Genomic DNA, 128,069 nt, shown 5'->3' on the forward strand with positions numbered 1-128,069 from the left:
AGGACCCGACCATTGGGATCAGTGTTAGTCCAGATGGAATTCAAGGGTTTAAGGGGAATTTTTCTGCCTGATGTTAAGAATGCAGTGAGAAGCAGAGGAGCTCTGAGAGCAGCTATTTATTTCTGCTCTTGGAGTTGGCTTCTGTTCCCCTGCTGTCAACTGTCCCCGGGGTGCAGGGGAGCAGCAGGACGGTGCCCAGGACCACGATGTGCAGCGAGGTCTGTGTGCATCCCTCTTCCTCTGCTCACATTTGGGTCTCGTAGACAAAAAGGACAGGTGCCTCAGCTTGCACTGCTCAGAGTGCAATGCAAACACCTGGGAGCAGAGGAGCTGGAGGCTCGCAGCCCTGGGAAACGTGCAAGGCAGTGTCATATCTGAATCCTCCCTGTTGTGCCGGGTGCATCCTCCTGCTGGTGGGGTCGGAGGAGCAGCATTTCTGTGCCGTCCCCGTTGTGCTGCAGCCGGGAAGCAGCGGTCCTGCAGAGGTCACTGCAGGGAGCAGCTGCTCTGCTGTTGTGTCAGCTCAGTCGCGGCGCTGGGGAAGCGTCTGTGCAGCTGTCTGGGGATGTCCAGCCTGAGCCAAACAGGGCGAGAATCCACAGGGAATCCTAGGGTTTAACACAGGGGAAAGCACTCGCGGGTTTGTGTGTGCAGAGCTGTCAGTGGCGTGCCTCAGCACGGCGTGAGCAAAACAAAGCCTGGGCAGTAAGCAGAGAGCGATGCGGTGCTCCAGAGCCCATCCAGCCTGCAGCAGGGCTGTGTGCTGCTTCCCTCGCTCCAAGCGGGGCTGTTGAGCTGGAGGATTGTTCTCCCAGCTCTCTGCTTTGTGACTCACCCTTGGCAGCGTCTCCTGCCCTGCTCTCAGGTCTGGGCTGTGCCGAAGGCGCGGTGTGAGGCAGCGGCTTTGCTTGTTACTGGTGTCAGACTCGGGCCTCTGTGCTGGCTGCTGGCTGAGCTGTGGGGCGCAGAGAAGACCCACGGCCCTTGGGGACGGTGTGAGGGAAGGGTGTGAGCTCAGCACCATGTGCCCTGCAGCTCCCATCAGCATCCCCACGCACCAGGCATCCCTCCATCCATCGGTGCTTCCTCCCCGCCCTGCAGAGCCCTCTGCTCCCTTGTGCTCTCCTGATCCCTGTTGTTGATATCGCCGACAGAAAACAAATTGGCTTCCTTTCATTACCAAGCTGAGTTGAGTTTTCTGGCAAACCTTAAAGCAGACGATACCCTGGCAGGCCGGCCCCGTGCCCCCTGCCTGGGGGGCTCGCAGTAGCGCTTCTCCTTGTGCCTGCGGCTGCTCCCTGCCCGATGTCAGGGATCAGCAATGAACTCCACCAGCAGAGTTTTCAAAAAGACCCTTTCATTCGCATCCAGCGAACACGAGTTTTTTTTTGGGGCCAGGGATGGCAGCGCGCCAAGCATGTGAAAGTTGAAGGTTTGAAGCAGCCTGGAGAGTGAAAGGTTTAATCGCTCACAGAAAGAGGATCACATCTTTAGGCAGAGGCTGTGCGCTCTGGCAGCCGGCCCAGTAGGGGAAGGGTAAAGCCCCACTCTCCCCGTGGCGCCGGGACTCCAAAATAATGGGGTTGGGGCTGGCGGGGGGCAGGAGATGCAGACAGCTGGGGGGGGCAGGGGGGGCACGCCCTGCCTGCAGACAGCTCTGTGTTTATCCCGGGTTGGTGACCTCTGTGTGCCTGGAGATCTGCTGGGTGAACAGGGTGCCGTGCCTGGGGCTGCTCCAGCAAGCTGTGCTGGTTAGGAGTCTTGTTTGGCTGAATAAAGAGGGAGGGAAAGGAAAACATGCTGAGCAGCCAGGAGGTCTTCTTGTTTTGCCAGTGCCATACGGGTGTGCAACGCAAACTGGAGCGAATGAGTTTGTTCCTCAAACAAAGATTGAGCTGAGGCTGTTCAAGCAGCTGCATTTCATTCAGCTGCTCAAAAAAGTCCCCGTTGCACTGGGAGAACAGAAGAGAGAAAGAGCGCAATGTGTTTGGCCAGAAATCAGCGGGGAGGAGGGGGGAGAAGAGAACAACCAGGGGGCAGGGCTGGCTAATGCACAGGGAATCGTACCTGAGCGCTCGCTGGGCTCCATCATTGCTGGGAGGAGGTGAGGAATTGCTGCATCTGCATGAGCCACTCTGGCTGGGCATCACCTAAGGGGCTCCTTCCCCTCAGCCCCCTCTGGCTTCTCTGGCTGCTTTTATTACTTAGAAAGTGAGCAGAGTGATGCTGGGTGCTTTGTGTGCTGTGATGCACAATGCTTGCCGTGGCCTTGGTGGCACCCAGCGCTCTGTTGGTGTCTGTGGGGGGGGGTCACAAAGGATGCTGCAGGCAGTGCTGGAGCCCATCGGTGGGCCTGCAGGAATGTGGGGGTCCTCACACAGCAGTGCTGGGGGCTGCGAGATGCTTCCCAGGGCCAGGCTGCAGTGGTGGGCATGGAGGGGGGGGACATCTGAGGAGAGAAAAGGTCACAGCGGGGGGCTGATGGGGGAGGGGGGAAGTGGGTGAGAGGTGGCAGCGGGTGTCACATTGCCACCCCTCCCTCCCCCCACTGCTGACCTTTTCTCCACGGCTGACTCCAGCCTCCCAAAGAGCAGGGGGCCGGGGTGATGCCCTGCAGGCAATGTCCTCCCCCCAAAGGCCCCATTCCCCTCTCTGGCTCTGGATGCAGCCCTGTGGCCACGCAGAGAAGCCTCCCTCCCTTCCCAGACTCTGTGGGCTGCTATTGCGGGCGAGGGACCCCGGTGCCGTGGGGGCACACGGTGAGGGCTGGCCCGGTGTTGGGGTCCCATCACCTCCCAGTGGCAGCTGTGAGCCTCACGCAGTCACCCCACACCCAGAGCTGCCCGGGGAACAGAGCAGCTTTGTGTGGGGTGATGGGGCTGGGGGCACCTGTCCCTGCACACAAAGAGCCCCTTGACGTGCCGGCACCCCACAGCCCAGAGGCTGAAGTCCCCTCACATCCTCCTTCGGCCTTTTGACTCTGGGTTTTGTAACAGGGCTGCTTTTTTTTTTCTTCCTTTTTCCTTTTTTTCCCCACCCCGTGCATTGCGGGCGCTGGTTCCCGGATGGACTTTTATCAGTGCTGTTGTAACGGTGCTTTGCTGGCAGCTGGGGACAAAGTCCCCGACAGGCAGAAGGGGAGAAGTGGAAGCTCAGAGCCGTGAGGGGGGGGGCGGGGGGAGGTGAAGCTTTCCTCTTGCAGGTGGTTGTTTGTGGGCCATCCCTGCAGGGCGCTGTGGGTGTCTGCCCCGCTGGGGAGCGTTCTGTCCAGCCCTGGGTCACTGCAGCCTGGCCCCGTGCCCGGCTTCTCTCTTGGACGGGAGCCCGAGGAGCTGCCTTTGGAGCAGTGGGAAGATATTGGGTCACTGGCGTTCAAAGCTCTGCAGAGCCAGGGATTCATCTCAGCACGCATCCGATGCTGATGTGTGCGGCTCCTGTTGAGCTGCGCGTGCGGGGCTGTGGCAGAAGCAGCAGCCGGGCTGCGGGTGTGGGGCCGACCTCTCAGACTCTTTTCCCTTCTTCCAGCAGAGCTCCCAGAGGACTGCCAGCAGCTCTTCCTGGCTGGGCAGCAAAGCAGCGGGGTCTTCCAGGTGCAGCCCTCGGGGTCCCAGCCCTTCAAAGTCTACTGTGACATGACTGCAGGTACAGCGGAGGAGATGCCGTGCATCTCGCAGTGCTTTGCACGGTGCTCTTGCCAACAGCAGCCCTGAAATGTGTCTTTTCCCCCCTGCAGAAGGTGGCTGGACGGTGATCCAGAGGCGTACAGATGGCTCTGTGGACTTTGACCAGCTTTGGGATGCCTACAAGAATGGCTTTGGAGACCTTCATGGTAGGTGGATGGTGGCATCTGTCTTAGCACAGGACATGTGATAACTTAATTAGGACAATTAATTCCCCCTCACCTCCTCCTGTAGACCTCCATGTGCAGGAGCAGTGTTGGGATGAGGAGGGGGGGGACACTGCTGGCACCCCCAGAGCATTTGTCTCTCTGACTGGTCCTGCACATGCAGACAGCGACTCAAAAGCTGCAGGGTCTGGGTTTGGGGTCTTTCTTGCCCTTGAGTCCTGTTTGTATGCCTGTTCTGCACCACATCTTTGTATCCCTGGGACCACAGAAGACCATCTGTGTTTCAGGTGACTTCTGGCTGGGCTTGGAGAAGATCCATCACCTGGTCCAGGAGGGAAGGTACAACCTCCTGATTGAGCTGGAAGACTGGGAGGGAAACTCCCAGGAGATTCAGTTTGAGTTCAGCCTCGGTGGGGAGAGCACAGCCTACACACTCAACCTGCTGGGACCTCTGTCTGGAGAACTGGAAAATGCCATTGGGGACTTTAGGCAGCTGCCCTTCTCCACTCGGGATCGTGACCACGATCTCAAAGCGGACACAAACTGTGCCAAGCACCTCTCAGGTCAGTGTGGGCTCTTCCTCTTCCAAGGGATCATAGAATCCTAGAATGGCCTGGGTTGAAAAGACCGCAATGATCATCCAGTTCCAACCCTCCCGCTATGTGCAGGGTCACCAATCACCAGACCAGGCTGCCCAGAGCCACATCCAGCCTGGTGTGTGATGTGCCATTTCCCTCCTGCCCTGGGAGGTAGCTGTGGTTGGGCTGCCGTGGATCAATTCAGCCCTTTGATGCTGAGCCTGTGTTGCTCCCAGCATCCTGGGATTGCTGCAGGAGGGGTCCTTGGGAGGAGCCATGCAGATACAGGGAGGGATGCTGAAGCCATGTAGGGATCATGGCTCAGGTCTTGGCCAAGCATCTGTCTTTGTGACAGCTTTGCTGGCTGCCAGCTTGTCTGGATCCATACGGAGATCACCAGTACATGGGATTCCTCAAGGGTTCACGAGGCCCTGTGAGCTCCCAAAGCCCTGAAGCGTGGGGGAAATGGGGACAGCAGCTGCCTTGAGGGTGGGTTTGATTCTGGAGAAGTGCTGTGTGTTAAACCCTGCTCTGCATTGCAGGCGGGTGGTGGTTCAGCACCTGCGGCCACGCCAACCTCAATGGGAAGTACTTCCGCTCCATCCCTCGCCAGAGGCACGAACGCAAGCAGGGCATCTTTTGGAAGACTTGGAAGGGCAGATACTACCCTCTGAAATCAACCACCATGAAAATCCAACCCACAGTGCTGGAAGCAGAGCCCTAAAGCTGCCGTTTCAGACTTGACCTTCCCCGCGGAGCGCGGTCGCGAGCTCCATCAGTTGGTGTTTACAGGAAACAAACCCACCCTCCCCATGGAGACCCCCGAGGTGTGTTTCTCTTTGCTGGCGCAGTGCAGCTCTTCATTCAAGTAAAGCAGCTCCATGTCACTGAAGCCCCCGGATGGGGGTTTCCAAAGCAGGAGGTTGACCTCCAGAGCATGCCGGGGGTCGGTCCGCCCGCACGCCTCGAGCCCTGCAGTGGTCGCTGCAGCCTTCTGGTGCTTTCTGCCCTGTCTGAACACTTCCGTGCTGGTTTTGCTGGGCTGGGATGAAAGAAAGCACAGGAGGTTCTCTCACTGCCCTGCACCCAGTTGGGTGCTGAGCCTCGCCGTGTCCCACCTCTCACTGTTGACCCCACGTATGACCGTATGCATCCCCTATGAGTGTCCCCAGCCCTCTTCCCCCACTCCTCAGCCACATGGGGTGGGAGCCATGGCAGCTCCATCTCATTTCTGCCTCACAGCCCTGCTCTGGTGACTCCAACCCAATGGGAATACAGAATCCTTAGAGGTGGAAGGGACCTCAGAATGCCACGTAGTCCAACTCCCCTGCAATAAACAGGGACATGTGGGTGTCACTGGGAGGATGCGGGACTCCTATGGGAGAAGGGCACCTCGAGCTCCCTCAGTTTCCCTGCCCCCAAAGCTTGAAAGCTGGCTGGAATTTGTTCAGAGCTGGGAAAAATGCTCACAGCTCCGGGAAGCGATGAGCAAGATGATGCAGGCAGCTGTGGGGGGGTGCTGGGGGCTGAGTCATGGCTCAGCCTGGAGCTCAGCAGTGGGACGTGTGCTGGGACAACACGCGCATGGAGCAGCGCCCATCCATGGGAAACCAGCGTCCTGCTGCCAGCTGTGCGCTCTCACAGCCCGGAGCTCTCACAGCGTGGAGCAATGCCTTCTCCAAAAAGAGTCCCCATCCTTTGCACAGCCCCTCCTGCGCACCCTAAAGGCCAGGGGACATCGGGGCTGCCCTGCAAGAGCTGCACTGCCTGGCTGGGTGCAGCTCTGCCCTGGGATGGGTGAAACAGATCCCCAAAAACTGTTACGGGCCAAGCTGCCGTCTTGGGGCTTCCCAAGCATCCTGCCCTATTGAAGTCATATTGACTGCCGTGCTAGAGCTCCTAGCTGCTAAATATTGTAAATAGCCTTTGTAGGATGTTGGATCTTTTTGATGAACTTCTCGTTCTAATTTGTTTCCGTATTTAAATGCAGTGTTAATGTGGTGTAATTTATAAGCGTCGGCGCTGGAAAACAACAGCTGTAGTTTGTGTATTTTAAACATTTTTTTGTTGGTGGTTTTTTGGTTGTTTTTTTTTTTTTGTACTAAAATATCTTTTCTGAAAATGTCTTTTAATAAAAAGAAGCCTGTAAGTGTCCTGCCTGCATTTTTTGCGTGACAGTTCACCGTTGGTTCTGTGGGAGAAGTGCAAGGATGTGCATTCAGATGCTTTGCTCAGTGGGTGCTTGGATTCTTCTTGTCCTGACCACGTCCTGTGTGGAGCTACCAGCCCCACTGGGTTCCACTCTGCTTGGAGCTTACAGGCTCCATGTTTTTCTGCTGGAAATGAGGCCCTGGAGCAGCAGCCCTTATTCTCTGATGGCAAAACTTTGCACCAAAGCTACTGCCTGCAGCTGGCTGGATGCAAACACAATTTGAATTGCATGGACAGATAAAGGCGGACCTGACCAGGAGCTGCCCCAGCCAACAACAGCCTTGTAGCTGTTTGTACCATATATGCCAAGCAATATCCATCAGCTTGTAGGCAGCTATCACATGTGAAGGAATCTGGGGGTCCTTCATTCTTCCCAGGGACAGATCCAGGCTGGTACTGAGGGCAGACAGAACAGCAACGTCTCCATTTGAATACAGATACCCTACTACAAAGCAGAAAGCAGCACCAAAACCCATCAAACCCACAGAACGGCTCATTCCAGGAGCGAGAGACAAGAGCCAGCACGGCTCGGGAAGTCCCTGGGAGCAGCTGTACAAACACCTGCACACCTGGCCTGCCTGCTCCTGCTCCATCCATCCCCGGAGAAAACCGCAGGGTTAATGGCAGCCCCGAGCACAATTGCACAAGGAGCCCACTAGGCTGCCCTGTGCGATCCATCCGCTCCCCCTTGTGTTCGGAAATGCATTTTTAATGCTCCGTTCGCTTAAGGCAGCAGCACAGCGTGCCGTGTTGTGCTCGGGATGCTGAAGTGGTCAGATTAAGGAGGGGTGTCCATAGAATCACAGAACAGCCTGGGTTGAAAAGGAGCACGATGCTCATCCAGCTCCAACCCCCTGCTGTGTGCAGGTCACCAACCAGCAGCCCAGGCTGCCCAGAGCCACATCCAGCCTGGCCTTGAATGCCTGCAGGGATGGGGCATCCACAGCCTCCTTGGGCAGCCTGTGCCAGGTTTGGCAGGATGCAGTACTGTTTCTCCCTATGAGGAGCTGTAGCTGCCATTGGGGTCCCTCTGCTCCAGGCCCCACAAACCCAGGGCCCTCAGATTCTCCCCTACCTTTGCAGCCCTTCTGGGGTTGCTCTTGGATGGTTCAATGCCTTTCTGACTTTGTGGAGCCCAAATCTGCACCCGGGGCTTGAGGTGCTTCTCTGTGAAGACAGGCTGAGGGAGCTGGGCTTGTTCAGCATGGAGAAAAGAAGGCTGGGGGTGACCTCAGTGCAGCCTGCAGTGCCTAAAGGGAGCCTGCAAACAGGAGGGGAATCAACTCTGTGCAAGGGGAGATGACAGCAGGACAAGGGGAAATGGTTTGAATGGAGGGAGGACAGATGGAGGTTGGATGTCAGGGGAAGTTCTGTGCTGTGAGAGTGGTGAGGTGCTGAACAGCTGCCCAGAGAGGCTGTGATGCCCCGTCCATCCCTGGAGGTGTTCAAGGCCGGGTTGGATGGGGCCCTGGGCAGCCTGGGCTGCTGTGAAATGGGGAGGTTGGTGGCCCTGCATGTGGTGGATTCACGACCCTTGGGGTCCCTTCCAACCCCAGCCATTCTGTGATTCTGTGAAAATATTGAAGTCCAATTTGGAAGGAGGGTTAAAGGAGCCCCCCAAGCCCCCTCAGCCCCCGGCCCGACAAACCCGGGCCCTCAGCCCCCTCCTCATGCACCCTCAGCTCATCCCCTCGTGCACGCTGTGCATCCATCACCGCTCACACTGCTGCTCTCCGCAGCTCCGGATGGAGGACAGGCAGCTCCCTCCAGTGACAGCGGGAGAAACGGCGGCGGAGGACAGGCTGGAGCCGTGCTGGGAGCTGGGGAGCTCCGGGGGTTCGGGTGGTGGTGGTGATGCAGTCAGCATTAGCGATGCACACACAGGGTGCTCCCGTCACTCTTCCAAACTTACAGTGACCCTTCTTGGGTGGTGGGTGAAGAAAAGAAAGTGATTTTGATCCCAATTGAGAAGAACTTGCTTGCTTTATTATTTTTTCCTGCTAAAATCCATGCATGCCTCAGATTCAGCTCAGAACCCATTAAGCTGCTGCAGAGGACAAAACTAAGATGTTTTCCTTCTGCTGCTCCGATAAGACTGACAGCGAAGCGATGGAATTGAAGGGTCTTATTCAGCAGAGCAATGAGGAGCTGCTCTCTTCTCCCACCTTTCACCTTCCCAGGGTGGGAGATACTTTGCCATAGGGAACTCAGCGTGGGACCATTCCCCTCCCTGAGAGGTTCTGCACCATCCACCCCAGGGCAGCCCTGCTGCTGCCGTTCTCTGCTCAGCGTTGTTTGCCCCATGGCCTGGCAGTGCTGTGGGCATCACCCAGTGGGGCCAAACTCACTGCAGTCCTGTGGGGATATGTGAATATCAATGGGAGAAAGCAACAACACATCCCAGCAGATCCTGGTTGTTAAAGATCCCTTCTGTGCGGGTTAAAAGGCCAATGCCTCGTGGCTGTTTGTGAGCGCTGAGGCCGCAAAGGAAGGGTGAGAAGAAAGATTTACTCTCTGTTTCAACAGAAACCTCCATCTGTCTGAGAGGAATTTCTTGTGTGACCCTTGGTGAGGTTGGGAGACAGTGTCTTTCCTAGAGCCTGCATCTGTGAATCCATTTCTTTCTTCCCCAGCTGCTTCCATTGCTTCTTATGCAATAGAGATGCCTACACACAGCACTGGGGCTGCAGTGTGTGTTTGCATCTATATCTCACCTCATTTTCAGATCAGTTTTCATACAGAGAATAATTTTCAGCCAGCAGGAGCCGGGTCCCACCTCTGATGGGAGCTGTTAGCCTGATGCTGCCTGTTCCCATGTCCCCATACATTTATTAGCGTTTACACCAGGGAAGAGCAGCCCGTGAGAAGCCTCCCCCTGCCTGCCTGTGGTGTTCATGATTTGGGTGGGTCAGGAGCTGCACAGCCTGGGTTGTGCTGATGCCTTCAGCATCTCCGCAGGGGGATGGCAATGAGCACAAAGCTTTTTCCCTCCCTGCTTTCCTTATCCTCGCTGCCACGCGGTGCCAGAGAGCCACTAATCCTTCATCCAACTGAAGGCTCCTCCAGGGAAAGTAGGGCAGAACGTTTAATGAGCAGAGCGAATGTTCTGGCACATCACAGAGCGAGGAAGGGACGGAGCCGTCACCTTCCCTGGGTGAATTTGTCTCAGGCACAGATCAGAAGCGTGGCAGCAGCGGGCGCAGTGCTGGTGCATGGATGGGTGCTGGGGGCACACACTGCGCGCCTGCACTCCTGCAGTGAGGCGGTGGGGGTTCTCCAAGCAGCAGTTTGAGCCTGGCTGTGCTCACAGCATTGGTGGCTGCTGCTCTGTCATTGGGAAACCCCCAGAGCAGCACAGCTGCAGCGTTCCCTGAGAGTGGAACGTCCATCAGGACATGGGCTGGAGCCAAGAGAAAAGGGGAAATGCCTTCCTAGAATGCTCTGTGTTCCAGGCGGGGCTTTGCTTTTGGCATAGGAAGGTGACAGAGCAGGAGGGCACACTGCACGGTGCTGTGAGTGTAGGATGAGCCTGGAAGGGAGAGCAAAGGGGAGTGCAGCAGTAGGTGGCTCTGAGCAGCCATGGGGCGGCCGTAGGAGAATGGAAGGTCTGAGAACGGTCAGGTGCTGGAACGGGCTGCCCGGGGAGTGTGGGGTCACCGTCCCTGGAGGTGTTCGAGGAACGTGTAGATGTACTGAGGGACGTGGTGCAGCGGGAAATGCCGGTAGTAAGTGGATGATTGGATGACCGTGGAGATCTTTTCCAACCTCGGTGATTCTGTGATTGTAAAGTGAGGCGGGAGGGCTGCCCGAGCAGCGGGACGGCGGGGGGCAGCACGACACGGCGGCGGGCCAGGCTGCGGCTGCGGCTGAGCGCCCACAGAGCCGCCGCACCGGGCTGAACACGCCGCGCCCGCAGCTCGGAGCGCGGGGCTCAACGGGGCTCAGCACTGCCCCGCCCACCAGGGCCCGCCCACACGATAAACCCCGCCCACAGAATAAGCACCGCCCATACTATAAGCCCCGCCTCCGCCCCCCGCCCCGCCCCGCCTCTCCCCTCAGAGTCCCGGCACCCGCACCCCTGCGCCCCAGCCGCCCTCTCTCCATTGGACAGCGTCACCCGCCACTCAGAAGCGAACCCGCCACCTATTGGGTAGCGCTGACGGGGCCGGTTCGACGCCCGCCTCCTGCGGGCTCTGGCGCACGCCGATTGGCTGTGACGGGAGCGGACCTTCCCCTTCCCCCCCGGTTGGGCCGCGCTCGGTGCTTGGCAGCCAGAGGGTCGGCGCCGCCATCGCCATGGGCACCCGCGACGACGAGTACGATTACCTCTTCAAAGGTACCGCCCGGCCGGGCCGCCCCGCGCCTCTCAGCGGCTCCGCGGCTCCCGTGGGCCCGGTTCGGTTCGGTCCGGCCCTTCCCGTGCGCAGCCCCGCGGCCCGGGCCCTCCGCTGTGAGGGGGCGGCACTCCCAGCCCGGCCGCGCCCTGCGGGGTTCCGTGGGCCCTGATGGGGTGGGACGGGGCTGCCGGACACGGGGCTGCCGGGGGGGTGGAGGGCTGCTGTGGCTGCTGTGGCTGCTATGGCTTCTATGGCTGCTGTGGCTGTTCTGGCTTTGCTCTTGTGGCTGTCGTTGCTGTCGTTGCTGTCGTTGCTGTGTGCTTTATGGATGTGCTCGCCTGCTGGTCGCTGAGCTTGGAGGCAGAAGCGGAGCACCGCCCTGCTTTCTGTGTCTGCGCCTTCCAGCAGGGCTGTAAGCTCGGAAATATCAGCTGTGTGGAGCCGGGCTGGCTTCGTGCTGAGGCCGTCGCACCGCCTGGTCCCAGGGTTGGGCTCTTTGAAAGCCTCCCCGCTGCGTTTCTCCCTGTTGATTAGGTAGGCAAAGTGCTGCTCTGCTTTAAAAACACTCACCTTGCTTTGAAGGCAGGATTTTAATTTCATCTGGAGTGAAACAACCCGGAGCTGTTGGGGCTGAGCGGTGGCACGCACGCACATACACACACACACACACACACACACACTGCTTTGTGGCACTTCATGTCATGCAGAAATGGGGGACGGGTTTGTCCTCATCTGCTTTGTGGGCAGCTCTGTTAGCATTTATTGGTTTGGTTTTGTTTTTCATTAAAAAAACAAAAACCAACAACACAAAGGAGCAAAATCAGCCCCACTCCAGAAGGAAAAACACACAGCCGAACAGGCAAAGCCCTTCTTCCCTATCTGTTGGCTTTCCGTCCTTCCTTCCTTCTGGGCTGTTTGGGATTGGATAAGAAAGGATGGGTATAAACAAGATTGAGTGGGATGAAATCTCCACTCTCATAAGAAAACAAAGAGGATCAGCTCCCCGTTCTCCCCCTCCTTGCCTTTCCAGTGATGGAATTAAATATCAAGTGGAAATTGATGTAATGAAAACATCAGCGCACTCGGCGCGTTCTGGCTGAGCCTCTGCTCTGCTGCTGGGATTTGATGCTCAGGTTTGAACTCTTCTCAGTTGAGCGCAGAGGTGGGAACGGCCATGGATGACAGCAGGAAGGATTGATTTCATTTTCTTATGCCCGAGGTTACCCAGAAATGAAAGTCATTTCTCCAGCCCCCCATTTCCAAAGGAAACCTATTTCCACACGCAGCTGGCTCCGGCTTTTTTAATGTTTCCTCATGCAAGAGAACACCACTGAACACCAATCCGTGTTGGCAGTCGTGCTCCAGGAGCGGCTGTTCCAGCAGGGCTGTGGGAAGGCTGTGTGTTATTGGCTTGATGGCTCGAGCATGCAGAAGGTCCCAGCTAATTCCAGCTTTGGGGATGTGAGCGTGGCTGCCGTCAGAGCTGCTGTGCTGAGCCGGTCCCTCTCTGTGTGCTGTTTCCCTTTTTCCTGCACTGATCCCTGCGGTCTGAGCTGCTCGTTTTATTGATCAGAACAAAATGTTGTTTGTTAACGCTGCCCTGGGAGAACAAGCTGGGTGCTGTGTGTGGCTGTGAGGGTCTCATTGTGGAGGCACTGCAGTGATGTAACCCAGCAGAAGCGGGGGTTCACAGCTCTGCTCCCAGCCAGCTCTGCAGCTGGGACCTCTTGTGATGGGTTTTGGGTGGTTTGGATGGGATTGAACGTGTTTGGTGGGATTGAATTGGTGGAATTGGATGTACGGCCTTTTAATATTGGTTGAAGTATCAGAAGCTGTGCGCCTGCTGAGGTGTGATCTCCGTGTTGGTTTTCCTCCTGAGAAGATCAGCTGTGATCGGTGTTTGTTTTACAAATGACATCTGAGATTGTGCAGATGTACTCCTGCCTTGTGGGGGTGAAAAGGAAGGGAAGAAGCGTCCATAGGGGGCAAAAATGAAAGCTTTCTTTTATGTTTGTGGAAAAGTAGAGCGCGCCGATCAGAGCTGAAGCCCAACGGGGCCTTTGGTTATTGGAAACAAATGTTGGTCATGTTATTCATCAATATCTGGCAACCTTATGTGCTGAATATTTATGATGAGCTGCGCTGGGAAGAGGCTTAATCCTCCTCATTGTGTGAAGGAATAGACTCCTTTTGACAGATAATTAACTGCTCTGTTTAAAATTCCGCCATAAACCTGATTGTGTGCTACCAGACCTGCAGTGCTTTGCAGTTGGTGATGCTGAGTGCTGAGCACCCAGGGGCCCGGGGCAGAGCTGGGAGGAGGGCAGGCAGAAGGAGCAGCCCTGCAGCTGTGCTGGAAGCTGGGCTGAGGGCTGGGTGCCTCGTTCTGCACTGCTCCACCTGATGCTGACCTGTTGGTTCGGATCATTTCCAAGCCCAAAGCAGCATTTCTTGCTCTTGTCAGTGGGGCCAAAGGTTGGTAAAGGGGGGTGATCTCATGTGTTCTGATGGATGTAGTAAGGATTTGGGCTCTTGCATTTGGTTTAGGGCTTTCTTTTTAACTCTTTGAACAGGCAGTGTTGTTTAGTAACCCGTTCCCAAGCTGAGGAGATTCCACGAGATCTGATTGCTTTGGTCCAGAAGCTTTAAGGCTCCTTCTTGCTCTGTTCCCATAGAAAATAGGGGTATGTGGGTCTCCAGTCTTTGGGTCTCTCTGCTAAAAGAGGAAATCTTTGGTTGATGGTTGACTGAGAGCAGCAGGTTGTAAGGCAGCGCGAGCACGAACTTGGTGCTGAGTTTGGGTCGGGTTGCCTGCCTTCATTACTCCTGCATTCAGTAACATGTCAGAAATGCTCTCCCCAGCCCTGCCAGAGCGTGGAGCAGCCGCTGAAGGCATCTGAAGGTACCCAGACTGCAGTGAGTCATTAGCAAAGTGGGGCAGGGCCGCCTGAATTTTCTTCCTGCGGCCGATGGAGTTAATGACCCAAGGTCTTTTTGCAGAGTTCATGCATGAAACTGGTCATCTTCACGTGGCAGAGGACAGAAATGAGTCCAACCTGGAGAGGCAGCCGTGCTTTCTTGAGCTGTGTGTTCCTTGGAAGGTTTGGGCCGAGTGCTTACAGGCAGAGCGCTGCGTGGAGCTGGCTTCAGCTGTCCCTGCTGGGGAGAAGTGGGGTGGGAGCTGCCAAAGCTGGAGCCTGAAACAATGGCCTGAACACGAAATAAAGCAAAGCTGAAATAACAGAGGGACCGGCCCAGTTCGTGGCCATGGGAGAATGCTGGTGAGCTAATCCAGAAAGCGTGCAGGGAGGGGTGTTCTCTAATCTGCTGTGGACAGATCGGGAGGGTCTAGAAATCTCTCAGCACTGATGTTTTCCTGTTAGCATGGCAACACCTTGTGCGGAGGCAGAGAGTTTCAGTCTCTTACTTCTCATCTAATCCGCTGGAACTCGCTCTGTTGGGTGAAGTCCTGCTCTGTTTGTAGTATCAGCTGTCTTCCCGTGGGGAGCGTGTTGGTGGATGAAATAGCTGAAATAAATGGCACAAAAGTTGGGCATCTCATCTCCCTCCTTGCTGCGGGTCCTGCCTGAAGCAGCCAGGGAGCACAGTGCTGGTGTGGAGTTAATTTGGAAAATGATGTCCTGTCTTTCAGTTGTGTTGATTGGAGACTCCGGGGTCGGGAAGAGTAACCTGCTGTCACGCTTCACACGCAATGAGTTCAACCTGGAGAGCAAGAGCACCATTGGGGTGGAGTTTGCTACCAGGAGCATCCAGGTGGATGGGAAGACGATAAAAGCACAGATCTGGGATACTGCAGGACAGGAGAGATACCGTGCCATTACTTCAGCGTGAGTACCTGCCTTTCTTTGGGACAACAGCAGCTGCATTTACAGGTAGAGACCGAATGAAGTGTTTGGGTGGGACAGAATCCTCACAGCATGTCCTGCTGTGGAGCCAAGTAAGCAGTAACAAATATCGTGTTGCTTGATCAGTACAATGAAAATAACGTTTAGATTCAGTGGGTGTGAATGTCACAGCTGTCAAAATGAGGTCCAAGAATGCATGCTGAACATCCAGTAAATAGGAAGGCAGTGCTGACTGCAGGCTGTATTGTGAACAGTGGTGTTGAAAAGCTTTTAGATCACCTTTGTAGTGCAGGCAGCATCTGAAGATGTAACATCTTGGTGTAAGCAGCAGACCAAAGCCTCTTTTAGAGGGGAGAAATCCAAACAGCCAGTGGCAGGCCTGATTATTGCGGGGTTGAAATTTCAGTGTTAGGAATATGTTGCTTTCTGAAGTCCAAGCTTGTTGCTGAATAAAGCACAGATGAAGCCGTGTATATGAGCCTTACAGTGAGGGGAACTGTAGAGGTTAGGTCAAAATGGGAGAGAAACAGAAAAGCACAGCCCAAAGGAAGCAAGAGAATGGAGAGCAGAGTAATGCAGAAGCAGCTGCCAGTAGTTTGGTGGCACAGCAAACAGGTGCTGGGGGAGCAGAGGGGCCCAGTTGTGTTGTGTGGGATGGTGGGTGTCACAGGGTGATGAGTGGTGTTTGCTGTGTTGTGCTGAGCCCTCGGCTTGTGCTGAAATGTGCTGAAGGGCAGATTGTGTGAGCAGAGCCCAGGGTCTCCAGTTCTGTTTGGAGAGACAGGAAGCTCAGCAACAAATGCTGCCGTTTCACCAAGGGTTACTTTTCCTCGTTGGAAGGCGAGTCAAAACGTCGCAAAAACCCAACGAAACGTTTGGAACTCGTTTTGAGGGGATGGTTATTAAAAGAGAAAGGGAAAAAAAGCAGCATACAGAACTGCAGCACTTGCATCAGCACAGCTTTCTGAACGGGAGAAGCAGGCGTGGGTCTGTTGGAGCTCTCTGAAGGTGTCTGTGCTCCCAGGTATTACCGCGGCGCCGTCGGGGCCCTCCTGGTCTATGACATTGCCAAGCACCTCACCTATGAGAACGTGGAGCGCTGGCTGAAGGAGCTGAGGGACCACGCAGACAACAACATTGTCATCATGCTGGTGGGCAACAAAAGCGACCTCCGCCACCTCAGGGCTGTGCCCACCGACGAGGCCCGCGCTTTCGCAGGTTGGTGTGCAGCATCTCCAGGTGCTTGCTCAAGTTCAGTGTGCTGGTGCAGGCTGGAATCGCTGTGTTGTCCAGTGTTTGACTTTTGCCTTATGCTGATTTTGGCGAAAGAAAAGGGTGTTGAAGATTCTGCAGCTGGCTTGTTAAATGGTGGATGTGGTTTCTTGTTAAATCTCGTGTTTGTAAAACACCGTCCTTGAGCTGCCTGATATCCAAAGCATAAACACTTCCTCTAGGAAGGCTAAAAAACAGCAGGCAAGTAGAGGAGAAAATACCATGTATAGATCATAGAATCATAGCACGGCCTGGGTTGGAAAGGAGCACGATGATCAGCCAGTTTCAACCCCCTGCTGTGTGCAGGGTCACCAACCAGCAGACCAAGTATCTGTCAATAGACATCAAATATCACAACACAAAATCCAAGTCTCTCCTTCATTCCTAGAGGCCTGGCTCTATGGAGAGCTGCAAATGAATCCTGAACCTTCTCTTAGATGGTGCAGTTTCTGCTCCAGAGCACTAACGTGGATAGTAGTGTCATCTAGTGCCATTTAAATGCAGTGATCATCAGACTTGGAGGTTATCAGTTGTTCTGGGAGCAGCCTAGCTGGTTATGTGAGCTGCTGCCACTGTGTTACCTCTCTCTCTTCCTTATCTTGCAGAAGACTGATCAAATATTCTTGTGCCTGAATAGGCCAACAGATGTTCAATCTGTGCATGTCAAGCTTGGGGCTGGAATTTAAGTATATAGCCTTTAGAATCCTTCTAGGAATATTACTAGGCTTGCTTAAATGCATTTCTTGCTATTAAGCAAGTTCCCTGTGGACAGTGAAGCTGCTTTTACATTTTTCAATTGAATGAGAGGCAAAATCTGCATAAGAGAATCAAAGAAATCAGTGGGTGCCCTGGTTACAGGATTACTTCGATCCTTTGGCTCAACACTTGTTGCCTTAAACACCTGGGGGTGGTGCAGGTGTCACAGGTCAAGCTCTGTGACTGCGGTGTGTCTGTATGGCAGCTGTACTGTACACCTCCACCTTGGATGTCTGGTTGTTAATTACTACTATTAACAGTATGTAGAAGCATCTTTTGTGCTCTCAGAGTCAAGAAAAATTACTCTGCTGCCAAAAGGTTTATTGTAATTTGGAGGTGAGGCCTTTTAGGGAATCGTTAGATCTGTTCACGTGTTATGAAATGCAGAGGAGCATTTAAGTCCTCTTGCAGTCAACACATGTTATCCTCTGCTCTGGCTGAAGTTGCTTCTAGGAGCAATCTGTGGCCAGGTGAGGGTAACACTGTGCCAGGCTGGGGGAATGTATGGCTTGAGTAAATAAGAACTGCAGAGGGGTAAATATCCTAAAGCTACAGAGCAGCAGTGGTCAGAGGTGCTGCTGCTGTGGCTGTGTCAGTGGTGCACCAAGTTGTTCCAGTAAATGGGGGGGAAAAATAGCCAACAGCCTGGACTGATTGCCCTTAAAAACCAAAAAGTGCTGTTAAAGTTCCTAACTGAACCACTTGTTATTTATTGCAGAAAAAAATAACCTGTCTTTTATTGAAACTTCTGCTCTGGATTCAACAAATGTAGAAGAAGCCTTCAAGAACATCCTTACAGGTGAGGTCTGTTATGGGTTCTGCAGACCCACCACGGCAGTGGAACTTCTACATGGGCACAGTCTGCAGTTATTGAAGCTGTTTTGGGAGTGATGTTGGGAATGATTACTTGTTTGCAGCCTGCCTCACCTTACCTCTGTGTTTTACCCCAACCCCACGTGCCTTTCTCCCCAGTTTGGATTTGTTCTAGGCTCCTAATATTCCAAAAAGCGAAGCCATTGCAGTTGAGCTGTTGTAAGAACACAAGTAGTTCTTTGGCAGCACAAAACCTGGTGCTAAAGCCACAGCCTTGGTAGGAAGAGAAATGTTGCAGCGTGCTCTTAACTCTGAAGCTGGCAGGTAGGGAACACTGTCCAGAATACTGAACTCTTACACTCAGCTGATGGCACAGGTTGAATGCAACTGTGCACCAATGGTGTATCTGCTTTTTTTGCCTTCTGGGAATGTCTCTTAAGATCCCCAGGAACTGTGTGGCAATGTGATAGTGGGCAGACACCAAAATGAAGCTGCTGAGCTCGTGGTGTCTCATTGCAGCTTGAGGACTTGCTGTGTGTGTGTGGGAATGCTGTGTGGCTTTATGCAGTAGCTTCACTGCACGTCGTATCAGAAGGGCTCCAGATTGTTGTATTCTTCTTGGGTTTGGTCTCTTTCAGTCTGGGGCTGGGATTTCCCATGTGAAGGCATGGAGCCCTTGCTCCTGGAATAAAGGAGTGCGTGAGGGTCAGGAGTCACCAGTAAAGCTGTTATTATTTCAGGATACAGCAGCAAGTCCTCCTTATTGTGCTGAGCCAAAAATGAAGAGCATGGTGAAAAAATGTGGTGAAAGCAGCTCTGCTGATTGGCTCACAGTGGTTTGCAGCTGGTATTTGGCAAACTTGAGGCAAGTGCTTGTTGGACCTCTGGGAGTGTGCAGTTCAGCTCTGTGTAAATACAGCACATGGGAGCTTTCTCTTTCCTTGAGAGTGATGTGGGCTCATAAGCCTGAGTTTTATGGTTAAAGGTTAAGAAAAAGAGGAAGGGTTGAGGATGCATATTGAGAGATATATAGGCTGCAGGTGGTGAAAGTGGGAAGCCCACAAAGCAGGAGATGCTTCAGATAAACATTGCTTATCTCTATTTACATCTGTTGAGGTGTGTAGCTTCTGCAGGGTTTGGCCTAATGTTGCTGTAACTTTAGTAGGTGTTAGTATGAGGCATAGCTACATGCTTGAGCACTCTGTGTTCCATAGGATGTATTATTCTGGCCCCAGTCTGAGGTGACTCTCTGCGTTTGGGCAGCTCTGTGTCTGAGCTAATTGTTGGAAGCAGAGTGCTGGGAGGCACAGTGTTGGCACACCCACATGCTCACAAGGGAGCCAGCAAGGGTCTGCGAGACCTAACTGGAGCTAAACCCTGATAGACCTGGGCATCTCTGCCTTCAGAGGCTCTGCTCTAAATTCTGTCCATCATAATGAGGCTTTCTGAGCTGATAGATATCACACCACCCTTCTGTAACAGAGAAGGAGTTGCCATGTAGCCACACGTTCTGTTGGTCCTGTCTCAAAATGCTGCTTGACACGATGAGGTTACCTGTGATGTTTCATGGTCTTCCACTTCCACTACAAGCAGAAATGGAAGTAATTGATAATTAGCAAAGAACCCTTAAATTTCAGTGTGACATAAGTGGGAAGAGATCTGTTGAACACATCCTGAGTTACTGTTCTGCCTCTGGCTGCCCACTGCAGTCTGAATCTTATCCTGCAGAGTGCAAAACTTGCTGCAGTTTGTGTCCCTTCAGCAGCTCTTGGGACCACGATGTGGGTGCTGGGCAGGATCCAGATCCTGACTTCTGCTTACCGTAGCTGAATTCTGGGAGGACAGACTATTTCTGTGTTCTCACCCTTATGCACTGTTTGGTGGAGTTGTGCCTGACGTGCACATCCCACCGTGTCTAAGAAGAGCATTTCCTGAGCATTTTTTGGCTTTTTCTTTTGGTGACAAGATGCTGATTTCGCTTAAATGAGAATGAGCCTTTGTTCTGGTACTGCTTAGTTGTCAGGAAGTGTCTGATGTGTGCTGCTTGTTGGATGCTGACCAGAGAATTGGCTTTGTGTTGCTGTTCCTTGGTTGTACGTGGATGAGAGCCTATTACCAGGGAAGTGGCTGAGCTTTAACCTGGTGAATTCTTGGAGGCTCTTTCAGGTTTGTTTTGCAGAGGTGTGGAAGCAAGCAGGCAGAAGCTGTGATGTTGGGTCTGGCCAGCTCTGGTCCCAGGAATGTGCTGCAGTTACAGATGACCGAGAAGAGGTGGGCAGGAGGAAAAAAAGGGAAGTCAAGCTGCTTCTATGAGCACAGAAACCTGATGGATGAAGAGTGGGTTACGCTCTGCTCCCCGGCAAGACTTGGGTTGAGCTGCTGGTGAAGTAACTGGAGAATGCTGCTGCTGAGACAAGGCTATAGAGAAGAGCAGCTGTGGCCTGAGCTCTTGTGCAGGGTGGCCTTGAGAGCAGGTGCTGCTTATCTGTGACACCTGGCTGGATCTGAGGTGACTCGTGTGGTGCTCTGAGATGGAATCCATGATTCGGTGCCCTGAGCACGGCTCTGCCATCCCCAGCCATCCTGTCTTCCCCTGTAGTGCTGTCCTGAGCCTGACTGTGTGTAGAGAAAACGGCCAGGGGTTTTTGTAGGAGAGTTCAGTACTGCCTGGTGTGACACATGGAGCCAGAACTTCAGCTGAGGTCAGGCCTGGGCAAACTGAACTCAATCACTGCTTAGGACAGCATCCTGGGCTCCCAGGAGGGCTGAGATTGGCCAGTGCAGGAATGGCAGGGATGTGGCCAGTGAGAATAAGCAGTGCTGAAAGGGCTCTTCCCAGCCTTTTAGGAGAGTGAAATAAACCTGTGCAGAGCAGTGGGCTGGGAGAAACCATGGGGAAACTGGAAGAGGGAAAGGAGCTTCCTTGCTGGCCATCAGTTTGAGAGATCATTAAAGACTGGGAGAAAACCCAGGTGGATGCTGCCTTGAAAAAAAGAGGGTTTGAGGATAACTCTGAACAGCTCGTGTTAAAATACACTGCTGAGAGCAGGGAGGGGGGATGTCAGTGTCTGCACTGCCTCTCTTTTTCCCTGTGAGCAAAAAAGGACTGAAGACAGGCAGTGGCAGGGAGCTCAGCCTTGGGTTCAAGCTTCTATTTTAAATGGGGTGAATAGGTGCAGCTTCCTTTGGAAGAAATCAACCTCAACAGAACACAAAACAACAAAAAAAAAACAAAACAAAGAGCCCAAATCCTAAAATTCTCCTTCGTTTTAAATCCTTGTTAAAGGCTTTGGCTGTTTGTCCTGAGGCTGTGACTGTTTGAATGTGACCATAATATTTACTGCAGGCTTCCAGGGAGGTGCTTGCCCTTTTCCTGTCTCACAATGGAGGGAAGTTGGAATGAGGTCTGACAGTCAGTGAAATAGAAATATTTCCACTTATTTCTACTGATGCTGCAGGTGAAATGGTTTCCTTCTGAAAGCTTTTAACCTGGAAGTCTGTCTTCAACAGTTGGGGTTCTGTGAATCTGTGTGCTTTCAGGCATGAATTCCCTCAAGAATAGCATTTGCAGATCAATGTGGGGCTGCGTGGAAGCTCTTCTCCACTGTAACGGAGAGGAGCAAGTGTTTCTGTAATCTGTGGGGACAGCTTGTCAGAAGCTGAAGGGTGAAATGGATGCTGCCATTGCTGCAGTGTGATGGTGATTTGCAAGCATCCTTTTTCAGTAATGTTTTAGATAATGTTGCCCCTCTGTTTTAGAAATGACCATTCCTGCTCCTTTCACACAATGGCCAGGGTTGGAAGGGACCCCAAGGGCCGTGAATCTCCAACCCCCTGCAGGGCCACCAACCTCCCCATTTCACAGCAGCCCAGGCTGCCCAGGGCCCCATCCAACCCGGCCTTGAACACCTCCAGGGATGGACGGGGCATCACAGCCTCTCTGGGCAGCTGTTCAGCACCTCACCACTCTCACAGCACAGAACTTCCCCTGACATCCAACCTCCATCTGCCCTCCCTCCATTCAAACCATTTCCCCTTGTCCTGCTGTCATCTCCCCTTGCACAGAGTTGATTCCCCTCCTGTTTGCAGGCTCCCTTCAGGCACTGCAGGCTGCACTGAGGTCACCCCCAGCCTTCTTTTCTCCATGCTGAACAAGCCCAGCTCCCTCAGCCTGCCTTCATTCTTTCTTTCTCGTTTGAAAAAGATTTTAATGCCACCTTTGTTCATGGAGTCGCTGAAAAGAATGTGACAGGAAGCAGGGAGACAGTAAGGAATCTCATCTTTAGGCCTTCCAGACAGAGCTGAGTGTCTGCACAGAGCTGGAGAGCCAACCAGGTGTGACACTGCACCTGGGCTCCCTTTCTCAGCTACAACCTTCCCACTCGTGGTGCAGCCATCGTGTGGCAGCTGGCTGTGAGACGAGGGCATGCCCTGCTGCAGGGAATGCCTTCCAGAGTTGTAACAGGGCTGTTCTCCTTTCAGAAATCTACCGCATTGTTTCTCAGAAGCAGATTGCAGACCGGTCTGCACACGATGAGTCTCCTGGCAACAACGTCGTCGACATCAGCGTCCCACCAACCACCGACGGACAGAAATCCAACAAACTGCAGTGCTGTCAGAACCTGTGACCTCCTGCAGACGACTCTGATGCCCCTCACTTCGTCTGTGCTTCATTTAGAAACTTGTGTGCACTTCTTTATCTCCTGTGATTCAGTGACTCCCCTCCCCTCCTTCCTTCACCCCATCCCAGTCTTCTCCTTTCATCTTAGAGCTTAAATTGTAGGGCTAACATTCCCCTGCCTCTAAGATCCCCTTGAATGTGATGAGTTTTGGGCTTGAAATGTTGGCACTGATCTGATAGACGTGTTTGTGTTGGAACATCTGCTGCTGGATATCATCCCATGAAACGCTCTCCTCAGATGGTTTTGAGTTTTGTTCTGGGAGAGAAACCATGGGGGCTCGACTGTAATAGCTGAGGAAATGACTGCATTTAGGTTACAAGGCTTCTTCCTGCCATAGTCAGATTTTCTCTCCTGTTTCTGTAAATGCAGGGGAGAAATGGAAAGGAAAAGCTGTCCTACCCAACGCTCTGTTTTCTGTCCCAATGAAGTTTCACAGTGAGGTTTTTAGTGGTTGCACACACCTAAGAAAGCTGTTGAAAATAACCTGACTTCTGATGTAATTACCACTAGTACAGTTAGTCTGGCTGTGTAGTTTACTGTTTCCTGCCTGGGAAATCTTTCTCTCTTCTTGTTTTATTTGGGAACAATGAAGTATGTCTGCATCGCTTCTTCTGCCACCACCGATGCCTGTGCTGCTGCTGCAGGCTTGGTGGAGTGGCTTAATATTTATTCATGGCTTATGTTAATCAGTTAACATTATTGTACAGTAAGTGCCAGCATCTTCCTTTCAAACAACCACCAACTTTTGCGACCTGTAGGCTGATTTTGTACTGTAGATCAGTGTCTGAAAGCAGGACCTCCCCTAGATCCAGGATTTATTTTGCATGCTGCTTTTTCTCTAGAATTCCCCTCCCCTGTTTTGAGTGAGTGAAGCAATATTTTCATGTCATGTATATACCTGCACTTGTAAGGGTTTTGGTTGTTGTTAGAGAAACACACTTTATACATTTTGTAAAACTCCTGCAGAACCATTGCATCTCAAACTTTTCTTTCACTGCTGACCTTGTGCACAACCCTGACCTTTGCTAAAAGGCGTAACACCGAGTTTCACACAACTGCTAACCTGCTGCTTCCCTCTTCTTCTGTTTGACCCAACGGCAGACCGTAATTCTCAAATGATTGTACTTCACTGGGTGGAACAGATCTGCCATCAGCAGGGCTAACTACCATCAGATTTGGTTCTTGCTGAGTGGGAGGAATGTTACCACAGCTCCATGTATCGCTCTTTCGCTAGCTTGTGAAAACCCTGATGATGGCTGTCCATCACTCACTGGCTCTCTTGCTCTTGCATCCTCCAGTAAGCACTGAATGTTACGGTGAGGCAGCTCCAGGTGAAGCTGTGTGAAGGAGGAGGTGCTGATCTGCTGCTCTCTGAAGACGAGTGAAGCAATTTGCAGTGAATTTTTGCTCTGTATACTTCCGAATTCCGAGACTGTGCCTCACTTAATGAACCTACCTGCATGTTAGTGAGTTGAAATATTCCCTGATACAAAGCAAATATGAAACTGTAAATTGTACTTGAAGGGGAAATCTGACATTCCAGTCTCAACTGTTCTGTCTGGTTATGTAATAAAATCAAGGGCGGTTAACTGGTGGCTTTCACTTTGTTCAGACTTCCAGAGGGAGGCCTTTAATCCTGGAATGTGTGCAAAACCTGGGGAGCTGTAGTTTCAACTGAAGGCAGCACCTGGCAATTCTCAGCTTTGTTTGGGGACGTGTTGGAGGTGAAGGGGTGCTTGCTTGCAGCCCAGTGCCATCGAATGCTGATAGGAAGGAGTCCCTCTTTGGGCACTGCAGAAAGCTGCAGTGTTCCCAGGTGTGCAGCGGGCCGGCTCTGCAGCCAGGCTTCAAACAGCTTTGTGTGGGCAGACAGGGAGGAACGGCTCCAGCTCTGTTCTGCTGGATGAGAGCAGAACTCAGCTGATCTGAACTGCTGATGGACGGCAGCCTGAGAAAGGGAAACGTGTTCCATAGGTGAGGATGGCAGCAGCACAGCAGAGCTCAGCCATGGGCACCGGTGCTGAGTTGTGCGCTGAAGGATCTCCTCCCCTTTCCTTCCCCACATTTCACAGAATGGCCAGAATTGGAAGGGACCCCAAGGGTCGTGAATCTCCAACCCCCGCCACAGGCAGGGCCACCAACCCCTGCATTTCACAGCAGCCCAGGCTGCCCAGGGCCCCATCCAACCCGGCCTTGAACACCTCCAGGGATGGACGAGGCATCACAGCCCCTCTGGGCAGCTGTTCAGCACCTCACCACTCTCACAGCACAGAACTTCCCCTGACATCCAACCTCCATCTGCCCTCCCTCCATTCAAACCATTTCCCCTTGTCCTGCTGTCATCTCCCCTTTCCAAGAGTTGAGTTTCCTTCCCTTTTTCCTGTCCCGCCCCTGTCGGCCCCCCTTCCCCTCTTTTTCACTCTTACCCTTTCTCCCCTCTTTTTCTCCTTTCCTTCCCCTTTCCCCTGTTTTTTTCCCTTCCCTTTTCCCCTCCCCGCAGTGTCGCTCCGCCCAGGGCTGATCCCCAGGAGCAGCGGCAGCTCCGCGTTGTGCCGCCCATCACCGCCCGGTTCCGCTCTCCCCCCCCGGCCCATTTTCCCACCCTGCCGGTTCCGCCCCGCGGCGTGGCCGGGCGTTGGGGGGGGCGGGGCTTCCGTGCCCTTGGCTCCAATGGGCGGGGCTCTGCCTCTCAGTCGAGCCGCTATTGGTCAGCGCCTGTTGCCAGCGTGGTCGCGTTCCGACGCTAACAGAGCTTCCGCGCAGCCGATTGGGTGAGAGGGGGTCTTGACGTCATCTAGACGCCGCTCGGGGATTGGCTGGCGGCCTGCGGTGCCCCCGGGTGGGCGGGCCGGCTGGGGGGGCGGGTGCCCGACGGGCGCAGGACCGGCGATGGGGCGGCGCGCCGCGCGCTGAGGGGCCGCGGGGCCGGGACTGCAGGTACGGGAGGTACGGGGGGGCACTGGGGGGCGTGGGGTTGCACGGGGAGGGGGGGAGGCGGCGTCTGCGGGGCCGGGAGGGCCGCTCTCCGGTGCAGGGAAGGTTTCCCCGTTGGCAGCCCCCGTTCCTCCCGGGGCTCCCGGCCCTGCAGCCGGCCATGAGCGGCGTCCCGGGGCCTTCGGACGCGTTTTATGGACGCTTCCCGTCCCACGTTGTTGCTGCAGGCCCGGCTGAAGCAAAGGCAGGACGCAGCGGTTGCTCCGGGAGGGAGCTGCAGAGATTCGTTGCGACGGCACGGCCAAAATCGAGCGCTGTGCTTCCAGCGGCTGCGAACTGGGCGGGCAGAGGCTGGGTGCGGGTCTGAGGTGCTGGTAGGAGCTGCTGCGTGCGCCTGCGAGAGCTCCTGGTGCTGAGACACAATGGGAGTAAATGGAGCGGCTGTTTTTCTCTCTATTGTTTAAACTAGCTTGGCTTCTGATCTAAAAAGCACGGAACTTTTTATTGGAAGACAAGGGGAGGAGCCAGGCGCCCTGGACTATAAACTCCAGCACGAGTTTATTTTCCCCCTCCTTCGCTTTGACTCAGTTTGGGATGCTTTTTAAGCTCGGAGCAGCGGTTCCATCGGCGGCGATGGACTGAAGGCAACGTTCTCCTCCTGCTGCCGAAGAGAGGGACCAGGAGCAGCAGTGCTGCGGTGAGAGCACGGGGCAGATGAGAGTGGTGTCTGCGAGGAGGGCGATGCAGGAAGCCCTTGGCTTTGGCACTTCTTGCTCTCGGAAGTTTTGATGGCTTCAGTTCTGGTGCAAGGAAAAGCTGCTTGGGTTTGTTGGCAGCTGTTTGCAAGGTAGGCCGCGTTCTGGATGGTTTTCCAATTTATTTCCTCGCCATTTTTTGTTGTGCATCCCTACAGACAGACCAGTAGAGGCCTGTGTCTCCAGACGTGCAAGCTAAGCAAAATAGTGCAGGCTTAAGTGGGAGAGAAGGATGCTGAGATCTTGGATCAGCTGTGCAGTTTAGGTTTTCTTCTTTTTCTTGCTTTCCCTTTTCTGATGGAGTGTCCAGAGCTGGAAAATCCATTTCTTTGGAGTTGCATTGAAGCTGCCTGGAAGGTGAAAGCACAGCAGCAGGGAGCTGCTGAGCATTGGTGTTAATTCAGATGCTGCCTCTCTTGAAAGGAGGGCTCTTGGGATAGGAGCAGTGCATTCCTGCATTGCTGCTGCTGTTGTTTGGTGGAGGCCCCAGAAGTGCAGGGAAATGGGAAGCCAAGGAGCTGCAGCACAGTTGGGTGCAGTGCTAGCTTCCTTTCCAAAAAGTGCAAGCATTGCTCTGGGCTGTGATAGCTGTGTATTCTTCATGGTGCTTCATGATTTAAATACTGCTTTCAAGCCTTGCTGAAGCTTCTTTCTTTCTCTGCAGAAGGAGAATAGCAATAGGATGCACGGGGTGTGTATGGTGGTGGTGTGGAGTGAATCACACTGCTGTGCACCTCTCAAAAACCAATGTCTGTGGAGCGCTCCGAGGAGGAGGAGGAGGAGTTTCTCATGTCCCAGCTGCTTGTCAGCTGTTTCCTTATGACATCTGTTATGAAAATGGCTGATGTGGGGCTGGGGAGACCCTCTGCAGCACCTCTGTTGTTGCCAGTGCTGACCACGCGCTGCAGGGAAGGTCCTGCAGGTTGACTCCTTGGAGCTGTGACAGGGTAACACGGAAGCATGTGCTTTCTCAAACAGCAAAACAGTGCTGCTGCCTTCAGCCCTCGGCAGAGAGTAGGTTTGGACAAACAGAACTGAAAAAAAAAACAGAGCCCTGCAGCAGCTTGGCTTGTTGTTGTTTGCTTTGAGTGCTGTCTGTTTGCTTCCATAGATCAAACCAGCTCTGCAGCCTTTGAAAAGCAGGAGTGCTTTGGGCCGCTCCTCTCATCCCATGCTTGGTGGCAGCTGGGAAAGCCTCTCACTTTGCTGGTGATCACGCGGTTAGAAAGCGTAGTGTCTGCAATCCAAGAGGGATGGAACTGGTTGGGGAAGGTGAGAGGTGGGAAGATTGTTTCTGGGGTTTGGTGTAAGCTTGCGTGAGCAAAGCAGTTGGGTGCAGCAGCCCCTCTGACCATGGTCCTCTTCCTGCTGCAGTCACTCCTGTGTTCTGATCTCCATGCTGGGTGTTTGCCTGGCCTCTGTGCTTCCCCCATCTGGGAGAAATAACTCTCTTACAGCCTGCAGAGTGCAAATATGCAGAACTCAGGTGGGGACCCTCCAGCTGCTCAGCATTTCCTTGTTCCTGCTGCACGCTTCTTTTGGATGGAGAGCAGAATGGCCTTGGTCTCTGTGCTCTCGAGCTGTGCAGTTGTTCCAGGGAGTTTGGAAACTCCTGCTGCCCTCTGGGTGACAGCAGTGGGGCTGGAAGGCTTCAGGGAGGACGTTATGCTGGAGCAGGGTGCTCGCTGTCTTACTGCACGTGTTGGAGCTGTGCAGCCCTGCTGTGTAGCTCGCTTTCCCAAGCCAATTTTCCACCACCGCCGTTTGTTTTCTCTTCAGTTTGAGCAATCTCTGCAAGCTCAGCTGTTTGCATCCTGGGTCAACTCGATGCGAGGAGGTGGATCCAGCCCTGACCTGCTCCCATGGTGAGGTGGGCTTTGGATCCACCAAGCTGCTGGTTGTGAGCCAGGAAGGGCCTGGCCTGGCTGCACGGCCCACTCGTGTCCGCTGGGTATGGAGCTGGAAGCAGAGCACTGCAGATGTTATCTTTGGATTTCGGTTCCTTCTCCATGAGCTGCATTGCTGCTTTGCCTTCGTGCTCCCCGAGTGATGTGAGTCAGTTACATATTAAAGTGGTGACTTCAGGCTCCACCCTGGGATGGACTCCGGTGTGGAAATGCCAAATAACTTGTAACTGAAAGCCGTGCATTTCCTGCTGGGCTGAGGGTGGCGGATCCCATCCAGCCCCACACGTGGCTGCTGGGATCCGATGGATGTGCAGCACCGTGATCCCACAGGGACAGGAGAGTGGCTTTATTCCAGAGCACAAAATGGACCTTTTTATCCTCTGGACTTAAAAATAAACAAGGTTTTGGCTGAACAAATGGATCCGACCTCTTTATTAAAAGCATACATCTCCCCATGTCTGCCTCAGAGAGAGGCCTTTAAAATTGAGAGAGCTCCTTGACGCACAGAGCAGCTGAGTGAAGTCATTCCGATGGCGTTTATCATCTTTCTTTTTGCTCTGTGGATCTGGACAGTTTGTAGCTTTGCTTTGTTCTCAGCAGAGAGCAGTGAGAGAAGCAGCAGAGCCCTGGGTGCTGTGCACAGATGGATGGAGCAGTTGGGTCGGGGCGGTGCTCGCTCATTTTGGAGTTGATGGGAAGATTCCTGTTGGTTTGGTTGGTTGATTCCTGAACCCACCGTGAGCTGAAGCCTATTCCAAACGCAGAGAAAGGTCTGCAGATTGATGGAGGAGGAACAGGGCTCTGCTTACCTGGATTGTGGTTTGCAGGGCTCCAGCAGCTGTTGGTTTTGGTTACCTTCTGTGTGACCCCATGGAGGAGCAACGCAGCCATTCCTGTGCATCATGAATCCCTCCTGGGTGTGTGGGGCTCTGCTCATTGGAACCAGCTCTGCTCCTGTCAGCTCTGCTCTGCCCCTGCACCTCCTGCCTGGTTCCTGTGCTCCCTGCCCTCTCTTTCAGTGTAAATCCCAGAGGTGCCAGCATTGTCTGCTCCTGGCTGTGTGTGCGGGCTGCTCGAAGGGCTGCTGCACAAACCACGCTGGGCTTGGAGTGCTGGAAGGGGAAGGAGTGCAGCCACCCTGCTGCCTCCTGGTGCTGTGAAGAAATACAGAATGAAAGTCAGAGATGGCAGAGGGGCAGCTTTTGGGGTCAGAAAGCACCTGGGCGCAGGTGGGGAGAGCCGGGTGGCGCAGCAGTCAGGGCTGTGTGCAGTGAAACGTTGCAGCTTGCACAGAGGCTTCGGATGCGTGCTTTTGGGTCAGCCCCTGCGCTCACACCATCCCCACGTAGGGTGCTTTGGTTTGGAAGCCTCCACTGAAGGCTGAGCGCTGGCAGTTCTCGACAAAGCAGGTGTGCGACACGAGGCTGGGGGGGGTGGAAGTCAACGGGGGGTGAAGGAGGAGCAAAGCGCGCTGCCGGCGCCCGGGGGTGAGGCGAGGGTTCGGGTTCTGTGCTGGGTGCTCACAGCCCTTCCCGTCCCGCAGGTCCCCGCGGCAGCGAGGTGCGGAGCTGCGATGACGACGGGCGACTGCTGCCACCTGCCTGGCTCCCTGTGCGACTGCCCAGGCGGCGCTGCGCTCTCCAAGTCGGTGGAGGATTCGGACATGGGGCGGCCGCAGTTCGTCACCCAGGTCACCGCCAAGGACGGCCGCCTGCTCTCCACCGTCATCAAGGCGCTGGGTGCACAGAGGTCAGGCTGGTGCTGCTCGTCTGCTTTATCCCTATTTTTGTGGCTCGAAAGGGGGGGTGGCAATAAAGTGTTGTTTGTGGCGGGGGTCGGCTGAGATGGTGTTGGGGTGAATTTTCAGCCCCTTCATGGGGTCCTGCATGGGCCAGGAGTGTCAGACAGGGCATCGCGTGCTGCCCCAAAGCCGTGTGTGCGCTCAGCTGTGCAGAAAAGCAGAGCTCCATGCTGCACACAGGTGCTTTGAGGGCTGTGTGTGGCAAAGCTCCTCTCGCAGGGTGGGCTCAGAGTGAAGCATTGGTTCTGCAGCCTGAGGACAGGAGCTGCGTGCTGCAGGACGCGCTGCCCAGCTGCTGCTGGAGGGGACGCGTGTTGCCTTGCTTGGACTCCTTTTGCAACACTTTTCATCAAGTATTTTGAGCAGCTTCTGCAACAGAGGGTGCTTTGCAGCATCACTCAGCCCAGGCAGTGCCAGCAGTCCCAGCTTGCATCCCACTCCTACCCCAACCACAGTGTGAGTGCACGAGCAGCCTGGGGTCACCGCACTGCTGAGACTGGGGTGAGCAACTCCTCCTCCAGATAGGAAGGAAGGAAAACAGAGGCTGATAAGAAGGAAGGCTGTTGTTCTTTTTTATTTCTCTCTCGCACTGTCAGCAAATTTTTTCCTTCTGGATTGTTTATGGGTAGCCAAGGTTATATTAACGCTCTGGAAATATGAAACTCCTCAAACAGGAAGAGAAGGGATGAAATGTCTTACAGATGCTTTTATTAGGAAATAACAGATGCGTGAGAGCACTTAGGGCCTGGGTTTTTTTTGGTCCGCACTGAGGCCCTGAGAATGGACTCCGGTTTTGTTGCTCTCACGCTGCACTGATGGTAAATGAGGTATTGCTGAGCTTCACAGCAGTGCCAGGGGGTCGTCAGGCAGATCTCATGAATCTGACCGTGATGAAACCTGCACACCTCCAGCAAAAATCTTCCTTCTGCTTTCCTGAGCCAAAGTGTGCTTTCTTGCTGGCTCTCCTCAGCCCTTCCTGTCCCACCTCTGCTTTTTTCCAGCCCTTTTTCTGTGCATTGTGAATTGCTGTGTCTGTTCCAGAGGGTCACGTTCTTGCTTTAGGTGGTGCAAACAAATGCAAGTAGTGCTGCTGCTTCTGAAGGCTGCAGATTGCTTGTCCTGCCTCTGCTCCATTGGAATCCCACACGGGTCAGAATGGGGGTCGTGTTTGAGCGATGAGACGAGGTGAGGTGGCTGCTGTCCTGTCGGCAGTGTGGGCACAAAGGCTGGTGGAGCTCATCCTGTTTTTCAGAGGGCACAGAATGGGGCCTTCCAACAAGAGGTGTTCTTTTCTCACCCTGCTTCCCACTCCCAAACCTGTGCAGCTACGAATCTGAGAGAAAGGTGTTGCATCACAGAGGTGGCTGCTTGGGAGCTAGGAGAGAGGAGGCACCAGTGAGTGACTTGCCTTTGTGGTTCAGGAGGGGAAGGGCTCTTATTTTTGTCCCTAGGTGGTCTTGATGAGGGTTGGGTGCAGAGGAGCAGCACAGAGCTGCTCAGACTGGCAGACTTCTGTGGCTGCAGCCCTTGGAGGTTTCTCAGGGAGCCATTATGGGGCTGGCAGATGTGTGGGGCTTCCAGTGCACCTGTGCTTTGCAGGCCAGCTGGGATGCCCTTGGACCTAGAATGGTACCAGGTGCCTGTTGTTAGGAGCTGAACCTTGCTGGAAAGGCCTGCAGTGATTGATTCAGTGTGGAATGGTGCGATGAAGAGCGCTCACCCTGGCTTGACATCGTAGTGGGTTCAGAGGAAGGAGATCATGGCTGTGTGGCAGCCATGTGTGAGCTCCAGCAGTCTCCAAAAAGTAAATGCAATGCTGGGATTTAGGAAGCAATGCAGGACAGAACAGAGCACAGGCACTGCAATGATCCTGGAAGCTGCACAGCTCCGATTGCTGCAGCTCTGACGGGGTGTGAGAAATGGAAAGGATGCGGGGAGGGGCAGTGAAGGTGACTGGAGAGGTGCTGTGCTTCTCTCTGAGGTGTGGCCGAATGGAGCAGAGCTCTGCTGCTCGTGGAGAGGTGGTGAGCAGGGTTTGGCAGGTCTGTAAGCATGTGGAAAGCATTGTGCTGTTCAGGGCAAGAGCTGGGGTGGCACAGCACTGGCCTCGTACAGCACCTGCGGTGCCCTGAGCTTCCAGGAGAGCAGATCTTGGGCTCTATTAAGAGATATGAGTCTATAATTGAACCTTGTAGCTGGGGGAGGGGTGGAGGGTGAGAAGTTCCCCAGCCTGCCTGTCTGACTGTGATTTCCTTCTGTTTGTCTGTCTGCCTCTGTAGTGATGGTCCCATCTGTCGAATCTGTCATGAAGGTGGAAATGGGGAGGGACTGCTTTCCCCGTGTGACTGCACAGGAACACTGGGCACCGTGCACAAGAGCTGCCTGGAAAAATGGTTGTCCTCCTCCAACACAAGTTACTGTGAGCTCTGCCACACAGAATTTGTTGTAGAGAGAAGACCGAGGCCTTTGACAGAGGTACCGCTTTCTTCCTGCTTTGCTTTTCTGACTGATGTGCCCCGTGTCCGTGTGCTCTGCGCTGTGTCCCCCTCCTCTTGGTACCCAGACACTCACACAGGGTGCTTTGTGTAGGAAACCAAAGCTCTCATTGGGCCCAGTGATGTTCTGATGGTGCAGGAGCAGCGTCTGGGGCAGCCCCTGTCTGCAAACCCCCCCACAACCTTGGGAACCATTGCACTTACAGACAAACCTCCGCCCTCAGCAACCAAACACAGAGGTCACCGCGTGACTGCCTGAGATACGAAGCCTTCAGAGACGCAATTACTGTTTTTTTTCCTGTTGGCTTTCATCTTTTCTCACAGCGTTACATCAGTTGTCTGTGATTTCCTTGTGTTCTGCTCTGAAAAGTGAGAGATGGTGGCTGCTGGTGCTGCTGGCAAAGGACCCGTCCTCCACTGAGGACCGATGCGTGCTTGGAGGCAGTGGTGTCAGGCTCCTTCCTGCTGACGTGGGGGCTCTGCATCCCATGGCTGCTCCACAGTGGGTGGGGATCCCCCTCTGGCCATTGCCATGGGGGTACTGGGCTCCTACGCTTCCCCTGCTCAGGTGCTCTGCTGTGCTCACCCTTCAGGCTTCCTCTTGCCCCAGGGTTTATAGCAGCTGCCTGCAGTGAAGCCCTCTGTGTGTGAGGGATGAGGGCAGCGTGGCCACGTCTTCTGTGGGTGCCCCATCCCTGGAGCTGCTCTTGGGCCACACATGGGCCCTGAGCAGCCTGAGCTGGGGGCACCAGCTGGGGCTGCAGAGGGGTTCTGTTTAGAAGAGAACTGGACTGACTGAACAGGCTGGAGCTGGGCAGGTGGCACTGATAGCAGTTGGCATTTCTGGCAGCACTGCAGGACTGTGTAGGAAGGTGGCACGGCACACCTGGGGTGCTACAATGGAAGCTCTGGTTTGTAACTGTGCTGCTCTGGGCCCACTCTGTGGTTCCCCCAGCTCCATCAGTTGGGTTTAAACTGAGGCACAGCTGCATGTTGCTTTGGCTGTCTGTATTCCCATTCCTATCAGTTCCCGGGGGGCAGTGCCAGTACCCTCCTCCCTGCAGCCCTGCTCTGCTTCTTTTATCTCCACTTCACCCAAGGAGGAGCCTGGGGGGAAGAGTCCCATGGCTGGAGCAGTGCTCAGTCTGTGTTTTGCCAAGCTGAGGTTCTATTTTAATGATGACTGCTTAATTTACAGCCCACTGTTGCTGCCTGGACAGCCGCAGCCAGAGGTGACTTCAGAGCACTGTCTTTAGAAAAGCAATTTGCCAGAGGGCATTACGTCAGCAGTTGGTGTTCTCTGAATCTTATCTCTTCTCTCCCAGCTGCTGAAATGTATGAAATCCTCTCTGACCAAAAAACTTTCAGCTGGCTGTTTCAGAGGTTGCAAACATTCCAGCCCAGACACAGCCATGCCCTCAGCACAGAACCCTTCGGAGAGAGCCGGCAGCACCCAGCAGCTCACCAGCACTTCCCACTCACACCCTCTGTCTGCCCTCTGCTGTAATCTCGTCCCCACACCAGATTGGGCTCTTCACCAGCTCTTCACCAGCTGCTTTTGGGACCTTTCAGTCCCAAGCTGTTGGTGCATTTCTCAGAATAGGGCTGGGGATGGGGCTGCTTTGTCACGGAGGGGTGACGCGGTTCCCCATCTCCTTATCTGAGACATTCTCTGCTCCTGTCCTTCCTTGGGGGTGGGGGTGTTTTGGAACTTGTGAGGAAGTGATGCTCACATGTGACTGTGCCAGGTCACAGCTGTGGTCAAAGTCCACTGTTTGCCCCATGAAACTGGAGACACGTTAGGGAGCAGCTCTGCCATCCCGTGAGAGCCACAACCCTGGCACTGTGTGAGTGATTTTGAACCCACAGCCACAGAGCAAACCTTCCCCACAGCCTGCTGCATCATCTCTGCGTGGAGCAAACCTTTCCCACAGCCTTCTGCATTCCTGCATGGAGCAAACCTTCCCCAGAGCCTGCTGCATCCCGGCCAGTTCCCAAATCCCTGCCATGACACGCGTTATTCTCCATTCTGGCTGATGCTTTGTCTGTGTGCTGGGGCAAGGAGCTGAAAATGCAGGGAAGGGGATGATCCCAGATTGCCAAGGAAGCGTAACCTCCTTCGCCTGCTAAAGAGCTGGGAAGTCAGAATAGAGGTCATGAGGAAGTGCATAAGTAATTGAGGTAGGAGCAGGGGGCTTTCTTATTTCAAACAATGTCAGACACAGAAAACCCGTGGTTACTGCTCAGGAGTCATCTCCAGAAGATGTCTGCATCTCTGCTGTCCTGAGCAGTGCAGGAGGAGGGCAGCCTCCCAGCTTTGCCCAGGCTGGGGCTGCTCACATGGCTCCCAAGCAGGGCTGGCTGGGTTTGCTTTGTCCTCCTTAAATCTGCCTCACCCACTCTTGTCGGTCGGAGTCCTCGTGTCCCTGTGCTTCTGCAGAAGGCTTCCTGCTGAGTGTGTGATGCAGCCCAGGACACGCTGTGGTTTTGCTCCCGCTGCTTTCTGTGTGTTTTATTACACAGCAATTGTTTGGCTATGGAAAAGGACTGCTTTGGGGCAGCTTGGCTGCACCCCGTCCAGTTCAGAGAAGTGAGCTGTGCTGTTTGCTCACCCCACCCTCCCTGGGGTCTTATCTCCCTGGCAGATGGGCTGTTTGCTTTGCTTTCCTCGAACTCTTCTCCCTGCACCATTCTCCATCCCCTGTGCTCCTCTCAGCCTTGCCCCAGCTCTGATCTCTCCTTTCTCAGTGTGAGCTCCTATCCGAGCCCTGCACCCAGCAAAACCAAATCCCTCCTGGCTCCCGCTGAGCCCAGTTCTGCTCTCGTGTTTCCCTTTAGCTCTGCATGGAGCCAAAGCTCAGCGTGTTCATAACCCCCAGTGCTGGGCGCTGCTGGGACAGCTGCTCATGGGGCAGAATCACAGAATTGTAGGGGTTGGAAGGGACCTCTAGAGATCATCGAGTCCAACCCCCTGCCAAAGCAGTTCCCTACACCAGGTCAGCATCCAGGCAGGTCTTGAACATCTCCAGAGAAGGAGACTCCACCACCTCCCTGGGCAGCCTGTTCCAGTGCTGGGATGTGATGTGCTGCTCCCTGTGCAGGGCTGGGCTGCCTGAGACACCTCTCCATGGCAGTGAGCTCTGTTCGTTGCTCCCAGAGCAGCTACTGGTATCCCAGAGCCTCCCTCTGCTCACTGCTCCTGCTGCTTCCATCCCCTGAGGCTCAAAAGCACCCCACAATCAGCCCTCTCATCCCACAGCCCTGCTGGTTCTGGGGGGGAGGAACATCTGGAAGGCCCCAGAGTTGTGCTGGAGGACAGAAATACATCTTGTCTCCTGCAGAGAGGTCGTCCCCAGTCTGGGAGCTGGGTTGCAGCTTCTCATCTCCTTTTAGGCACTCTTATTTGCAGCGTGGAAGCAATTGTTTTTGGACTCGGCCTGGAAGAAGAGCACGTTGCCCTTTTGTTGCTTTCCCATGTTTACTTGACGGTTCTCCCTACAAAAATTGTTTAATCTGACCACTTTTTGGATAGTTTACAAGGTTTGTTTTAAGTCCCATGTGCATTAGTCTGCTGCTGTGCCAGAAACCCCTCGCCCTCAGGGTGGCTCATTGTGTTCCCTTTTCACTGTGTCAGTGCATCTTGGCAATGGAAATCAACTACTTCAAAAGGAAATTAATTTGCTTCCTGCCTTTACATGTTTGGCTCCCATCTTGGGGAGGATGGGGGGACTTTCAAAGGTTACAAGGAGTATAAATAGAACAAGATGCAACAGAATACCAGTTTGCCTTCAGGTTCTTATTGTACTGGGGTCAAAAGTGACCCACGATGTCTTCATATCCAAAGACAGGATGCTGCAGGACTGCTGCTGGGCCAGGTCAGATAGAACAGCTGAGTGCTGCGTGCCCCAGGCTGTGCAGGGCTGAAGCTGGGAATGTCAAGTGGGTGGCTGGGGTTGGGATGGCTGGGGTTTGGGGTTAGGACAGCTTTGGTTTGCAGTTGGGATGGTTGGGATTTGGGGTTGGGATGGCTAGGGTTTGGATGGCTAGGGTTTAGGGTTGGGCCAGCTTTGGGTTGGGGTTGAGACTGCTAGGACTTGTGGTTGGAGTAGTTGGAGTTCAGGATGGCTGGGGTTTGGGATTGAGATGGGCGAGAGTTTGGGGTTAAGATGGCTGGGATTTGGGGTTCAGGTCTCTGGGTTTGGGAAGGTTAGGGTCTGGGGTTAGGATAGCTGGGGTTTGGGATGGCTAGGGTTTGGAGTTGGGATGGCTGGGATTTGGGGTTCAGATGTCTGGGGTTAGGATGGCTATGGGATGGGACGGCTATGATTTGGGTTGGGATGGCTGAGATTTTGTGTTCAGATGGGTAGAGTTGGAATGGCTGGGGTTTGGGGTTTGGGGTTCAGATGGCAGAGTTTAGGATGGCTGGGGTTTGGGGCTTTGGATGGCTGAGGTTGGGTTTTATGAGGGCTGGGGTTGGACTGGTTAGGATTGGGATGGCTGGGGTTGGGATGGCTGTGGAGTTGAGTTACTTGGCTTCAGACAGCAGGACTGCCAGCACAGTGATGTAGGAGCAGCTTTGCTGTGCAGCTGGGCTGCTGCCCGCCCTCGCTTCCTCCTACGGCTGCTCAGGGCTGTGTGTGGTCCTTATCTTCCCCACGCAGCTCATCACCACTCATCTCTGCAAGATGACATGCAGGTCTCCCTCCCTTCTCCTGGCCAAGCCACAGTTGTGGCCACTCTTAAACTTCCTGCTGGAAGTTTACTAGCTTACTAGTAAAGTTTACTAGTTTACTAAACCGTCAGGCCATCCAGCCGTGCTCAGAAGGGCTTTAAGAATGCCTTTAACTTGTTCTTTACATTGCAGCATTGCTTGGTCCCCAGCTGCGCTCCTCAGCTTGCAGCCTGCACAGCTCTGTTTGTTCCCATGTTGTTTCGACCAGTGCTGTCCTATTAACTCCTTGCATACCATCTACACCCCATCTGTGTCAGGGGAAGGGGCTTCGTGTGCACTGTCCCTTTAAATCTTCCCTTTTGGAAAATGAGTGCCCCAAAATTACCTGCCAGACCTGGAGCAGGGCAGTGAGATGAGAGAACTTCACAGCTGGTGTGGAGGTAACTTGGGAGCAGGAACTCCATGCAGCTTGGACTGAAATCAGAGCTGCAGCCCTCAGGTGACACCAGCTTTGGTTTTTGAGCAGAAAAAACCCGAACCTTAAATAAAGGCAGTGGTGCAGGAAATGGAGAAGGATCCAGCAGCCCCACAGCCAGCAGCTGTACAAAGCTCGTGGTAAAATGCACTGTGGCACTGCTGGGTGTTGGTAGGAGCCACAATAGCTTGCTGCTCTAAAAAAGGAAAGGAAAGGCTGAAAATAGCAGCATCCCAGGAAAACGGGAACAATTGCTGTTGTCAAAGTCTAGTGTCTGAAATGAACCCAAATTTGGAAGCAGGTCAAGGCTCTGGGAAGTTGTGCCTCTGGAGAGGTCTGCTGGGGGAAAGCTGCCTGCAGCAGAGCTGTGTGCTTTCTGCTGCCGGCTGATTTTTGGGCAGTGCAGAGCCTCTCGGTCACACCGAGCAGTGCAGTAACCCTCCCCCGGGAAGGGTTGCGGATCGTTGGATGCATGCGGAGCAGCAGAGCGAGCTGAGATGGGCAGCGCTCGGGTCTGTGTCCCTACGCACGGTGGCTGCGCTCTCTGTGCTCCCTGCTGATGGCGCTGGGCTCCTGCTGCTTGCTGAGCCCCAAGAACAGCACTGTGCCCTGAGAGCCCATGGAACGGCCAGGCTCAGCTGGACCTGAGGCTGCGGCTTCGCCTGAGTCAGGAGTGCAGCTCTGAAGTGCCGCTGCTGTCCAGGAGCGTCTCCCACAGCCCCGCACCAGCCGCAGAGCGCTGGCTGTGCCGCCCCTGGAGCTCAGCCTGGGTTTACTTCCATCTTCCCCCCCAGCTGCCTCTCCCCTTTCCCTCAGCGGTTGCTAGAAGCAGCCTTGACGTGCTCAGCCCTTTTGTTGTGCCGGTTGATGCGAGCTGAGTGCTGGCAGCAGATGCACACAGGCTGCAAGAGATGCACGGCAGCTCCCTGCTGCAGCAGCCCTGCTTTGCTGGCACCCTGCGTGCTGCTAACCCCCCTCCTCCTCTCCATCCCGCAGTGGCTGAAGGATCCCGGTCCCCGCAATGAGAAGAGGACGCTGTTCTGCGACATGGTGTGTTTCCTGTTCATCACTCCCCTGGCGGCGATCTCGGGCTGGCTGTGTCTGCGCGGAGCTCAGGACCATTTGCAGTTCAACAGCCGCCTGGAGGCCATCGGACTCATAGCACTGACTATTGCACTTTTTACAATCTACGTCCTTTGGACGCTGGTAAGTGCACAGGAGGGCTCTGCTCGCCGCTCCTGGGCTCGGTGGTGTTCAGAAGGGATGCTGCGTTGTGCCCCTCAGGAGGAAACCTCTTGAACATCCCTTTAATTATGTTCAGATGGGAGCTGCCAAAGCTGGGCAGGAAAGCAGGCAGCAGTTCAGCATGCAGCACGTCTGGCTGAGAGCCCCGGGCTGCAGCTGGCTGGCGAACACAGAGTTCCCCATTTCCCATTCTGTTCTTTCACATTCTGTCTGTCCCTGGGTTTGGATCTTCATTTCACCCTTCCCCCCTGAAGTGCTCCTGCCCTTGGTACCCTCCTCCAGCCGCTTGCTGGGAGGGATCCTCCAAGCTGTCAGATCTTTAGGCACTTCCCCACCACCCATTGCTCCCATCTCTCAGAATGGAGCTTCCCCTGGGGTTTGGGCATTCCTTGGAAGTCCCTGTGCAGATCCCAGTGCCGGGGCGATGTTACTGGTGCAGGGAACTGCTGCAGCTTCACTTCTATAGGAAGCCAAACTAACCTCGGGAAGCTGAAGAGGAACTGCTTCCCTCTCCTGGGGGGTCTGGGATGTGCAGAGGAAGCAGAGGAGTGCGTGTTGTGATGCAATGAGCCGTGGCTCCAGCTGCTGTGGTTCTGCTGTGCTTCCTTGCAGAGAGGGACACGAGGTGGAGCCCTTTGCTCAGTTTATTGTGAGAGGCTGTGAGTTGTGTTTGCTTCTTGCCTGTAAGCAAACAGCCTTATTCCCAGTCGGCCTTGCAGCAGGAGGTGGCACGCAGCCCATCACCTCAGCACTGCAGTCTCTCACAGCAGATGGCTCAACCCTACAAAAACCAGAGAGCTGGCTTTCTGTGTCAGAGCCACAGCGCAGGCAGCTGAAGGGAGGCGGGAAGCCTGAGTGATGGCAGGGTGCAGAGCGAGGGGGGATCCCAAAGGGCAGAGGGGATCTACGAGATGGTTCTGGCTGCACTCAGCCTCCTCTCGCCTGGCCCTGGTGGGAATTCCTCCCTTTGCAATGGGTCAGAAGAGGCCCCAAAGCTCTGCCACCCGACCCCACCATGGGCTGGGTGCCCCCCGAGCTCAGCCTGCCCCAAGAACCCATCCATGGGCTGCAGCACCCAAGGGACGGGGCGCCCACCCTCCTCAAAGGTTGGGGAGCTGCAGCGCCCCATCCCCACCGAGCCCGGTGCCGCGTCCATAGGCCGAGGGCCGTGGGATGAGCAGAGAGGAGGGCTGCCCGCCTCCCCCCACTGTGAGCCGTGCTGTGCCCTTGCCTGCAGGTCTCGTTCCGCTACCACTGCCAGCTGTACTCGGAGTGGCGCAGGACCAACCAGAAGGTGCGCCTCATGCTGCCGCCCACCCGCAGCCCCCACCCCGCGCCCCACTCCCTGCTGTCTGCCAAGCTGATGAAAAAGGCGGCGGATGAGACCAGCGTCTGAGCAGCTCCTCCTTCAGGGTGAGCAAACGGGGCCGGATCTGAGCCTGCGGGGCTGAGCCCAACTGGAGGGACTCCGTCCTTTGGCCAACACAGATCGGGAGCATCTGCCACGTGGAGGAGCCGGCTGGCAGAGCAGGGGACACCTATAGCACCATACGTGGGAAATCTCATATATATATATATATATCTATATATAATATTATTTTTTAATGGCCGTGCATATTGTGTTTCAGTCCTTTATGTGTCGATGTTCTAAGCTTCAGTATAGAAGCTGGCAGCCTGATCTCATTCAGAGGTTAAATCAATGCCTTTTCTCCAAACGAAGCACTGCTCATCGGCCGTCCTTGGGAGCCCCTTCTCCTTTGCACTAAATTGGTTTTGATAATATTGCAGCCACCTCTCCCGTTACTCTCTGGTCTTTTTTTGTGGAGTTTCTGTCCTTTCTAGAGAAAGTTGTGTGTTTTTAATAATTATTGTAACCCCAGAAGGAGTTGAAATGGCGTAAATGCTGAATGGAGACGTTTTGTATTGTAAAGTACTGTAATTTTGAGAATTTCAGAATGAGTTCCAAAACGAGCAAACCTTTTCCTGTGCAGACACGGCCTCACGGGATGCTTTCCTTGCAGGTCCTGGCTCATCCCCAGGACTCGGATGCTCTCAGCTCTCGGCACGTCCCACAGAGGTCCATGGAGGGGCTGAGGGTGTGTAGCAATGACTGAACCCCCCCTCATTTTTCTCTATCAGAAGCTCATAATGGGGCTTTTGGGAAAAAGGGGAGAGCTGGAGTCTTTTTGCTGGTGTCCCCACTCAGCCTTGAGGCCGGACCTCTTGCTGGCAGTCCCTCACAGGGACATCTCAGCACATTCCATACCAGCAGCCAGAGGAGCTGCTGCTGTTTGGTTCAGCCCTGAAATTGCTGCCTGCCTGCTGTGTGTCCTCCAGCAAAACGATCCCCACGTCCCATCTCCAGGGCTGGCATTCCTCCTCCTCCCCCATTCACCTGCATTTCCAGCACATCTGGCTACCAAACCCTCTGTCTCATTTCCACGCCACCAGTGGCATTCCCTGCCCATGCAGCCCCACACCGCTGTGCCATCGATGCCTGTGTGCAGTGCTGTGCTCACAGACTGTGCCCCTCCTTTGCTGAGCCCACGTGGGTCAGACAGAGCCCTCCAAGATGGAGCCCTGTCGTTTCTTGGACGCAAAGCTCCCTGTGCCATTCCTGCTGTTTTTCCTTTCATGTTCCTTGCCCTTTTTGTTCTTTCCCTCTGCTTGACTGTAGGCTTGAAGTCCCTGGTGGATACAAGGCAGCACCCTGCCTCTCCCAGCTCTGGGCTGTGTCTGTTTCATTTCTCTCCCATCCCAGGACGATCTGTGCAGCACCTTGCAGCACCTTGCAGCAGCCCCTGCCCGCAGTGTCCAGGTCCTGGAAGTCTGCTGGCAGCACGAGGCTCTCATTGCTGCTCTCCCCATTCCCTCCTGCTGCCTCCCCTTCCATGCAGGTTTGCAGTGGGGCCATACAGTGCTTGTGCTCCCTCTGGAAGGCTCAGCCCACCCCTGGGTGCCACAGATCCCCCCCCAGGTGTTGCCTCCCTCCCAGCCCCTTCCCTCGGCTGTGGGTGCTGCACCACCACGCTGTGCCTTGTCCTGGGTACCTCCATCCAGTCCCTCCTGACAAACCACAGCCTGGGCACTTGGTGCAGCCTGGCTGCTGCCTCCCAGGAGCTTGGTGTTCCAATGCGTCCTGGTGGTGCGTAGGGGTGAGCGCTCCCACCTGTGTAAGGACTCAAAGGAGGAAACCCACTGATGGTCCAAACACACAGCTGGGAAAGCCAGAAGTCCTCAGTTGGGGCGGATGGGGCCCTGTGCTGCTGCACAGCCACGGCCTCACCTCTTCTTTATTGTCTTTATCGTGGTTGCCAATCATTGGAGCTGTTGCATGTGCCCCTGCGAAACCCAACAGTGACTCTGAGCCTCCTCCTCCTTCCCAGAGGAGAAGCTCAGCTCATGGATGTGGGAAAGCAGTGTCTGACCCAGTGTCGTGGGGGAAATGGGCTGTGCAATTCTGTAAATAAAAGTGAGACAAACTTGGGGCTGTTGTGTTGTTACTGGTGGGGATGGAGGAGCGCGGGCTGGAGCTTCCATCACTGCTCCCCCAGGAAAAGCAAAGCAGAGTGGCTCACAGCAGGCAGTGGTTGCGGTTGGCACAGTGGGTGCAGGAAGAAAGAGGGTGAATGGGGAAAAGTGGAAAGAAGGAATGCAATTAAAGCTGGGAGAGGGCAGGAGATGATGTCCGTGTGGGAGAGGGTTGAGGTTCTGTGGTCAAGCTTCTGCTTCTCCGGCTGAGATTGAAGAGCAAAGAGAAGAGTGGGTGAAAGCAGAACTGATCAATTCTTACCGATATCTAGAGGATGGCAGTCAGGTGGATGGCTCTTCTGGTGGTGCCCAGTGACAGGACGAGGGGCAATGGGTGCAGACTGGAACACAGGAAGTTCCATCTGAACTTTAGAAGGAGTGAGTTTACTTTGAAGTTGACAGACATGGGCACCGGCTGCGCAGGGAGGTGGTGGAGTCTCCTCAAGAGCTATTCAGAAACCTGGATATTTTCCTGTGCAACCCATTGTAGGGAATCTTCCTTACAGAACCACAGAATGGCCGGGGTTGGAAGGGACCCCAAGGGTTGTGAATCCACCACACGCAGGGCCACCAACCTCCCCATCTCACAGCAGCCCAGGCTGCCCAGGGCCCCATCCAACCCGGCCTTGAACACCTCCAGGGATGGACGGGGCATCACAGCCTCTCTGGGCAGCTGTTCAGCACCTCACCACTCTCACAGCACAGAACTTCCCCTGACATCCAACCTCCATCTGCCCTCCCTCCATTCAAACCATTTCCCCTCGTCCTGCTGTCATCTCCCCTTGCACAGAGTTGATTCCCCTCCTGTTTGCAGGCTCCCTTCAGGCACTGCAGGCTGCACTGAGGTCACCCCCAGCCTTCTTTTCTCCATGCTGAACAAGCCCAGCTCCCTCAGCCTGTCTTTGTAGGGAGGTGCTGCAGCCCCTGCTCATCTCTGTGGCTCCTCCAGACCCTCTCCAACAGCTCCCCGTCTTTCTTGTGCTGGGGCTCCAGCCCTGGATGCAGTGCTGCAGATGGGGCCTCACAAGAGCAGAGCAGAGGGGGACGATCGCCTTCCTTAGCAGGGGTTTGGATGAGGTGGTCTCCAGAGGTTCCATCCGTACCCTGCAGTCATGTGATTCTGTGATCTTGGAAAGAAATACTGACTTAATGAAGCCAGTAGAAAATTCTTATTGTAGAAAGATCTAAATCGTTATGGCTGGCATGAAAATGTGCTTTTTCACAGGATCGCTCGTGGTTCTCGTGAGTTGGCTACTTCATTTGTCAGGATCCAAAGCTGTTGGGGGTCTCTGATACATCGGGGAGGCCCAGAAGCCGTCAGGGGGTCCTGGAGCAGTTGTGGGGGTGGGGAAGTTCAGAAGCTGTCAGGGTTTCAAAGCTGTCAGGGTCCAGAAACTCTCAGAGGGTCTCAGAGATGTCATGGGGGCATCCAGAAGCTGTCAGGGTTTCAGAGATGTTGGAGTCTTGGGTATGTCAGAGAGGTCCAGAATCTGTCGTGTGGTGGGGATGTGGTCCAGAAGCTGTTGGGGCTCTCAAAGCTGCTGGGGGGCTCCAGAAGCTGTCGGGGTTTCAGAGCTGTCAGAGTCCAAAAGCTGCCAGGGGGTGGGGGGCATCCAGAAGATGTCGGGGGGTTTCGGAGCTGTTAAGGTCTCAGAGCTGTAGGTGGGGCCAGAAGCATTTGGGTTCCCAGAGCTGTTGGGGTCCAGGAGTGTTGGGGTGCCCCACAGCCCCAATTCTCTCCCAGCCCCCACAGTCACTGTGGTACAAAAGGCCCCAGAGGTGCAGCCCCCACCCCTCCCGGCCCCACAGCCATGAGTTCAATCAAGAAACATGTCGAGATTTGGGGGAAGGCCTCTTTCAAACACTCAGTTTATTATTCTGTATTATTCTAAACAGCAGACATACACGAGAAACTTCCCCCCTCGTTTTATAGCGCCAAAATTGCTGGTGTGTGTGAGAGCTTTGCTGCCCAGGATCTCACAAAAACAGACTCCTGTTTATCTCCTCTCTGGGATGCTGGTGATGTTCTGGACAGATACGTGCTGCTTTTTCCCTTTTATCGTGATGTTGCTTTGGGATTGCAAAGATTTCTGCCCAGCAAAAAAGGCAGATTGCTCACATATCAGGGATGCACTGCTCACATCCTTTATTTCCTGACAGGCAAAGAAGGGAAAGAAACAAACCGGCTGCTGCGTGGTATGCGTGCATCTTCAGCAATCCTCTCCTGATATTAATTGGTTTTCTTGGATCCCAACAGTAAATTCCTGGCAAACCACGAAGGAAGTTCAACCTCCTGATGCATATCTGCCTTGACTGCTTCTGGTAAAGGAACTGTAACAGATCAGCTTCTAGGGGTAGAATTTCCCTGAGCAAATTGCTCCAGGTGTATTCCTGGGAGAGGCTGAACTGGGTTGTTTCAGTGTGTGTTTGAACAGCTGAAAGACTGAAGGAGGAAAAGGAAACCAAGCTGGAGGGAGGATGGAGATCCAAGCATGGCGAGTCCACAGGAGTGATCTGGCCTATGGACTTTGGACACCTCCGTTTCTGCCGCACTTTCCCTGCCCATCCCTACAGCTTTTCCCAGTGCCCTGCTGCAAGCAGTGTGGAGGAAGACAAGTGTGCCCAATGCACATCAGTGAGAGCTGGAAATAAGGCCGAGAGAGAGAGGGTTCAGATGCACGGAGAAGATAAGTGTTATCATGAGCTCCAGCACCCAGCTGTGTTCTTACATTTTTTACTTCACCATTGAGCTTATCTGAAAATAAACAGACATGGCGCTCAGCAGCTTTCAAGGCCTTTGGATCTGCTGTATTTCTCATGGCCACGCACAGAGCCGATGCGCAGTCCCACCTCTCAGTCCCAGGGTCCCCTTACAGTGATCTCCTCGGTGCCTCCCCTGCTGTGGGGCGGAGGGGGATGGAGAAGCTCCTGTGTGGCATCCATCCCCAAGACCTTCCAGTTCCCCATCCATCACTGACCTTCTGCTTGGTGGCCAGAGGGACCACGTGAGGAATCACCAACCAGCGAGGACGTGCAGCTCTCCCAGTGCCCCGCACTGAGAGCCAGGCTGATGGTTTCCTTCTTTCCAGTTTTGCTCCTGCCCTCCATTCTCCCTCCACATCAGGGGCACAGCTTCAGCCACGAGTCCTTTCCCACCCAAAGCCACGGGTATAGCATCTCCTCGGGACATGAGGCCAGGCAGAAGGCAAAGATCTGGTCTTTGCTTTCAGCATCAGCAAATACCACCTGCCCGCCCCCAAAGTCCAAGGAGACCCGGATGGCCCTGGGCAGCTGGGCAAGGCGCAGGGCTGTCCAGTCAGGGCAGGTGAAAGCGTAGTACTGCCCAAACCACTGCCCCACAGCCCAGATCCCCTCCTGGGGGGAAAAACTGAGGACCCCCTTCCTCCTGACGGAGTGCTGGGCCACCCCCACCGCCCACCAGTCACCACCGTCGGCCACCTCCACCTCCCAGCAGTGCTGCCCCGAGGAGAAGCCGCGGTCTCCCAGCACGCACGGCTCCGTGCCGAAGCGCTCGGGGCCATCGGGCAGTGATGCCCACACCTCCCCACGTCTCACATCTCGCCCATCGTCAGCCAGGAGCAGGAAGGGGTTGGCGGTGTTCGGGTCCAGGGTGAAATCAGCTGGGGACAGAGGAGAAGCCGCTCAGGACAGGCAACCCCGTGTTATGTCAGGGCTGAACCCACCCAGCAAGGGAAGGGATGGGCTGAATTCCTTCCCCCTGTCCAGAGATCTCCATCGTGGGGTGAGGATCTCTGTGTGCTGGGCTGCCCCAGGCTCTAGCTACTCTGGTCCTGCCTTCTCTGGGGCTTCCCGTGCAATCCCTGGCCAAGGGGATCCCCTTTCCTGGAGGATGTAGCTGCACCTGCTGTGCAGACACCTGGCCCTGAGTGTGGGTTTTCCTCGTGCTGAAAGAGAGCAGCAGGCACACCTGGGCACAGACCAGCACAGAACGTGACTCTGAGCCCAGGACTGATCGCCCATGGCCTCACATTCCTCTTCCTCTCTGTGTGCAGAGGTGGGAGCCGGGGTGGCAGCTCAGGTGCCTGGTGCTGCTGGTGGGTCTACAGATAAGCCAGAGGAATCCAGCTGGGAGTGGAGGGGTCACCAAGTCTCAACCCTATGACAATCCCCAGCAGCTTTGCCTCTTTCTATCTCTTCACAGCAGAAGCAGGACGCGCTTTTCTCCCAGACAGCATAATTGCCTCTAAAAACTCACCTCTTTCACTCCTCTCCTCCTCTTCATTGGCCAGGGTCTCCATCTCTTCTCCCTCCATCTTGGAAATGAGCATTTCTGCAGAACGTCAACAGGAGCAGAGACATGTCCCCTGCTGAAAGTGGAAACTGTGGGACACAGAGACCATGTGAAGATGATAAAGGGGACCCTCTTTTCCAGAAGCTTGGGGAATGCTGGAGAAGTCACAGCATCCCAGCACAGTCAGCACTCACTGCAGGCTGACAGTGGGAAAGAAGGGTTCAGATGGGTCCAGACACCTTCAGTTTGCTCTCTGCAAACTCATCAGATCGCGGCTAGAAAGGAGTGTCCCCACAGTGTCCCCATGCTGTTTGCAGAGAGGCATCGTGGGAATCCCTGCATCTCCCCTCCCCTTGGCCAGCTGCAGGCTGGTGATAAGAGCCCTCTGTGCCATACGGAGCTCTGAGCCCTGCTGGGTCCCCTGTGCTCGGGTGGGACGTCAGCTGGGGACACCAGCCTTATCGGGTGCCCGGGTTGTGCAGAGTCAGATGGAGGAGCTCTGGCTCCTTACAGACTTGCCCAGCTGTGCCGTGCTGCCGATGGGTTGCGGGGGGGGTGGGGAGATGTTGGCAGGGCTTCAGTTGCTCATCTGGTAATGGGGGATGGTGCACACTGGTCTTTGTGCCCTCCCCCTTTTTCCTCCCCCCTTTACAGCCACTACAGCTGCTGCCTCCACTGCCCTATGCTGGCTGCTGTCATTTACAGTGCCACTTTCCACGTTCATGAGCTGCAGTCAGGTATGAGCCCCCGTGGCTGTGTTTGCTCTGCCCATGGGACGGCACAGCACAGGCTTTCAGCACAGGCTTTCAGCCAACTCACAGTGATTTCTTGCTTTCTTCCAGCCTCGTTCAGTGTGCAGGGCCCCCCTGACCCCATGGCCGTGGCTGTGGGGCAGGACGTGGTGCTGCCATGCCGCCTGTCCCCGGAGCAGAGCACACAGGACATGGAGGTGACGTGGTTTAGGGACCAATTCACGCCCTCTGTGCATCGCTACAGGGATGGCCAGGACCAGTACAGGGACCAGGAGCTTCGATACCAAGGGCGCACGGAGATGCGCCTCGCCAATGGCAGCGTGAGCTTGAGAATTGTCTGCGTCCAGCTGTCTGACAGAGGGAGCTACACCTGCTGTGTTCGTACTGATCTGGGATACGACGAGGCTGCGGTGGAGCTGCAGATGACAGCTCTGTGGGCTGCGACGCGCCGAACCAAACTGCAACCCACGGAAGGTTCTGAAGCAGACGGGTTCACTCTGCTGGGTGCGAGGCGGATATCTGCTGCTGGCACACGCTGAGAAAAGCAGTGGTTGCATTTTTAAAGACATAACATAGAGATATTCATTATCTACAAGAAAATGGGGCGGAATTCTGAGGAATTACCGCTATGTTGTTCTGCCCTCTTGAGCATGCATCCTAAAATATGGCAGGGGTCTCTGGTGGTCATTGGATAAAGGCTAACAGTTTTTCTTGATGTGAACTTTCAATCCTTAAAGGGGTTGGGGGGTGTTGTGTTGAGCTGAGGCACCTGTTTCACTTCCCTGTCTTCGATAATGGGATGTCTACCCTTCTTTCTTATCGTTGTTTGGTGAGTTGTGAGTTTCCACAGCCTCTGCATTCTGTTCTTGAGCTCACTTGTATGCAAGCATCTTGTCCTTCAGCTTGTATCCACTCAAGTTATGTGAAAAGCTCTTCTCACAACATGGAAAAGCTGTTCTCATGATTCGTCTGCATCCCTGTCTTCACTGGGGGGCTCCTCCCAGTACCTCTGATTTGCTTGCTCACAGCCAGCACTCTTCTCTCCACCCCTTCTTCCCACTCTCCTTACACATTCATCATCCCATTCTTCTATCTCACACTTCATCCCATTCTTCTCCCCCAACCTCCATCCCACCCTTCATCCCATTCTTCTTCTTCTCACCCATCCTTCATCCCATTCCTCTCTCCCAACCTTCATCCTAATCTCACCCATCCTTCATCCGCCCTCCTTCCCCATCTTTCACCCCACCTTTCATCCCGCTCTTCTCTCCCACCTTTTACCCACGCAGTGACCCCAGGTGTTTTTTCAGGGAATCCTGGTGGTCCCTTCCAACACAAGCCGTTCTGTGACTCCATAACGCTGTGACTGTGCTCACCAAGTTGTCCCAGAGAGGTGGAGGTGTCCGCTGCACAGCCACACGTGGCCAATGAGACGTGCTGCCTACAAGACATGGTGTTGAAATTATTTTCTTAATATAAAAATGGGAATAGGAAAAAAAAAAAGGCAGTGGGCAATAAAGTAAAATATGCTTTTATATATTAATATCCAGACCTGGGGATTACTTTATAGCAGCCTCCAGGGCAGATGTTTATGGAGAAGACTGGATAAGAACTTGGGTGCTCTCTGTGTGCATAAACACAAAACATCATAGAACAGCTTGTGCTGGGAGGGCCTTAAAGCTCTCCAGAAGAGGAGGCTCAGGGGAGACTTCATTGCTCTCTATAACTACCTGAAGGGAGGTTGTGGTGAGCTGGGGGTCGGCCTCTTCTCTTGTGTAACTGGTGATAGGACTGGAGGGAATGGCTTCAAGCTGCACCAGGGGAGATTTAGGCTGGATGTGAGGAAATACTGCTTTTCTGAAAGAGTGGTCAGGCACTGCAATGGGCTGCTCAGGGGGTGGTGGAGTCACCAACCCTGGAGGTGTTCAAGGAACGTGTGGATTTTGTGTTGAGGGACACGGTTTGGTGAGAGCTATTGGGGACGGGTGGATGGTTGGACTGGGTGATCTTGAGGTCCTTACCAACCTTGGTGATTCTGTGATTCTGTGATTCGGTTCCACCCCCTGCCATGGGCTGATTGTCCCCCAGCCTCGTACCCAGCATCACCCCCACCCCATAATAACCCACAACCACCGTTTCCTGCAGCCAGTGGCTCAGCCCCGCTCATCGCACTGCAGCGCTACCAGGACGGCAGCATCCGCATGGCGTGCCGCTCTGCAGGCTGGTTCCCGCAGCCCCAGCTGCTGTGGCAGGACCCCCATGGGCAGTGGCTGCCCTCCCTCTCTGAAAACATCACCCAGAACGGCCTCTACACAGCAGAGTGTGTCCTCGTCCTCACCAGTGGTGACAGCCTGCGTGGTCAGGGCTGCGCTGCACAACCAGGAGAAGAGTCCGCGTTCTCCATCACAGGTAAGCGGAGCACGATGCTGCGGGCACAGGCTGTCTTTTCCCTGGAACAGACATAAATCTGCGTTCTGTTTCTGCTTGCAGGGTAACTGAAGCCCTATGGGGCTCTCTTATTTTTCAGATCCTTTTTTCCAAAACGCCAGACCGTGGAAGATCGCCCTGAGCCTGGTACTGGTTGCAGTGGTTGCTCTCTCCATCGTTGCTGTTTATCTGCTGAAAATGAAAGGTACAGTCCTGGGCTGGGGCAGGGGCCCCTCTCTGACTCACTGCTCGGGCTCTGGGGAGGTCTGGGGGGCAAGGACCCCTGTGGGGTCATTTGGACGCCACTGCCTTGTGTGGGTTTGGAGCTGCAGTTGTAGATAACCAGCATGGTTTTTTAAACCGCTGATGTTTCTTTCTTCTGTTTTTGTTCACAGGAAAGTATGAGAAAAAAATAGGTAAGATCCACTTTGCCACGAATTGGAAAACTGGAGAATTTCCACTGACTGATTAGACAAGCATAATGATTATCTGATTATCTTAAGGATGGGGTGGTGGAGGCAAAGGGGTACAGAGCAGCCACAGAAAATTAAGGAACTGATTTCTGAAATGACAGAAGGATGAAACTGTGAAATGATGCTGCAATTTTAAGTAAGCTCATGGCACAAGCAAAGAGAGAGCAAGGGCGCTGTATATTGGCAGAGCTTTGCTCTGCAAAAGCCCCTTCCTAATAGAGGTGGCAGGTTGGGGTCTCGCATTTTGTGTTGCTGCGATGGTAACGAGTTCCTCTGGTTCTCTTTGCAGCAGCACAAGCCGCAGAGCTGGGTAAGTCCCATCCTCCCTGGTAGAATCCCCCTGCACTGCTCCATGCAGCTGCCCCCAGTGCTGTGGATCCATCACTAACTGGGGGGTCTTTCTCTTTGCTGCTTAAGGGATCGTGACTCCAAAATTGGTAAGGCTCATTCTACGCAGGCGGCTGTGGGAGAGGTGATGTCTCAGCTGGTGCCCGCTCCCATCTGTGCTCGTTCCTTGTTTTGCAGAGAAACAAGCTGAGGAACTTGGTGAGTACGTTCCTCTTCCTATGTGGGAGATGTTTCAGTTGGTCCGTTTTCCCCTGAGTATTGCATTTACACCCTGGTTTGGGTCCGCTGCTGGGAAATGAAGCGGTGACAGATGCTGAACTCACTTCAGAAGCATTGCCACCCTTTATATTTTAAGTTACTTCCTGTACTTCTTCTATATTAAGAAAAAAAAATGCTTTCTGTTTGCAAAGAAGGCACACACAGACAGTAAGTACACATGTGAGTCAGGCCCAGCAACGGGGCTGCGTTTATCAGAACTGCATGGGGCACTTCTCATCACCAGACACCAAAGGCTGGAGGTCACACACCATGAAATGACTTTCACAAACGCACCAACAATCTGGGAAATGTGCAGCACGTGGCCTGTCATCATCCCAGCCAAACTGGTGCCATGGGCGCATTCGGGTTCTCTCTCATCCGTGTTTGTTTTCTAATGTTTTTTCAAGTGTGGAGAAGATATGCAGCGCCGATTGAAGATGGTAATTGAAGCTCTGCCTTCCGGGGGCTGAGCCCTCTTTGCTTTACCCTCATTTCCCGCTGCCCCCCCTGCAGTGATGCTGGGATGCTCACACTTTGCAGTGCTGTGCTCAGGGCCCTGCTTGATGCATGCCCCTCTCCAAGGCACACCTGAGAGTCCTGGGCCCCAGCGAGCAGCGCTGGTCTTGCTCTGGGGCTGTGGGGATTTGCTCAGCTGGGAGTTGTGCTGCTGTTCCTCCTCCTGCCTGTGGTTGAAACTAGATGATCTTTGAGGTCCTTTTCAGCCCAGGCCATTCTATGATTCTGTGATCCACGATTCTCCTCTCCGCTCTGGGCTCTCTGCAGTTCTTTCTGCTCCTCATGCCAATGCTCTGCACGTCTTCCCACTTCTTTGCGCCCTTCCCCTTCTTCCCCAGCAGCAGAGCTCTGCCCAACACGTGCCTCCCTCTGCCCACAGCGAAGGTGGTTCTGGATGTGGGCACTGCCCACTGCGACCTGATCCTGGCTGATGATGGCAGGAGTGTGAAGTGCACAGACCGACACCAGGATGTCCCCAGCCGCCCCGAGCACTTTGATCCCTGGCACTGCGTGCTGGGCTGCGAGGGCTTCACGAAGGGGAGCCACTGCTGGGAGGTGGAGGTGGTGCTGGATGGAGGGGGCTGGACCATGGGCGTCTGTCGAGAAGACGTGAGGAGGAAAGGGGAGATTGAGTTCGGCCCAGAGGAAGGCATCTGGGCCGTGGGGCAGTGGGCAGGGCAGTTCCAGGCGCTCACATCTCCGCAGCGCACGCTCCTTCCTGATGTTCACACTCCCACGTGGTTCTGGGTCGTTCTGGATTATGGATTGGGCCGGGTGGCGTTCTTCAATGTGGATGAGGAGATCCCCATCTTCACATTTCCACCAGCGTCATTCCATGGGATAAAAGTCCACCCCTGGCTCTGGCTGGGTCCTGGTACACAGCTCAAAATGTGGCCCTGATGAAGAAGAGGAGGAAAGTGAAGGCGCTGCTGGGATTGATCCCTGCTGGTAAACCACCAGCCTTTATCAGTTGGGATGAATTTGCCATCTCCACCTCCAAAGGTAAATGATGTTACCTCTCTGGACCTCTGCCCAAGGCTGGTTAGGGTTAGGTACATGCTTCATCTGAGGCCAGGTGTGCTGTCACACCAGCTCCTTCACTCATCTGATGTCCAGCAGGCATGGACCTTTCCAAACAAAGGCTTTACCGTTATTGCCAAGTGTGTTTTTAATTCCAGAAATGAATGAGGATACACTTGTATGCAACACAAATAAAGTCTGCTCAGCCCAGGAGCACTGAGCCTCACTGCAGAGAAGTCCAAAAGGAACAGCTCAGAGATGCAGCCTGAGCTTGCAGCAAGGTTCTCCAGGTGTTTGCTGGAATATACAAGAAGAAGCCTCCTCTATAGCAGGACCCCTCATGTGAGCACTGCAAGAGGAGCCAGAGCCAAAGTGGGGACACTGAAATCTTCCCCATTCTCCTCCTTTACCTGTGCAGCAGCTTGAGATCCTGCAGAACACAGACATGAGCTCCTGCTTCAGGTATGGCAGCGGAGCTGGCAACAACACTTCAGCAGATGGTCCTCAGTGTGTTTAGAGGAAAGTGGAGAAGCCACCTGAGGAGCACATCATGATTGCAAGTAAGACGTCCAGCTAAGAGTAACTTCAGACAGGAATAACACAGGGCAGGTATGGTGGTGGGAGGGCAAGCACTAATGAAGAACGCAGTACTGCAAAATAGCATGCAGGGGAATGCTTCACTGCTACTATCAGTCATTATTTCTTAATTAGTAAAAACTAATTCAAAGAGAGAGCAGTGACAGTGGTGCAACGCATTCCCTTTTATAAAATGTGGTCCGTTGCAATTAGGTAAACATGTTAGTAAGTAAGATCCGTTTTCAGACGGGTTTTCAGCAGTCTCACAGTGACAAAAGGCTGCACAAAACAAAAAGCAAACCCTGCCAGAGCTACTGGGTGCTACCGGGAAACACAGCGCCTCCCTGCTACAACTTGACTAACAGTGCATTCGTGTGTATGCACACACATCGCATACCCATGTGTATTGGTAAATGTCACCTTTAGATGCTTCAGGCAAATCAGGAGGGGAGAATGAGGCAGAGCTGAGGAGGGTGCGCAGACCACAGCAGCCAGCAGAGGGGAATCGTGGTACTGGAGCCGGCACCGAACTTCCCGTACTGAGGGAGCAGAACTGCAGTGCAGGAGAGGAAATCACGTGCAGTCTTAATCCTGGGGACTGTAAGAGACGGTAGGGGGAACATCTGATCTCTCCCTTCCTACCCCATGCATTCTGTTGGAAACCACTGCTGCAAAGGCAAAAAGCAGCCCCCAGGTCCTGCCTCTGCTGCTGCCTCCAACTCATTCACTGCAAGCTGAACAGTAACGCTGCAATTTGGCTCCTTGGATGATCAATATTGCTAAATCTGGAGCCAGGGGGACTCACAGGCGGGCAGCATCAGTCAGACAAAAATCAAGATTCATTTCAGATATATAAGAATATCTGGGGACAGTTCTGAGAATCAAAACACTTGGACTGTAAATTATAAATAGATTTGAGGAAGAAATCTTGCTTATAAACACTTTAGGTTGAAGATGTTTGCTTGTTTTCAGAGACAATAAATGTAGGACTACCTAAGCTGGGGGTGAGAATTTGAGAAAGGAATTGCAGTTAGCAAATTGAGGGAGGTCATCCCCCCCTCTGCTCCATTATTATGAGGTTCCACCTGTGCTCCGCTCAAAGGCCCCAGCATAGAAAAGATGTGGATCTGTTGGGGAGAGCCGAGAGGAGGTCATGAAGGTGCTCAGAGGGCTGGAACACCACTCCTATGGAGGACAGCTAAGCTTGTTCAGCCGGGAGGAGAGAAGCTCTGGGGAGAGCTCATGGCTGCAAACCATTTTGCAATTACATTCCATGATTCTGTGGCACAGAGGTCAGGGTCTGCCTGAGCACCGGTTTGCTGGCAGGAGGCGGTAAGACAAACAAAGTGCCTTTGTATCACTTGGGGGTTTTGCTGATGCTTTTTCTCATGGCCTTTATTAAACTCTCACTATCTCAATCCAGGAGTTCTATTCTTCCTGTTCTCTCCTCTCTCCTGCTCTGGGGGTCAGTAGGCAAGCAGTCGGTCCTCAGCTGCTGGCTGGGATTCACCGCTGAGTCCACAGAATGGAGAACCAATGCAAAAACCATCCTGGTCAACATCCGCACTTGGAGCTTCTGTGTGACCCCACGTCCTGAGCCCTGAAGTGCTCTGTGGTGACCTGGGAGGCAGAGACAGCTTGGCTGTAGGAACTGAGAGCAGGAAGATCTGCCAAGCCCAGCTCCTTCCTCTGCCTCTAATCTCCTTGCCCGCTCTGTGCTGTGGCTTCTCCTAGCAGTGCTAAAGCTGCCTTGCAGTCCAGCACATCCATCCCCTTCTTGCCTGGCAAGTCAGAAAGAAAGGAGCCCTTTTGGACACCACCAACCCTGAGGTCACGCGCAGAATCCAGCTCTCCCTAGTTCGCCACCAGGCTGCCGTCCCCAGGTGGGGGGCTGGAAGCCAGGGAGAGCTGCAGAGGAGCTGCTTTGAGGCAGGGGAAGGGGCAGCTCTCAGTGCAAGGGACACGTGTCCCAGGGTTGGAAGGGACCCAGCCTTTGGGGTGTGAAGCCCCTTTGGGGCTGCTCCTGTGCGCAATCCTCACCCCTTTATGGTGCAGAAGCAAGAAATGACGGAGCTGGGCTGCACTCGGGTGCAGACTTCTGCAAGGAGCCGTGATGTAGCAGCACAGGGAAAGCGGGAGGTGGTGTGGAAGCAGGGCAGATGAGCTCGGCTTCTCCACAAACCACAGCTTCCCTCCCAGCAGCTGCGGGTGCTGATACAGGGCCTGTCCAGCCTCTGCTGCCAGACGGGAGGCAACGCAGCAGGAGAGCAGACACTGAAGGGTCATGGTGAGCGCAGGGGAGCGGTGGCCCTTGGGTCTGGGTGGTCTGGGTGCTCGGGGCCCATATTCTCTGAGTCTGGGTGCTGGGGCTCTGGGTGCTCGGGCCATGAGCACCTGCGCAGAGGAAGCTCTGGTCCTGCACTTCATCTCCTGGCCCACGAACACAAGTGTGGCAGAGGGCTCTTCTGGGCAGAAGCGTGTTCAGGGAGCCCCTTCCAGCCCAGGTACAGCTTCCCAGGACCGGGAGCGTGAGGCTGCAGAGACGCCTCTGCGCCCCGGCTTCTGCAGCAGCGAGGCTGGAACGGCCGCCTGGGGGGCAGCAACACGCGGGGCACGTTCACGCTTTGGAGGAGGGCACGAGGGCAGAGCTGGCGCTTTCCGAGCCTGCTGTCCGCGGGGCTGGGCGGGGACGGAGGAGGTCGGGGCTGGGGACTCCAGAACGGCCGGCGCAGGAGCGCGGCGGGCCGGGGCCGCACCGCAGGCGCCCGCAGCTCGGCTCTCCCCGCAGGCCGCGCGCTTCCCCGCTCTGCTGCCGCTGATCCTCGCAGCGCTGCCGCCCGCCGCCGCCGCCCCGCCGCCGCCCTGCCCGTGGGAGATGAACAAGGTGAAGGACATCGTGGAGGTGAACTGCACCGGGCGGGATCTCGGCGCGGTGCCCGCCGGCCTGCCCGAGGACACGGGCATCCTGCTGCTCAACGCCAACCGCCTGGCGTCCGTCTCCACCGCCGACTTCCGGCCGCTGCCCGCCCTGCAGGACCTCGACCTGTCCGACAACGACCTGCGGGACGTGCACGCCGAGGACCCGCTGCCCAGCCTGAAGGAGCTGCTGCTGTCCCGCAACGCGCTGCAGGCTCTGCCCGCCCTGCACGTCCTGCCCGAGCTCACCCGCCTGGCCCTCGCTCACAACCAGCTGCGCGCTCTGGCCCCCGCCGCCTTCCGCGCCGTGCCGCGGCTGCGGGACCTGGACCTGCGGGGCAACGCGCTGCGGACGCTCCCCGAGGACGCCTTCGCGGGGCTGCGGGTGCTGGAGGACTTGGATCTGTCCGACAACGCCTTGGAGGAGCTCCCCGCCGGGCTGCTGCAGGACCTGGAGAAGCTGGAGACGCTGTGGCTGTCGGGGAACCGGCTCCGCGCGCTGCCCTCCGGCTTCTTCCCCGAGGGGCACCTCTTCGCCTACGTCTTCCTCACCGACAACCCCTGGCACTGCGACTGCAGCCTGCTCTACCTGCGCTCCTGGATCCTCGGCAACGAGGGGAGCGTCTACGAGCCCGAGCGCGGCCTGGGGAAGACGAAGGTGGAGCTGGCCCCGGAGAAGGTGCTGTGCCGCAGCCCCGACGAGCACCAGCACAAGCCCATCGTCCGCTTCAAGCCCAACTGCGGCCACGTGGGGGATGCAGAGGAGGATGAATACGATTACCCTGATGTGGAATGGACCCCCAAAATGCCTCACGTGACCTCCTTGACCCCCACGTATCCACCCAGCTCCAAAGAGCCCAGCACCGCCCCACGCGCTCTTACTCAGCCCGCTCTCACATCCGCCGTTCCCCCCCTCGGCATCCCTGCCGGCCCCGGTCTGACCCCGACTGCTTTCCTTACCGCCCCTGCACACACCACGGCTCCCAGCACCGCCCCTCCTGCATCCACCAGTCTCACCATCACCCCCCCCAGCACTGTGCATCCCTCGCAGCCCCCCAGCACTGCCCCTTTTTACACTGCTCCCCCCAGCACCTCGCACAGCCCCACCATCTCTCTGACGGCTGCTCCCAGCACTAGCAGCCATCCGCAGAGCACCCTCACCACCCGTGCTGCCAGCAGCCCTTTCACAACGTTCACCAGAGCATTTCCCACCAGTCCTTCAGCTCTGCCTTCCCCCACCGAGCCAGAGAGCACTTCAATCACCACATCTTCACCTTCTGCTCTGATGACGTCCCCCACACCGGTGGTCCCCAACGCCACGCTTTCTGCTCACACCCCTACGTTGTCTGCTCCCCTGGACACCACGCACTTCCCCCGCCCATCTCCTCCGCTCCCCCCTCCCCTGCTCTGCCCGTGCTCCACTCCAGCACAGACTCCATCCGTGCTGCACTCGCAGGCAGCTGTGAAGGGTCTGCACTGGGAGCACTGGGTGCTGAGCCATTGCTGTCTCCTGCGCTGGGTGCTCTACCTGGCCTGCTTGGCTCTGCTGCTCCTGTCTGTGCTGCTTTTAGCTTGCTGCCTGGTGTGGATGTGTCTGACAAAACACGACTCACTGCAGACCCAAGAGGTGCAGCATCCGCTGTTGAGGTTGGGGAATTCAACACAAAGTCATACCACACATCTCTGCATCTTCCGAAGCCCCCAACAACGCTCCACGTTCTGCACCACCAAGGAAGTAGAGCTGTGCCCTGAAGTTGCCACATCCCACACTTACTGCACGATTAAAGACCTGGGGGTGCAGCGCGGCCCTCCTGCAAAGTCCTTCTGCACCACGAAGGAGCTGTGGATCCACCACGGCCCCCTGAATGCTCCATCCAATCCTTTCCCCATGGAGCTGACAGCCACAACACTCGGCTCTCTGCAGAGCCCTTCTACTCGCAGCCTGGACAGGGGAGTCAGGGCCATGGGTGCTGTCAGGGTGAATCATGGTGCCAACACCTTGTAAATGCTCCTGTGCCTTCAGAGGGGGGACGGAGGGCACGGCTCTGGCTCACGTCTCCTGCTGCACGACAGGAAAATCTGCTCACTGCAGGAAGGGAAGGCATCCAGCTGCTTGCCCCAGCACTACTCACACTCATGGTGCTAGCTAGATCTGAAATGGTTTCTGGGCTGCTTGGCAGGGGTGGGAGTTGTCCTAAACCAGAGCTTGGGGCGGAAATGCCAGGTTTGGGGTCAGTGTGGGAAAACAGAGCTGGATTTATCTGCTACATGCTGACTGCTTCTGCTCAAATGTCACACACGCACATCATGCTTTCAACTCAGAGTTGGTTTATTAATCACAGAATAAATATTCTCTTTGCCTGAATTCCATATGGGAGCTAATTTCATTTCAATAGACCTCTGGTAGTGCTGTCAGAGTACAGCAAATGGCTGTCCTCAATACTTGGAACTACAGAGAACAGAGGAAACGTCCCTCATGTGCAGCTTCCTGACACAGAGGAGAAGAGCTGGAGGATTTTAGATAGGAAGCACAACATTGGCTTTGGCTTTTGCCACAAACATTTGATCCTTGGGGAGAGTGCATTGCAGCCACACAGAACCCAGTGAAGAGCTACACATTTTCTGCACATCTCTTGGGATGTTTTGGAACCATTGGGATTTGGAATGTGGAACCATTGGATTTTTTGGAACCATTTGGAACTTGGGATTTTCCTGGAACCAATTTGAGGTCTCCAAAAACGCAGCAGGGAGCGACTTCTTTGCAGGTCCCTCATCCTGCCTCAGCACCTCGGTGGCATTCCTTACTGTTTCCAGGCATTTCAGGCCCATTTCCAGACGCCAGGAGCTCTGCAATGGTTGTGATTTGATGGTGTTGGAGCCCAGCTGTAAAACGCTCTTCTTGGCTCCAGGAAAAGAGCCTGGCTGGGAGGGGAGGTCCTGCTGCTGCAGTGAAACTCAGGAGGAGCTGCACTTGTCTGGGGAGCAGGGAAACCCCAAGGGAATGATGAGAAGGGGCTGCTTTGGGGTTGTGGACTCGGCCATCGCTGCAGACCGCAGAAAGCCATGCCACACCAGCAGTGTCTCTGGCTCTGGTGGAAAAGCCCCATTCGTTTCCATCCACGCCACGCATCGCCAGGAGTGTTAGCTTTGTTCAGGAGATGCTCCAGTGTAATGCACTGCTTTTGATGTCCTCAAAGTAAGGGGCCAAGAACAACACCTGTACAACAAGAAGTCAAACAGATGCAGAGGAGATGCAGTGGGACCCCATGGCCGCCAGTCCTCATCCTCAGCATCACCACATGTGCTCCTAACGGCCCCGAGCTCCGCACTGGGGCAGCTCAGTCCCCTTTCTTTCCACGCACCTGGACACCATGTGCAAAACCCTAAATCCTCTCATGTGTGACTTGTGAGCACAGAGAGAGCCCCTGGGCACTGCAGTGCTGTGGTTTGAGCAGCGATGGGTGGCATGGCTCAGTGTGCAGCACTGCATGCTGCAGCCCCCCCAGCACAACCCCCAGGGCTGCTTTGGTGGGGACAGCTGGGCAGCTGCCCTCCTTCTGTCCTCACTGCCCACCACGAGCTCAGGGAAAGGTCAGAGAGGAGGGAACTGCTGCCATCCTCACGAGCGCCGTGGTCCCTCGTCAGCTGTTGAAAGCTGTGCTAATAGGCACCGAGGGATGGGGCCTCGTGATACAGACAGCTGCAGTGCCTATGTTTAGGGGAGAATTGCTGAGGAGGTCACTGAGAAAGGCAGGGGGGCAGTTATGGACCTGCGATGGGATGAGGGAGAGGAGGGGGCTGGGTGGGGAGTGGGGAGAGGGGGAAGAGATGTGCCTGCTTCTCCCTGTCCAACTCTATTTCATGGACAATGGGTGAAATCACTTCTCCCCAGCTTGAGTCTGTTTGCTCTGTGGCACTTTGTAGGTGAGATCCAGTGAGACAACAGGGAACGGCAACGCGGGCAGCGAACGAGGAAGAAGGTGAACATCTACAGACAGGTTAAGAGATCATCAGGGTTAAGAAGAGGCTAAATCCATCCTACTGGGAACCTTGTGGGTATTAAAAGAGATGTATCCGAATACTTTTCTTAGCCAGCAGCTGCACTGGAGGAATTGGAGACTTTTCTGGGGAGACAAAAGAGTGGGATATCATAGGCTGATGCTTGAGCAATGGCCACTTGGAACAGCCCAAAAACTATGTTAAGATTAAGGTTTAAAATCATTAAATCTAGTTCCAGGTACTGTGCAGTATATTTCAGCAGGTAAATGAAGAAATAGATCAGTCTACAAGATCACTATTATGTGCAGAACAGGTGAAAATACCCATGACAGTAATTGCTCTCTTGTCTTGGTTGCCACAAGTAACTTCTGGGCATTGTCTCCAGGATGCTCAGTTTTATGGCTGTGCTAAGAATAAGGACTAAGAATATCAGGATGTGCAACTGAAAAGATCCTTCAGGGCCATTTCAGACCTGATTGCAACAGGAGCTGGTGGATCTGGGTGGTGAACAAGGGCACAGGAGAACACAGAGCTGTGAGCTTCCCTTCGCTTCCCTTCGCTTCCCTTCGCTTCCCTTCGCTTCCCTTCGCTTCCCTTCCCTTCCCTTCCCTTCCCTTCCCTTCCCTTCCCTTCCCTTCCCTTCCCTTCCCTTCCCTTCCCTTCCCTTCCCTTCCCTTCCCTTCCCTTCCCTTCCCTTCCCTTCCCTTCCCTTCCCTTCCCTTCCCTTCCCTTCCCTTCCCTTCCCTTCCCTTCCCTTCCCTTCCCTTCCCTTCCCTTCCCTTCCCTTCCCCTTTTTCCTTTTCCTTTTCCTTTTCCTTTTTTTCCTTCCTTTTTCTTTCTCCCTGTCTCCCTTCCTTCTTCCCTTCCTTCCTTTTTTTTTGCTCCTGCTACAAATATCTTGTGATCATTGTTGATAAGGGTAGTAAATATGGGTGTTTTTCCCCCCACATCCTTCCATAACGTTTTGTCCCCCATTTCCCATGACCCACACTTAACCCACTGCTCTGCCTGCAAGGGCTGCACAGGACATGCAAGGATCCCTCTGTCAGCTGGAGGCCTGGAGACACATTTCTCACATTGCTTGCTATCCCCACCAGGCAGTGAGCCAGAGGGCAGCATGCAGCACAGGGCAGAGCGTTTCCTCCAGGCTTTGTTTCCAGCCTGCCATTCCCAGCCACGAATCGCATACACAGAAATGTCAGATTGCTGCTGCAGAGCTTTGTTCTTGGCACCGTAACTCAGACCTTGCAGTGCTCTGACGGGATGTTTTGGACCCGTGATGTTTCTCATTTCTCACCTTCTTTCACCTGCAAGTTTCAGCAAGGGGCTGCAGTTTTCCCTGGGTGTCATCTCCCATGTAAGCAGGTGATTTTGATCTCAGACGTAGCCCTGTAATACAGATGTACATCCCGATCACTGCGGCCAACGCAGCCACATTTCATCCCCTCTCCCACAAGCCTCCTCTATTCTCAAACAGCAGAACAGGTGGGCAGCTCTGCTGCTCAGAGAACTCTCTTCAATCTGCTTTTGGAGTTTCCCAGATTGCTCTGATGCCTGTGGGACCCCCCAGGCTCTTTCCACACTGCTGAGGGTGGTGACGTCCTTGCATGTTGCTCTCTGCCATCGTTGAGAGGTCCTACAGATAGAAGGAGGCTTTTGGTGACTTGACAAACACAAATGTGGTTTTAAAAAAGCCCAGCAGGTCAGCAAGGGAACAACGGCTTGGTCTTCAGCACCTGGAAAAATCCCAGAGCAAGACCTCCCAGAGCACATTTCTGGGTGTTAAGTGGACAAGTTGATTTGGAGCAGACCGTGGATTTGTCAAGCCTATGAAATACCTCATCAACTTGTTGGCTCTCTCCCAAAGCGCGATTGGATCTGTGGGGAAAGGAAAAACAGTGGATGCTGTTCACCCCAAAACCTCCAGCTGCTGTAAGAACGCCCAGCCCTCCCCTGCCTGTTCCAGAACCCTTTTCCCTCCCCCAGAATATCACTGATACCCCACAAGAATTCCCCAGGGTTCCCCCACATCTCCATGTACCCTTTGGGAAACTCCAGGAAGCCAAGACCTCTGAGGATCCTCCCCAGCCTGACCTCCCATCTACCCCAAAACCTTGGCCCTCCAGGACTCTCCTTTTCCCTCATGATCCCCCACGAACTCCATGATGGCTGTCGATCCCAGGCCCAATGAACATAGGCACCCAGAGCCCTTATGTCCCCCCCGTGGACTCCAGAATGCAGGCAGCCCTGGTCCCCACCATTCACCCACCCAGGACGCTCAGCTCTCCAGTCTTTGCTCTCCTGTCACTTGTGAGAGAACCATCCGAACGTCTGGGTTCCCCAGCAGAAGAAATGAGACCCAGACAGGCATTTCAGGAGCCTCTTTTATTCAGTACAAGGATGTGGGGGAACTGGGAGATCCTCAGCTCCCACTGAAGGGCTTGGGGTGGCGGGGCGACATCGTGAGCATTCCTGGAGGTACATGTGGTGGTGTGCAGTGTGGTCTTTGTGCCCCACAGCGCAGGGGACTCCCTGGGGAGGAACCTGGGGAAAATTTTGCCCCACAGAGGTGCCCACTGGATGCCCAGTATGGAGTACAGAGCTTTGAATGACCCCTAAGTGTTACAGAGGGCATCAGGTGATCTTGAGGAGTCCTCGAGGCAACTGGGGCCACGTAGTGCTGGGGGGACAGTGAGGACACACACCTGGAGGTCAGTATAGGCATGGGGCAAAGTGCCCCGGGTGATCCAGCGCCGGGCGCCTGGCTGGTAGGCATGGATCAGGTGGGTGTCCCGGTACGTTTCATGGCTGTACCCTCCAAGCACAAGCAGCTCCCCCCCCAGCACAGCTGCACCCCCCACTACATGGGCATGGGGCAAAGGGCTGAGGAGGACCCAGATATCTAGCTTGGGGCTGTAGACTTCAAAGGCCAGCTGGTCCCTGTAGCCAGTCTGCCCGTCCCGCTGGCACAGCCCCCCGGCCACATAGAGCTGCCCACCCGCCTCCTCCATGATGTGGCCAGCTCTCTGGCCATTCATAGGGGCCAGGAGTGTGGCTGGTGCACCTGGGATGTAGCGCAGAAGGGCTGTCTGGCATTGGTACGCCTCATCACACCCCCCTGACACATAGAGGGCACCATCCAGGGCACACGCTGCGTGTCCACACAGAGCCATTGGCAGGGACTGGCACCTCCTGGGGGAGAAAAGAGAGAGGGGTGAAGAGCAGGTAAAGCAGGGCTACCTCACAGCGACTGCCTGCCCAGCAGACCCCTGCTGACACTGCTAGCCATGGATCCACTGGGCACTCAGCAGGCTACATCCAGTGAGCTCCAGTAGAACCCCCCAGTGGGAGCACTGGCCAACACCCAATGGATCACCCAAGAAACAGCTGGAAGACATTTAAGTGATTCCTCTCATTAGCAGAGCCAACAGACCCTCACGAATACAACCAGCCAACTCATTCACTACCCAACAGGCATCACAGCCCAACTGTGACTCCTGTTCTGGAGCGTCAGCAGCACAAAGAGCACTCATGGGGACCATGACCAATGCCAGGGGCTGCTACAGCAGGGGAAAGCAGGTATCCAAGTGGAGAGGTCTCACCTCCAGGTGTCAGAGGCCACATTATAACACTCCACAGTGTCCGTGCAGTAGAGATCACCCGAGCTGCCCCCCAGGGCATAGATGGAGCCATCAAGCGCCACAGCAGCAAAGTAGCTTCGCCCGCAGGTCATGCTGGCCAGGCGCTCCCAGGAATTGTCCATGGGCTGATACCTGGGGTTGAGGGGGAAAGGGAGCAAGAGGCTAGCTGCTATCCACAGTGGCACGAGCTGATGTCAGCACTGCTGAGAGCAACAGCCCATCCACAGGCAGCCAATCGTTCAATGCCCTGGGACTCCACAGTCCCCTTGCACAGGAATATCTTTTTCTTGGCAACACCAATGCCATAATGGCAGCTCCAGGAGGGGCCCTCCCTGCCCAATCCCCTACAAACCCCACAGCATTCCAGGGCAGGAGGCTCCACAGGGGCACAGACACCCCAGGCCAGCAGACAACCGGAGCATCTCGAGCCACATGCAGAGCCCAGGGTCCTTGCAGCAGCTCTCCCTCCCCCAGTACTTTCTCCAGCCCCACACAGCCCTCACCTGTAGACACTGGCCAGGGTGTCACGGATCCCATAGTACCGCTTTCCACCCAGGACGTAGAGGGTGTTTCCTACCACAGCCACAGCATGGCGAAAGCGTGGCCCATCAGGAAAGTTCCCCAATGCCCTCCACTCCACGTGCTTCACCAGCCCCACAGCGTTGAGGTAGCGGTGGGCAAACCAGAGGTTCCTGCTGGGCTTCCGGGCAGCCATGTTCGGCGTCAGTTTGTCTCCTCCACAAACCACCAGCACCTCTTGCAAGGAGCGCACCCGGCACGGCAGCTGGACCATGGGGGACAAACTCTCAACCACCAGCTGGCGGAGGAGCCCTGGGTCCACCACCCCCGCCGTCACCGATGGGATCTTCTTCAGCTCCTGGCCGGACATGAGGGCAAAGCGAACGGACGACAGAACTTCCTTGGTTAGGTCCTCTTTGCCATCTCCATTGGCCTTCAGCCACCGGGATGCCGCTTCCAAAGCCTCCAGTTCGTGGAGGACGTTAAGACCGTCAGAGCGGAGGAGGCGGATCAGAAGGTGGGCAGGAAGATCCAGGAAGGTTGGAGTGGCCACTATGGTAGGGAAGGTGGCCAAGATGTAGTCCTCCGCTGTGCGGCTCACCTGGACCAGCCCGTAAGCCACCGCAAAGGCCAGCACGTCCAGGCCGATTTCTGGGGTCAGGCCGTGGGTGAAAACATCCAGGCAGAGGGTGAGGAGCCCCCAGGCCTGGTAGCGCAGGGAGGTCTCGGCTGCCTCCAGGACCGTGGACCACGGCCCAACCACAGCCCCCGTGTAGGCGAAGGAGAGGAGGAGGCGCAGCTCCGCGGGGGTCAGTCCTGTGCTCAGCGGGGCCGTGGGGTCGTGGGTCGACTCCCGCATGGGGCAAGTGAAGAGAGCCCGGAAGAAGTCACAGGAGCAGCTCAGGGCCAGCCGCTGAACTAGGAGAAAGGAGGAAAAAGGATGGGGGCTGCAGGAGGACCCGGTGCCTAAGTGACCTTCAGACACTCAGGCATCCCCCACTGATCCCCCCCTCCATCCCCACAGGACCAGCACATGACACCTCCTGCTCCATCCCTGCTTGGAAGCACTGCCCTTCTGTCCCCCCTTTTCCCCCCCAGCGGACCCAACATACGCCATTCCCACTCCCCCAAGGGACCCCCACCCAGCTCACCTGGGATGACCTCATCCCCTGCCTGCAGCTGGAGGTCACAGCCCAGGCCGCTGGCGTGCAGCTGCTCCATGGCTCTTAATGTCTCCCACTGCTCCTCCAGGGCCTCAGGACCCCCTTCCTGGTGGTCGCTCTCTGGCCGGGGTGCGCAGGCGGCCACCACCCGTGGAGCCCCCAGGACACGAGCGGTCTCTTCCACCTCCCTCTCCCTGCCGTGGGGCACAGTTCCCTCATAGGCAAAGGCCAGGAGGGCCCGCCAGCCCCACAGTGTGGCCCCTGGTGGCAGGGGGACATGAGATGGGGGTCCCCGGCGCATCTCTCGGGTCCTGTCCTCCAGGAAACACAGGAAGAAGGAGCTGACGGAGGCTAAGACCACAGCGTGAGCCACGTCACCCTCGGGGCCCACGGCCACATCCACCAGCTGTCCCGTGGTGCGGAGGTCATTGGCCGTGGTCAGGAAGTGTCTGGCGTGGGCCCCATCCCGCAGGTGCCACTGGGCTGGGGCCGGCCCCTCTGTGACCCACATCTTGCCTGTGGGAACACGTGGAGTGAGGTCAGGTTGCCATCCCCACAGCCAGGTTGTCCTGGGTGCTGCTGTTGGCACTGCCCGATGGCAAAAGACACTGGATCCATTGCCAAGGGCTCGAGACCACCACACTCTGCTGCTGCCCCACAGCTGAATTTGACGCCTCTTGCCAAGACAGATGAGACCTGCGGGCTTTTCCCGTTCCTTAGCTGAGCTGGATGCCCCCCACCTGCCTCAGCGCTCAACCCTCTGCTGCACAGCACGGGATGAAATCATAGGCACACAGCCAATCCGCCTGAAAGCCACAGCCCCACAGCCCAGCATCCCATATCATCCCTTCCCCCCATCTGCTGCCCCACGCTCACAACCACCTCTGCTCCACCACCACCACCGCCAGCCCAGCTCCCCACAGAGCCACCATTCCATCCCATTGGTGCCACGCACCACGCGTGGCGGTCGCTCTGCCCCGCGCTGACCCTGCCGTGCTCGCCCCGCTCCATGCCCCATCCCCGTCCCCATCAGCGCTTGCAGCCCCACACACTGTGCAGCGCTGTGTCCTCCGTGTGCCACGTCCTGCACTGCTGTGCTGCGCACTGCGCCGCGGCCGCGCGCTCATCCCACCTTATTGCCCGCTGCAGCTCTGGGACGCTCCTGTGACCCCCCAGGAATGTGTGTGGGTAATTATAGCCCAGCCTGGACACGTGGCTGCGGCACTGGAGCTGGGACAGGCCTGCAGGGAGGGCTGTGACCCCGGTGCCCCGGACGGGGCGGTCAGACAGCAGGGTTCCCTGAGGACGGCGGTGGGAGGACAGCACTGGGATTTTTCCCTTGGGCCGGAGGGTGCAGGCAGTGCCAGAACCCCACGCCGTCCCATCCCCGCTGCCTCCCGCCCCACAACCCTATTTCCCCATCTCCAAGAACTCATATCCCCATCCCAAACTTCCCTTTATCCTCGTATTCCCACATCTGGCTGAATTTTGTGTCCCCAAAAGCTACCGTTTCCTAGCTGCTCCGGCTCCATTTTCCAGTGATCAATCCCAACTACAAGATCTTCTTCTTTCTCTTTATACCTAGGCACAATTTCCTGTTCTGTGACCCATGCTTATCACCTTCCATGCTTTCACCCTGCACCTGAACAATTCTTCTTAACCACGAACTTGTGAAAACATCCCATCGCCTCTTCAGGATTCCCTTCTCCAGGATGAACCACAGCGCACTCAGCCTCTCCTCACACCTCCCGTCTGCATCCCAGCTCAATCCTATCAACACGGGGATGATGTGCACACTGCTGACAGCCCATTTGACAGTATTTTTTATTACACAGCGTTTCATTACACACAGCACTCAAGATCCAGCTTGCAGGGTGGAATGGCACATTTACAGCTTGGGAGGCCCCGTTAGCCTCCAGCCTTCCTTATTTCCTATCTTCATTAATGCAGCAGTAGCTCCAAAGCCCAAACAAGCGACGGTTCCGGTCATGTAACTGTGAGCTGGAAGAAAACAAGCAGTGAGAAGGATCTCTTAGAAACAGAGCAGATCAGGACGGACTCCACGTGTTCCCTGACCATAAGTACCGTTGGTTGTCTACAGAAATCAGAAGTGTATTTATTTCCAAGTCCTCTCTCATGCTTTCTGCCCACAGTTTGGGACATAACCATCCATAACCCATTGCCCTGATTCGTTATACAGGGAAACCCTAATTGCTTACCTCAGCAACCACAACAATCACCGCTTCAAACTCTCAGCTCAGCAACCAGGGAAAGAGAAACCTGATTTTACCACAATTGGAACTTAAAAATAAAATCTCATCCTTTACCACTGAGTCTGCAAATGCCTGCAGAAAGCAGAGCTGTATCAGTGTCTGCAAGACTTAATCTAGCCTGGAAACGTCATGGGAGCAACAGCTGAAAGACACAGCCTGGCCCTCAGATTGCAAGAGGAACTCACAGAATTGAATGTGACAGATCGCATTTTCCATGTATAATAAATCACATTTGTTGCCCAGATGACACAGATTGCCACAACAACATTTGTAATATCCCGCCATTTCAAATTATCAGCAGTTATAACGGGCAGTGCTGGCTCAGCTCTGTCCTCTGCTGTAAATCTCCCCCATGTCAGCCCCGGTCTCCCCCTGCAGCACTATTTATTGAGCACTATTTATCTACAACAGAGCGTCAGCAAAACGAAATGGAATTCACACACAGAGATGAAGAGATTAAGCCACCAGATCAGCCTGACACCGCGGTGCTTTTACTGCTTTCCCTAAGAAAGGTTCAGAACAGAGCAGGCTCGTTCTGTCGCCCACTCCAGGCACCACCCACATTTACCTCTGGCTCCTATGAGAGCTCCTGTGGTGCAGCCCCCAATGAAATAGTCCAAGGGGCTCTCGGGCTCCTCCCGCACCTGGGCACTGAGGCAGGTGGTCAGCCCGAACACGGCGCCCAGCGTGGCTGTGAACAGAAGGCAGAGAAACTCAGCAAAAGCTCTGGGCAGCCTGGGCTGTGGTTGGCCCTGCACAAACCCAGGCCATTCCACCATTCTGTGATTCTCTTCAGGCAAAGCGCGCTGCTGGGAGGCACGGAGCCACAAGCAGATCCTCTGGGAAGAAAGAAGAGAACGAAGCCGCTCTGGTTTACCACATGGATTTCTGATGAGAGATGTGACACAGGCGCCATCTCCAGAGCCCAATTCACCTTTCTTGGGAACAACACCAACCCAGAAATGTCCACAATGAAGTCTATACAATAACAGATAAACTACAAGCCCGTGTTACAAAGCTCTGCAGTTTTCCAGCACAAAATGTGATTATGCTGAGCTAAAAAGAGCACTCAGGAAACAGAGCCCTTGGACCACAGCCCCTCAGCTCCCTGCTTTCTCTGCTCTGGAGAAAGGAAAAACCCCACAGGGATTCAGCTGCTCGGGCTCTGCCTCCCCAGCATGCAGTTATCCTCAGATGTGACGCAGTAGGAGGACACAGTGTGCTGGTTTGGGATTACAAGGTTTATCCAAGCAATAATTGGTGATGTGATCTGGGCTGTTACAATGAGCTCAAATCACTACTGAAGAGCTGTGCAGGCACCTGCAGACCTGGGTCACGCGCAGATTGGCTTCTGGTTCAGTGCAGAGCTGCTGGGGGAGAGACAGAGGTGGCACAGGCGTTGAATGAGACTGAAAACTGAGGTGAGTTTGATGAAAACCGTGTGTGCCAAGGGCTGAGGGCTCCACCGTGCAGCTGAACAGCCCTTGGGTTGCTGCTTCATCCTCCAGCATCCTCACCCTTGCAGGCTACAATAACTACATTGCTTCTTCTTGGCAAGAAGCAGCCAATGAAAGATGAGGACAAACACTGATTTTCCTTTTGCTGTCACAAGCAGTCTTTGCTCTTCAAAACGTCATTTATGTGTGATGCCTAACTGACACGAAGTAGAGAAGCAAGGTACATTTGCTTCTATTACGCTTCTGTCCAGCAGCAGGACACATAGATGTGTATGTATGTACAGCAGTACATGGGAGCACTGAACACACGCACCTTCTCCTCCAGGCTGCACAAAAAGCATCCTTCAACACAGAACACAGCCCACGTCCTCATCCCCGTTCTGCAGCACTCAGCACAGGACGCTCCTTCCGCCGTGTTGGGGCCTCAGGCACTCAAAGCAGCAGCTTCGAACGCTGCCACGGCCGCTATGCAGCGCTCCGGAGGCGCTCGGAAAGGCGTCCAAAGGGGACGGGGCTGCGGCAGGGCCGGGAGGAGGGGAAGGGCTCTGAATTACGGGAAGGGACACCGGGGGAACGGAAACGGGACCGCGGAGGGCGGAGGGGCGCGGAGCCGCGCGGGGGCAGGCGGCCTCTGGGGCACGCGCTGGGGTCGCCGCAGCCGGCTTACCCATGGTCACGGTGTCCGACGCCGCCATCTGCAGCGCGGCGAGCGCGGAGCCGGGCCGGAGCAGGATGATGCGGTACGCCGAGCCGAGCAGGCCTGCAAGCAGAGCGGGGCCGTCAGCGGGAGCGGGGCCGTGCGGGACCGCCGCCCGCCGACCCCCGGCCCTGAGCGGCTCTCAGCGGCCCTCACCGGCGGCGGCGCCCACCCGCGCGGTCAGCCAGGTGCGCTGCGGGCACTGCTCGCCCTCGGGGCCGTCCCAGTACCCCGCCATGCCGCCGCAAGGGCACGGGCACGGCCGCGCTCTCGCGAGATGATCGCGGCGAGACTCTCGCGAGATCGAAACGCGTCTCACGCGAGATCGGCGCCCGCCGGGTCCGTGCTCCCCCACGTGCTGCCGTGCCGCTGCTGCGCGGGGCGGTTCCTCGTCGGCGCAACGAGCGCGGGGCGTGCGGGCAGCTGCAGGAAGTAATGAGGAGAGGCGCGGAGTGGTTGCGTGGTGTTGGTCCGGGCTGGTTTGTTTAGCGGCAGGGTCGGTGTGTTGGGACAAGGGCCGATGTGTTCGTTCAGCAAAAGGAATCAATGAGTGCCAGCTCTGAAACTTTCCATTTCCACTTCGGTGCACAAGCAGCCTTGTTTCGTCGTAATACTGCTTCACATGAAGCACTGAGCTCACATGAACTGTCCTTATCTCTGCGTCCACCAGCTGCTTCGTGCTCGGATTTCACATCTGTTGCTTTGGAAGTTGCTCAGTGTGGCCTCACAAGCAATGGAGGTTTGCCAAATGGGGGAGAAACAGCTCCAAGTCGGCCAGAAGTCACCGTGATGGAGCAAGTAATGGAAAAGTGGGGATAAAGTAAGTGGGCGTACGACCACCCTAAAATCAACCACACGTGCCCTGAGGAGCATCAGAATGTATTGAATTCTTGGAAAGGAATGAATGTGTATGCTGGTGTGGTGCACGCGTACGTCTTAAATGCAGAACCTGAACGCCGTGAGCGTGCACTTGATATCGCCTGTTGCATATTGTGAGGAATAAAGGAATGCCTCTTCCTCACACCAGGGCCGTTAGGAGCACATGTGGTGATGCTGAGGATGAGGACTGGCGGCCATGGGGTCCCACTGCATCTCCTCTGCATCTGTTTGACTTCTTGTTGTACAGGTGTTGTTCTTGGCCCCTTACTTTGAGGACATCAAAAGCAGTGCATTACACTGGAGCATCTCCTGAACAAAGCTAACACTCCTGGCGATGCGTGGCGTGGATGGAAACGAATGGGGCTTTTCCACCAGAGCCAGAGACACTGCTGGTGTGGCATGGCTTTCTGCGGTCTGCAGCGATGGCCGAGTCCACAACCCCAAAGCAGCCCCTTCTCATCATTCCCTTGGGGTTTCCCTGCTCCCCAGACAAGTGCAGCTCCTCCTGAGTTTCACTGCAGCAGCAGGACCTCCCCTCCCAGCCAGGCTCTTTTCCTGGAGCCAAGAAGAGCGTTTTACAGCTGGGCTCCAACACCATCAAATCACAACCATTGCAGAGCTCCTGGCGTCTGGAAATGGGCCTGAAATGCCTGGAAACAGTAAGGAATGCCACCGAGGTGCTGAGGCAGGATGAGGGACCTGCAAAGAAGTCGCTCCCTGCTGCGTTTTTGGAGACCTCAAATTGGTTCCAGGAAAATCCCAAGTTCCAAATGGTTCCAAAAAATCCAATGGTTCCACATTCCAAATCCCAATGGTTCCAAAACATCCCAAGAGATGTGCAGAAAATGTGTAGCTCTTCACTGGGTTCTGTGTGGCTGCAATGCGCTCTCCCCAAGGATCAAATGTTTGTGGCAAAAGCCAAAGCCAATGTTGTGCTTCCTATCTAAAATCCTCCAGCTCTTCTTCTCTGCAAAAGGAAGCTGGGTATGAGTGGCCATTTTCTCCATTCTGTGCAGTTCCAAGTACTGAAAATGAATTTGCCATTCACTGTACTCTTCCAGAACTACTGGAGGTTGAATGAAATGCATTAGCCCACGTATGGAATTTGTGCAAAGAGAATATTTATTCAGTGAAAGTGTGATGCATCTCTGTGTCATTTGAGCAGACAGCGGACAAAGCCAGTTCAGCTTTGCCACACTGCCCCAAACCTGGCATTTCAGCCCCCAACTCTGGTTTAGGACAATCCCACCCCTGCCAAGCAGCCCAGAAATCATTTCAGATCTAGCCAGCAAAATGAGTGTGAAAGTAGTGCTGGGGCAAGGAGGTGACGTGAGGCTTTTGGGGAGTCCATTCCACATCACTGTAATCGTATTCATCCTCCTCTGCATCCCCCACGTGGCCGTAGTTGGGCTTGAAGCGGATGATGGGCTTCGCTGGTGCCTGGTTCACCTCCACGATGTCCTTCACCTTGTTCATCTCCCACGGGCAGGGCGGCGGCGGGGCGGCGGCGGCGGGCGGCAGCGCTGCGAGGATCAGCGGCAGCAGAGCGGGGAAGCGCGCGGCCTGCGGGGAGAGCCGAGCTGCGGGCGCCTGCGGTGCGGCCCCGGCCCGCCGCGCTCCTGCGCCGGCCGTTCTGGAGTCCCCAGCCCCGACCTCCTCCGTCCCCGCCCAGCCCCGCGGACAGCAGGCTCGGAAAGCGCCAGCTCTGCCCTCGTGCCCTCCTCCAAAGCGTGAACGTGCCCCGCGTGTTGCTGCCCCCCAGGCAGCCGTTCCAGCCTCGCTGCTGCAGAAGCCGGGGCTCAGAGGCGTCTCTGCAGCCTCACGCTCCCGGTCCTGGGAAGCTGTACCTGGGCTGGAAGGGGCTCCCTGAACACGCTTCTGCCCAGAAGAGCCCTCTGCCACACTTGTGTTCGTGGGCCAGGAGATGAAGCGCAGGACCAGAGCTTCCTCTGCGCAGGTGCTCATGGCCCGAGCACCCAGAGCCCCAGCACCCAGACTCAGAGAATATGGGCCCCGAGCACCCAGACCACCCAGACCCAAGGGCCACCGCTCCCCTGCGCTCACCATGACCCCTCAGTGTCTGCTCTCCTGCTGCGTTGCCTCCCGTCTGGCAGCAGAGGCTGGACAGGCCCTGTATCAGCACCCGCAGCTGCTGGGAGGGAAGCTGTGGTTTGTGGAGAAGCCGAGCTCATCTGCCCTGCTTCCACACCACCTCCCGCTTTCCCTGTGCTGCCACATCACGGCTCCTTGCAGAAGTCTCCACCCGAGTGCAGCCCAGCTCCGTCATTTCTTGCTTCTGCACCATAAAGGGGTGAGGATTGCGCACAGGAGCAGCCCCAAAGGGGCTTCACACCCCAAAGGCTGCCTCACTTCCAACCCTGGGACACGTGTCCCTTGCACTGAGAGCTGCCCCTTCCCCTGCCTCAAAGCAGCTCCTCTGCAGCTCTCCCTGGCTTCCAGCCCCCCACCTGGGGACAGCAGCCTGGTGGCGAACTGGGGAGAGCTGGATTCTGCGTGTGACCTCAGGGTTGGTGGTGTCCAAAAGGGCTCCTTTCTTTCTGACTTGCCAGGCAAGAAGGGGATGGATGTGCTGGACTGCAAGGCAGCTTTAGCACTGCTGGGAGAAGCCACAGCACAGAGCGGGCAAGGAGATTAGAGGCAGCTGGGCTTTGCAGATCTTCCTGCTCTCAGTTCCTACAGCCAAGCTGTCTCTGCCTCCCAGGTCACCACAGAGCACTTCAGGGCTCAAGACGTGGGGTCACACAGAAGCTCCAAGGGCGGATGTTGACCAGGATGGTTCTCCATTCTGTGGACTCAGGGCTCTCCTCAACATCTTTTCTGTGCTGGGGCTTTGGAGCAGAGCACAGATGGAATCTCACAGAGTGGAGCAGAGGGGAAGAACCTCCCTCAATTTGCTAACTGTAATTTCTTTATCAAACCCTCACCCACCCCAGCGTAGGCAGTCCAACACGTATTTGGATGCTTTCTTTTGGTGGCACCTAGAAACGCCTTTTCCATCCTTGCATCTTCCCAGAGATCAAATGAGCATTCCCCTCCCCCCTCCCTCCCCCCGCCCCCAGGTCCTCTGTAGCTCCTCTGCAGCCCCCACAGCCCCTCTTGAAGCCCCTCAGACCCAGAGCCTCCCTAGCAGCTCATAGAGCTCCACAGCTCCAACAGCACTTTGTATGCACAGACCCCTCCTCCCCTCCCCCCTCCAGATTTGTTCCCTAGGATCCCCATCATCCCCTCTGGGACACCCCAGGAGCTCACAGACCCCCCCCTGCCCCCCCAGTCATTGACAGGACCCCCATAATCCTTCCAGAACCCTGGAGCCCCTCCTGATCCCCATCTCCCCATCATGTACAACTGCATGGTGCTGGAGAACAGCACATAACAGGAGATGAAGGGCAAGATGGGGGGCAAAGGGACACGGGGGTACTGGGGATGTGGGGGAATATTGGTAGGGATGTGGAGACAGCTTACAGGACTGGAACACTGCACACAAGGCAACGTGTGAGGTGATGGTGAGACTTGGGAGGCATGGGGCCCTGGACCTGGGGCCTGGATTGGGGTGAAAATAGGGGATGCGGAGCAGCACCCAAGTGCATTTACTGATTTCTTCCTGCAAGGGGATGGGGAGCTCTGTGGCCCAAAGGTGGGGCCCTAATGCATAACCATACACGACCATTACCCAAGATGACTCCATATAGACCTGAGTGACCCACACCCCCACCTGAGCCAGCAACTCTGCGACCCCTGCCCCCATGTCACCCTGGCCCTATAATGCCATGTGACCCAGAACCCCCTGCACTTGTATGACCAGGTAACCCCACAACTCTGACCCTGCTTGACCCACATCCCTATGCCCTGACCTCATGCAGCCACATAACCAGCTGCGTGTGGGGGTAAAGCTCTCTCTCCCAGGTGTGGGTCTTCCCCATAGCACCCCACAGAAGCCATGGGATGGGCACCGTGGGTCAGAGCTGTGGAGCAGGGTGAGCAGGGGCAGTTAGAGGGGAATTCTGGGGCAGCTATGGGGCATGCGTACCCAATAAAGGCAGCTGTTGCCTCACAAGCACTTGTGAATTGCTAACTCATGGGAAACCATAAGAGGTTATGGGGCAGTTAAAGGACACCAACAGGAGGATTACAGGGGCACCATGGGGCAGAGACGTGGCTGACCCACATCCACAACTGGTGGTGGAACCGCTGCTGCCCATGGCTGCTACAGGGGGTCCCTGGAGCTGCCAGAGGGCAGATGTACACAGAGGAGGAGCTGATGTACTCCCACCCAGAGCTGACAGTGAAACCAGGGAACACCAAAGTCCCCCTACCCCTATTGCCACCCCACATCCTGCACCACAGTGCAGCTTGGGATCTACACCTTCTTCCCCAAGTTCCACCCATACGCCACACTGTACCTTCTCCAGCTCAGCCCTGGACTGAAGCTGTGTTCTGCAGGCCCTGAGGGGTGCTGTGTGTTCTGCCCTGGGGCTGTGGGGCTCAGGAAGGTGGGCACAGGGCAGTGGAGGGCTATAGGGGCTCATTGTGGGGCTGGAAGGTACAAACCCCTAACTGCATCATGATGGGGCTGTACAAGATCCATGGGGTAAGTAGCCCTGAAGAGTATGAGGCATTCTATGAGCAGGAGCAGTTTAAGCACAAGCTCCGTGTCAGTGAACATCAGCCCAAACAAGTGCAGGTGTGCTGCCCAGCACCCTTATAACCCTTCCATCGGTGTCCTTTAACTGCTCCATAGCCCTTCATGAGAACAAGAACAAGGGGGAAAGCAGCACACAGTGAGAAGTCAGTTTAATGACATCTTGCATGACCAACACAGCTGAAGGCAATGAGCACTGCTGAGACAGGGACTGCAGAGACACAGGGCCCATCCCCAAATCTGGGATGTGTTTGGAGAGAGGAAAGCAACCATCTGCTATGCTCCAGGGAGAAGAACTGCCACCCAACTCTCACCCCGTGGTGGAGAAGCACCGTGAGCACAGCTGAGCTCCTCTACAGCAGAGCAGCTCGGAATTACACACAGGGAAACACGTTCTGGCTTTTATTGGGGTGGAACAGAACACAACATCCTTCAGCCCAAACTGCTCAAAGCCGGCAATGGCACCTTGTTCTTCATGCTGCAAGACTTCAGGAAACAGGAGAGGGGCAGGAAGGGTTAAAAGTTAATTTTCTATTAAGGCTGTTAATTCAGCAAGATCATTAAAAACGTACTCGGCTCAAAGCAGGAAGAGTTGCGTTGACCTCAGTCAGATGGTTCACACGTAGTTCAGTCAGGCAAGTGCTTACATGGCTTGTTGAATCAAGCCATTCCATGAGAGCTGCTTTGCAATGGGTTCATTTTAATGGCTGAGCAAGCTCATCACATGAGCCTTGCTGGTTCTCCAGAGGGCTAACAGCCGTTTGCTCATCCACCTTTCTGCAGGTGCCACCTGGATGCCTCCCTACACTTTGTTGCAGCCAAAGAAACAGAATTTGCTAAGAAAAACCTGTATGCAACACCTATGATATAGAGTGGCTTAGCTCTCCCTTAAATAGTAACAGAAAAGAACAGTACAAAACAATGGTTTCACGTTCTCAACACACAAGAGCATCTTATTGAAAAAACTAAAATAAAATATAAACGTTGTCACCACAATATAAACCCCCCAAATAATGATGAAATGGGAAGAAAGAAGAGTTAGCAAAACGTCCTGTGAACTTCAGAGTCTCTTATTAACAACGTTAAACAAAAAAAACAAAAGCTTCTCTGGTGAATCCCAGCGCGATGTCTGTGTTCACAGGGCGGGGGACGGCGCTGCCCACCACCTACCTCAGGATTCAGCATGACATCAGCTGCCCCAGAGGAGCACGAAGCCAGGAGGGCAGTTCATGGTGCAGGGATGTGGCCTCCCTGCGTGTGGCAGAGACTCTGACGGAAGAAATTGGAGTTAAAAAGCCAAATTCCTGTTGGAACCGTGTCAGAAAGTTCCATCTCGGAGGCCTGCAAAACATGAACTACTGAAGAAACAGTCACAAGGTCCCAATGGAAAGCCGTGACAAGCTGTAATGTGCCATCTCTATTACAAGGAAGAGGGGAAGTGTTTGGTTTTGTTTGTGTTTTTTTTTTTGGCTCATCAATATGATGAGCTTTCTCACGTCCCAAACCACATTCAGGTAGTTTCCAAGTCTGCTGTTTTGTGTGTGTGTGTGGAATCTACTGATCCAGACCAAGAAACCAAACCAACAGAGCGGGGATGCACAGTTCTTAAGTCCTGGAGCCTTCAACACTGCCTGAAACAAGAGCTGGCCTGGGGGGTCCAGAGAGATGCCTGCAAGATGGTGTTCGTAGCAGCCTTGCAAGCGGGGGGCTCACGTCTGCTATGTGCTGCTGGCGTTCTGCCCGTCACGCTCATCGCTGGGACCTGAAACAGACAGCAGCTCAGTCACACACTCTGCTCCTTGACTCAAAGACCCCCCTGGAGCCACCTGCGATGTCTCAGACTCCGCACTGCACTGACATGAAAACAGTTTTTCCCTCCCCTCGGTTTGCATTTCTTCTGCTGATTAAGTTCCACCCACTGCAGAACTTCATGCTCTTGACCGATCTGGCTTTGGAATCTCAGCAGCATCAGAGCCCACAAGCCTCATTTCCAGCCTCTCCAAGTCCACACGCTTCTCTCTTTTTTTCCCTTCACACCCAAACCTGCTTTATAATTGTTCCTCCTGCAGTGAACCAGGATGAAGTTCTGATCTCGGAAAAAAATTAAGAGATGTACTGAGCCATGGGAAGACAAAGTACAGATGGCCCCAAGTCAGGAGAAAGAAGCCTTTCTCAAACTGCCAAGCAATGCCTCTATAGATTACAGCCTCTCTGCATACAATGGGAACAGTCACACCCTTCCCACTTTTTGGGAACCCCCTGCTCTGCACACAGCGCTGCACTCAGCAGTCAGCACTGATGTTTGCTTTTGCTTGTTACGGTGTGCCTCCCCTGCTTACCACTTCCCACTGATCCTGAAGGTGCAAGGACGTCGTCATCGCTGTCCTCCTCATTCGACTGCGTTACTTCTGGCTCTGGTGCCACACTCTTGACCTCCTGCTCTTGTTCCACTCTGCTCCGTAACGCCAGGATGCGGTGGTGCAGCGCAGCATACAGCTGCCCTGTGTCCTTAGAGCTCGCCTGGGGTTTTCAGTATTCAGCAACGAGAAAAGAGGTGCAAGGAATGACAACAGATTAGAACATTTAATACACCACAGTGAGGCCTACTTCACTTTTGTAACATGGCTTTCTCATGTTTTCCTTTTACTCTCCAAAGCTTACGGTCACTGTACAGCTTCAAAGAGCTTCAGAGCTGCCACACAAGGCATCCTGTGAACATTGTTATCTATTTGAAAGAACTTCCTTCTGCATACAAGGAAGCTCAGTTTTCACCACATCAGTGAATTCCTCATCACAGCTGCTATCACCATCCCCCCCCAGTCAGCTTCAACTCAGTGAGATGGTTAGCTCACTTCATTACATTGCTCCCACACAGCCCAACCTGTGACATTTATCACCTCTGCATCTGCAAAAATGTCACTTCAACTGCAATATAGGCAGCACCTATTTGAGTAGGGATACCGTGGTGCAAATGACAACTGTACTCACTGATATAAGAAAGACCTTCACCCCCTGGTCCTCTGTATCCATGGCGGTGATCCGGATGCTCTTCTCACTGGCTTTGTCAATCTGCATCTGAGCCCAGAGCTTGGTGTTCAGGATTAACCTGAGGCTCCCCTGAGTCCTCATCACTAAAACAAACACACGAGATGGGTTAGGTGGCAAAAGACAACTGGGAGCTCAGCACAGCCAAGAAAGCTTTTTTAGGGAGCAGGGCTGTGGAGGAACACTGAAGCCTCACATAAAGGATATAAAGGGAATCTCATCATGACTGCTGAGATGAATGTAGGATACTGAAGATTACTGGGCTAAATATCTATAGGCATGCCCTAGATCTCATACATGAAAACATCAAAGTTCAGTGGCCAGATCTGAGCTGATGACCTCAGGCTAGTGCTCATTCCTACCAGCCCGAACCATCAACACCATTCAGAAAGACCCCTGGCACCTGGTCCTGAAGAACAGAAAGCTCACATCTGAAGATTGCCACGAATTTCCAGGCTAACATTCAGGTTGGTAAGTAGAGCTCACTTTTAGGGGAAAAAAAGTCAGCAAGCAGAAAGTGTTTGTTACAACAGAAAGATATTTTCTTATGTTCTCTTTGGACTAAATGGTCACAATGCAAGAGAAAAGGTCCAAACTGCACTTTGAGTTGCTGTAGCTAAAACAAAGCAGATGCTACTGTGTGTATGGAAGCATCCTATGCAGCAATACAGCTCTCACCCAGAAACTCATTGCCCTGGTTTCTCTTACCCAGTCGGGACTGTAACGTCCCATCCTCTGTCGAAGCCATGTCATTGAGCCGCAGAAGCCCTCGACCTCTTTCCACCCAAGACTGAGAGTTTTTATCAAACACAAACAGCTTGCACTGAATCTGTAACAGAAAACACCTCTGTGACACAGCGGTCGATTGAAGCAGTTTAATATTTCATTGTATTCAGACATCACTTGGTCAAAACCAATCCCATGTCATACTGTGATTCTGACTGCTTGTAGACGTGCCATTTGTCTTTTGACACAGATCCCTCAAATTATGCTGATATGGTAAGGCTTTTATGCAGGCAGATATTCTTAATGAACACCTGCACTCAAAATCAAAGAGCAAGAACGAGGTTCAGATAGGGTGCAAGCTTCCACAGCTCCCTTCTTGCCCTGCTCCCACCTTCCTACTATTACATATTATATCTTGGTCTGGGAGAACAGATGTGTTCTTGTACAAAGCAATCGTAACAAGTTGATCTGACATGCAGAAAGTGTGCTTAAGATTTGCCAGGATTGTCCAAAAGCTGAAATTCATTTGGAAAGAAGAAATAAAGAAAGAACTGAGTAAGGATCCAACAGTAAACATCCCAAACCTGCACTGTAACATCTGAGAGCACATTAGGGATGGAGAAGGTGGCCGAGAAGTTGGGAATGGGGTGCTGTGCATTCCCTGGGTGCTCACAAGCTCACAGACCTCTGCATACGTTTCTTACCTGTAAAACATTACTTTCTGCTTCCTCCCCAGTAATCACTTCCACCTTTGCTAACAAACACTTCCTTGCTGTTGCTTTTGTATAGGCTGCAGCAGACTCGGCCAGGGATTCTGAAATATTATTAGCTGAACAACATTTTGAAAGTTTATTTTGAGAACAAAACATTACACAGTGCTCCTAAGGGCCTCCAGGTACACCCGAATTCAGAGAAAATCACAGCAGATGGCAACAGAACTGCAAGGAGCCCCAGAAGTCTGCAACCCAGCCAACAGCCCTCTGTCCCAGCACCACTCTTGGTGCACCTACACAACATGCAGCTGACACAAGCGTCCAGTTACCAGAACTGCAGCAGGGTGTTCTTAAGAACAGTTTGCCACACTTCTGCTGCACTGTGCAGGGCCAAAGTATCTGCTCTACTCATGCCTGCTGCTTTCACTGCTAAATACAGTCACACTGCTGCAGAAAACCCATGAAAGATGGCACAGCCTGCAGAGGTTATACATTAAAGGCAGGCAATCTACAGCACCCAGTTTGTCAATCCCACCCCCCAGCTCTATCTTTGGTCAGATTCAACAATAAAAGCAACATCCACTTTTTTTTTTTAAACAAAGGAATAGGATGCCGAGGTTTATCTACCATTCCTAAAACAATGCTCTGGTTTTTACCTTTCTCTGGTGTGGCTTCCTGAGAAGACGATTCAGACCCAGACTCCGTAGCAGCATTCTCCTTATTACTCTCTGTGCTGCCTTCATTTGATTTTGGTGGACTCTATCACAAAAAAATAAAATGAGATAAGCAAGAGGAAAGCATACACTGATTTTAGCTTTGCAGAACAAGACTAGTGATGATTTACCAGCAGATGACACTACTGCTGATAAACCACACACAAGGAGAATCCCAATGACGCTGTTTTCACATTAAGAGCTGCATTACTACCCCAGGCCAAGGAATTGGACAGAGCCTGACCACACAGACAACTCATTTTCTCCTGAACTGAAACCAAATTGCAGCTCTTAATTTGAAGTTCTGTTCAAAGAAAGCAAATCAATTTCAGCTACAGTTCTACTCGAGACACAGTGAGCTCAGCTCCCCGCTCAGCAGTGATGAATTCAGTGTGAGGTGCTTCCCTTTTGCAACAGCATAACAATAAAACAAACAGAAAACAGTAAGGCACTACAACTCACACCTGGGGCCGGTAAACAGCTGAGCAAAGAATTGCTGGATTTGGAATCCCATCCTTTGGGGTGCCATGTCACTGAATTTGTTCATTTGAAGGAGAGCAACATCTTCAGGTATTTATACTGAAGAAACCATTGCAAAGAAGCAAGCTGTCCCATTTTTAAACTGCTTGGATTTGGCAATCCTGGACAGCACTGCAGCTGCAGGCAGCAGCTCATGACAACACCCCCAGAGCTCACTCAGTTACCTACACAGCACTCCAGTGAGAGGAGCAATTAAAAGCTGTCATGTTTCCTGAGTGAGAACCCATAGCAGAAGCTGCACAGAAGATGGCAATGTTTCACAGGCAGTGGATACTCACTAGGACTCGTTCACTCATGTTCTGTCCAAAAACGAACTTGTTGCTCGATGCATCTGCACTGTTTGTAGAGTTCTCTATACTGGAAGGGAGAAAAAAGTTTCTGCAAGTCAGTAAAACGTGTCTGTCCTCTACTGATCAAATTCCTCAGAAAGCGAGCAGAGCAAACTCCAACTACTACATGTTCTCAGGTCAATTTTCAGAGAGAGCCAGGGGAGGAGCTGAAACAAAGACGTGCAGAGTCACAGCTGAAGCAGAGGCAGCAGGGCTGAGTAATGCCTTTCACCAGATGAGCTGCAATACAGCTTTCCTGAGAAGCCTCACCATGGAGTCTTAGCTGTTACATCTCCTTGGAACAGGCAGCCTCCCCCAGGTGACATTTTTACCAGCAGACTTTGTTTGAAAAGGGCAACAAAGGTTTCTTTTTTCCAAAAAGTCACTAACTGCTTCTTACGTGCTGCCTGACATCTGAAGTAGGTTTAACTGGAATAGGCTCTGGTTTCAAAACTTTATTGGTTTAAACAAAAAAAAAGGCAAACTCAGAAGCATGTTTCTGGCAACTGACTTACTATGAGTAAATCTTCCCAAATGAAGACTCAATCAAGATATGGCAGTGGGTGTTATGGAGATTGAGAGATACAGATAGTTGAAGCCCACATATTAGGGGTCTCCAATTTAAAGCTAAGACATGTTTCTGGACAAACACTGGTGTGCAGACAGCCACTCTGATGTCCTCTACCTGCCCAGAGCATCCTGTGAAACCCCAAACAGGACTCAGACTGCAAAATGAGCTCCTCACACCTGCTTTGCATTGAAGCTCATATAAGAGAACAGGACCTTGAAAACTCCAAGTAGAGGCAAGGCAAGCACACACCAACACTTTCATAGTTATTCCAAGGCATTGAACAATCTGCATCTTAAGTGCTCCACTTCTCTGCTGCTAACAGATCCATCACATATTGGGCCCTTCCTTGACTTTCCAAGTAATTACTTGAGCTGACAATGCTGTAAAAGAAGAAGTTCCGTCCTTTGCTTGATTCTTTTACCACTACTAAGCCAACACTGTCACAAAGCAACACCAACATCAAGGTGTTTTCTCATCCTAAGTGCAGACTGTCAGTTCAGAGCTAATTGGTGCACATGTAAAATCTGCATTACTTTCTCATGGCTGCCTCAGCTCATGCATATCTCCACCAAATCTCTTTGGACACGATGACTTCTCAGGTCTCTCAAAGACCTGCTTAGTTGTAAGGACCCTCTGCATTACTCTGTAGAGCTCAGCACCACCAACAAACCACTTCTCTTTGAACTCTTCTCTCCCTTATCACTCACAGAGATGCAACTGTTTTAAGTCACTCTTTGGCAACCAGGGTACCTGCAGAGATCACAGCACCAGCAAACACCCCACCCTGATAAAACAACACTTCTTTTGATATATTTGCCATCTGTATGTATATGGACAGAGCAACTGACAGCAGTACTACCTACAACATTCCAGGCACAGCATGAAGGCTCTCTTAAGTTATTACTGAAGTAACGCAGGCACACATCACAGTGTCGTGTCTGTCATGCTGTCATGTACTTCAGCAATGGCTTGAAGTTTGTTGCACACTCTTAGCAACCTCCATGCCACTGATCAGTAGATTTTAAAGTACTTCAAGGGAATAAACAAGGCTCTACATTTGTCATTATACTGTAAGGTCTTGGGAAAAGATGGCTCAATAAACCAAAACTGTTCTGAAAGAATTCCTTAGATCTCCCAATGGTAGATTTAACTGTAGAAATGAGTAGGAAGAAAACATCCTGGAGGCTCTCATAAGTACAGGCACCCAAAATGCACAGCTGAGATCACATTATGAACACATCTATTTTACAGAAGGAGCTGTTCTGTGTAATCACCATCAAAAACAGAAATTATAGACAAAAATAAGTCAGAAAAATCTGAGGTTTGCTACCCCCTCTATTCAGAAGCCTGGGTTTCCATTGGCCCAGTGACAGGCCCTGCATGCACAGTGCATCTCACCTGGAGCTGATGTACTGTAGGAAGTAGTTTGTTGCAGAAGGTGTGTCTGATGTTGGAAGGCCAGCATTCTGCACATCAGCAGTTTCATCGCTTTCATCTCCCAGCTACAAAGATCACATCTGTTAGGACAGCTTCAACTACACATCACAGAATTTTCACCTCTTCACTTCCCCTCAGGAAAAAGCTCTTCCACAAAGACTTCCTACTATGAAGTCTGTGTCCCAGTCGTATTTTCCTTCTGTTATGCTGTAAACCTGCATAAACCTGTCTGTACCTTTGTGTAATACAATCCAACCCCAGTACTCCATGCTCAGGTTTGAACTCAGACTGCCCCCGTTTTCTTTCCTTATCTTTTCTGTCAAGTCTTGGTTGTACTGGAGTATCTTAGCAGCACATTGCAACTTCACTAAGACCCAAAAGGTACAAGAAAATACTATATTGCACTGATACTCAGATTTATGCACTAGATGTTTTTCTTTGCAGCAGTAATATAACTTTATTAAATGACTGGAAGAGCTGTTTCACTAATCAGCCAAGCTGCACACAGATGCAGTGTTGAAACCACTGACCATTAACTAATTGACAACTTCAGCATGCCTACAAATGATTGGCTCCACTGTGTTTTATCCTCACTTAAATACATCAACTCAGTCGAGATGAGCTGCACTTACCTTAACTCTGTCTCTTAGGTTCTGTCCAAATACAAAGGCTTGCTGTGCATTCAGTTCTGCCTTGTCCCCGCTGTCATCATCTGAAGTACTGTTGGACTCTTTCTTCTGACATTCTTCAGCCTAAAGAAAGAAATTGAAAGCTTGATTAATGATTAAGACCATTCTCTTTAAGCAAAACAAAACAAAGAATGTTGTAATACGGCAAGTCACAGTCATTTGCCATAACAAGCCAGTCACATCTTCAGAGCTACAAGGCAAGTTTTACATCCGAAACAAATCTGGTTTTATTCAGAGATCTTTTTCAAGGAGTCACACAATTCAGACATTTGCAGTTCAGGGATTTCTAAACACCATTTAGTCCAAAACTGCACTCAAAAGAGCATCAGCTTCCAAGTCATCCTCTGCTGACTGCCTGGGACGTCATACAGTCAAGTTTAAATACAAATCCAAGGATGGCAGAAGCCAGTTTCAGTGTTTGAATGCATTTGCTCTGCTCTGCAATTAGAACCGCCCCCCCTTCCCTGTTCCTGTTACATCTGAATTTTTCATTTTTTCTTTTAATGGGCACTTCCAGGTCTCATTCTGTTTTGCTAAAACCTCACACCAGATAGCTGAGAGAATTGCCCTCTTAGTCTTCTTTTACCCAGGCAAAACACGGCCAGTTTTTCCACCATCAGGTACGTCGCAGGCACTGAACACCTGGTGGTTTGCAAGCATCTTGCTCACAGCAGCATCCCCTGGCTACACACAGCATTCCTGACACAGCCACCCAGCAGCAAGGAGAAGGGAACCATCACTTTCCTTCACCTAAGGTGTCTGAGTGAGGCAGCCCAGCACATTTTGTCACCTCCTCCATATTTCACTTGTCATTGTTTCACAGGATGCCATGGCTCCTGAACCTTTGGTAGTGCTGAGGGCCTTTTATTTGCACCATACAACTGCAGGGGAATCACCTCCTCCATCTCCTCCCCCTTTCCAACCCCATAGCTCTAAAGCTTTTGGTTTACATTAGAGGACCCAACAATATTCATGCATAAAGTTCAACAAATGCTCCAGCTGGCACCGTCATAAAAGTAGGAAGTTTGAGCAGGTCTTGATGAAAGCAAATATAGCTACATGGAAACAATTAAAAGGGATTAAAGCTGATCTACTGGAGAAAATGCCCAGGGGAAGAGTCTTGCTGGGGAACTTGTTTTCATGGATGGGAGATCTTCCCTCTTCTCTTCCCCTTCTCCAAAATAAATGCCACTAACCTTAAAGTTCGTTATCAACATGATTCACTAATAAGTTCTGCATATATTAACTTGTCTCAGCATTGCTGTGTAACAACCAGACCTCTAAGCCTTTGTCTGGACAGCTGCTTTGCATCCAGTCTTTTGTCCTTATGATACATGAGTCCAAAGCACCCAGATGAAGGCCTTTGTATGTGCTCACTTCTGATTGATTTTCCCTGGTCTAGTTTTCCTACCTGCTGACATTTCACTGCATGGCCCCATATTCCAGCACACTGACCATTTCTCCCCACCCTACAATTGACTGGCATCCAAAAACTTGGTAAGATTCACTCCACCTTGCCAAGTTCTCTGCACAAAGATGAGATAGTGCCAACCTCTGCATCAACTCCAAAGGAAGCCCTCTGGCATCAGCTACTCGTTAGATTTTGAACCAGACTCAGACCCTTGAAGCTCAGTGGCTCAGCCACCCTCCATTCACTTTTAATTCCACCTAGTAAGCACACATCCCTGGTCTGGTTTTAAAGATAATGCTGGCAAAGATCTGTCAGGGACCTCACTAAAGTCAGGAAAACAAAACAGAAAAGCAAACAAATATTACTCTCTGCAGAGCCAGGACAACTATTAAAATCATTCTGGTCTGGTCTACAGTATTTGAATTCATCAAGTTTTTGCTACAGTTCTTGATTTAGCAAATAAGAAAAGCCACAGTGTGCTACTGGGACAGTGCAAAACCTACCAGTACTCCTGAGGTACGTAATACAGGTAAGCACAGATTTAAGTACAGGGAATCACCACTGATGGACGCGCACTTGCATTAAATATTCTCTGAATAAAACCTGTTAAGTTCTGACAAATTGAGTGTCCTTTAAATCCTTCTCCAACTCACCTTGTCTTCTGAGTCAGAGCTTTTCAGTGTTGCATTACTTGGTGATTCTGATGTCGCTGCAGAATCTGGTGGGATATTTACACCATTGGTCCCACTGCTCAGAACTGCAACGAGAAACAAGCAGCTGACATTCATTTTCTAGACATTTAGAGGATCCTAAAGGAAGCAACAGTTCTCTTAGCAAACGGCATACTGCTTTCTTTTTTTAAATACAGGAAACACAGCAATGGCAACCACACAGTTCCCACAGTATTTTTTGCACGACAGGTTTGTGATGCAGAGGCACAAGGACAGCAGTTCAGCAACACTTTGCAGCAACAAAATTCAAATGCATCAAGCAGGTCAGCAAAATGTTACAGTCTGTAGAAATACTGCACAGGCTTCAATGCATATAACTGCAAGCAAGCTCCTTCAAATTTAGTATTTGAGGGCTCCTCTTTGGGCTGATCCAGCTACATACACAATGATCTCCTGCTGTAAATCTGTACTCCAGTATTTGAGTCTGCTGTAGAATCCAACCCATGCCAGCAGACAAGCTAGAAGTGTTTGGTTCAACATCGCATGCAGCAGCAACTGAGGTTACTCCTGTTTCAGGTGAGGTAAATTTCCAAATAACAGAAAGCAAAAGAGCAAAACAGAAGCATAAGAGTTTAAGAGACACAGATTTCAAACAACTTTGTTTTAACTCTCACTTTCCAATCAGGCCCAGTTCTATTAGCTGCATTGCCTTCCACAACACATCAAACAATCGACATGAGCATGCTAACAATGCAAAGTGCAACTCAGAGCCACTGCTCCAGAAAGTTTCTCAGTCTGGTGGCATCTGCCAGCGATGCAGGTGTTTCACATCACTTTGCAGCTACTGCAGATCTACCATGGAAGCAGCAGTTTATTATGTGATGGCTGATGCTGCCACTTGAGACTGCAAATCCATACTCTTAGAAGGTAGTTTTATTTCAAAAATCAAGCAATGATTACAAAGTCCAGGGCCTGGTAATGCCAGATTGTCATCCACACAAAAACTGAAGGTAACATGACCAAGTCTTCAATGTAACACAGACACACTTAACATGCAAGATGCTTCTATTCAGAACAGAGAAACAGAAAAACAAAGGCAGCTGCTGAGCAAAGTCAGAGTGCTGCACAAAACGTATTTAGTATTTCTGCCCCTCCTCTGTTGCACATTTCTAGCTTGTCTGTTGGCATGGGCTGGACTCTACAGCAGACTCAATAAAGCAAAAGCATTATTTACCCATCTGTGAGAAAGCTTTTGGCTGTGGTGCCTGTAGCACTGCAGGACGGAGCACACTTCGCTGCTGTTCCTTCGGTTTCTGGCTTGGGAGACCTGCAAGTGGAAAAGTTTTTTTCAAGAGCTATGAAGAGTTGTAGAGAAGATGACATTGTTTTCAACTTCTAATGCTTCCAACAACACATGTAATGGAACAGTAAACTGAAGGTAGATTTCACCCTTCTTTCCCATGCCTCGTCCCACCCTGAAGGGTCATTCCTACCCAGAGAAGGCAGCCCTCTTCCTTCTGGCCACTGGACTATTCCCTAGCTTACCCAGGACAGTGTGCAAGGAGAGTTTATGATATTAACTCAGAAACAGAAGTTGAAAATGTAATAGAAAGAGACCAATCTTATCTATTCACCATTAGTCAGCTCCATTTTCCAAGTCTCCCATTCTCCCTCTAATTAAGCCACTTCCAGATTAACTTCTTCATTCTTCATATGATAAGGCGTATGGACAGCACAGTAAATATGCGTGTTATTTCTTTTAACAAGGCTTTTCAGGCTGTTAACTTGGCCTCTCCAGTTTGCTGTAGGAAGAGAAAGGGCTCTACGACTCTTTAATTCAGCTCTGATTAAAAAACAAAAGGCACCTGACATAAAACAGCCTAAAAAAAAAAATCCTAACATCAACTCCAGAAGGCTGAGGCAAATCCAAAAGATTCAGATTTCTTTGATGATAAAAAAGACAAAAACTAAGAAAATGAAAATGAAGCCTTAATCCATTAGGATGCTGTGACAAAAAGCTGCCCATAAAACTCACTTTAATATTTGTAACTAGTTTTGTTTCGGGCCTCCCATCCCAAAGTCTGTGACAATGGATGCCATCTTATGTCCAAGCATTCATGTCAGCTTTTTATAAGAACACAGATCAAATTTCATCTATGTATTTCAACTTACTACATTTCCTGAGAACATGCACATTCCAAATACGTTACAAATATTTATTTCCACTACCAAAATCAGTTTTTTCTTTGAATTCCCATAAGCATTTATGTAGCATTTATGTCCTTCCTACACTAGCAAGACCAGTGTTAGCAAAGGTGAAGCTCCAGCGTAAAACAGCACAGCAGAACAGCTGTCATAAGAAAACCACTGCTGTGCTATACTGAAAGAGCAGAGAGGAAAGGAGGGGCAGACACACTAACAGCTAGGAATCATTTCAGCACACTCCTCAAGTAAACCTTCTGTTCCAGTTTGAATCTAAAGGAACCAAGCTCAGCAGCCAAGGACTACTGTGAGCCAAAGCACGGTGAGCAGAGGCATTTCAGAAGTGCATGACTGAGCCAAGTCACAGCTCTGAGGTGCTATGCACACCTTTTGCCATGTTCCAATCACAACGTGCATCTGAAAATTCCAAAGTACATTAAAAATGCTGGAATTATTATGTTTTATTTTGCTTCTGAAGGAAACACTGAACTCACCTGCACTAGGAGCTTGACCATGAATAAGGATTGGTGGTTTTAGCCGGAACCCACTGCTCTTTTCCTCTAGAAACAAAACAGAATTATAAAGACAGCTGTAAAATAGAGCAGGTATAACAGCCACAAAGTGCTCCTGCTGCTCCCATTGTAACAAGCTTTATAAACACCCAAAGCAAAGTCATATTGATATTTCCAAACAAGATCCTTTCCTCCAGGCGATGCTGACATCCCCAGCGATCATCACAGCAGACAAACATTCAGAAAGAAAAGAGATGATGTTCAATTGTTCACAACTGGTTTTCAGGTGAAACACAGAACAGCATTTTCACAAGAGAAATGGAGTTCCTCCTCACAGATTTTAAGTGAGAATCATAGTACAAAAAGAACAGTCATCAGAAGCATGACAGAGCACAACAAATGAACAAGCACAAACCTAAATATCACTAGCTAAGTAAAAATTGTTTCATTAATTCCATATAATTGCATTAGCTGCCACCTTATGCTTTCCTAATGTGAAGGTGAAAAATTCCTATGGTTGCACTTACTGAAGCTAATGCATTTAGATAAAACAACCATGGAAATACCAGTTTCCCCAAAACCTGAAAGATACAATCATTTCATTAAATGCTATCTTGGAGGGGGGGCAGCAGCTGCACTCAGAATAAGCCTACCATCTCTGCATCCTAATGCACTTCATTATCCTCACCCATTAAGTACCAGATGAAAACAGTGGCACCAATATAACAAGCTGATGGAACAAGTGTGATCAACAGAATCAGCAGCAGTGTGAACACCAGGTTCAGAAATCATGGCTCAACATAATCACAGCCATTGGCTATGGATGATTTGTCAAAGAAAAAGAACCTTGGGTCAAAAAATGACACATCCCTGACATTTCATCTTGAGGTTAACAGATGGGAATAGAATCACGTTGCACTCCATCACTCCCAAAGCGTTCATGAGTTTTGATATTTGTTATTAACTCTGGGAAGCATGAGAAAAAGCAATGAAGTAAGAAAAGGCTGAAGACCAGTAGCACCACTTCCATGCTCCTAGCTATGGCCTGGGGTCAGAAGGGTCAGAGTATTTTGAACTGTGATACTCAGCATTCTGCTGAGGAAAAATGAGGGAGAAACACAGGAACTCACCCGGCTCTGAGTCAGAATTGCCTGCAGAAGGTTCACAGAAGCTTGATGGCATAAAGACATTGTTCTTTGTTACTGTTGTCAAGTAAAAAGAAAAATAAAGAGAAGCTGGGTATGTCATTCTTGATTATAAGCTCCTTCTCCAAATACTGAGATTGCAAATCAAACAGTTTTTCTGATCATTTGCTTTATTTAGTTATGTTTTTAATTTGTTTCTTTCTACACTAGAAAAGTATCACAGCTACAAAAATACACAGCTCCTCACAGCTTACTTTCTCCTGAAAAAGTAATTGCAGATTTCACAGCCAGGAGGGAAGGCAAACAGTGCTCCTAGCCTGAATTCTATCCTGAATGACCAATTAGAAGAGACAGAACGTGAAGCACAACTACACACCATACTTCAGACTTTTCTTCCAGCTGTATTTGCAATATCTGACAAATAGTGGAAACTACCACCTAGGCTCTTTGAAAGGCTTAAGACTGACAGTACAGTGCCCACAAGCAGTAGATAACTAACACTAACATATTAACAACCCTCACCATTAACTCAATCTACTTGAGCCTTTAGTTCACAGGCAGCTCAAAAGATCCCCTAAGAATAACTGCACATCAAGTAGGAAATGCACTCCTACCAGCTGCATGGGGAAACACAACCCTTGCTTTTAGAAAGGTAAAAAAAGGAAGTCCTGGGAAGCTACTTGCCTGTGTCCAACAAGATCACGGAATGGCCTGGGTTGATAAAGACCTCAGAGACCATCTATTTCCAACCCCTGCTGTGTGCAGGTCGCCAACCAGCAGCCCAGGCTGCCCAGAGCCATATCCAGCCTGGCCTTGAATGCCTGCAGGGATGGGGCATCCACAGCCTCCTTGGGCAGCCTGTTCTTGTGTGTCACCACCCTGTGTGAAGAAGTTCCTCCTAAATTCTAACCTAAACCTCCCCATCTTCATTTAAAACCACTCCCCCTTATCCCATCACTATCCACCCTCATGAACAGTCATACCCACTCCTGTTTACATGCTCCCTTCAATGAGGTCCCTCCAGAGCCTTTCCTTCTCCAAGCTGAACAATCCCAGTACGCTCTACTTTTCTTCACTGGAGGCCCCAGCCCTCTGATATCTTAGTGGTCCTGCTCTGGACCTGCTCTAAGAGTTCCAAGTGATGAAGCAGATTCTCCTTCCATGTTAAGGCACACAGAACAACACAACTGATGACAGCCAACTTGGCCACCACAGTTGGTGGCAATTCACCCTCAGAGAAGCTAACAACAATTGGGCCACAGTATGATGGCTAAGGGAAGAGCAGGAGACGTCATCTACCTGGGCTTGTGCAAAGCATGTTACACACAGCACCTTGGTCTCTAAAGCAGAAAGGCATGGCCTTATAGATGGGCCACTTGGCAGATAAGGATCTGGCTAGATGGTTGCTCCAGAGAGACCATACAGAGGCCTTCCAGGACCTAAGGAGGCCTGCAGGAAAGCTGTGTGGGACTCTGTCAGCTACTGTCATGACAGAACAAGAGACAATGGTTTTAAACTAAAAGAGAAGAGGTTTAGATTAGGTATTAGGAAGAAATTATTTACTCAGAGCTTGGTGAGGCGCCGGGTCAGGCTACCCAAGAAGGTGAGGATGCCCCATCCTTGGAGATGCTCATGGCCAGGTTAGATGAGTCTTTGGGCAACCCAATCAAGGGGAAGTTGTCCCTGCCATGCAGCAAGGTGGGAACTTTACAGGTCCCTTCCACTCAGATCTTGTATGATTACGTGATCCTCCAAATCAAGGCAGTAGAAACTTGCATATACTGCATTAAGTATGCCTTAGACAAAGAGAAAAGTATGCAAGCAAGCTCTTAGAGAGCCTCTACACACCAAATGTAAAATTGCCATCTACAGAAAGTAATGCTTTCCTGAAAAGGAGTAACAGCATTTCACCAGGACTGCACAACAGCAGTTTCAAAGGTTGGATAGATTGTTTATATCAAGTCCTCCAGCTATTTGGGGGCACGCCTTTACAAGGCAGCATGCACAGATTTCCACACACGTGTTTATAGTGGCATATTTTTAAAGCTGGACACTTCCCACCATTGCTTAAACTCCTTGAATCACAGGCATTAGTAGCACACAGCAGCAAGGTTCAAAGCACTTGGGTAAAATCTTTCTGCACTGTTGTTCTGTTTTGTCTGGACTAACAAGAAAAGTCAACAGTCCATGAAAGAAATCTATCTTTCACAGCTGCAGAACAATGTATTGCCCAGACACAGCCTGGACTTGCAGGTTAAGTTTCAAGTTAGAGTCAGTCATCACTTCACTTACAGCTGTCCAGCCCTCTGACTTTCCTGGGCCTTGCTGAGTGAAGAGAAACTGCTGTTAGTGTGTGGGAGGCATTACTTTTGGAGCACTATGTTACTTCCATGGACACGACAGACTTTGCAGACACTGATACATTCTGCTAAAGCACATGCTTTAATAACTTCCAAATCCTTATGGCTGGCTACATCTTCCAATGTCAGAGTCTTTTTAGAGTTCATGCCTTTCACTTAAGCTGCTGTCAGGGCTCCCCGGTGACTCAGTACAAAAGTAAAACATCTGCACTGTGGAGTGGCATCTCTCCGAAAGAGAGGCATGTTGTCACCTCACAAGACAAGAAAGACCCTTCAGTTGACAACAGAGGACAAACTGATTTTTACCTACTTACAAATAGGGGGGTGGAAATGATAATTCTAAAATTCACTAAGATCAAGGGCTAATCAGCTGGACAAACTCATCTGAGTAGCAAATCTCAGCAGATTAAACTCCACCTGGTTACACAAAGCATCTGCACAAGCAACAAGCAACACCTAAACTTACTGCAGAGACAAGTTGCTGCATTCCTGCTCCTGCAATACAAAATAACCACGACAGAGTAAACACGTGCTTTTGAGACACACTGAAGACCTGCTGTGAGTCTAAGGACCACAGCCTCTCACTGATGAGTCGCAACTAAGAAGTTGTAAGTCATTCCAAGTGTTTTCATTACAGGATGCCAACCCACCCTCACAAGCATCTTCCTGTGAAGGAGGGCGAGCTGAAGGCCATTGCTAGGTGGCTACTGGGGTCAAAATGAAAATTAAAATGAAGCCTTACCTCCTGAGCAGCACGTGACAGTTCAGAGAAGATAAGGAATTACACAGCTATGAGGCAACTCCTATGTAACAGTCAGGCATGAGACTGAGCTTCACACAATGAAGCAGAGTACTGGGGCAATGCAATAAAAATCACCCTCAAAAAAAATGAACGAATCTCACATTACACCAACAGCTTGTCAGCATCACAGCAGCAGCTACTTCTAACCTGCCACTAAAAATGCATAAAACAGTAACTATGTAAAAGGCAAGAGTTTTCACTGTCAAAGTATGAAAAAGTAGGCTGCTTTGGTAGTGAGCAGTACACTTACAAATGCTTCTGAGTATTTATCACTACAGAAATAGAGACTTGGGAGGGATGAGAAGAATCACAACAAGCTCCAAGCAGCAAACAATGGAGATGAACTTTTAAGTTGTATTTCTGAGCAACACAATGAAATGAGGTTGCCTTCATAGCCAGAGAAGGTTGAGGCAGAACACACGCAGCAGATACTGGAGGCCACAGAAGGAAACAGCACCTTTGAAGCTTTCTACAGTTAGAACACGACCTGAGCTGGGTCATACAAATCAAGTCATGAAAGAATAAAAAACCACATATATTAGAAGAGAACAAAGGAATCAAACAGGGAAGAAAGGAACACAGGTTGAGAGCTCCAGGCAAGCAGACGCTGAGAAGAAATGCAGAACTCTTGGAATATCCAGGATTCAACCACACAAAGAATTTGTCTTCCTCCACTTCTTAAAAAGTGCTGTCATTACACAAAATGAGAGTTAGAGTCTCAACAGATAAGAAAAAGGCATTATAGACTAAAAGAACTGGTAATGATGATACAGAAGCTAGGATTGTAAGGCCCAATAGGTAACAAAGATCCTCCAGAGCTGTACACAATCTGTTCTTCTCACAGAAGATCCAGAGACAATGAAAAATCTTTGTTGTTTCTGTGCAGTGTTCTTCTATTAAGAATGATGAGAAAATGTAGCAGCCACACTGGGCCCTTGGAAAGTAGTCAATTAAAGGCAGTGCGCCTTGAAAACAGCTCAACTCAGAAAAACCTGCACCTCAAGAAGGAATTCTTGCTGTGACAGCACTGGTGACACAACATGAGAACACTCTAGTGCAGAACCTAACAGCAGCTATATTTAAAACTCTACAGCCACCTGTATCTTTACAATTAAAAGACAGAAGCAATTACTTCCACACCTTTTAATCACACTGAACATGCCAGAGGTTAGAGGGCTTATTTGTATTGTTCTCTCTTCCACTGTTTTCCCAATCTACTTTCCCAGCCAAGATGAACAATGAAGGACTCAAGTTCCCAGGTCTGCCTTAAGCACCACAGTATCTCAGTTGGAATAATCCTCAACTGGGCATTTTTTTGTGAAGAGAGAAGGAATCAATCAGAGCTTCTTGTGGGTGAACACAGGTGTTACATGACCACTCTGGTGCGTATGAACCAGAAGAATTTATCGGTGCCCTTCACAGTGATCTGCATCTCTTGCACATGCTGGGTGAGAACGCTGCTGAAATGCACTGAATTCTCTCCACTTGAGGAGGAACAGAAGAAAAGGAACGAAGAGAACCCAACAAGCTGAGATTAAATTTTGCCTGGCAGCACAATAACTAAGGAAAATACAGCATTGATGTGAATTCTAAGAAGTGATTTTATCATGACAAGGCAAAAAGATTGCTGGTAAATTCTTCCATTGAACAGCATAACACTAGAAGCTCAAACAGGTGCACGTGAATAAAAACACAAGTTTATGCATCAAAATCCTTTGGACTTGATTAAATTTGCTATCACAGATCATAGGGAAGTCAGCCTGTGGCTGCTGTGGTCATTCAAAGTAAAGCAAAGCAGGCAGCAATAAGACTGGAGTGACTTGGAGAAACAGAAGTAGGAAATGCACCTCATATGGCAGCACAGTAATAATTAATTAATTTACCTGACTGAGAAGGAGGGAACTGTGTTAAGGATGAAGTTCTCTCCCGCTTCACAGGCGGACAGTAGTTCCCATCCTCTCGATCAGATTCTGCAGCAAAAACACAAAGTTATTTCTGGTTTCTATACATCTACCAGCGTTTCTTAAATTTACAATCAAATTTCTTACCATCTCCATCTTCTGGACTCGACCCATCTGCTGATCTCTGAAATCAGAGGACAGGGACAATAAATCAGTGAACATTTCAGTCTTTCGGGGGTACACAGAAATGCTTTAACCAAAGACTTTCTTTACTGCCAATCACATACGTTCAAGGAAAACACACTGATCAGCATTTACACACGCTGAATTTCACCTAAGCACTACAAATAACAGAATATCCCATTTACAAGAGATGCCTTAAGGTTCCTAACTAAGCACTAATCTTCTCAGCAGAGACTGCGATGATTATCACACTTTTCTGTGTATTGAAAATGATAATTTTAAAGTCTGCTTTGGCCAAATCCAGATCACTCACCCTGAAGATGTTATTTAGGAGTTCATAACAAAGCACTTTTTCTAACTAACAAAACAGACATCAGTTCCTTAAAAAAAAAACAGTGATGGAGAAACCTTCTTCAAAACCCCCTATGATGCTCTGACAGGAATTAGCAATGGACATTTCCCCCAGCACCTTCCAGAGCACCAGAAGGAAAAGCAGGCAGCATCACAGGCTGCCCTTTACCACAATGTTAGGTATTTGAAGAAAGTTTTCATATCTTGAGGATTTCTACATCACTTCCCTGTTCCCACAGAACTGCCCACAAGGAATTTTGTGTGCTGCAGGAGGCGACTGGAGCAGCAGCACCACCTTCTCACCACGACATCCATCCACACACCTTCACCCTTACCTACGCAATACAGCTTTCAGTTTCAAGACAACAGAAGAGCACAGTGACTTTGCCAGCATCCCAGTCCCACATCTCTGATATCTCAGTAAGGAATTAAGAGCTATTTACAGTTTTAGGAATATAGTTTCCCCATATTAACACTCATCTGTCAATCCAACGCAGTAATACTGTTTGGTGACCCAAACCTCCCCCACATAACTCACCAAGCAGTCCACATTACTGAAGCAAGGCTTTATTAGGCATACCTGTTGTCAATAAACACTACCTTCCTGAAAGATAAAGCTGAAGTGGAAAGTCAATGCCATTTTCTGTTTCAGCAATCAGTACTCCAAGTCAGAAAAAAAGCTCTTTTGTAAAAGAAAAAAGCACCAGATACACCACAGTGCAAACTGCACACCTGTATGTGCAAACCTCCTTTAAAATCAACAAGTCTCCTCCCCCTGAATTCCAAAACCACCTAAAACTGTTTAATGATACCCAAGCATCGGGAATACAGTATGCAACGTTGTCCCAAAAGAATTCAAACCCACACAGCGCAAGCTCCAAATTACCATGTCAGTTTATCAGTTTATTAACAATGCATGCACAAGTAGACATGCTGTCACTACATTTAGTGTGAAAGGAGAATCAATGTCCCAAACCATCCTGTAACCCCTGGCAGAGCAGCTGCTGCACAGACAACAGACTTCCCAGTCTCATTCTTCTATCTCAGCAATAGATCACTTGGTATGCTACCTCCCATCCTTATCAATTAACACCCTTAAAGCTGTTGATTACTGCCTGCAAAATTAAGGGTTTGCTAATAACTCCAACCAGAAAAAAAGAAACTAACAGATTTACATCTTTCATAGACTTCAGAATTTAAATATCAGGGAAGAAAAAAATCTCAATCCTTTAGGCTGATCCCTGTGCACAGACAGTCCAAAGACCATCACGCTGCTGTCAGCCTCAATCCTGGAACTTCTGCCTGCACATTTCAGACATCAGGCTGGATTTCCTATTTTTAAGTGAAAGAGATTAGCCAGAGTTTAAAAAGCATTTCACAACAACGCTGTAATTATTACTATTTTTTAATACTTAGCTTCCAGCAGAAGACACATTGCATAACATATCTTAGGTTAAGTATTTAACTTCAAAATTCTCCTTCAGCATCTTACAAAGACACTTGCAGGCAGCACTCCATCAGGAGGGCGCTCACCAGTCAGGACAGCTCTGCCCCAGGAAATGTTTGCAGGCCATCACTTGGACTTCACAGCACTGTTTTTACACACAAGCTACACAACAGAATGAAAAGCCAGGACCACCTCACCTCATACAGAACCACTACAGTGACCCAAATGACTTCCCTCTATTCAGCTGTTGGAAATCAGGAGCTGTGAGACAAACCAGTAATGCCTGATCTAGCTCCCAGCTTGCTCCCCCAATGCAAGAGCTTCCTTACTTCTTTTCCCTGTCTAGAAATCCAGCTAGAGAAAAGTTACAATTATTTCTCAATAGCAGTTTTGACACGTCTCTAATTAACCAAATTACCTTTTCTTACAAGACCCAACTGTCTTGTAAGAGTGAAAGCGAGCACAGATTAACCAGCAAGTGCTCAAGTGCCATCACTGCGCCCTTACACCCACTGCTTCCTCACTGTTTCTGGGCCATTACATGCACTGCAGGTGCTACAGACTAATAGACATGAGCCTATGCCAACTGCAGCAAGTTTGGCAGCTGTTGTCTCTCCCAGTTGTTTGGTACCTTGTGAGGACTATTCATCCCAAATTGGGCCAAAAAGGCTCTCTTTTGGGCAAGGAAAAGCACATGTCACAGGTGGAGCAGCCTTCACAGGCTCAATGAAGCACACCCAGCATGTGCAGTCACAAGGAGGAATGACAACTCACCTGCGCCAGGAAAACACAGCTCAGCAAGCAGAAAGGATAAGCCCAACTTTAAAAATGCTCTGCAAGGCTGCAGGCAGCAGTCATTCAGTCATCTCATCTTTCCAAAAGTGTTTACCTGCGCCATTAGTAGAAATAGCTTACGCTGGAATTACTGAGAGCTTTCTCTATTAAGTACTTCATTTCATAATTCTCCTTTAGCATCTGCCTTGGTGCCGTTAACCTGCTAAGTACATCAGTGGTTGGCACAACAAGCTGCAGCTCACAACCAAACAGCATCAGCTGCTCACTTGGTCAAGATATTGTGGCTGGGAAGGAATAAAGGATCCCCCTCCAGCTGCTATGAAGCACCACCTCACATACAGCTGCTTCTCACTCATCCACACGAGCCCTCAGCAAGTGCTCAGCTGACACAGTAAACTTTGGAATTCATCCTTTATGCACCTTCTGCCATTCTGCCATCTAGGAGGACCCAAGCAAACTTCATTTCTACCAACCTTAGAGGGGACTAAGGAGATCACAGATAAACCAAGCAAGCTACGCTGCCTGCAGTTAACAGTAACAGACTCCTAGCAGAAGGGATGTGTCCTCCATCCCCTCAGCAGGTTTGCACTTACCCCTGCCACTTCCTGTTGAATAGGAGCAAGCTGGGCTGTAGCAGAAGGACTCGGGGTATCACTGGCTGAGGCCACAGCAGGAGCAGGAAGATCAGGGTCACACTCCTCAGCTGGTTCTTTGTGACCCAGAGCATGGCGGGGGGACTCAACCTCTCCCTGAGGGTCCTCACCTGAATCCGACAAAGCTTTTTGCTCTGCAGGGGACTGGGAGTAAAAAAAGACAATGTCCCTTCAATGCAAAGGTGCCACCCGATGGAGCAGCCGTCCAAGTGAGAGGACATAGTAATTCCTTCCTAAATTACCTTGTTGCAATGGCCTGGCAGAAGAAATTGCTTGTTGCTGAGGCATCAGTTAAGATATGCTAGGCCCTGCTGGCTGAATTAGTTTTCCTCCCCATAGGGAGCACCAGCTGGGGCAAATGCACTGCTTGGAAGTTGGTTAGAACTGCTGCAGCACTCATCAGAGGAGCCCTGCTGCACCCTCAGGGCTCAGCTGCACTTCAGGCTGCTCAGGCAGCTAGCTGCTTTAGCACCTGGTCCACAAGCAGCAATTAGACAGGACCCATAACTAATTGCACATTGCTGGTTCTTCTAACCATGTTTGAGGTGAGGTTGGTTATAAAGTAACCCACACAAATCTGTTGTTACAACATTCATACAGGACAATATCTTCCTCCATTCATGTGAGGGTGAATACCCTGAAAAGCAACAGAAATGCTTTATTTTGTAAATTAAGAAGTCAGTACACCTATCTCAATGCAGAGCATGATGGAATTCCCAGTGGGATTTGTCTGGGATTTGTCATTTGCTGTGTTCCCACTTCTGCCACAAACCTTTCAACTTCCAAACAGCAGCTCATAAACTGGAGGGGTCTGAAGTTCTCCAGCTGTGACATGGCCTGGTCTTAGACAGGAGCAATTATCAGTAAATGCCATTTTAACAGTGGGGTTATTTCAGTTCTGTCAAGCTTTTAAGTGACAGTAATTTCTTGTAAGAGTTAAGTATCAAAAAGGTCAAAAAGGAGGGCAACACATTTCAGGTGAAGTTGGGGATGCTGAATATTCAAAATGCTTGTTTTTAAATAGGAAACTTACTAATAAGCCAAAACACTACCTTGAAACTCCACAGAATGGGAGATGCCTATTACTCTGAGACCCTTTTATTAAGGTAAGGCCAACTTTCAAAATTAGGAGTACTTCTCTTGTAGATCATTTGACCTCTCTTTAAAGGGAGACAGCCAAACAAATAAAATGCAAGAATAAAGTTTTCCACATCACAAACAATCGAAGCAGTTTATGTAATGCATGTTTATGTTATGTATGCATAATTATGTAAGCAGCAGCACCAGCGATGCCATTTTCCCTCACAGCTCGTGTTGCAGGTCCCCCCCTCCAGCCCTCTTGCTCTGAAGTCCCAACCCCAGCCCATTTCTCCCAGCCCTCTCTCCAGATCAGCAATCAAGCAGCTCAGCTCCCAGCAGCTTCAGCCTTCCTTCCCACACACAGGCTGCACATGCACCTGCACTCATCACACACCTCAGAATCACAGGTTGGAAGGGACTCTAAGGCCCCCCAGCCCCACTCCTGCTGTGGGCTGAGTGCCTCCCCAGACCAGTCTGCCTAGGGCCCATCCACAGCCTGGGGCAGCTCCAAGGATGGGGCACCCACAGCTCTGGGCAGTGCCAGGGTCTCACTGCCCTCTGAGTGAAGAATTTCATCCTTACATCCAACCTCAACCTCCCCTGTTCTAGTTTAAAGCCATTCCCCCTTGTCCTATCACTATTGACCCACACAAAAACCACTCTCTCCTGGTTATAAGATCCTTTCAGGTACTGGAAGGCTGTAAAGAAGTCTCCCCAGAGTCTTCCTTTCTCCAGGCTGAACACTCCCAGCTTCCTTGGCCTGTTCTCATAGCAGAAGTGCTCCAGTCCTCTGAGTATCTTCATGGCCTCCTCTGTTCCAACAGCTCCACGTCCTCCTTGTGCTGGGCACTCCAGGACCAGACGCAGTACTCCCAACCTCATAAGGGCAGAGCAGAGGGCTCAGTCCCCTTCCTGCCCACTGCCAACCCTCTGCTGATGGAGCTCAGGATACCATTGACCTTCTGGGCTGCAAGCACACACTGCTGGCTCACGTCAAGCTTTTCATCCCCTAGGACCCTCAGATCCTTCTCTGCAGTGCTGTCCTCAATGAATTCTTCTCCCAGTCTGGATCCAGAACTGCCCTGGCTCAGGTACAGCACCTTGCACTTGGCCCCACTGAACATCATTCAGTTCACCTGCACCCACTTTTCAAGCCTGTCCAGGTCCCCCCAGATGGCACCCCTTCTTTCTGTTGCATCTCCCACACCACTCAGCTCACTGCCATCAAGACTTGCTGAGGGTGCACTCAATCCCACTTCTTTGCCATTAGGAAGATGCTGAAGAGCAGCGGTCCCAAGATGGACCCTGGTCACCACTTGTCACCAGTCCCCATAAGGACACAGATCCATTGACCACAGCCCTCTGGCAGCAATCACAGAAACACCAAGGTTGGCAAAGACCTCAAGATCACTCAGTCCAACCATCCACCCGTCCCCAATAGCTCTCACCAAACCGTGTCTCTCAACACAAAGTCCAGACATTCCTTGAACACCTCCAGGGTCAGTGACTCCACCACCCCCCAGGCAGCCCATTGCAGTGCCTGCCCACTCCTTCAGAAAAGCAGTATTTCCTGACGCTCAGCCTTGAGTTAACTGGATCCAGTCAGGCTCCCAATTCTCAAACAGAAACTGTTTTGGTATTTAAGCCTCCACTCCCTTTGAGCAGAACCAGCAAGCTTCCAAAGACACTGGGAGTTCAAAGACCACCATCCTTGTACATGGACCAAACCAACCTTGAGGTGAGCTAACTGTCACCAGGGGTCAATGGAATGACTGGAAACTGGACAGACACTGAGGTGAAGATGACTGGGAAAGATTTAGTGCCTTTAAGACAACAAATAGAGCATAGGAAAGGTTACAGAAGCATTCCCACATGAAAAATAGCTAAACGGCTTTGGATTCTTCAGAAACAATACATAATTTCTGGGGAACAGGAGCAGGAATACAGATCTGGAGCAAATGCAGAGACTATGACAGCACAAGAGCTGCAGAATTAAAAATAGCCATTAATGCAATTACTCCTTTTGCAGAAAAACCCGATGCCAAGATGAATGTTCCTTAACCAAATTCATACAAATGAATTTTTTAAAGTGTACATATCAAATGGAACAAAGCCACTGCAAGAGACCAGCCTGTGCTAATAGGATATGATTTACATTAGAGAAGGCAAATCTGACAAAGGCCTCAAGATTTCTGCTCGCAGAACTCCAAGACATTTATGCAACTGTTCTCAAATAGCACATTCAAAAGAAGCCACAGACTCCCTCAAAACTCACGTTAGTCTTCAGCCATACTCACTATCAGATGTATTTGCTGACCTCTTCACTTCAGAAATAACGTTAGGAAGTCAATTACAGCACATCACCTTGCTCAGCCAGATCAAACTAAAATTATTTCACTAAAATAAGCAAAAATAAAACATTCAGATTTAATACACAGAAGTCTGCTTGGCGACTCTGCTTCTGCTGTTTTATAGGACACAGCAAAAGAGATGTGGAAAAATACATAGATTAATGTGATGCAAAATATAACACAGGGAAGGAAGTAACATTCCTTTCAAGCAAAGACTGGATAAGCATTCTTATATCAGCCTGGTTTTACCCCCAGTTCTGAAGTTCACATGTCATGCAGGGCTCCTTTCCCCATCTTCCCCATCCACACCCAGCAGCCCACAGAGATGGCTCCCAGTTTCCCAATCTTTTCCTGTTTCAGGAGCTGAACTCTCACTGCCATCTTCAAAAGCTTTCAGATACATCACCCTCCTCATATTCCTCTAAAGCTTTGCCTTCTACAACGGTCACAAGCACACTTAAGATTGTTCTTTCCATTGCAGCAGTGTGTGCACAACTTAGGCATCACTTTTAAGCACGCTGTTGACTTACAGCACAGTTGAGTTACTCCAACTGACAGAACCTGGAGCAGCCATGCAATGGCTGCTAAGACAGCCTGCAAAATGATACTGGCGCCTCTTCCTCAAGTTGCTTCCTCCACAATTTTTCTCTAACACCAGCCAAACCCAACAAGTCAAATCCACAACAAGAGTAATGGTTCATAACCCCTCCTCAAAACACCAAAAACCAAGCATTTCCAAATCACGCAAAATCCAATTCAGACTTCAAGTCAATTCTAGACTTGTGCCCTGACCAACTTCCACATTTCTATGCTCAGGCACATGCTCTTGCTCGTGCCACCATTTTCAGAACATGTGGAGCTGAAAAGTCTATTATTAACGCTCCACAGTTAAGACCTGGATAACAGATTCAACATCTGAAGGATGTAAATCCTTGCTCACTCTACAACTAACCCTTAAGCTTTATGATCAGCTGCCATTCAGTCCTTTAGCACTGCATTGTTTTGTAGGGCCATTCAGGATGGAATGTGACCCAAGTACACAAACCACCCTTCTTCAGAGACATCCTTAAAATCTTTCCTTCCAAAAGTGCTCAGAAAAGCACACTGTAGCTCATGTGTAAGTTATCACCATAGATAATGGAGTAATAGTGATGTGTTATGCTTAACATAATGAGGTTGGGACTTGATTTTGCATTTTGATCTTAACAGCTATGAGTCCTCAAAAGCTGATGCAATTTTCCAACCAGTGTCAGCAACAGAAACTCTGTTCTTCAGATAAAGGGCTGTCAATGTATTAAGCAGCAAGCAAGATAACTGGCCGCCATCATTCACATAGAAAGCTGAGGGAAAACTGAAAAACAGTTCTTGTAAGAAATTAAGGAGGTAAGAAATAATGGAGATGTAGATTCAAGAGATGTGGAAACAGGGGACAGCAGTGAGTGAAAGAAAAGCTCTAAACAAAGCCTGAAAGGACCGAATAAGTGATAATTAAAAAGCAAGGCCAATTATAAAGGAGTGCATGAGCCACCACTATGCTGTCTAATTTATTTCCCAACAGACCTACCTGGTCTGCTGCTTGCACCAACTCCTCAGAGCATCCAGAGTCACCGCGCAGAGCCATTCCTGCTCCTCCTGGAGACAGCAACTGTCTCAGGGAACAAAAAGACTCCTAAGTAAGATGGACTAGCCATGGGCATCCAGCTTCACACTGCCACTGTGTGCTACCATGAAACTTAGTTAAAAGACCCACAATTTGCTCCCTGAAAGCTGAATTAAGACATCATTCTGAGCCACCGCTGTGTGTACTCTGCCACGTGAACACTGCTAGATCTGATCAGTTACTCAACTGCATACAAACCTGGCACATCAGCTATCTTAAAGTTATTTTTTAAGTGTTACTTCAGGAAAAACTCCTCTGTTAACAGATGCCCAACAGCATCAACACAACACAGGACCTCCACCAGTTCCTAACGCACCTCTGCTCTCCGTGGCTGCATGTTGTTTCTTTCAGCCATGGGCCTCCATGCATCCCATCAGGATGGCACACAGCATCCACAGCAGTAGCTATGGAGATGAAATCAGATCTGCCTCCCCAGAATCCTGGATCACAGAGTGGTTGGAATGGACCCTGTGCTGGGCTGGTTGCTCCCTACCACATCAGGCTGTCCAGGGTCCCATCCAACCTGGCTCTGGGCAGCCCCAGCAACAGGAAATCCACAGCTTCTCTGGGCAGCAGTGCCAGGACCTCACCACCATCTGAGCAAACAATCTCCCCTCTTCTAGTTTAGAGCCATTCCCCTTTCTCCTATCACTATCTGTCCATATAAAGTTGGTCCCCCTCCTGCTTCTAAGTTCCCTTCTTCAAGTACTGGACAGCCACAACAGGGGTCTCCCTGGAGCCTTTTTATCCTCCATGCTGAACCACCCCAACTCTCAGCTTGTTCTCATAGCAGAGGAGCTCCAGCCTTCTGAACATCTTCATGGCACTCCCCTGGACCCACTCCCACATCCCTTCTGTGCTGGGGGCCAAGTACTGCAGGTGGGGCCTTACAAGGGCAGAACAGAGGAAACACTCCCCCCCCTTCTCCCCCCCCCGCCACCCCTCTGTTGGTGCCCAGGATATTGCTTGGCCTTCAGGCTGCACTGCTGGCTCATGCTGAGGATTCTCACCACCAGTCTCAAGAGACATTAAATCTGCAGTCCATTAAGATTCTTCATGAATATTTTCTTGAAGCCGTATTTCCTGCAGCCCAACACAACCCAGCACTGGAGGCCTGCACTCTGTGTAGATGCTACACAACGAAACACAAGCTCCCAAGACCTGCTGATTTCGTGCTGAAGAAGCAGGCCAGTAAAGGAATGACAGCAGCATGGTGCTCTGCATAGGCTGCACATTAGGATCACTCCACTTCCAATTCAACCATGGAAGCACTGCCAAGCTGAAGGACACACAAGAAGAAAACATGCCTGTGCAATTCAGAAGGAGCTTCAGGAACAGCCAACGCTGTGATCAGGAGCTCCTAGAAGGAAACGTGAACCAAACTAACGTCCCCTCCACTTTTAAGTACGTGTAAAGTTGTCACTGTAAAAACTAAAAGGAATGAATGCCTCGAAAGTACCATCTACTATGGGATATATGTAGCTGTGCTAGCCTATACTAGGAAAAAAAAAAACAAAAAAAAAAACAGTAGGTCTAATCTCTTCTAATCTGATAAAAGATTTCAAGCACCTGCTGACAAACGTGCCTACTAAACCCACGAGAAAGCTCAAGCCTGGCACTTGTTCCAACCAAAGAGAACCTACCAATTACAGACAGTGCAGTGCTTCTCCTCAAACATTTGAGAGGATATTTTGGTGGCACAGATGACAACCCAACCATTCAAAAAGACTTCTCTCAAAATAGCATTTGTACTTTTGAGGAAGTTTATTGTGAAAGACTGGCTATGAGGAGGGAATTGCCGCATGTAAGTGCTGCTGAAGCCATGAGGCAATGACACCTGATACCTCTGGGGCAAGAGAACATGGCTATGCCTACACATCTGCTGATGTGAAGAAAATGTAACCTTGATTATTATTTTCCAAATGTTGACATCTCTTACTCATTATTCACCAGGAGTAATTTTAATACAGCCATTTCTTCGTACGTTCCTACTTTTTTCCCCCCAAAAATTAGTTCTCAAGATCAGAAATTAGCAGACTTACCATTTGAACACAACAGTGCAAGAACAGCTACCTTAGCGCTCATGCACACCATTCTGCGTCTCGGTTTCAAAGTGACAAGGCATGCAACCTACACTGCACCCTGCCTGCATACATAGTTCTCCATTACATCTATTTCCATTTAGTAAAAATTTCCACTTAAGGGAAAGCCCCACTTCTTCCTTCAACGCTGCCATTCCCCTCCTGAGCTCAGCTCCTCCTGCAGGCACACACAAGCTCTACAGGGACACCCTGAGGAGCGGGTTGCCCAGGTGGCTTCCAAGTATTTCCAAGGAGACTCCATAACCTTCCTGGTGTGCACAGCTCACAGTGCTCCTTTAAGGCAGAGGGAGCCTCCGGGCTCTGCTTCGTGCTCAGCGCCTCCCATCCTGCCCACCCCACACTTCCACTGCCCAGCAGGCTGTGGCACAGCTCTGACCTCAACACTGCTGCTTCACATTCAAAAGCAGGGGACAGGCACACGTGGGTAGAGGCATTACCAAAGAAACTGGACACATCATAGCTTACTACACAAGGACACACGATATACAAATACACCAATGTGAAAAGCAATAATCCAGACCACGGGTTTTCTTTCTTTGCTCTATTATCAGAAAACTGCAAGCACTCCTTGGCCACCTGTTCTTTTAAGGTACAGCTTTGAAGACAGTTTCTCTCCTCAATTTGCTCTGCTTTCTGTCTGAAGAGCTACCCACCTCTGGCATCATCATCACCTCTCTCCCCACCTGCATCCCTCTGCTTCACCCAGTGCCTCCTTACAGCATTAATGCTCCACTGTCCACCTTCACAGAACACACCAGTGACTGCTCACCAAGAAACGTGGATTAGGGCTACAGGATGAAAAGCAATGATACACATTATCAGCATCTCCTTACCTTCTGTGCTTTATCCTTCTGAAATACAAAGACAGGTGGAGCAATGGCAGGTTTTTCTGCAAAAAGAAAAATTGTTGTTTTTTTTCCAACCATATTAATTATTAACTAATATGACAGCTTTATGATCTATGAAACTTTTACAGAAAGAACTTCAAGAATATAATTACATTTCAGTTACACAAGTTGCTTCCACAGGTTCCTAGCAAGACATAATTATTATAAGGACTTGATCTGCAAAAGGCAGAAGTGTGTTAGGAACAGAAATACAACTGACAGGACTGGTACCCAAAAGCTGCACAGACTCTCTGCTCTCCCCAGATCCATTTCAGAGCAGCCCTTCCACCTTATGTGAGCGCATCAGCAGCAAGAGGCTCTTTGCCCAGAGTGTAACTCTTGAACACAAATTTTGTCAGCAAAAGATCTTCCTTTCCCACAGTACTGCACCAATGCAGTAGATAAGACAAGGGGAAATGGCTTCACATTAGAAGAGGATAGAACTAGGTTAGATGTTGGGAAGAAGTCTTTTACTCAGAGAGTAGGAAGGGTATTTACAGAAAAGCAACTGCACCCAACTATTTACAAATAAACAATTTATACATATATACATATATAATTTTATATTTGTAAAATAAACATCCTGTGTACATTATTAGAGGTACCAGCCTCACGTGTGCAACTGGAAAAGCAGATCTGCTACCTACCTGAAGTTCAGATTGAAGCATTAGCAGGATATGCTTCTAAATACACACAACATTCAGTTCAAGAGCAAAGTGAGTTTCTGGAATGAATGCTTGTTTTCCATTGCCCCTAATGATGCCAAAATGAGGGGGTAGGGGGTGAAGAGGAGAAATGGGTTTTCCTCAACCTTAACCAAGTGATTTCATGTGATGTATTCAAAGAAACTAGATGCATACTGCGCAGTCAGCAACCCTGCCCCATGCTCACAGGGCTGAGCATGAGGACAGCATTTCAGTTTGTCTTCAGTGAGACACTGCTGCAGGGGAGGAATGCAGGGAGAGCCGTACCTGGGCTGACTTCTGTGCTAAAGCTCCATCGTGGCAATTATTTGGTTCTATGAACAAGATTAGGTACTTCACAGGACTAAAGGTGTAAGAACAGCTATTGGGTCAGCTGTGGTGACAAAGTGAAGTGATAGAGTAATTATTTTGTTTGCCAGCTAAGAACTCTACATTACTTGAGGGCGGACTTTCCACCCTTCTAAGAGCCTTATCCAGAAATAACAAAAACACTGTAATTGAATCTACTGAATCTCACACCTAACTGCTACACCTGCCCCAAAAACTGAGTCTATGGCAATATAATAGCTCCTTCTGGAGGGAGCAGCCACATCCCCACAAGGCAGGGACAATTCTGGACTCCCCTCCTGGCCAGGTTTGGCTCATGCAGGAAGAGCTTACAACTTAAGATCCTTCCCTTTAAGGCAATGAAAAAAAGAAGCATTTAGAGCATTTTAATATTAATTAATGACGCAATTACAGCAATGACAGCTCTGCTCACCACCATCCCATTGCAGCAGGCACATTCTTCACCACGGATCCAAAATCTACAATGCTGCTGAGGTGTGAGTGCCCTGTTATAATGTTACACAGCTGTTTAGCAGGGCTTGCACTGTATCAGCACTATTTTTTTAGATGTTAACCAATATTGTGCACTTAACTCCATTTCTGTTGCACGTATATAAAGCCTTTAAAGACATGACTGCGTTTCCCATACAGACTCACTTCTCTGAGAAGCACACGAGGTCTGCTCTTACATTGAAAAATACAAGCAGCACTGGTAATTATATAAAGAACATCCTTCACTTCGTGTCCTCCCTGAGTTCTGCACCAAGAGCACACGCAAGAGCTCGCTTCATTCCAGCCCAAGGCAAGAGGAGCACTGCGTTTCCTGACGTGACCTTCAGAGCACACCGCACATGTTCTGAGGAAGCACTTTCAGTAAAGGCTTTAAGATGAAGTCATTGTCACCATGGATCACTCACTACCTCACTTGTTAAATTACAAACAGGAACAAGTGCTGCTCTCCCTGACTGCATTTATGTACACACCATATTAACGAGGTAATATTTGATGCTTCCCTTGTGAAAGCACTTGCACTCTGCACAAGTCCTTTTCCATACTGCTTTTCAGTAAACAGGACAAAACCAATCCCTTGTAGGACATTCTCTATTATTCCAGATATCTGCCTCAAACCAAACCCCCCTGCAGAACCACCTCACTGCCATTCTAAATTCCAGAACCATCTTATTTCTCCTCCTCCCCTTCCTCCCAAGTGCTTTTCCCAGTCACTACCACCACAGAGGTGACAAATTCTGCCTCAATTCTGTTCTTCTCCCAGACTGATCTCACCATTCGCTGTGCTGAAAAAGATTTACTGGATGAGTGACCAACGCAAGCACAAGCCATATTTCCACATCAACTCAGTGTGCTTCCATTGCACCAGGCACCGTCAGGTTCATCACAGAACAGAGCTGTCAGCCATTTCACTGTCAAGTCATTAGCAATCGATATGCCTCATGTATTACCACAGATACACTACTAAACCTACTCACCTTGCTTCACAGGCCTTGAAAACCAAGTCAGAGGCTACTCCCTCATCTGCTCAGAGGTATCACATCTTCACATCATGCATTCTATCACGAGGTTTTTCCTTCTTTCACTCTGATGCGCATACAGCTGTGTCTGAGGCTACAAGGTCAGCCATGCTCCCTCCAACTAGACAAAACGTGACCTCATTTTACCCCTCCAACAGCTGACATCCACACAACCATAGGGGTTGAGTGTTATTTTTGAAATACAAAGTTCTGAGCCTTCGCTGCAGCATGAAAGGACCCATAACTGAAAAACCCAATGGATATTCTGAGTGCACAAATATAAAAAACATGTCTTTATGAATCCATTTTTGATGGCACCTACAGCACTGCAAATGTTTTCTTCTGGAACTTCATTCCAACTTACATTTAGAAGTGCAGCAGTATCTGACTGCAAGGAAACCAGGCAAGCAAGCCCTTGCTTGGATCTACAAAGTGCAATGCATACAAGCTGAAAACACGTGCCTTGACTTGAGCCCATCATAATGTATGAATGCAGAGAAAAAAATTGATCATACCCACAAACAATGAAGTGTTAACAAGGATAAGGGCAATTAGACTGTTAACACATGAAAGAGATTCAGAGTGATAATTTATTGCTTACCTGTGGGTCAGCACATGAACTGCAATGCACTACAGAAATTGTTTTAAGGAAACGTTAAATATGCAATTCCTATTACAGAATGGCCAGGGTTGGAAGGGACCTCAAGGATGATGAATCTCCAAAATACATAATGGATGTACTGAATCTCAACTTCCAGAGGATATTTTGACACCCAGAGGATATTTTCTGGGGATGACATTGAGGAAGAGATGCTGAGAGAACAGACAATAAGCTGAGAGGAGCCCCTCCCCAGGAGCACAGATCCTTGCTTTGCCCTGCAAGAGCACTTGTCTATGAGAGGAACTCTTCACTTTCATTCCCAGCTCTCCCGAGTCCTCTTTAGTACATTACAGTCTACTGAAATCTAGAAATTTGGGATATTTCTGTTGAAGCGAGGATTTCCTGCACTGTTTGAGAGCACTGAGTTATGGGCTTGTTCTGCTCCTTGGGGGATGTGCATGGGGGGAATCTTCATGCATCTTTCCCCCATGCATGTTGTATCTGTTTACTGTGCTAACACGGCTGCAGACCCCAGGAAAACACAGCAGCAAACAGATACACACAAATCAGCACATAAGCAGAAAGGAGAAAAAAAACAGGTTGATATGGAAATATAAAGGTACTTCTCCATAGGTTTAAAACATCAAGCATACATGGGGCAGGGAAAGAACGCTCCTCAGAAAATGCTCACATCACCTCCAGTGCTCCAGGCTCTGGTCCTTAAGGGAGAGGCATGACACATTAAGAAAGCCCAGCAGCAACATCCTGAAAGACCAGGGCACACACACTGATTTTCATGGACATGTTACGATTTGCTTTCATTCCTCCACTTTCCACCTCAAAGCACTGCAAGCTCTAAAGAAGAGCTGAATTAACCCTGCGAGGAGCAGCACAGAGCTTTCCCAACTCCTCCCTTCCTTACACTTTTCTGCTCAGTCTCAGAAAGACCAGCTCTGTATTTTCTCCAGGATGGCTTAGCTCATTAACAGACCCACTTAATTATCAAATAACTCACTTCAGAGTTGAAATAAGACACTATCCTTCTGCTACAGCTGCCAGAGCCCAGCCTACACCCAACCCAGAGCAGCACATCCTTTCCAGCTCAGCTGGAGCAGAACGGGCACCAAAATGGTGTAAAGCCAACACACAAACGAACAGCAAAACCAGCTGACAATCAGCTAAAAAGGAACACAAAGGGGAAAAAAAAAGGTTGAGGGGGATCTCCACAGACTGGGCTATGGGAAGCACCAATATGCATCCCTGCCAAGGCTGGGTGTGAGATCAGCATGCTGCATCAAACCAGCTGCAGAAGAACTAGAGTGCTGCTAAGGATAGAAGGAAAAAGTGACTATTCTGATGTTTCAGAAGGTTTTCTTAACTCTTCCATCAGATTTGGGCAAAAATGAATACTCAAAAATATCTGGAAAAAACAATGGGCAAAAAAAGAAAAACAAATTAGCTGCAAACAGAATTAAGTGCTGGTTATACGGACTGTAAGCATTCTCTCAGCATACCTTACTTCCTCAGCACCCAATCCACTCTTCCTGCCTGCTCTGATACCACTCAAAACTATGAAATAGCAGCTGAATTACACACGTGTAGGAGCCCATGTGGTATCAAACCTGGAAAATAACTGCAGGTGTTCTCTTCATACTGCAGTGTGGAAAAGTGGTGGAACCTCAATCTGTGCCAGCTGAAAAATATTCAATGGCAACAGCTTAGAAAGAAAAAAACAAAAAGATGTTCTAAAGAATGCAGGTAAGCAGAAGATATTTGAGAACACCACCACACGAAGACTTTCAGTTCCTTTAAGGAATAAAGTTGTGTGCACAAATAGAATGCAGCTATACAGTTCCCCACAGACAAATGTCTCTCCAACATTCCCCAATGAAATGCCGCCTGGTAAAATAAAGACATTTGAAACAACAGTACTCACTAAAGTAACTTCTTCCCTGCTTCAAAAGCTGCTGAATGAAATCAAATGTAGGATCATCACTGCTATTACATTTGATAGTTTAGGGGCTGTGTAAAGGAAAAATAAGTTGTGTAGCAAGCAGAAAGAAATGCCTGTCCACAGGCAGTGGCTTACAGAGCCTTTGCACAGGAAGCTTTGTCCACTGCCACCTCAGAAGTAACCTTCTGATCGCGATGGGTGCCAGCTCAGAACAGAAGGACAAGTTCCTCTGACTAAAGGCTGAATCTAAATCTAAAATAATTCAAGGTTAAATTTAAATTGTGCTTATTTCAGCAAAAATATTCTGCAACCTCAATACATGCAAGTTGCTCAGTGCAGAAGGAGCTAAAAAAGAGACCCCGCATTTGTTGTTTCACAGAACTGCAAAGGGGCAGAAAACAAAACAAGACTCTTCTTTTCCCATAGCTATGAATAGACTGAAAGCAAGAAGAAAGCTACGAAGCCAACAGCTGATCACTGAAAAAGACCCCACAAGCAAAGTCCAATCATACTTAATGACACTGGATCATTCACATCCAGAGTTCACCAATGAAGTCATGGTGAATATAAGTTACAACAGGATGGTGGGGGAAAAGAGGAAAAAAATATACTTCTAGATACTTGCGCCTCACTTTGAGAGCTCTGCTTTCAAGATGTAAAGCATGTGACAGTCTGGTTCATCTTCAACCCTTTTTGTCTCTGATCATATGAACAAGCAGGCAACTTTTACAAAGCAGTGCTACAGCTGGTATGGGAATGTAGAGTGCTTTCTACATATCTAAGATTAATTAGAAAGTTTTTACCACTTTTAAAGCACAAACCTCTTGTGTCTGCAGAGAAGGTGTTATTTCATCTCCCAAGCCCTGGCGGCATCAGCAGGTTTCCCTCTGCTTTAGGTAGTTTCATTTCAGCTACTTGACATAAAGCAAATGTTACATACCAGGAATGGGGAAAAAACAAAGCAGCTTATTCTCAGCAGATGAGGAACCAGTGCAGAAACCCAACTATTTTGCAGTGGAGGTACAGAGCACTCCAAAAGGTGACAACAACAAACTGCTGCAGTTCACAGACCGTTATCTTGTAAACTAACATTGCTTGGTCCCTACAGAAGTGCCAGAGCTTGCCAACACAGGGAGTGCAGCACAGGCACCCACCGTTCAGGAAATAGGAAGGAAGCAATCACACACTGGCCCTGAGAAAAGCTTATACCTCTTCAGTGACTGAAAAGAAATAATTCACGCTCAACACGAAGAGATCCTATCAGCCAAAGCACAGACACAGGAGCAAGTCAGTCATATACAAATGCTGAGTTGTACATTAACTACAGGTTAATGAGAAGAGCATTAAGGTTTAAGTCAGTGCGTGCCCAAGAGGAAGTTTTCCAGTTCTCCATCATATGTCACAGATTTGTGGGTAATGAGTGCCAGTTTTAAATCACGATCCGGCTAAAAAAAAATAAATCACTGAATGTCACATCAAAGGCTTTAGAGACAATTCCTAATATCATTCCATACCTATTTCATATGATAACAACTGTGTATACAATTCCAAAATATTCCAGAACTGCTTTTCAGAGCTTCATGATGCCTATCCCTCAAGCCTTCATTCCAATCTGTAATGGAACTTCCAGCAGCGGAGAGGAGCTCGCCTTCTCCCCTTCATTAGCACCACACTCAGCAGCTCACCTCCCTCGTGGCAGGGATTGATTCCAAAATGGGATCTGTTCTTTGGAAGCTTTGTAACAGAAGAAACTCAGGAAGGTGCCATTAGAACCACCTCATTCTTCACTCCCTTCTCAGAAGAGGACCCCTCCCTCAATCCAGCACCCGTGTGCCAGGATGCAGCTTGCCATCAAGCCACTACCAGGGGATACAGGTGCAGCTTCACCAACACAACAGAGGAGAAAAGGTAAGTTAAAGGAAAATTTTAATGGAACAAATGGATTGAGGACAACGTGGTAGTTCTGAATCCTACGAAGAAATGGATCGTAGGCTGTCCGTTAAAATAGCTTAAAGGACACCGGTAGAACACTTAGTGCTAAGTCACCACTGAGGTGTTAAGACTAAAAAGTCAGAACCTGGGAAGTAAAACTAACCAGCATACTGTCGGAAAAGGAAAAAACTATGAATAAATAGAAACAAAGGAGTGCCACAGAAAAAGCACCACACTGAATGATTTCTGTATGTGTGAGCAGAAAGGATATGAGCAGAACAGACCAAAAGACAGAGGAAGGTTCACTGCAGAACTCAGATGGGTAAGATCCCAAGCAAGTTTCACTTGCAGGAACCAACAAGAAAAGCTGTTGCTTAAGCATGCTAAGGAAAAACAATCTGCAAAAATGACCGAAACCACTTTCTACATATTTGTGCCTACTATGTGTCAAGAACTAATTAGCGTCACACTTCATTATGAGGTATGGTTGAGAAAGTGCTGCTGTACTGCCCAATTTGTTTTAACCACATGTGAACATTTAACCAGCAAACGCTTGAAACAGAAGGACCAATGTAAAGTAGAAGGTTGAAGAAATATTCGTAAAGAAACAGTTGTTTCATATATTCAAATGAAAACACCCAGGTGTGGGGAAATAGGACATTCACACACAGGCCAGAAAAATCTAACAGGAATATGCTTAAGAATGAGGAGAAAGTGATGAAAGTCACCGTGGAGCATCGCTGAAATGTCAGAGACCACAAACATTGCAAACAAAGATTACTGAAGACACCGACTTCCTGCAGAAGGATGCCACTGCCATAAGCACATGTGGTTGCACTGCTGTGCAAAAAAATCAGATACTTCAGAAATGGAACCAGTGGAAAGAAAGCTAAGACCAGAAAATGCATCCAGCTACATCAGAACTAAGCTGGTCCTGCTCTGCCTCAAGGAAGCTGTTCTTGAGAGAAGAAATGTAACGGGGAAGGATGAAGATGATACTTCTGGAAAGAGACGCGAGCTAAAGAGATCTGCAGGTGAGGGGACTCACTGGAGTCAGGGAAGTGTCTGAAGGGAGAAAGAGGAAAGAAAGATGAGATGAAAACATACAGATGATACCACATTGTGATTCTTGTTTTCCCTCATAGAAAGGCTACAAAATTCTGCAGACATACAGGGCTAGGAGCATAAACACAAGACAAACCAGACAATGAATGCTGATAACTTAGAACATGTCTTACAGTTTAACGCTCCCTCTCAAACTGGGAATTAAAGTGAAGGGCTTGCATGAGCCACAACAGCCATTCCCAAACTTCTGGTGCTAAAAGAACACCATGAAAGATCAAAATTCATTATAAGGTCCTACATATCATCATCAAGTTTCTCACTAATAACCATAATGTATTTTACTGCTGCTCTCACAACTACTTATTGGGCCTTCTTGAGTACCGACAGCATCTCTTCAGTTGGGGAGCCAACAACTCCACATGTGCTGCATCAGAGGATTCACTCAATGCTTTCAGTGTAACGCTGTGGTCAGCTGCAGGTGGGATCCCATCCAAAAGTTATGCCTACCATAGATACTTCCCACTGGAGAATGTTAACATCAGAGCTGTAAACAACCACTGGTAGAAAGCCTGAGCATCAGGAAAAATCACTGTGTGAAAGCACTGTGCGTTTTGTCTCCTTCAGCACATTCAACTCCTTCTGTGAGGATGAGAAGGGAGTTGCACCCACCGCCCCCAGGCGTCGCTCCTGAGGGTGGGACTCTGGGAGAAATGCTGCAGGCTGAGCCGGGCCCACCGAGAGCTGCCCAACCTGCTGATACCCGATGTTATTTAAGCAGCAGCCTGCACCCCTTGGAGCTGAACCCTCACACACCACCCCTGTACACCCCACAGCACTCCAACTCCTCGGAGTTCTTTACTCCCAAGCTTTTTAAGCCAAGAAACGTCGGTTACACCTCACCCGGCCGCACACAGCAGCCCCAAGGGCTCGCCGTGCCAGAAGGAACAGCAGCAGTAAGGGCCGGGCCGGCCAACAGCCCCGCTCGGGGCAGCCCTCCGCCCGCGGGAACCGCGCGGGGCGGGCGGTTGGGAGCGGCAGGCCGTGCCGGCAGGAGGCCCCGGGGCGGAGCGGGGGGCACAGCGCGGCCCGGCGGCGCCGCCTTTGTCCGGCCGCTCACCCGAAGGCCGGGGCGCGGGGAGGCCGCGCAGAGGCGGTGCGCTGAGAGCGGCCGGGTGCGGATGGCGGGGACCGAGTGGGACGGACGCGCGGCGGGCTGCGTACGGCCGGGCCCAACCAGCAGCGCCGTGCACGGCGGCGCCCGCCTACCTTCGTTCGCGAGGTCCGCCATTTTACTTCCTCAATCACGCCCGAAATGCATCGCGCAGCCGGACGGCTTCCACCACCGGCGGGCCGCGCCGCGCATGCGCCAATTTACGGCCGCGCGGCGCATGCGTGGTCGGTCGGCCGGGCGGGCAGGGGGCGGGAGCGGAGTGGCGAGTGGCTCCGCGCATGCGCAGGGCAGGCCGGGGTGTGGCGCGTGGCACCGCCTCGGGGCGGGCGCGCTGGACTGAGGGCTCAGCTGCCGTTCTGTCAGCAGCGCAGCGGTTCGGTGTTCGCTGTGCTGTTACATGGTTCGTTAATTACCGTTTACTACTTGGGGCGTTGTGTCCCAACTCTGCGCTTCTGGGATTTACTGGACTTTAGTCCTGCCTTCAGCTATGACGAAGTGAACTTCGAATTTCCCGCAGGCTGTACTCCAGACAGAACTCGGACCATCTCAGACTGCTGTTGCATCCCAATGGCCGCTTTTTTACTGTTCTCTGGCAGCTTACATAGAATCACATGAGAACTCCCAGCCCACCCACGCTCTTCTGACCCCACGAAGGGGCTGTAAGCTGGCCTGTGTCAGTCATAGAATCCTAGAATCACAAGGTTGGAAACACCTGCAAGATCATCTTGTCCAACTGCCCTCCCATCACCACTGCTACCACAAGCACTAAACCAGATCTTGCAGCTCCTCATCCAGACGCCTCTTGAGCACTGCCAGGGACGGCAACTCCACCACCTCCCTGGGCAGCCATTGCAGCACCTGACCACCATCTGAGAGAAAAAGTTCTTCCATGTGTCTAGCCTAAACCTCTTCTGGTACAGCTTGCGGCCATTTCCTCAGGTCCTGTTTGTTGCCAGTGAGTCATTTATTACCTTCAATAGGTCTTGAAGCTAAGGGGAAGCCACATCCATGCTCAAGGGATGCTTTAAGCAACAGAGTCAACCTCTCACTCGAAGTAGAGACCTGAGGCAGAATGAAAATACTATCAAGCTTTTCATTGCGTTCCACCATCCTTTCCTTGCTTAAACTAACTTTCCTCTATATGACGTGTGATGCTGTGTGGGAATACAGGAAAAACTGTTCAGAGCAGAAGCTGTGGAGGAAAATAAACAGCATGAGAACCAAGGACACCTCTAGAAGAAGAAAGAACATCTCACGGCTCGGATTGGATAAGCGCCTGTGTGAATGGTTGAAGAGTGTTTTGTGGAATGCTCTGTTGACTTGTAAAAGTGGATGGGAAAGTTGTAGGGGTGGATGGGAAAGCTAGAAAAAGAAAACTTGTGAAGGTATATAAGTGATGTGAGAACTTGTAATAAACGATCTGGATCACTCACATCTGAGACCGTGCATCAGATGCTGCAATGCTGTCCCAAGCAAATCTCCCCCAAGCTCTCTGAAGACAGAACTCCAGCCATGGGATCAACAGTCAGAGCTGCCCTTGAGGATGGTGGCATAGCACGTTGTGTAATTCCCAAGGACCCACACACCTGAGATGAGAGAGCTCACTCCCATTTCAGCCTCTGAATCCTGTAGCATCACCTGCTTGTTGCGATGTTGTGGATAGCATTACCCAAGAGGTGCACAAAATGAAGGAAGAAATCCCGTTCTAACACTGGGATCAGCATAGATCAAAGTTGGAAGACAGAGCAGGGAATGTTGTTTTGTTGGCCAGCTTACAAGCTCGTGAAGCAGGTACCAAGAAAAGACCCAGGAATAACCATGCTAGGAATGCTAGTTCCAGTGTTAGGAACTCTTTGGTTCCAGTTTCTAACATAGGACTCCAGCTTCCTGAACTACATGTGTTAGTACATGTGATTAAGTGAAAACCCTTCTGATTCATCTAGTCACGTACTGCAGAATGGGCAACGTAATGGGTTGCATGTCTCATTGTCACTCTTCAGTGAGAAAGTCCCCATCAGAAGAACCTCCATTTTGACAGGGAAGTTCACTATGATATCTAGGGTACATCAACAATTCCTAACTGTGTCGAGCACATCTAATACAAGTAGTCGTAACAGCAGGGCTTCAGTAAGCTCATCAGTGAAAACAACTCAGTTTTCAGCAGTGATGAGGTTCAAGAGACAGTTTGTGTGTATTGTAAGATGAGCACCAGATGGTCTGAAATGTTTCCTTCTGCTCGGGGATACTTTGGACCCATTGCTGGTCACTAAGGATCTGGAAGACAATTTAGTCCCACCCGTGGGACTTCCTTCTCATACCCTGCTCTGATGCAGTCGCTGGTGAAGACTTCAGACACAGCACCTGTTGGGGAGGGAGAGTGTCACAGCTGAGGTAGACCTGCCTATCTGTGAGTTCTGTCTCACGTTGATTATTCTGGTGTGATTGCAGTGTATTCATCAGTCAGGTGTCATGGAAAATAACATGCTCTGGGGAGATTGGTGCAATGTGTAAAAATCGCACTGGATGTGTTCCTGGCGGTGCTGTATGAGCTGTGAATTTCTGAGCAGGAGCAACACTCCCACATTCCATTATCACTGACTTGGCTGTGCGCTGATAATCTAAGGGCAATGCCATCCAGAGGATCTGAAAGAATCTGCATGCCTTCTGTTTAAAATGCTTTTGACGAGACACCAAAAGCTTATGAAAACCCTGCACTGAGAGCCTGGTCAGAAACGTGGATAAATGAGTGGTTAAATGGCAGGAAGTTAATCCATGGTCTGTTGGCAATCAGAGAGATTTTAGTAAAATCCATCAGGAAAAGGGCAGGAACACTGAGGTGCAAGAGTTTGTCTGCTATGCTAAGCTAATGCAAATTAGTGAAAGCAATGAGGAGTTTATTAACAACCTCACAGTCCTGAGAAACTGAAAGTAGTGTACACAGAGAAAGACGAACTTAACTACATACAACAATAATTTGTATGCATGCATGTATGCAAATATACCCACACCCTTATGGATATATGTATGACTTAGAGCCATTCAGAGAATTGAGCTGGTCTCTGAAAAAAAAAAAAAAAGATAGATAATTAGTAGTAAAGACAAATGTAATACCTGAAATTATGGGGCAAGAGCAAATGCAACAAGAATCACTATTATGCCATTGTGTAACTAATTTTACCCAGATTGCTACCCTTCCTGTACCTTCCCCTTGACTTCTGGAGGGATTAACCATCTACATTCTGAAGGGGGTCCAAGAATTAAAGTAAAATGCAGAGAAAATTGTTAAAAAAAATGTTATAATAACTTACGTTGATTCATTAGTCTGTGTTTGGTGCAGTCTGAGTGCAACATAATTGAACACAAAGCCTGATGTGTAACACCTGTGTGGAGGCTCAGATGGGAGGCTGGCCAGATAGCTGCAGTAAGAAGTGCTGCAAATAGGAAAGAAGTTTGAGAAGACCAGGCTGCCACTGCTGTCCATCAAACATTCTACTCACCAAGCAGCTGTGAGGAGCTGAGCGAGCTGGATAGCCTGTGTACATTTCAGGTAGTAGTCATCTACCCAGGAACAGGATTTTCCTCACGGTGGATATAAAGCTGCAGTTGTGCTTGTACTAAATCCAGCTTTTCAGAGACTTGATGCAACTTCTGACTTTCGTCTTCACAGAGAATAGAACCTGCTCCTCCTCAGTGCGATGGAAAGGCCCTGCTTTCATATCAGGCTTTTTTCCAGTGCTTATGAAAGGATAACAAATGTAACAGCTTTTATAGAAGATAACGTTTGAAGCCCTACAGGTGGACTGAATCCCAGAGCCATGGGAACTTCAGCTTTTGTGAAGGGGAAGAAATGATTTGGTGAAGCTGTAAAGGCAGACAGTCAGCCCAGTTCTGATTCCCGTAGTAAATGCAAGTCCTTCCCAGCAGTTACATTCATGCTCTTGCCCTCTCTGTTTTAATAGGAGTATTGCAAAATAGAGACAGAGATTCCAAACGAAAATGTTCTATTTCTGTTTGAATTGTTGTAATTGCATGCACTTTATTATGAAGTATTGTCTGTGTTAGGAGCACAACCTGCTGCAGTGCCTTAGGAGCTCTCAGCCTGCAAAGTGCCAGGACTAACGTTATCACCCAGGGAAGCGAAGAGGTGCCCCTGTTGGGTATTGAGCAATGACAGCAGCTGGATATTGAATGGCTTTGCACGATGTTACTGTTTTTTGCATGTCCACTAGCAGCCTACAGGGCCAGGTGGCAGTGCTGAAGCTGTGTGATGTCCAAACCCATGGTGTGCCTCTGCTGGATAAGTGGATCATGCCTGGTGCACAACTTGCAGAGCATTTAGCTGAGAACACGATCGTGTCCAATCACAGAGGACTGTAACTTCACGGTATGCAGCGTGGCTGAATTTGCTCCAGTTTGCGTGGAATTAAGTCTCCGTCCCAAAGCAGGCGTCTCAAACTGAGGCAAACACTCATACTGAGTTGGTATGAGAATAATTACCCGTTATGTGAGATCTAAAACACAGTAATTACATTTTGAACTTAAGCACGCATTCTGATAACGCTTATCCATCACAGGACATTTCAGTTCAGAGCATGAAAGCTGGTGGAGCCTGTAGGAGATGGCAAGCATGTTCTTATCATGGAACTGTTGGGCAACTTTAATTATAGGCACTGCTATGCTGTGCTTCTCTAATGAACGCATGGCACTGACACAGTGGGTGGTGTGACCTAGTTCAGGGAAGTGATTTAGCAAGAATTTACCTCAGAAAGTTACGCTCACTAGACCTTAAGAACCAGCAGGTCACAGTGTGTTCCCTATTCATGTTCTAATTAGAGCTCATACTTCTCTGGTATCATTAACATAAGAGAGGAAAATTAACAGTTTTATGCCATCAGAGTTTGGAGGCCGTATTCTGATTTAATTTACCTACAAGTAAGTCTATAATAATAGCAGGGTAGATGTGATTCTGGCACTTTATTATTTCAGTAAAAAGTAAACTCCACCCATACCAACTTCACAGTTCCTGTGACTTTTAGAAATTAATTACAAGAGTTATCTGTACCCTGTGAGCTTGTCAACTTGCTGATATAACTAGAATCTATTTTGGGTGCATGCCATTAAGATACTATAAATGCCGTGCTTTCTGATTAGTACTATTGTTAGGTCAGCATTTCTAAAGGGACATGGCCTAAAAGTCACTATGACTTTGACAAATTAAATATTTTTTCCACGGCAGAGCTCTCTCTCTCTCTCCCCCTCTCTCCCAACACCACCCTGTTTGAAGGCTTTCTTTCTTCTGAGACTTTGTAATTTGGATGAGCTCAGGCTCTGTCTCCATCACTTCACACTTTGTCTATCTATCCCATCTCTTTGCCGCTCAGTTCATGCCAGCATTCAGTTCAAAACCATCTCAGACATCACCACTGCAATGTTCACTTCACCCCTACTTTTCTAGTCAAAGAAGTGTGGAAATAGCTGTTCTGGCCCAAAGCAATAAGCACAACTTCCTCTGTCCTGTGTGAAGCTGTTGTGTTAGCACCGACCCTGCTGCCCTAGGAGACTGATATCACTGACACGATGCTCCGATTGAAATGTGGAGACTGAGAAGTACAAACCTGGTACAAACGAGGCACAAACTTCCCTGGCTGGTTGGCTACCTGTTTGACATCGTGTCAGAGCCAGCTGACCTAAAACTTTGAGCAGCTTGGTAAGATTTTAGTCTATAGATCCCTGTGACTTGCTTGGATCCGTATAGCAAAAGTCAGTCAAATTCACGTTCCACTGTCTTGATACCTTTGTTATGTACCTTTGTAGAGGAAGGCTACAAGCAGATGCCCCAGAAGCCTTCTTTTTTTTCGAGGACAGAGACAAGACGTGGCAGTTGCGTTGGCTGATCTCTGTGAGTTTCTCATCAGTCCTCTTCTCAAGAGGGCTGAGGTCCTTCAGAATCGTGGGCTGCTCATCCAACACATTGAATACTCTCCCACCCGGTTTGCCATCACCTACAAACTTGCCAAAGGTATCCTCCATCCGATGCCCTGGGTTTCTGAAGGAGATAATCCCAGCAGCAGCCCTGGGGAACATCAGCATTTTTAATTATATATCTATGTTTGTAATCTTGATGTGGTTCTCACCATGTATCTGTAGAGTTGCCAAAGCAGTGAATCTAGTAGAAAATTCTCACCATCGTCCTAATCATGGCAACCATGCAGTGCTTTTTAACAGAATTTTAAAAGACCCAGACAACAGGTGTGGAGTCTTTCCTGACATATTTCGCACTTCCTTTCTGCTGACTTTAACTCTATTCCTATGATCTCTGTAAGGTCCAAAGACTGAAGCAAAAGCATTTGAAAACCATAGATGGTAAAACTCTGAGTTTGTTTTGTTTCTTTTCACTTTTGATTTTATCCCTATGGAGTGTCTTCATCCTTCCTCTTTTGTTCCTTTCCCATGCAGTGATTTCTGTTAAAAAAAAAAAAATAACAACACCATTCCAGCATGTGATTTTACTCCTCTTATATATAGAGCTGCAGCACTTATTCACAGAAACTGTCTTCATCACTGAGGCTTTCTACAGGCATGCGTGTGCATTTGCCCAGGCACAAAGGTCATGGCAGTCTAGTGAACTTCCCCTTGATTGTAGAAGGGGAAACATAACCCCCATTTTCAAGAAGGGAAAAAGAAGGAAGATCCAGGGAACCACAGGCCAGTCAGTCTCACCTCTGTGCCTGGCAAGATCATGGAGCAGATCCTCCTGAAGGCACTACTACGGCACAAGGAGAATGAAGAGGAGGTGATTGGTGGTAACCAACACGGCTTCACCAAGGGTAAGTCACGCCTGACAAGCTTGTTGGCCTTTTATGATGGAGTTACAGCATCAGTGGATAAAGGAAGAGCAACTGACGTCATCCACCTGGACTTGTGCAAAGCGTTTGACACTGTACCACACAACATCCTGGTTGCCAAATTGGAGAAAAATGGATTGGATGGATGGAGCACTCGCTGGATGTAGCATTGGCTGGATGCTGGCACTCAGACAGCTGTCAGCAGCTCAGTGTCCAGGTGGAGACTGGTGATGAGTGGTGTTCCTCATGATCAGTGCTGAGACTGGTGTTATTTAGCGTCTTTGCAGGTGACATGGGCAGTGGGATCGAGTGCACCCTCAGCAAGTTTGCAGATGACGCCAAGCTGAGTGATGCAGTCGACATGCCAGGGGGAAGGGATGCCATCCTGTGGCACCTGGGCAGGCTGGAGAGGTGGGCCCATGCCAAGCTCCTGGAGTCCACCAAGGCCACGTGCAAAGTCCTGCACCTGGGTTGGGGCAATGGGAAGCACAGATACAGGTTGGGTGGAGAATGACTTGAGAGCAGCCCTGAGGAGGATTTGGGGGTGTTGGTGGGTGAAAGACTCAGTGAGAGCCATCAGAGTGCGCTCACAGTCCAGAAGGCCAACCAGATTGTGAGCTGCATGAAGAGGAGTGTGACCAGCAGAACGAAGGAGGTGATCCTGCCTTCTGCTCTGCTCTTGTGAGACCCCACCTGGAGTACTGCATTCCATTCTGGGGCAACAACACAAGAAGGACATGGAGCTGTTGGTGTGGGTCCAGAGGAGGGCCACAATGATGGTCAGAGGGCTGGAGCACCTCTGCTGTGGGACAGGCTGAGAGCTGGGGCTCTTCAGCCTGGAGAAGAAGAAGCTCCAGGGTGACCTTCTAGCAGCCTTCCAGTACCTGAAAGGGGCCTACAGAAAAGCTAGGGAGGAACTTTTTATAAGGACATGTAGTGACAGGATGAGGGGAAATTATTTTAAACTGGAAGAGGGTGGATTTAGATTAGATATTCGAAAGAACTTATTTTCTATGAGGCTGGTGAGACACTGGAACACACTGCTGAGAGAGGTCATGAATGCTCCCACTCTGGAGGCGTTCAAGGCCAGGCTGGATGTGGCTGTGAGCAACCTGGTATAGAGGGAGGTGTTCCTGCCTATGGCAGAGGGTTGGAACGAGGTCATCTTCAAAGTTCCTTCCAACCCAAACTATTCTGTGATTCTATGAAACACAAGATCACCTGTATACAGTGATACTTATCTGCATGCATATGTATGTACATTCCTGCACAGGTGCACATGCATGCAAACACACAAAGTCATGGAGAAATACAGTACCTCAACTTTCTTAGTGCCATCCATAAATAATAGCCAGCTTTGTTAGTGCTGCATGCAATCATAGCTGGCTCAGCCATCACTGAAACTAAATGTCACAATGTCTCTTTCTAGGTCTCTATTGCTGTATTCACTCATGCTTGAGTGTGCACCATGCCATGGAAGCTCTCTGCAGGGGCATTGTCACTATCCTCCACAGTAGGACTGTGTCTTTTCAGAACGTGTGCAGCTGAAGCAGGCAGTTCCTCTGTTCTCAGTAGGCTTGCTGTCCTACTCTTCCCCAACAGGTCAGTATTATTCAAGGGCTGTAACTTCCTGGAGTCAGAGGCCAAGACTGTTATCCCCCAGCTGATATCCATTGCCAGGGTGCCTCGTGTGACACGGTGCAATGCCTTCCATGACCTCCTCAACTACTCCAAGATACAAAGGTAGCTTGGGTTTCACACTTATGTGTTATACACACAAAACTCCTATGACTGAATCATCTGCAAGGGGGGTTGGCTGGCAAGCTTAGCAGAATACCAAGCAGTGTCATATGCAGCTGAGACCTGGTGTTAGCCCCAAATTAGATCTCTTTTTTCTTTTTGCTCCACACAAACAGCCTCACAAGAGGTTTACACCTCCCGTTGCCAACAATCACTCTCATTGCTTTCAGCGCTGGTCACTGTTGCTGTACATACACAGATGGGTGGTATCTGCCTCACCCAGCAACCCTACTCGTGTCCAGGGTCACTTGTTCCTGGTTTGCAGCTGTGACCACAGGGTCAGACATGAGAAGGTGGTGCAGTGGTTCTCCCCTGGGCTCCTCAGGAGCAGGTGGCCATCAGCATAAGGAAGGGGAACTTGTTGCTTCAGAGATGCTCATGGCTTTTGAGCCAGAATGGCAGGCAAAAATGACACTTGCCATAGAGACAGCTGAGGCCTGTGACTGTGAGACGTTGTATCACCCAACACCTGTGGTGGATGATGGGAAGCAATGCAGGAAGGGTTGGTCTCATTGGCCTGGCTTAAAAGGTGGCATGGTGTCCTTTGCCCTGCAGAGATTTGACCATGTCCAAGTGCCGGCCAGTTCCATCCCTGGACATTAGGCATAACAGTCTTTGTCTTCTTATGAATGGTGGTAGAGATACATAGTGGAAATGCAGCAGTGATCTCCAAGATCTGCTGCACCTACAGCTGTAGAAGGCATTGGCAGAGGCTTCTGCTGGCATGCCAGGCTAGTTCTCAGCTATTTTAGATGCCTTATGTTCTGCATGTCTTGTCATCCATGCTAGATATCTGAGAGGCTAATGGCAGAGCAGTAATGGGCCATACAGGCAAGGTGTGTGCCCTTCCCAAAGCCCATCCCTTCTGGAGCAGGAGCAGGCTAGGCAGGCAATGTAGAAGCCAGGTTGCCCTTCTGCCCCTCTTCTAGAGAGGGACATCTCCCAGACATCTTCAGGCACTGCCTCCCAACACTTGTGTGTCTGAGCACTGGTCAGCCATCCAGATCTGCCATTGACATCTCTGAGATGCCACAAACCAGGTTTCATCTTTTCTGGGATACTGTCCTGTTTCCTTCTGGCACACGGCTCTGCTCATCGGGACGTCACTCTTATGCCAGCTCAGAACCTGGCAGGCCATGACATAGCCCTTACTGTGGCTGTGATGTGATCACCAACACCCACTAGGTGGTGGCCCAGCACAACAAAAGGAAGCTTCCTGGACCCTGAGAGCAGCTGGCCAGGTGTCTTTTGGCTTGAGGGACTTCAGGAATGTGCTAAAGCACAAGACCAGTGGGCACCATCTGAAAAATGGAGTGATCAACAAAACCACCTTTTGTTTTGAGAGCTTCGTCTCTCAAAGTTGTGGCTGACTTCCAGCATGGTGCATGTGTGGGAGGGCAGCTGAGCACACTTGTGATCACCAAGAGATGCCTCAGGATGGTCCCACGGTCTGTAGCACCCATGCCTAATTCTTCATAAACTTGAACCCAGCTCTCAGGATTTGACTCTCTGAACCCTCTGGTCCAAAACTGGGATCAGAGTGTGGGTTGTCCTCATGTTCTGTGTGACAGTGTGGCCTGAAAGGACGAACAGGAGCCTCAGTAACTGCAGCTGTTCAGGGGCTGAACTCAACGGCTTAGAACCTTCACAGAACTCTCTGCATTTCTGGGAGACCCTGGAGTTTGTGCCTGTGCCTATTCTGTGACTAGGATTCATGTTCAGAAGACTGTCCAGAATGCTGTGCAGGTAGAAGAGGAGGAAGACTTGGACCAGTTCTCACTGGAACCGCCTTCCCATCTGAGGAGCGTCAGTGTGCACAAATGGGTACCACCACGTCTGTGGGCCTGAATCCCAAAGCTGAATGCATACAGCCCCAGTCTTTCGACCAGTGGATTTTTACAGCAGCCCTCATCCTTCTGAACATAACCACTAGGTGGGGAAGCAGGCACTTCGTTTCACAGCATCTCTTACTCAGAAATTCCCCTGCTACTGACTGTGCCCATGTAATGTCCCGAATCACCACATTCTTGCCTCTCTCTCTGGCATCTCTGAATGCCTACCTCAGAAGCCTGCTATGTAGCATCAGATCGTGGGATTTCAGCCCACCAGGGTTGGAGTGCTGCAGAGTGCTGCACTAGATCCCAAAAGAAAGACCCGAATCTGGAGGCATGCAGTGCACGGGTGGGGAGGGAAATGATTGAACAGAAGAGCTTTCAGATACGTTTGCAAACAAACATTACCTTTAGTCTCTTCTCTGTCTTCTATACAGCTATTATTTTTTCAAAGATTTCCTGGCAGCCTGGAACATTTTTGCCTGCAGTAGAATCGAGGCCTGTCTTGGCTTCATGACCTACCACTTTAAAATGCCATCAAAACCAATTATTAAATTAGAAACAAAAGCTACAGACATACACTGTAGTGCATATGATGGGGGAATAAAAGGTTTGCGGTGTGATGCTGATGTGCCTGGTAATCAGTGTTTGTTCTGAATGACAAGGTTATCAGCTGTGATGAATTTACCATGACAATTTTGTGCATTTAGAATGTTTTAGTGGAAAATCTCTCATTGTGTGAATTCCAGGTTTCATTCTAAGTGGTACCTTCCTGCAATAAGATCATAGGAGGCAATGCCCAAGAAATATGTGTATGTGTATAGATGTTGCTTCACATGTTGGAGATGGGCTGCTGATGGAGCTGGGAGGGCTGCAAATGACACAGAGCCATGTAACTGTGGCAGGTTCCCTCGTAAGCTTTCACCCAGAGCTAAAAATTGTTGTCCTTAAAGATAACCAGTGTGAACATGTCTTCAACACCCAGCTGCATAATTTTATTCAGCATCTGATTGAAATTAATATTGTCTCTCTTTAATAACTCCTGATGGCACTTGACTACTTCAAGCCAATGCCTTAAGCTCTTCTGGAGAGACTGAATTCCTGAGGAGCCAAAAAAATCACCTCCTGCTTGTTGTGATCACACCGGGACTTCTGGAGAACTGCAGCAGTGCTGTGGAAGACCAGCACTTTCAGGGTGAGGAGTCTGCATGCACTCCACACCACACTGGACTGGCTGCACAAACCATGAGCATGAGATGCTTCTTTCTGTTCAGATATTAAGGGAGATTTAAGCAATTACAGCTGAAAAGAAAATGAGAACTGAAAGCCTGTGTCTAACTGCCATGTAATTAAGCGTTGGTATTTCTCATTTGAGGTTTTCAGTTTAGCTGAGTTCGAGCCATACTTGAGTTATCTTTATCTCTTAAGCCTTTCTCTGCTTGCTTCTTTACTACCTGATGAAGCTCTTGAAGACTGCATTGCACAAAAGCACACCTGAGGTCCCAGTTTCTCACTTAACACAGGGCTTTGCAGATGGGCTGCAGCTAGCCCAGTGTGTTGCAAAATCACACAAAAGCATTCCAAACTCTTATGCTCTGTTTACCTCTTGCACAACTTCCTCCTCAGAGCTGAGGTGCCCCTGCAATTCCATAGAATCACCAAAACATATGCAGTGGTTGATATCTTGAAACAAGCGTGGGCAACAGCCCCATGCATTGGCATGTAGGCTGCGTGTGAACCACACAGCAAGCACTGGCTGAGCACTGTGGGAGTGCATTCCCAGCAGGGTGCTTGCAGGCCCCATGCAGCTCCGTGCAGAGCACAGCCCTGCAGCTCAGCAGCTCTGGCCAGCAGGCATGGCAGGGAGAGTGGCAGCAGCACTGTTCATTCTGCTGCTGCAGGTCAAGGCTGGGGTGTTCAGGGCTCAGGAAGGAGCTCATCTGGCATTTACCAGGGAGCCCTGTGTATGGCTGTGTGCTCTGAGAAGGTTATCCTTTGTTCTAAGTTTG

At 51.1% G+C, this 128,069-nt stretch overlaps 9 protein-coding genes across 29 annotated transcripts in view; 5 read left to right on the forward strand and 4 right to left on the reverse strand.

Moving 5' to 3' along the window:
• Positions 1-6,546, forward strand: part of ANGPTL4 (angiopoietin like 4) — an 8,506-nt gene extending 1,960 nt beyond the window's left edge. The window contains exons 4-7 of one of the 2 annotated variants that reach the window (XM_048927523.1): positions 3,526-3,642; positions 3,734-3,829; positions 4,135-4,410; positions 4,968-6,546. In XM_048927523.1, coding sequence (XP_048783480.1) covers positions 3,526-3,642; positions 3,734-3,829; positions 4,135-4,410; positions 4,968-5,149 — 671 coding nt within the window. In that variant the 3' untranslated portion in view covers positions 5,150-6,546. The remainder of the gene's footprint in view (positions 1-3,525; positions 3,643-3,733; positions 3,830-4,134; positions 4,411-4,967) is intronic. The other variant, XM_048927524.1, reaches the window with a different exon arrangement.
• A 4,292-nt stretch (positions 6,547-10,838) lies between these two features.
• On the forward strand, positions 10,839-23,951 carry RAB11B (RAB11B, member RAS oncogene family). The gene is made up of 5 exons (XM_048927673.1): positions 10,839-10,972; positions 14,626-14,821; positions 15,864-16,057; positions 17,586-17,666; positions 22,163-23,951. The coding sequence occupies exons 1-5, from the start codon at positions 10,933-10,935 to the stop codon at positions 22,306-22,308; spliced, it is 657 nt and encodes a 218-aa protein (XP_048783630.1). The 5' UTR covers positions 10,839-10,932; the 3' UTR covers positions 22,309-23,951.
• A 1,258-nt stretch (positions 23,952-25,209) lies between these two features.
• MARCHF2 (membrane associated ring-CH-type finger 2) lies at positions 25,210-42,133 on the forward strand. 8 transcript variants are annotated; one of them, XM_048927284.1, is made up of 6 exons: positions 25,210-25,299; positions 25,524-26,143; positions 29,502-29,707; positions 32,039-32,234; positions 38,398-38,607; positions 39,884-42,133. In XM_048927284.1, exons 3-6 carry the CDS (start codon positions 29,532-29,534, stop codon positions 40,040-40,042), a joined length of 741 nt encoding a protein of 246 aa, XP_048783241.1. In that variant the 5' UTR covers positions 25,210-25,299; positions 25,524-26,143; positions 29,502-29,531; the 3' UTR covers positions 40,043-42,133. The 8 variants fall into 8 exon arrangements, with proteins under 8 accessions (XP_048783241.1, XP_048783244.1, XP_048783243.1 ...); XM_048927286.1 differs by having other exon boundaries at positions 25,217-25,299; positions 25,885-26,143; XM_048927290.1 differs by having other exon boundaries at positions 25,223-25,299; positions 25,885-25,993.
• An 82-nt stretch (positions 42,134-42,215) lies between these two features.
• LOC125684818 (thaicobrin-like) lies at positions 42,216-46,995 on the reverse strand. 2 transcript variants are annotated; one of them, XM_048927294.1, is made up of 3 exons: positions 46,690-46,995; positions 46,415-46,539; positions 42,216-45,818 (listed from the first exon to the last, which is right to left on the reverse strand). In XM_048927294.1, exons 2-3 carry the CDS (start codon positions 46,485-46,487, stop codon positions 45,298-45,300), a joined length of 594 nt encoding a protein of 197 aa, XP_048783251.1. In that variant the 5' UTR covers positions 46,488-46,539; positions 46,690-46,995; the 3' UTR covers positions 42,216-45,297. The 2 variants fall into 2 exon arrangements, with proteins under 2 accessions (XP_048783251.1, XP_048783250.1); XM_048927293.1 differs by having other exon boundaries at positions 46,645-46,983.
• Positions 46,996-47,035: 40 nt separating this feature from the next.
• Positions 47,036-52,132, forward strand: LOC125684820 (butyrophilin subfamily 1 member A1-like). The gene is given in 12 exon segments (XM_048927296.1): positions 47,036-47,187; positions 47,293-47,635; positions 49,352-49,546; positions 49,548-49,585; positions 49,588-49,611; positions 49,730-49,834; positions 50,025-50,045; positions 50,392-50,416; positions 50,520-50,539; positions 50,628-50,648; positions 51,116-51,148; positions 51,604-52,132. Coding segments are annotated over 12 exon segments (1,488 nt in total). The 5' UTR covers positions 47,036-47,045; the 3' UTR covers positions 52,125-52,132.
• Positions 52,133-54,853: 2,721 nt separating this feature from the next.
• LOC125684815 (platelet glycoprotein Ib alpha chain-like) lies at positions 54,854-58,111 on the forward strand. Its single transcript, XM_048927270.1, has 2 exons — positions 54,854-55,107; positions 55,609-58,111. The coding sequence occupies exons 1-2, from the start codon at positions 55,105-55,107 to the stop codon at positions 57,739-57,741; spliced, it is 2,136 nt and encodes a 711-aa protein (XP_048783227.1). The 5' UTR covers positions 54,854-55,104; the 3' UTR covers positions 57,742-58,111.
• Positions 58,112-62,117: 4,006 nt separating this feature from the next.
• Positions 62,118-66,746, reverse strand: KLHL33 (kelch like family member 33). 2 transcript variants are annotated; one of them, XM_048927268.1, is made up of 5 exons: positions 66,191-66,746; positions 65,047-65,574; positions 63,880-64,813; positions 63,338-63,508; positions 62,118-62,927 (listed from the first exon to the last, which is right to left on the reverse strand). In XM_048927268.1, the coding sequence occupies exons 2-5, from the start codon at positions 65,567-65,569 to the stop codon at positions 62,351-62,353; spliced, it is 2,205 nt and encodes a 734-aa protein (XP_048783225.1). In that variant the 5' UTR covers positions 65,570-65,574; positions 66,191-66,746; the 3' UTR covers positions 62,118-62,350. The 2 variants fall into 2 exon arrangements, with proteins under 2 accessions (XP_048783225.1, XP_048783226.1); XM_048927269.1 differs by having other exon boundaries at positions 66,111-66,452.
• Positions 66,747-66,865: 119 nt separating this feature from the next.
• NDUFA11 (NADH:ubiquinone oxidoreductase subunit A11) lies at positions 66,866-69,775 on the reverse strand. Its single transcript, XM_048927295.1, has 4 exons — positions 69,642-69,775; positions 69,456-69,548; positions 67,900-68,022; positions 66,866-67,059 (listed from the first exon to the last, which is right to left on the reverse strand). The coding sequence occupies exons 1-4, from the start codon at positions 69,721-69,723 to the stop codon at positions 66,947-66,949; spliced, it is 411 nt and encodes a 136-aa protein (XP_048783252.1). The 5' UTR covers positions 69,724-69,775; the 3' UTR covers positions 66,866-66,946.
• A 5,384-nt stretch (positions 69,776-75,159) lies between these two features.
• On the reverse strand, positions 75,160-115,811 carry RANBP3 (RAN binding protein 3). 11 transcript variants are annotated; one of them, XM_048927273.1, is made up of 19 exons: positions 115,679-115,811; positions 106,247-106,302; positions 103,216-103,296; positions 98,161-98,364; positions 94,939-94,975; positions 94,774-94,860; positions 89,714-89,785; positions 88,566-88,631; positions 87,104-87,196; positions 85,852-85,955; positions 83,731-83,850; positions 83,060-83,163; positions 81,040-81,118; positions 80,165-80,267; positions 79,500-79,609; positions 78,778-78,898; positions 78,013-78,155; positions 77,364-77,544; positions 75,160-76,786 (listed from the first exon to the last, which is right to left on the reverse strand). In XM_048927273.1, exons 1-19 carry the CDS (start codon positions 115,698-115,700, stop codon positions 76,743-76,745), a joined length of 1,827 nt encoding a protein of 608 aa, XP_048783230.1. In that variant the 5' UTR covers positions 115,701-115,811; the 3' UTR covers positions 75,160-76,742. The 11 variants fall into 11 exon arrangements, with proteins under 11 accessions (XP_048783230.1, XP_048783229.1, XP_048783234.1 ...); XM_048927272.1 differs by having other exon boundaries at positions 79,500-79,624; XM_048927277.1 differs by having other exon boundaries at positions 79,500-79,624; positions 103,216-103,300; positions 115,679-115,731.
• Between the last annotated feature and the right edge of the window lie 12,258 nt (positions 115,812-128,069).

This window comes from Lagopus muta, chromosome 26 (genome assembly GCF_023343835.1).
Source record: "Lagopus muta isolate bLagMut1 chromosome 26, bLagMut1 primary, whole genome shotgun sequence".
Lineage (NCBI taxonomy): Eukaryota > Metazoa > Chordata > Aves > Galliformes > Phasianidae > Lagopus > Lagopus muta.

Bases quoted from the DNA above. Each gene is read 5' to 3' on its own strand.
- KLHL33 (XM_048927268.1), bottom strand. From the start codon at position 65,569: ATGTGGGTCACAGAGGGGCCGGCCCCAGCCCAGTGGCACCTGCGGGAT. The intron at 64,814-65,046 runs GTGAGCTGGGTG...CCTTTCTCCTAG, and splicing joins AGGGGATGAGGTCATCCCAG to TTCAGCGGCTGGCCCTGAGC. The intron at 62,928-63,337 runs GTGAGACCTCTC...TTTCTCCCCCAG, and splicing joins GTGGCCTCTGACACCTGGAG to GAGGTGCCAGTCCCTGCCAA.
- MARCHF2 (XM_048927284.1), top strand. From the start codon at position 29,532: ATGACGACGGGCGACTGCTGCCACCTGCCTGGCTCCCTGTGCGACTGC. The intron at 32,235-38,397 runs GTACCGCTTTCT...TCCATCCCGCAG, and splicing joins GACCGAGGCCTTTGACAGAG to TGGCTGAAGGATCCCGGTCC. The intron at 38,608-39,883 runs GTAAGTGCACAG...CCTTGCCTGCAG, and splicing joins TCTACGTCCTTTGGACGCTG to GTCTCGTTCCGCTACCACTG.
- RANBP3 (XM_048927272.1), bottom strand. From the start codon at position 115,700: ATGGCGGACCTCGCGAACGAAG. The intron at 98,365-103,215 runs GTAGGTCTGTTG...TTTTACTCCCAG, and splicing joins TGGTGCAAGCAGCAGACCAG to TCCCCTGCAGAGCAAAAAGC. The intron at 83,164-83,730 runs GTAAGTGCAGCT...TGATCTTTGTAG, and splicing joins ACCTAAGAGACAGAGTTAAG to CTGGGAGATGAAAGCGATGA.
- NDUFA11 (XM_048927295.1), bottom strand. From the start codon at position 69,723: ATGGCGGGGTACTGGGACGGCCCCGAGGGCGAGCAGTGCCCGCAGCGC. The intron at 68,023-69,455 runs GTAAGCCGGCTG...TTCTGTTCACAG, and splicing joins GTCGGACACCGTGACCATGG to CCACGCTGGGCGCCGTGTTC. The intron at 67,060-67,899 runs GTAAATGTGGGT...GTTTTCTTCCAG, and splicing joins AGCTCTCATAGGAGCCAGAG to CTCACAGTTACATGACCGGA.
- RAB11B (XM_048927673.1), top strand. From the start codon at position 10,933: ATGGGCACCCGCGACGACGAGTACGATTACCTCTTCAAAG. The intron at 10,973-14,625 runs GTACCGCCCGGC...CCTGTCTTTCAG, and splicing joins GTACGATTACCTCTTCAAAG to TTGTGTTGATTGGAGACTCC. The intron at 14,822-15,863 runs GTGAGTACCTGC...CTGTGCTCCCAG, and splicing joins TACCGTGCCATTACTTCAGC to GTATTACCGCGGCGCCGTCG.
- LOC125684818 (XM_048927294.1), bottom strand. From the start codon at position 46,487: ATGCTCATTTCCAAGATGGAGGGAGAAGAGATGGAGACCCTGGCCAAT. The intron at 45,819-46,414 runs GTGAGTTTTTAG...CTCTGTCCCCAG, and splicing joins GGAGGAGAGGAGTGAAAGAG to CTGATTTCACCCTGGACCCG.